The sequence below is a fragment of the Cupressus sempervirens genome, chromosome 10 (genome assembly GCF_028749045.1).
Source record: "Cupressus sempervirens isolate cs-2001-9-10 chromosome 10, ASM2874904v1, whole genome shotgun sequence".
In the NCBI taxonomy this organism is placed as follows: Eukaryota; Viridiplantae; Streptophyta; class Pinopsida; order Cupressales; family Cupressaceae; genus Cupressus; species Cupressus sempervirens.
This window is the reverse complement of record NC_143127.1, coordinates 784425761-784560175: the sequence shown is the minus strand read 5'-3', so window position 1 is coordinate 784560175 and position 134415 is coordinate 784425761. Positions and strand designations below refer to the sequence as shown.

At 34.6% G+C, this 134415-nt stretch overlaps 1 protein-coding gene across 1 annotated transcript; it reads right to left on the bottom strand.

Moving 5' to 3' along the window:
- Nucleotides 1-35121: 35121 nt before the first annotated feature.
- LOC149536239 (disease resistance protein L6-like) lies at nucleotides 35122-84686 on the bottom strand. Its single transcript, XM_089805480.1, has 2 exons — nucleotides 83635-84686; nucleotides 35122-37645 (listed from the first exon to the last, which is right to left on the bottom strand). Exons 1-2 carry the CDS (start codon nucleotides 84234-84236, stop codon nucleotides 35389-35391), a joined length of 2859 nt encoding a protein of 952 aa, XP_089661606.1. The 5' UTR covers nucleotides 84237-84686; the 3' UTR covers nucleotides 35122-35388.
- Nucleotides 84687-134415: the final 49729 nt, after the last annotated feature.

The following is a 134415-nucleotide window of genomic DNA, read 5'->3' as shown; positions in this document are numbered from 1 at the left end:
TTTGGGCTTATTATCATCATCTATTATCTACAGTATGTTGCATATAATGTGATCCCTTGTTTCACCTTTTCTAAATGAGAAAGTTGAAACAAGGGGGTATTGCTATCCACAAGATTCACCGTCCTCTATAGTAAGTCATAGGTGATTTTTGATTGTTTTTGCGATGTGGTTACTATTTTTTTCTTCCAAGATTTGTGCATATGGACTTTGTTATATCCTTTTTACAAGTTATGATTATGTTTTCTTACTTTAGCTTGCATATGCATGTAGTGTCATATCCCACTAAAGTGGGGGTTAAATATATCATCTTAAATTGGATGCACTTTGATTTAAGACCTTTTAGCTCCTCTTCAGTGTGTTTGCATTTCATTCACACCTTAAGCACACAATTCACTTCTTTTCTCCTTTTTCTCCTCGGTGACGTTGAGGTAGGACCTAACAAATTCTCCTTGATTTCCCTCCTTCACATATTCACTACATTAGGACCTAATATACAATTATCCTCTCTTCTTAGGACCTCAAAATCCCATATTTGATCTCTGGATGACAATATGACACACTTATTCCATCAGGGCTTGATAACATTTAAAACTCTTATGGTAAAGTCTCATTTGTGCAGTCAACACTTGTGGAATAATCTCATAAAATCTCCTATAAAAAGGCATTCAATCCCTTATTTGTAGATGAGAGGAGCAAGGAGAAAGCATGTGTGGACACCTCAATCTAACTTAGAGAAATTGAAAGGTGAAAGCAATGATTAGTTTCTTATTCTTCATTGCAAAGTGAGATTATTATTCTTCACCAAGCATTCAAAGGTGAATATATCAAACATGGAGTTGTGAAGGGATCTCAAAGATGGTAAGAGTACTTTAGCCTTGGAGGCTTGGTATGATTTCTACATCATGCTTCAAATCTGATTCTTTGTGGTGCAGGGCACCAAGGGCACAATGTGGATCAAGGCATGGGACGACCTTGTGAAAGATATGTAATGATCCACAACAAGATGTTTTTTATTCCACTTTGAATGTAATAAGAAATGATCTTATGTTTGGTCAAGGAACTTCAAGTGTGCTTATTAAACTAACTTCACTTAGTCTAAAAAGATCCTAAAATTGCATATTTGAGTAAATAGGAGTCTCTACTATGTTTTTATGTTCATTCTACCTTAATAAGGTTTGTAGGAAAGCAAATGAACAAGTAATCTTGTCTTAAGTAAAAAGTTGTAAAAGTTGTTGATTTGCAATTTTGTTGTTGACAACTTTTTCTCAAAAAGTGCAACTTTTCACCCAACAGTCCCAACCTTTCAAATTTCTATTGTAACCATTAGGGATGATGTATTCATACATTCACAATCTAGAAATAACTACAGGTGTGAAGTATTGTATGAACAAACCAAATTTGAGGAGAAATATACAATTTTCTTGAGCATTTATTGTGTGTATGGAGTTGTATGGATTGGTTGACTGGATCAGATGGAAAAAGTTGGTAGACCTATGAATCCTAATTCCATTTCACCTTTTTCATTCATTTTTGTTAATTTTGGTAGAAGATATCTTTGTTTTATTGAGGTTGGGTCGACAAACCCTAAAATTGAGGATTTCCATGGCTTTTGGGTCCTAACTTGTGACTCCATGGTTGGAATTCAACATACTCTTGGATTTCACAAGGTTAGGACATGCACTTGTATATTTCTTAATTGGAGATTTTCCTTAGGAGATATGAAGGTTTTATAAGCAAGCCCTCGGTTGAATATTCACATGTATTCAACTGAATTTGTGAGGGTTTGTAGGATAAATGAAGAGATGGAAGTCTAGAACTTGGTAGAAGGTTGTTTCATAGTGGGATAAGTTAGAGGAAGACCTTCCACTTCAGTTTCTAAACCTAGGAACCCATTCTTGTTATTTGCCAGGTGTTCCAAGCCTCTTTTAGCCAATTAGACTTGAGAAGCCTATGTGAGTTTAGGGGTGTTGGAGTAGGTTAGGAAGTTGAAAGTTGGGGAATAGATAGAAGGTCCAAAAGGGTGTCTGAAACTATAAAACTTTTACCAAGTTCTTCTGGGAATTTCCAAGTTGTTGGCATAAAACCCATATAAGTATTATTAGGAGCAATCAGGCCTCTTAGTGCATTTGGTGGTTGTAAGTGTTGGGGTGTGCAAATTGTGGTGGAAATCTTATCTTTGTGTGTTCCTTGAAGTGTTCCAAGTTTTGGTTGGAGTTAAGGGGTTGGGTTGTGATGATTTCCGAGTTTGAGCCCTAGGATCCAAAGTAGGCTTTTAGAGTCACTTTGTGGAAGTTGTGAAGAAGATTGTCGAAGTTGTTTTAGAAGTTTGTGAATAGTTGAAGTGTGGGAGAAGGGAGTCTTAGAGACCCTTTGAGGGCATTGAGTTGCCTTGAAGGATTGGACTCATTCACACTTTTGTTGTGAGCACTCTGCACCACTTTACACCTTCATATATTTACATACAAGCCCACTTACATGCTAGGGTTTCACTCACAGAGTAGATTCTTAGCATTTTAGTATATTTACATTCTAGATCTACAAATCTAGGATACTAACATACACACAAACACAATATTTTTCCTAATGGCTATTCATGGAGGTAGAAATCACCAAAATAGGGTTTGACTAAGAAAACCCTCTTTATAGCCACCCACACACACAAAATTTATTACACATTTGCAAGATATCAGTGGAGGGTTTACAACTCTAGAACCTACTTTTTGTAGAAACCCAAGACATCACTAATACACCTTGTGAAAGGTGGATGGACAAAATAAACTAAAATAAAAAATTACTCAATTTGTTGGGGCACTAATATATTCCATTAATCATTTTGTCCATATCAATTAACATTACAAGATGTCTCTATTTATACAGGTCTTTGATTGTTTCTAGAAACATCTAAATTAACTGACATAAGACCAAATAGACTTTTCTAGAAATATCTAAACATAAATGAATTCTAGAATTTTATAAACCTAAATATTAATTTGACCTAACCCTATTCAATAATCTAGGAATTTCTAGAATGTTCTATTATGTTTTTACATTTCACTTGAGGGGAAATTACACATTCCAACACTTTTTGGGAGTGTTTTGGAGAAGTTAGTTTCAAGTCACTAAACTATGTCAACTAGGTTACAAGACATCTTCTCAAGTCAACCTAGTCCTTTAGTCTCCATTTTCAGATAGATTTATAGGTTTGGACTTCCTTTCATCATTTTATTCTGAAATCTATGGTGGGAAGTTCAAAAATAGTTTAGATCTATGAGTTTTGAAGTAAAATAGCATCTTCCTCTTTGTGTTTCGAGGTGAGTACCTTATCCTTTATTTTCCCTCATAGCATACATTTACTTTTAGATCTCTATTGAGATATTTGTGTGTATTTCATATCCATATTTTTTATATCTCTTGTTTACATTGCATGAGCAAGGACTTGCTAGCGTACTTCCTTGACAAGCTTCTAGACTTTGCATTGCCATCCCTTTATCCTCTTTGGGGTTTTGCTAATCAAATTTAGAGCTTATTGAGAGTTATGCTTGGAAGCCCCTCTTTCTCTTATATTGAATTACTCAAGGAGAAAGTGTTCAACTTGCTTAGTCTTGTTTGAATTGTTATCACTAGTGTCATTTTCTCCCTAAACAATTAGTTCATGTTGATAGGTGAGATGCTTATGCATTCATTTAGACCCAATTATTATTTTCTTTAGCCAATAAAAAATTTAAGGATTTTTTAATCTTTTGTACATTTTGTATAATTGCATTATTTATACTTATGAACATAATACAAATAAGTGTATTTGTTTGGTTTTTGATTGGTTATTAGAAATATTAATAAGGGTAAAAATTATTTTCATTTAAAAAACTATTATAAATTAGTAACTTTAGGAAAGGATAAATTTTTCAAAAAATTTACAATTTCAGTTAGAATTAAACTTTATGTTAGCATCTATAATAGAGCAGTGAATTATGTTGCCCAAAGCTTGAGTGAATTTTTTAATCTTTGCCTCTATTAGGTAGAGTTTACTAGCCAGAGGGGGATTTTTTTCACAAGGGCTTTTTTCTATGATCTATTGTTTTGAATTTTCCAATGAATGTTCAATTTACTTTAATTTTCCATTCTAAGTAGTAAATGTTCAAGTTTGTCTTATTTTTTAATTGTGATTTTATCAGTGGATGGTCAAATTTATATCATGCTTTTGAAGAATACAATATAACAAGAGAATTTCAAAGATAGAGAGAGTTCCATGAATATGTTTTTTTAAGAACAGGAGATAACAAGATAATTTCAAATGCAGAGAGAATTCCATGAATCTATTTTTTAATCCATTAATAAGTAAAGAATTAAACACTTGAAGCCCTCTTTCAGCATGTAATTTCAAAATCCAGATTTAATTTCAATCTTTCTTGAGCAGCTGGGCATAATTCAATGCTACACATTCTTATATAAATCTTATTCTTGATACAAGGCCTGGAGTTTTGTGGGGCGTAACCTTCAAAACCAAGAGAGTGGAACGTGGAAGATTCCAGTCCTGTGTAGTAAAATAGAAGCCATGTTTTTATTGCAAGATGTAAAAACACTAGAAATAAGAAAACAAATATTTGAATTTGCTGAAACGGCTAAATAGGGACTGTCAGACTCATACTTAGGTGATTACCTATAAAATATCAAAGAAGGCTTTATTTTAAATGATCCAATCTTTTTTAGTAGACTAATGAGCTAAATTCATAGCCATTTCATCAATGGATTCAACACCCAGTCTGTTGTGTATGCAAAGAATCGGAGGAAGTTTTATTATTTGAGAAATTTATCCTGGGGAAACAAAAATTCAAAGAAAGTTTTATGATTCTAACATTAAGATTTTATTGAGAAGTTTTTATAACTAGAATTATTTTGAATATTGTACAAAAAAATTAATAAGAGTGAAATTTTAGTGAGAAGGTTTAATAATTAGATTAACTCCTTATATTGTATGGGACAGATGAAAGTTCATCACATCACCAAATTTATATATAAAAAATTAAAATTATTTTAATGAAAAATAAATTTTAAAAAAGATGATGTGAAAAAAAAATGTTAGAGAGCATTATATACATGTATACATTTTTTCTATATTTTATCTTATTCTAGAATTTAACCTTTTTTCAATACATGTTGAACATACTATAAAAAAGTTCTTCAATGATTATTTTATCGTACAAATTAGATATCATTTAAAATTAAATTAGAATTAGAATTAAAATTACATAATATGGTGCCTTTACTAAAATAATTAGTTTTAGTAACCATCAAAATATGATCTTAATTTAAATCTATTTCTTTTCCTCTACCTCTCTCGATGTCTCTACACATGTAATTTCCTATCTTTGTCTATCCATTTTGTCTCTACACAAGTAATTTTGTATCTTTATCCATCCATTACTAGTCCTTTGTCTCTTATCGTCTCAAATATCTTTGCCTATGCATCTTTATACTTATATCTCCATTTTCCAACTTCTACTTAATCTTGTATTTACATGTATTTCACTCTCGGGAGGACTTTGATGCTTTGTGTCTCTTGTTTTTAAATCTACATCTATTACATTTGTGTTAAATACTCTCTTTGTCTTAATATACTTTATTATTTTTTATCATTACACTATCATTTCTTTCTAGTTTAATAATGTCGCTTTTGTCTTCTTTCTTTTTTCATTTTTCCTACTTTATTGTTTTGTTTTCTTATTGGTACAAAAAAACCAAAGTTTACAATCATAAACTTGCACGTTCCTTTAAAATTTTGAAGTTTAAGCACTTAATAAATCTTCTTGTTCTTTTTAAAAAAAACTAATCTTAAAAAGGCGTGTAGTTTATAAATTAGTTTCTTTTATTTAATACCGTTTAAAATTTGCACGCTTTAGTGTAATAAAGAAAATTCAAGTATAGGCCAATAAGTTGTCCCTTGAGGTGGCCTACCTACAACTTTTGAACCACTAGGGTAAAAACCCATGTATGGTGGCTAGAGTGTCATTACATTTTGTTTCTGCCAACCTCACTCCACCTTGTGGCTACCATCACAGTCATAGTTCATCTATTTGCCACTCCCAAACTCTTTGGTCCCAGGGTCCCTGTTGTTCTCTTAGTAGTGGGAATGATGGTTGATGTCATCACTCACCTTCTCTGTTGCAATGAGGCTTTGGTTGGTGCTCTTGGTTCTCATGTTGTTCCTAATGTTGGTTGGTCCTATTGGAATTCTTTAGAATAACTGAGAGGGGGGTGAATCAGTTATACAAGGTTCAAATGTACAAATAAAAATTTTCACAGCTTAGTGAACCCATATCCATAAAACATATTCATCATGCATGCATCCGTTAGATCATACAATCACTTAAACTTGTAGGTTACTGTCAAATCAACTTTGCAGAAATGTAAGCATGAAACATAACAGATTCAATAACACATTTGACACAATAATTTACGTGAAAACCCAATTTGGGAAAAACCACCAATAACATGCTACTCATTCTCACTCTTCTAAAGTGATGCCATGTGAAAGGCCAACCTTGTTAAAGGTTACAATACACACTGTTAAATGTGACCTAGTTAGAGGATTTCAATCACCCTATTAGGAGTTAGCCTTGTTAGAGGATTTTAGATCATTCACTTGGAATGTCACCCAGTTAAAGTATTTACAAATGATTGTTAGGTCAACCTTAATCCAAAGGATTTACCCTAGACTAGTACAATGATTAGAAAGTTACAATAAGGCTTGATCTGATAACAACTTACAACTCACTTTGTAGATTATAGATCTTTGTTTCAGTTCTCTATTCTGCTTGGCTTTAATACATTTCAGCTCTGATAGCTTGTTCACCCTTCAAGAATCTATACCCTTAAGCATTCGTTCTTTGCTTGCCAATAGCAGTCTCTTATGTTTGCTCACTAAATGAAGTAATACCTTAGACTCCGTGTCTTCCTTAAGTTCTCAAACATGACAACCTTTTCTTCTGACCAGCCATCTCTATAAATAGAAAATTAAGATCTTTTGTAGTTCAACCTCTATCGTCCATTTTAGGGTTAGGATAGGATTCAATGAATCTACCCATCTTTTCAATTTATTCCCTTCTAGAAACTTCTCCTTCAATCCTCTTTGAATTCGCCTCAAAATGATTTACTATGAATTATGTTCCACCAACTCATCAAGCTTATCTTACACACACTTCACAAAATTCAAGAAAGCAATATAGTCAGCTAAGATTCATTGAATTCGTAATCTTTCTCATAATGTTGTCACTCGGCATTAACTTGCTTTTGATGCGCGGCACATACTACGTTGCTTGGTATCCACTATCAAATCACTCAACACGAACTAAAGTTTGTTGGTGCTTGGCATCAACTAAACTTTACTTGGCTTACATTGTATCACTCGACATACAATAAAATTCAACTTTTCTCAGCTCCAACTGATTTTATGTTTAGCTTGCACTAACTTTGCTCGGCACCTACTGTCCACTCGGTCAAGCTTGGCAGACTCAATTCTTCTTATCCTTTTAGGATTTTTCAGTGTATCCATCCTTTGCAACCTTAAGTAGATAATTAATGCATTGTAACATCATTGTCATAACTAATCTTTGTACTCCTTTTTCATACCATAACTCAACCTTTCCTCTAGGTCCTATTGTTATTTGATTTGATCAAAACCTCCTCATCAATCAAACAAATGATAATACTCAAATGATTTAAGCAGTTGTCTTACTAGGAAGTAGAAGGTTTGACATCAGTGAATAAACAATGATTGAAACACATTCTCATACTTGTATCAATCTATTTTCAACAGGTCCACCCATAGTGGTGGCTCTACGTGAAGTGATGCCACTTCGTCTAAATGGTCATTCTCTCACCTAGCTTTGTCCATTTCACCTCTGAGGACTTAGGAGGAAAATGAACAAGAAAAAGAAGTTTTTGATGATGGGTGGGGTGGGTGGCCTAGGTGATGTATGATTGTCACAATCCTCCTCCCTAAGCTAACACAACTCTTACAATCGAAGGGCTTTCAAAACTACTTTTAATATGAATAGTTTATAGTTTTCTACCCTCAGTGTTAAATGGACTCTTGTTGGATGATCATGTATCCCCTGACCCTTTTTTTTAATATGTAACTTCTATAATTTATCAATAGTAAGGGACCATTCATTATAAAAAAAGTTTAAATTGTTAAGATTTATTTATAAGCTTTAATATATTTTTCATAAAGTTTTATATTAAGTTTTAATTAAGTTTTTCATATGAGATTTGTTTAACTTTAAAAAATAATATATAGTTTCATTATTCTTTCCTGAATTAATTAAGAAATTAATTTTGTATTATTAAAGTTTGTTTTATTAATTTTTGTTTATTTATAAGTTAAAAGACTTCTTTTCAAAAACTAATTCAAATTTATACAAGGAATTTTTTTTTTTTTAAAATTAATTATGTCTACTTTAGTTCCCAAAATTAAACTAAATCACTCTAGCTATCATTCGTCAAAAACCCATCTTTCCTTTATTTTTTCATTTTAAACAATTGTTAGATATCGCCACTGATCCATCTGTTGAACCCACTACCTTTCTCCTCAAGATGAAAGAGATGTATGGAAAGCTAATAATAGGAAGCATTAGGTTTAAATGGAAATTCTATTATCCCTAATTTGGATGTTTTAATTGTAAATTATACTAAAGTCCATGAAGTGTGGGCAATCTTGAAAAACACTTACAACGACATAGATGAGTCACACAAAATTTAAATTCAAGACCAACTCAAGAATACCGACTTTAAAACTATGGATGATTTTTTTTTTAAATGTGATGCTCTTAAAGAAAAAATAATTGGTTTACGTGTTACATTAGCATGTATTTTCTTAATCCATATCATTCTTAAAAGGTGTCTTCCTAGAGAATTTCAATAATATAACATAACTAATATTCATGCTCAACTTTCTATTCCTAATTTAGTATCTCAATTAACTTATGCAATCTTTCAAAATTCATTGTGTCAAGAAGAAGATAAGTTTATTTAGTTTAGTACTCTTAAATCCAATGAACACAATTGCATGTCTAAAAAATAAAGTAACACTTTTAGATCAAGTAACCATCATAATAATCATCATGTTCATCATTATAATAACTCTCGTAGTCATACTAATTCATATAAAAAATCACATCCTAAGTCTTATAGTAACAATAACTATTGTAATAATAATAACTTCAATAATAAAAAGCTTAATTCAAATGCAAAGCTCCGTTGCACGTGCTATGGGAAAGATGGTCATGTTACCACTAACTATTTTTCCTTTTAAATGATATGAAGCATATGCCTTCAAATAATCACAATAATAAAAAATACTATTGTAAGTATTATAGTAACAATAACAATCACAATAATAATAACTTCAATAATAACAAGCTTAATTCAAATACAAAGCCACGTTGCATGCATTGTCGGAAAGATGTTCATGTTAGCACTACCTATTTTAAAAAGAAAAATGATCAAAAGCCCATGCCTTCAAATAATCACAATAATTAAAAAATGTAATCATAAGAAAGGTAAAAATAATGTTTCTCAATCTCATCATGCTTTTACATGTAGCTATAATGTTTCTAAACCCTTAGAATGGATTGTTGATGATGGTGCATCCCAACATGTAACATCTAACAAGGAAGTATTTGAGCCTTTGCATCTTGATATATCTAATAGTCCTATTTAGTTCCGATGATTTTCATGATCCTCCTACCTCAACTGGCTCAAATCTTATAGCTTGAGGGCTTTCAAAACTATTTTTTATCTGAATAGTTTATGGGTTTTTGGCCTCAGTATTGAATGGACTCTCATGGGGTGATCATGTATCCCCTGACCCTTTTTTGTGAATATGTAACTTTATATTTTATCACTAGAAAGGGACTATTCATAAATTAAAAAAATAAATAATTTGAAATTTATTCATAAACTTTAATATATTTTTCATAAAGATTTTTATTAAGTTTTAATTAAAAAAATTATATGGAATTTGTTTAACTTTAAAAAATAATAAATAGTTTCATTATTTTTTCTAAATTGATTTAGAGAATATGTTTTATATTATTAAAGTTTGTTTTATTAATTTTTATGTATTTCCAAGTCAAAAGCCTTCTTTTCAAAAAGTAATTCAAATTTATAGAAGGAATATTTTTTTAATTTGTATATTTATGTCTACTTTAGTTCTCAAAATAAAACTAAATTACTCTAACTATCATTTGTGAAAAAACCCACATTTCGTTTATTTTTTATTTTAAACATTGGTTAGATATTGCCACTGATCCATCTCTTGAACCCACCGCCTTGCTCCTCAAATGAAAGAGATGCATGAAAGGCTAAAAATAGGAAGCATTGGGATTAAATAGAATCTCTATGATTCCTCATTTGTATGTTTTAATTGCAAATTGTACTAAGTCCATGAAGTGTGGACAGTCTAAAAGAATACTTATTATAGCACAAATGAGTCACATAAAATTTAGATTCAAGACCAACTCAAGAATCAAGGTATACTAACTTTAAAATTATGAATGAATTTCTTTTAAATTTTGATTCTCTTAAAGGACAATTAATTGCTTTAGGTGTTACAGTAGCATATATTCTCTTAATCCATATCATTCTTAAAAAGTATCTTCCTAGAGAATTTCAACAATTTATAACTAATATTCATACTCAACTTGTTATTCCTAGTTTAGAATCTCAATTAACTTACGATTTTTTTTTAAATTCATTGTGTCAAGAAGAATATAACTTAATTTAGTTTAGTACTCTTTAATCCAATGAACAGGCTTTCATGTCTAAAAATCAAAGTAATACTTTTAGATCAAGTAACCATCATAATAATCATCATAATCATCATTAATAACTCTCGTAGTCATACTAATTCATATTAAAAATCTCATCCTAAGTCTTATAGTAACAATAACAATCGTAATAATAATAACTTCAATAAAAAAAAGCTTAATTTAAATGCAAAGCCTTGTTACACATATTGAGGGAAAGATGGTCATGTTACCACTAATGTTTTAAAAAGTAAAATCATGAGAAGACTATGCCTTCAAATAATCACAATAATAATAAAAAATCTAATCATAAGAAAGGTAACAAAAATGTTTCTCAATCTCGTCATGCTTTTACATGTAGCTATAATGTTTCTAAACCCTTGGAATGGATTGTTGATAATTGTGCATCCCAACATGTAACATCTAAGAAGAAAGTATTTGATTCTTTTCTCCCTGATACATCTAATATTCCTATTCAATTAGCAAACAATCATACTTCTAAAGTTGAAGGTTTAGGTGATGTGAGTGTTCCTAATAGAAAATTGCATGATGTGCTTTATGTTCATGATTTGAAACTAATGCTTTTTCTATTGCTAAGTTATGTCAAGATTATAAGATTGAGTTTTATAAGGACATGTGATATGTCATTGATGCTAAAACTAATCAAGTTGTTGCTAATGCAGAAATGGATCATGATAACTTATCCAAATTCTATGAACTTGCTAGTTCAAATTATTCCTTGCATACAACTATTGTCTTTAATATATGACATGGATGACTTGACCATTTGAATTATGATTATATTAATTTGATGCAAAAAGAAAATATAGTTCATGGATTTCCTCTTATTTTTTCTTCCAAAAAAATTTGTCTTGGTTGCATGAGTGGTAACTTGCATAGGGAGCTCTTTCCATGTGGACAATCTTGGAGGGAAAATCATAAATTACAACTAGTCCATAGTGAAAACTTAGAACCCGTAGAGAATGCCTCCATCCAAGGATCAAGGTATGAACTTATACTTTTGTTGATGACTTTTCAAGAACTTGGATCTATTATTGCATATATAAAGATCAAGTTCTTGAAACTGTTGTTGAGTTTCAATTATATGTTAAAAGGCAATCCATTTTTTCACTTTGAATTTTCAAAATTGATAATGGGAAGGAATATATGAATAATGATTTTAATCCCTATTTAATATCAATGGAATCAAGCATGATCTTATTGTTCCTTATACATCACAACAAAATGGTGTGGCTAAAAGGAAGCATAAAACAATTGTAGAAATGACTAGATGTATGTTACATGCAAAAAATATGGATTATAAGTTTTGGACATGAATAAGAAGAAAATGGAACCTATGCTCAACCTGAATTCCCAAAAGGAATGATCAAAATTGATTAACCACAAGGAAGTGATCAATGCACAAATGGATCAAGCAATGGAGAATACAAAGAAAGGAGATCCTATAATCTTGCTATGGAAAAGTATGTACTTGAAATATGGACTTAATAGAAGAAAAATAATAACCTCAAAATAGAGAAAATCTGGAAAATGCTGATTTTTGATGCCTATGTTCAATTTTAGGGAATTCTACAACCTGTTCTAGATTGGAAATGTCTAGACAGAGAAAACCCAGAAAACTTGTGTCCTTTTGAAGGTAGGTCAACTTTGACCTAGACAAAGGGGCACAATCTTACACCAGGGCACAATTGTACCCCAAAAAGTCAACCTTGACCTGTATTGCTCCAAAAAAAATTATGTTCGCAAATCTCGCAAGTTCGGAGAAAAGGGTATCCAAATCTACACTTTAATTCGTTGTTCAACACTTGTATCTAAAATAAAACTAGTTTTTTTCATTTGGATGGGGGGTTTTCCATGATCAAAGCCCAGTTTGGAATCAACCTTGAAATGTAATTGAAATTGCAATATATATAAACAAAGCAAATGGAACTATTCACCTTGCTTATGTTGAAATCCTTGTGGAGGATTTGAATCCTTGAATCCACAAGTACGGATGCTCCAAATGAATGTAGAAATGTATGTGAGATGTCTCAAATCAATGGCATTAGATCTTCAACACCAATATTGAATATACCTTTGCATAAGAAAATGCTTGGATGAATGTGGATGGAGAAATCTTCAACAAGAGGGCTCCATAGAGCTTGAATCTTTCAATAGCTAACAATGGACCTCCTTGAATTGGATCTTGAATGCTTGAATGCTTGATAGATAGTAGATCTTCACTTCATATAATAATGGATGCATGTGAGAATAGTTCTTCAAGTGTGTATGCTCTCATAGTAAGTGGATGATGGATTGTGGATAATAGATAGATGTCAAAATGAGGGAAGAAGGCTTCCTTATATAGAGATCTAAGGCAAAAACTTCTAGAGAAGGCTGACATGGGAACAATAAATCCAAATTAACCTTATCCCCTAGAAATGGACCTAAATTAAATGCAATTTAAGAGTCTATCATTCTAAAACCTGAAACAGCCAACCTGGAAGCAGAAAAATGGAACTTTCCAAAGCTCGATATCCTAAAACTCTCGGAACTTAAAAATTGGACCTAGGGTCAAGGACGAGGTTGACCCTACCCTAGGTCAAGGTTGAGGTCATCCTTGACCCAGAAAGTCAAAGTGCTTAGTTTCACAGATAAAATTGTCAGAAATAGGTTGAAAATAGATAGAGAAGTAGAACAGGGGGAAAACAACCAAATCCATGCAAAGATCTATTGAAGGTGCTTGGCATGACCCCATACTAGTTACTCTGAGGGCTAAACACTCTTAACATGGAAGTGCTTCCATTTTAAGATGATATAGGGTTGAAGCCATCTCTTGTGGAACTTACCCTATTGATAGGACTCCTACTAGATCTCTTAAGGGAATAAATTTTGAAGAGGCTTGGTTAGGTAGGAATTCCAATCTGAAGATTTTGAGAATATTTGGCTCAAGCGATTTTAATCGTACACCTAAGTAGAAAAAGGTACAGGCTAGATGCTAAATCATCTCATCATATTTTGGTTGGGTGTGATGAACACACTAAAGGTTATAGAGTTTGTAATTCTATTTATAACAAAGTGAGAGATGCAAGATACATGTATTTTAAAAAAAATAGAATCCATGGTTTCTCTATGTGCAAGATGCAAAAATAAGTGGAAGTAAAATTGTGGCAGTGAAGGACCAACTCCTTCTCTAAACCCTACTCCTAAAGCATCTTCTTATATTTCTCTTATTTCTTCTAATGGGAGCGATGATGATAATGGTAATGATATGTCTACTCCTAGCAATTCTTCTTGTAGTGATGAATTAGTTAGTTCTAAAAGGATTCCTAAATGGTTTAAGGATTTAATTCTAGAAAGTAGTGATTACTTAAGTAGAATTCTACAAAAATTAATTATTGTAACTATTCTTTAACGTTTTCTATTATGCATTCTATTGATCCTAGGTCCTTTGAACAAGTTAACTCTCAACCCAATTGGAAAAAGGCTACACAAGAGGACTATGATGCTCTAATCACTAATTAAACTTGGGATTTAATTCCCTTACCTCATGTTAAGATTTTAGTTCCATGCAAATGGTTATATAAGAAAAATTTATATGTCAATAATAAAATAGTTAAGTTTAAAGCTAGATTAGTTGCTAGAGGTTTTTCACAAAATCAAGGATTAGATTACAATGAAACCTTTGCACCAGTTGCTAAGATGTCTACCATTAAAATTGTGCTTTCTTTAGCTTCTAAAATGAATTGGCCTATTCATCAAATAGATGTTAAAAGTGCATTTTTAAATGATAATAAGCATGAAGAAATCTATATGGCTCCACCACCTAGTTTTATTAAGGAAGGTAGTGAACACTTAGTTTGTAAATTGAAAAAATCTATTTACGGTCTCAAAAGATCTCCTAGAGAATGGTATTCTAAAATTAATGCATTATTTCTTTCTCAAGATTTTGTTCCAAGTAAAAATGATCCTAACTTATACATTAAACATACTCAAGATGATATTGGCATTATTATTCTCTATGTAGATGATTTGATTCTTACTTCAAGTTCAAATGCTTTAATTTTTTATTTTAAGTTTCAACTTAATAAAAAAAATGAATGATTGGTTTAGGCATTTTGTGTTACGTCCTAGGAATGCAAATCTGAAAAACACCTGAGGGTATTTTTCTTTCACAAAAAAAGTATGCTCATGGCCTTATAGAAAAGATTAAGATGAAGGATTCCAACCATGTTTCCATTACATGTGAATTAGAAACTAATTTAATGGTTGATGTGAACACTCCTTTTTTAATGCTACTTTATGTAGATAACTTGCAGGAAGTTAGAATTATCTCACTCTTACAAGACTCGATATTGCATATAGTATTGGTTTAGTTTCAAATTTTATGTCCAAACTTCAGCAAACACACTTTCAATTTGTTAAAATAATCTTATGATGTATCAAAGAAAATCTTAATGTAGGATTATTTTATGATGAGAATTTTGGTTTTTCTTTACAAGGCTTTACTGACTCAGATTTAGGTGGAGATCCCAAAAATGGGAGATATACTTGTGGTTGTTGTTTCTTTGTTGGTTTAGGTGCAATACCTTGAAAAAGTAATAAAGAACATTATATCTTTCTTTTCTCTACTAAACTTGAATATAAAGGTTGTACTAGTGCATCTAAAGAAGTTTTATGGATTAGAAGGTTATTTGAAGATTTGGGTCTACCTCAACAACCACCTACTCCATTATATTGTGATACCCAAAGTGTCATTTAGCCAAAAATCTAGTTTTTCATGCAAGGACAAAGAATATTTCTATCCAACATCACTTCATTAGAGAACAAGTTGAAGAAAAGCAAGTGACACTTCTATATTGAAAGGGGGAAAATCAAGTAGATGATATTTTGAGAAAGCCTCTTTCTAAAGAGAAATTTCAACTTCATTGTAAAAATTTGGGGTTGCAACCCATTGATGTAAACTCCCCAAATAAAGATTAGAGATGGGGGAGGGGTATTAGAAAAATAATATTTCCTTGGATGTATTAAATAAAGGGATATTCCAAGGAAAATAGTTTATCCTCCTTAAGAAGTTGGTGACACTTTGCACCCACTTATTATGAATGGTGGCAATCATAGAATTAGGAGTTACACATCTAACTCTTCTCCTCATCTCTATTTAAGAGATACTTCTCTCTCATTTTTTTGCACATCCCAATTTATGTTATTGTAATGATACTCTCTCTCTCTCTCTCTCTCTCTCTCTCTCTCTCTCTCTCTCTCTCTCTCTCTCTCTCTCTCTCTCTCTCTCTCTCACACACACACACACACACACACACACATTTTTTAAAACGTGTTGATTTGACACTGAAAACGTCATCCACCTGTTCAATCCGTATTTACCATAATTGCAATTACTTACACCTATACTCTCATTTATTTCCATAATTATCTTTGGATTTCACTCATACCTCCCTGGATTTTTTCTAGATCAGTTAAGCTTTTAGCACCTACTAGAAAATTCCCACCGGTAATCCATATCATCATCGTATCTTTCTTTATTGCTTCATTGGCAAACCAATCGGCCATCAAGTTTTCTTCCCTGTACTCATAACTAATATGGATGCTATCAAATTTGCCTAGTGTTATACGAATTTCTTCAATGATATTAGCTATCATCCATGCTGGGTGGAGAGCCCCATTGATACATCTCATTATGTTATTTGAGTCCCCCTCCAACCATAATTTCTTGACTCCCACATCCAAAGCTAATTTCACTATGTGGAGAGCTGCACTGGCTTCAGCATAATGGTTTCTTTGATAACCCAAGGGGTAGAAAAGAGAAGTAACCCCTCCATCATAGCAATTTCTAATAATACCTCCACATCCTGAAGGACCAAGATTCCCTTTAGTTGCGCCATCAAAATTTGCTTTATGCCATCCCTCATGTGGGAGCTTCCATTTCACCTCCTGTCTTTTAGTTCTCCTATCCTTTTCCTTTTCCTTATTCTTACCGTCATCTTCAATGTCTCCCCCCTTTCTAATCTAGAAATTTTCCTTCATACTACTATTGATTTTATCTGCCAGAACATAAGCAGTTTCCTCCCTATCTCTGAATACTTGATTGTTTCTTTCCTTCCAAAATCCCCAGCAGAAGTGAGGCAAAGACCAGGTTCTTAAAGCTTGCAAATTTGTGCCTTTATACATACTATTCCATTGACAAAAGAAATCTAACACATTACTTGGCTTGCACCAACTAACCCCAAAATTCTTCATAAGAAGATCCCTAACTTCCCTAGAATAAGGACAATGGATAAATATATGATTAACCAACTCTAACTGATGCTTACACAGAATAAATCTATTTGGGATATACTAACCTCTCTTAATCAAATTTTCCAAAGTGAGCATTTTATCTTGTAACACCAACCAGAAAAACATATTAATCTTAGGAGTAAGGCCAGGCAACCAAGCCTTTGCCCAAGGAGGTTTCTCTTTCAAGCTCCAAAGAGAATTATATCATGAAGCAACAGAGTAACAACCATTAGGATTATCTTCCCATATTAATGCATCCCTCTTCTTATTTAGAATCATTGATTTCAGCATCATCATTATCAGCTTGAGATCATTTGAAATGAAAGACAGGTCTCTCCATCCCTGGTCAAATCTATAGTCTTTAATTTTCAATCCAAATTGCCTAATAAAAATATTTTCCCAGTTGCCATAAATAGGATTGTTAATTAGAGGACTCTGAATCAACCAGTTATCATGCTAGAAGAGGATGTCTTCACCATTACCCACTTTCCACTTTATCTTAGCATTGGCTAGGTCTCTTGCCTTAAGAATACCATTCCAAATGACTGAACCATTTGGAATGTTAGAATCATTGAGCGAAAACTTTAGAGAAGGCCTCCTAATATACTTCTGCACTAAAATTTCTCTCCATTCCCTCGTACTATTGAAAATGTGCCAAATCTGTTTAAGCTAGAAGAGCCTTATTGAGATGTTTTAATTTCCTAATATCAAGACCTCCATAACTCTTAGGAAGGAAAACATTATCCCAAGCCACTAAAGGATATCTTTTATGTTCCTCAAGACCAGACCATAGAAAATTTCTCTAGATCTTTTCCATTTTATCAGCAAATTTAGCTGGTATCCCAAAGAGGCTCAGGGCATACATCAGGAGATTCTGAAGAGTGGATTTTACCAAAAGACATTTACCAACCTGGCTTAGAGTGGAACCTTTCCACCCAACCAACTTCTTGTTGAACCTGTCAAGAATCCCAAGCTTGGTTCCCATTGGGAGACCAAGATAGCTAGTAGGTAGGTTACAAACCCCACACCCAAGAATCCTAGCAATCTTCCTTTGTCTATCAATGGGAGTATTGATAAAGAAAACTGAGCTCTTGTCCCAATTAATTAGCTGGCCTGATCCTCTAATATACACATCCAAAAGATCCTTCATCACTTTAGCCTCCTTAACTGAAGCTTCCCCTCCCATAATAGTGTCATCCACAAACTGTTGATGGGTAAAAGAAACATTCCCAGAAGAAGGTTTGATTCCTCTTAGCATCCCTTCTTGTATTTTCTTCCCAATCAACCTACCAATACACTCATCCATAATAATGAAAAGGATAGGAGAGAGAGAGGATCCCCCTGCCTTAATCCTCTCAAAGGTTTGAAGAAGTCAAAGGGAGCCCCATTGAACATGATGGCAATTGAAGAAGTAGAAATAAATTGAGAAATAAGTTTGTGCACCTCTTGATCAAAACCAAAAGCTTGGAGAACAGAACCAAGGAAAGTCCAGTCCACCCGGTCATAGGCTTTGGAGAGATTTAGCTTTAGTAGCAGTCCTTCTCTTTTTCTCACTTACAGCAAATGAATAACTTCATGGACCATCATGATAGAGTCCAAAATCTATCTTCCAAGGACAAAACCCGTCTGTTGTTGGGATATGATCAAAGGAAGAATATTAAGGATTCTGGTTGTTAACACCTTTGAAATGATCTTATAGAAAGAATTACAAAAACTAATAGGCCTAAATTGATCCATAGAATCAGCCCCTGGAACTTTGGGAATGAGAACCAAGAAAGTAGAGTTAAGTTCTTTAAGAAGGCTCCTGGCCCAAAAAAATTCATGTACTTCCTTAACCACATATCCTTAACCACCTCCCAATAAACTTGAAAAAAGAATGTAGGAAAACCATCCAGCCTAGGGGCTTTATCTACTGGCAAAGAGAACAAAGCTTTTTTTACGTCTTGAGCTTTAGGAATCACCCTCAACATTTTATTGTGATGAGGTTGGATAAGCTGAGGGAGATAAGAAACTATTTCATTCTGATCCACCATTGAAAGCATGGGATCTGAGGAAAGAAGAGAAGAGAAAAAAGAAATAGCTTTAGCAGAAATATCATTTTCTCATGTCAAAATAGATTGGCCCTTCTTAATTCCCAATATCTTGTTATTAGCTCTATGCTTTAGAGTGGAGAGGTGAAAAAACCTAATGTTCTGAACACCCTCTTTAAACCAATTAATTCTTGATCTTTGTTTCCAAAAATTCTCTTCTCTACCTATAATGTTATGCAAATCAATAAGAATTGACATCTCAATATTCCTGTTCTGATCATTATACCCATCATGTTGTATAATACCCTAAATTGAACTAAGTTTTTCTGACATCTCTTTATCCTGAAAAATATGGCCAAAATCTATCTTGTTCCAAACTTTAATCATCTATTTCACATTACTCAGCTTCTTTACAACTCTAAACATAGCAGTTCCTTCCACTTCTATACTCCACCAATAGGATATCCTATTAAGTAAGTCTAGGTGAGAAATCCACATCTTTTCAAATTGAAAAGGATAATTCCTCCTGGGCTCAAGAGAAACAACCGAAAGGGATATGGGGGAATGGTCAAACCCAACTCTGGGGAGAAGGGAAAGCTTACAAGAGAAAGAGTTCAACCAATTTGGAGAGATGAGAGCTCTATCCAATCTAACCTAAATACACTCATTCCCAATTCTTTTGTTGGACCAAGTGTAAATCCCTCCCGAAAGATCAACATCCAAAAAGAGCCAAGCTATTTATGAAATTAGAAAGATCCAACTTGCTTTCCAGATCCAGGGCCAGACCTCCTAATTTTTCCTTGTTAGTAAGGGGAGTATTGAAATCTCTCATAATAATACCTTTATTAAGATTGCTATTTTGTATAATAGAGCAAAGCTTAGTCCAATAAGTCTTCCTTTCCCTTTTAGAATTAGGGGCATAGACATTCAAAAGAAACCAGGAATCATTGGTATTTATATGGAACACTTTACAAAAAAGAGTATTGCCTACATTATACAAGGGAGTAACTTTAAAATGTTTATTATTAAAGAGAGTAAGAAAACCTCCTGACACCCCCTCAGAATCAGTGGCCTCACCAGCCATGTTATTGCTAAAGGAAATCTTACCCAGAAGTTCCTTCTTCATTTTTGTCTCTTGAATCAACATAAAATCAAGTCTTTGATCTCTGATCATATTCCTAAGTACTTCCTCTTTATGGACCCCATTTAGTCCCCTAATATTCCAAGATATTATCTTCATTTCTGATTACCATAGCACTCCAATATGGTTCTTTGGCTCCCATCCACCAAGTTCCTTCTAGCCTCCTCTTGCAAGACTTGACTTGCATTTTTCCTACCTGTTGTCTTTGGTTTAACTCCCAAATCCAATTTTCCATGACTCTTGGTCATTGTCGGTGACACTGTGGAGGGATCCCTGCTATTCTTCTTTTTGGCCTTTAACTAACTTCCCTTGTTTTCCTCTAGCCATTCATCTATCCTTGAAATCTTACCAAGAGATGAAAATCTAACCATTTTCGAAAATTGCTCTTCCAAACTACAAGAAGCAGATTGATCCTTCCAAGGAAATGAAGAAACCTCCATGATTTCCTACTGCTTTTGGTTTACCCTCACAATCTCCACTTCCTCTTGGTTTTCCCCCACAACCTCCACTTCCTTATTCAAATAGTGCTCCTCCCTCCTCACTAAATGAGGGGATTACATATTGGTTTCTTGTAGGGGTATCTCACTCTGAACCCTTTCCTCATAAGATAATGATTTTAAGCTCTCCTTATTTGACCCTACATCTCCCCCCTAATATCCCACTTTCTTGGGGGCCAACCACCTCTAAAATTGTTGGGTTATCCACCTCTGTGACCTCAGAACCAGGTATCTTCGCCAGGATATCCAACTTCATGGCCTCTAAGTGAGAGCCAAGTATCTTAGCAGGGATAGTCACCTCTATGACCTGAGAACCATGCAAAACTAGAACCAAAACTTCATCTTCCTTACCTATCTTTGATCCATTCTAGTCTAGTTTATTCCCTTCTTTAATAGGGATTTCCACAATCACCTCCTGATTCTCAGGTGCATCCTTGATTTCCTTCGTTTTTCAAATCTTTTTCTCATTTCTAGGTTTGAAAATTGATTTTTTCCTAGCCTTTTTAGCTTTTACCATAGGGCAAGGATTCACCTTATGACCTGATTTCAAACAATGAAAGAAACTGTGGTTTATGTGAATTTTTAGCACAAAATTTAGAAATAAACTACACCATTGCAAAGAGAATGAAAAAATAATAATAATAATAAAAAGAAAATCACATGAAAAAAAGAGGTTTGAAGCCCAAGTTATGAGTCCTCAAATTTGAACCACAAATCTCAAAACTCTATAAGGGAAAGGGGGTTTGAAGAAATGATTTTAGCCAATAAATAAAAGGTTGTACCTCAAATGAGCATGCTTCACACTAGTGAACAAAAGGTTGAACCTTGGTCATGTAGAACATTCTTTGGACCACTAGATAAAAGAGTAAACCTTGTGAAGTGCCTTTTGGACCATTGGACAAAAGGGTGAAGCTTGTGAAGTGCCTTTTAGACCACTAGCTAGAAGGCTACACTAGACAAGATGGAACATTATTTGGACCATTAGGTAAAATGTTGCACAAGATTAGATAGAGAATGTTTCAAATTATTGAATAAAATATTGCACCAAATTGAATAAAGCATATTTTGGACCAATAGACAAAAGGCCACACAAGATCCAACAAAGCATGCTTCAAACCGTTGGATAAAAGGTCACACCAAATTGAACAAAACACACTTTGGACCACTAGACAAAAGGCCACACCCTAAAAAAATTGAATTCCAAGTTTGGCATTTGAAGAAGTGATCTTGGGGTCTTGATGCCTTAGAGCAAGATGATAGAGCCAAATTTAACCCAAACTACTACAAAATGGTGGCTCCTTAGATCTGGAAAGAAATTGGTGATCTTCAACCACTCATATATCTACCTTCCAATGTCCAAGGGATGAAACAAAAGGTAAATCTAACTATCTAGAATGCTTTGAACTCAAACCTAAACTGAATGTCTGTAGGAAGCTCTAAACAAACATGCAACTAATAAAAAACACAAGAACCTCCCTAAAAACTACACATTTCTTGACATTAATTGATTCTCTAGTTCATATGAAGCTAAGTATTGAGGAGTTATTAATGTCAGCACTAAAGCTATTTAGCTTCAAAATATCCTCACTAAACTTGGCATCACTTTTCAAAGGCTGTCAATCATCAATTGTGATAACCAAAACACCATCCAAAATCTTGTAGAATCCAATTCATCATTAGGAAACCAAACACATTAAGATCCACATGCATTATCTCAAAGAGATGATTTAGGAGCAAGTCATTGATTTGTGATACTATCCTATAAGATCAGAGCAAGTTGCAAGCATTTGCACCAAAACCTTCACTATGAGCATGTTCATCTTTGATATCTCTCAGGGGAAGAAGACATTTCTTCTATGGAGGGTCTCTTAATGCTTCTTACTTCATCATATCTTGTGTGAGAGAGAGAGAGAGCGGGGGGGGGTGTGGGTGTATCCATTAGGTTTTCTCCTATTTTGTTTCAATGGATCTTTTGTACTTGGGTACCTTGTCAAGGCTAATTCTTTGGACCCATCTTTGCATATTTGTCTACATTTTTTACTAAGATGCACTTAAGGGGTGTTAGTGTGACTAGTTTTCTTTATCTATCTAATTCTTTATTAGCTTTCTCTCAACTATTATTCACACTTAGTTTACTTGGAGAATTTTTCACTTCATCCCCACATTGGTAGTGTTTTGAGTCTCTTGGTTGGTAATTCCTATAAATACTTATGCATCTCCTTAACATGGGTATTGTAATTTCATCATATGATTTGCACATTCTTGAGTTAAATACAATTTATTTGGCTCATATTGAATTCATGGTGTGCTTTCCTTTATTCATTCACATTCTTGGGTGGCTTTTCAATCAAATCATATTTGATGGTTCACACATACATATTTAAACCCATTAGCTTCCTATAAAAATAATTTTGTTTTTTGTATAAAAAATCTATGATAGGTGATTTGCAGGGGAAAAAACAATCAAGTATATATGTCAATAGAAAACAACACCTTTATATTTGTATATGAAAATAAATATATAAGAACATATTATCATCTCACCGTGATTGTGCATGACCATGAATGCCTATTTTTACTATAACATTAAAATTTACCGCAAGTGGAGCAACTTATCATTCCATTGTTTGAAAATGTTGAAAATATGTTATAAATAAATACTTCGCATTGAACACCATTAAATTATTAATAAAACAATAACATTTAGGACTAAAATTAGCACAAAGAGATTTGAATGTTCTAGTTGGATATGCTAGATATTGATGATATCCACAGATGCTATCATTCACTATAAAATACTTAATTGGTCCATATTTAATTGATTGATGTTGCGAAGGAAGTTAAATTTTTGAATAATGTTTATGATGCAGAAGCATCCTTGGGTAGTCAACAATCTTTTATCAACCAAAAACATGTTTGTTCCTTGATTCCATTTTTATACAATTGTAGTATTTCTTGCAGCAAACCTTCAATTTTGATCATTGGTTGTTGTGAACCTAAGAGTGTCATCTAGATGCCATTTTCTATAGATGTGTAGGATCGCATTGGTTACATTGTGTTTGAGTTATGTTGGATTATTTGCAGGTTCCTAATGTTCTTCACAATTTCTCGACCAGATCATTTTTTCTAATCTTGTAAAGCTATTTCCTTATCGATAAAACATATTGGCACATATCTCAATGTTCTTAGATCCTGTGTGGACTCATATCTTGGATCATAGTGGATTTTATAGATTATGTGATGAGCTATATAAAATTTAGGTCTTGCCCTATATTATAATTCATTTTCCTAATTGTCAAAGAATATAATCTATTCTTGGTCGACTCATGGATCATGAAGTCTTTATAAGGCTTGTAATTGATCTCTCTAAGCAGTAAGCAGTGATAGCATGAAGTAAGGTCTTGGGACGAAGATCAGCAATAAGATTTATGCTTGCAATTAGACATGTTTTCTTGGAATGTGCAACTGCATGTTGCATGCAAATTCAATGTAAATCCTTGAATCTAAGACAATGCAGAGATTGATGTAGCAAGTTTTTTATCTTATTTTGTGTCTACAATTGTTAATTCTAGTGCGTTAACTTGTGGTGCATGATTTGGACCATCTCCTTTTGGGACACTCCTACCATAATTGTTAGTTTATATAACAAAAATATTAAAATGGATGTAAATAATAACACATTTAATATTTGAATATCTTATATACTTGCATATAAAATATAGCATTAGTAAAAAAACTAAAACCTAAACATTATTCATATCATTGTCACTCCGCATGATATTTCTTACGTAATTTACAAGCTTCAAGAAGATAATTCCACAAATAGAACCTAGTTAAACGTGAAACGTGAAATTACTTTAGGATTTATGTTTACCAATCAAAGTCTTTCATTACAAAGAAGTAAGTATTCAAATAATTTCTCCAGATGAATTTTTTATAATTTCATAGTTTGTACTTTAAGTGTTGGCATCGTAAAATATTAGCAATGATAGATATCCAATGTTCAATCAAAGTTTAGAAGAAGAGCATTGAGTAGGGATCAACATTGTTTGTGGTGATGAGGTTTGTTATAGATACACCCTCTCTTGATAAGAAATAGTTGCAAGAACTCTTTTTCCCATAAAATTGAGGCGAATTGGGGGTTTGAGAACTAAGGACTCTTTGTCTATATAGAAGAGGCTATGGCCAAATTTCCCTTGCACACCAAATAATTAGTAGCTAGGATGAATGTATTTGATGTTGCTCAATCCTTAAGCTACGTGTCTTTGCTTCGTATGGATACAAGAATATATCTCTCATCTAATTTGATGTTGAAAGAATTGAGAATCAAGTTGAGGCTTTTTGCAATTGTCAACTTGCACACTCTCATGGTCAGGGTGGAAACCTATGTAGGTTACCCTAAGTACTAATGAAATTGGCTAATGGTTTGAAAGTGATCTTATCTTTGGAGGGGGCTTCAATGTTCATGTTTGTTGTTGTGAATAAGGAGTATAGGTCAAGCTAATGAATATTCCCATAAGAAATCTAATGTTTTTATGTATACAACTGTGAGCCAATAGGAAATATAAATTTTACATTAAGATACATTAATAGAAATAAATTTGTTAGAGTATAGCATGTCAGTTAAATTAAATTATTGATTAATTAGATTGATTTGTTTTTCTATTCATTTATTAAAAAAAAAAAATTGATAAAAAATTAGACATAAAAAATTAAAATTAAAATGGTGTATGATTAGAAATCTTGATAAAGCATGAAATATAACAAGAAATCATAATTAACTTACAACAAATATACTTGTGAATTTAGTATATAAAAGAATTCCATATAAAATTATCATATGAAAAAAAATATATATAGATTTACATTTTACTATTTTATAAATTCTAATATCTTACTTTTGAAAAAAGATACATTTTTGTAATATTTTAAAATTAATTTTTTATTCATTAAATAGAAATAAATTGTAAAAGATTTATTTTTTCAATATTTACATATAGAAACAAAAAGATTTTAATTTAAATATAAATTTTTAAATTACTATATTTAAATAAAAACTACCTTAAAATTATTATCAATTAAAATGATCTTCCAACTTATCACTATTAGAATTTAAAAAATTAAAGATTAAAGATTACTACTATTTGATTGAGTATAGCATGTAGTTAAATTAAATTATTGATTAATTAGATTGATTTGTTTCTATTCATTTATTAAAAAAATTGATAACAAATTAGACAAAAAAATTTAATGGTGTATAATTAGCAATCTTGATAAAAAATGAAATATAACAAAATAATCATAACTAACTTATAACAAATATACTTATAAATTTAGTATATAAAAGAATTCCATATAAAATTATCATATGAATTTTTTTTTATCTAGATTTACATTTTACTATTTTAAAAATTCTAATATCTTACTTTTATAAAAAGATGTGTTTTTGCAATATTTTAAAACTAATTTTTTATTCGTCAAATAGAATTAAAATTGTATAAGATTTATTTTTTCAATATTTACATAAAGAAACAAAAGTATTTTTATTTTTATATAAAATTCTAATTTAAAAATATTGTATAATAAATATCAAAATATATCTTCAAAGATATAGGAGAAGTTAAAACATTCAATGCACTTTTACTTTTTAATTTGTTTGTCCAATTAGAACACTTTATTATTTAATTACTTTTTGAACTATAAAGTTTTCATATTTATTGACAATTTGAGTGGTTGTTTTTGCTACAGTAGAGAGTGCAACTTTTTCCTTTATTGTCAATGGGCTCTTGGTCTACTAGTGAAGTTGAATGGCTCATAAAGAGCCCACCAAGGATCAGATCTTGTTGAGTGCAAGGCTTGAAGACATCAGAAGGTATGAGGTCGGGATCGTGCCTCGGGTGAATTTGGCAATGTTGATGCTCCTTAGTGCTTGGCTCTTAGCTAAAGAGGTTTCAGGCACACGTGGGCCTGTATCGAGTATCTAAAACTTGTTTGTGGATGATATCCATCAAAAAAACATTTTCCTTTATATGTTTGTCCAATCAAAACAATTTATTATTCAATTACTTTTTGCAACTATAAAGTTTTGATCTATATTATATTTGAAAGAACTAATAATTCATAAAAATATATTTACCTTTATTTGTTTGTCCAATCAAAACAATTTATTAATTAATTATTTTTTACAACTACAAAGTTTTCATCTATATTATATTTGAAATAAATCATAAAAACATATTTATTGACAAATTGACTTGTTGCTTTGTAGGGCTTTTAATTATTTATACACAAAATACAACATATTGTTTTTGAAACTTTATACATTTTATTATTGCATAAAATTCATATTAGTTTCTTCTATTGACAAGAACTAGATGCTTTATGTCCTTGTTATATATAGAGAAAACCTTTGCATTGGAACCGCTTTGCCATTTTATGATTATAATTCCAATTCATGCGCTAGGGAGAAACAATGTGGGCATTATACTCACTATACTCACGACACGAGACATTCTCCGAAAAGGAAATCCATTGGAGAAGAACTAATTAAAAAGGGAAAATAAGTAAAATGAAATCTTACAAAAAGCCAAAAACTTAAAATACAGAAACAGATCTAGATCATAAATGGAAAAGGTAAAGACCATCATTTACAATAAAAATAAAGAATACAGAAATGGATCTCACTGTTGCTGAAGAAAAACCCTCAAAAACTCCACAAAGTTAAAGATCAAAACCCTTGTTAAGCCTATACAAAGATTACAAAAGAATTGAATGTACGTATGAAACGGGGCTTCATGAAGGCGTATACAAAGATGTCCCAATGAAAGCAAAACAAAGGAAGAGATGATAATAAAATTGCACAATCGCAGTGAAAAAAAACTGAGCACATGGATGGGGTTTTGTAGAAAGCAAAAAGGCTTAACCATTGTAGAAATATTTCATCTATATTATATTTGAAAGAACGAATAATTCATAAAAATATATTTACCTTTATTTGTTTGTCCAATCAAAACAATTTATTAATTAATTATTTTTTACAACTACAAAGTTTTCATCTATATTATATTTGAAATAAATCATAAAAACATATTTATTGACAAATTGACTTGTTGCTTTGTAGGGCTTTTAATTATTTATACACAAAATGCAACATATTATTTTCAAGACTTTATACATTTTATTATTGCATAAAATTCATATTAGTTTCTTCTATTGACAAGAACTAGATGCTTTGTGTCCTTGTTATATATAGAGAAAACCTTTTCATTGGAACCGCTTTGCCATTTTATGATTATAATTCCAATTCATGCGCTAGGGAGAAACAATTGGGCATTATACTCACTATACTCACGACACGAGACACTCTACGAAAAGGAAATCCATTGGAGAAGAACTAATCAAAAAGGGAAATTAAGTAAAATGAAATCTTACAAAAAGCCAAAAACCTAAAATACAGAAACGGATCTAGATCATAAATGGAAAAAGTAAAGACCATCATTTACAGTAAAAATAAACAATACAGAAATGGATCTCACTGTCACTAAAGAGAAACCCTCAAAAACTCCACAAAGTTAAAGATCAAAGCCCTTGTTAAGCCTATACAAAGATTACAAACGAATTGAATGTAGGTATAAAACGGGGCTTCGTGAAGGCTTATACAAAGATGTCCCAACGAAAGCAAAACAAAGGAAGAGATGATAATAAAATTGCACAATTGCAGTGAAAAAAAATTGAGCACATGGATGGGGTTTTGTAGAAGGCAAAAAGGCTTAACCATTGTAGAAGATGAAAAATGGGAAGTTGGGAATGGTCAAGGAGTTCGTGTCTATTTATCATACTATTTTTTTTTGCATGATTTACTCTCCTTATTTTAGAAATGATGGTGAGTTAATCGAAAAAGAGTCTTACAACTTTTTTTATAACAAATATCATTTTTGTTGAAATATTGAAACTTTAGAGGTTGTTCCTGGAGCCTTGCATCCACCTACCACTATGACAGTTTGCAGGTGCAACAGACATAAACTTAAATGCAGGTTTGAAATCCAAAATGAGAGGGAACATGTTTTTTAAAACAAGACAAAAAGAATGAAGCTCGTTCATTCGAAAAAACAGGAGAAGAAGAAAGAGAGCAGATAGGAAGAAGATCCGCTGATCAGAGTAGAGGTGAAAGGAATATTCAAAACAGAGTTCAAAGGACGGAAGGAAGGTTCAGTTTTAGTGTATGCAGCAGCACATGTTGAATCTCTCTATCATTCTATAAGTTTGTTTTTGTTTGTCCTATAAAGTAGTGATTGCTCCAGGCGTTATTGTATGCAACTCTTAGTGTTGTAAGTTTAAGATTAATTTTATTAGTTGAAGTACTTTGTATTTTTCTGGTTGAAGTCAAATGCTCCCAAATTCTGTAATAGTTTGACTCAATTGAACGCAAGCAAGCAAGAAGGCATATTTAAGTTTGGGTTGTTGTTGTCTTCATCTTTATTGGTTTCATATTGGATTCAGTTTTTATGCAAGTCTTTGTTATTAGCTCTGTGCTTTAATGGTGGAAAAATTCAAACAGAAAGTTTGTTGTTAACTCGCTCGGTTCACGTGTTAACCGAGCTCATCTTGTGCTCACTCGGACTCCTTGATGTTCCTTTCAGGAACCGAGCTCTCCTCTTGTTGTCGAGCTCACTCGGCATCCATTGTGTCGAGCTCACTCGACATCCATTGTGTCGAGCTCACTCGGTATACACTATGTCAAGCCCCCTTTTTTCTGTCGGGCTCAATGGGCTCTTTAGCGTGCCAAGTTCACTCGGCACCCATTGCCTATCACTTGGCACCTTCCAGTGCCGAGCAAAACTATCACTTGGCTCCCTCTTTTTGCCAAGCGAAATTTTAAGTTGTGAAGCGATTTTTCACATGTTATCAAAGCTTTGAGGCCCCCACATTCATAGTGAGTTAGGGCATTTGTTTTTCTGGACATTTGACATGGCAGGAGATGCAAGAAAGATATGGTAGTAGCTACCATCCTTCAATGGACGGAATTATGATATGTGGGGAAAGAATATGAGAACCATAATGGTTGCTAATTATTTGTGGGACTTTGTGATCAATGGGTTCAATGATGTAATTGGCCCAGCACAATATGTTGCCCTTACAAACCCACAGAAGACTCAGTTGAAGGAGTCAAGAAGAAAGGATGCAAAAGCATTAAGTTTGATTGAGGTAGCAATGAAAGAGATTGTTTTTCCCAAGATTGCAGCGAAAAATTACTCAAAGGAAGGATGGGATATCCTTGAAACAAATTTCAAGAGAACTAATAAGGTCATAGTAGTAAAGCTACAGATGATCAAAAGGGAGTTTGAGAACCTTCAAATGAAAGACAATGAAATTATTGCAGAATTCAGCTCACAAAACTCCACTTTGATAAACTAACTCAAATCAAATGGAGAAGAGTATGAAGAGAAAATGATTGTGGAGAAGATATTGAGGAGTTTACCTCAGAGATATGACAATCTTGTAATGACCATTGAGGAAGCAAACGACCTCACCACATTGACCATGAATGAGTTGATGGGAACTCTTCAAACCCATGAGCACCAGATCAACAAATCAGCAACAACTTCCCAAGAGCAGTATTTCAAGGCTCAAGAGAATTCAAGAGGCAGGGGGAGAGGATGAAATGGCTCCAATAGAGGCTCAAGAAGTAGAGGTCGTGGAAGGAATGGTCAAAGGAATGCTAATGCAAAAAGCTTGGGATGAGCAAGAAACCAAGTGGGAGCAAGCACCTCTGAAAACAACTCCAAAGGAGGTAAGAACAATTACAACTTCAATAAGAGCAATGTAGAATGCTACTATTGTCATAAGTTTGGGCATTATGCAAGTGAATGTTGGAAGAAGTAGGGTGATCAGTCAAGATAGAATGCAAATGTGGCTGATGTGAATATGGGAAATGCCAACAATCCAACAGCCTTCACCATGTGTAACATTGGTGAACAAGGAAACCCTGAGGTATGGTACTTAGACAGCAATTGTAGCAATCACATGAGTGGTAATGACAATTTATTCTATTTCATTGATAGAAATTTCAAGTCTGAAATTAAGATGAGAAATAATAAAACCATTCTCATAGTGGGCAAAAGATATATCATGGTCCACACCAAGCAAGGTGAGAAGGACATACAAAATGTATATTTTGCCCCGGGTATGAAGCACAATTTGATGAGTGTTGGACACCTCATTCAAAATGGTTATAAGGTGCTAATGGAAAATGACAAGTGTGTCATTCATGAAAAGGATGGGAGTAAGAGAATACTTGCAGCAGTCCAAAAGACAAATAATCCAATGTTCCCTTTGAGGATAGAGACATGCTTCTCTTCTCAAGTCGATGTTGCACCTTCCAAGCATGAATGTACAATAGTACATCAGCAATCAGCTCTTAGGAGCATAATTGAAGACCCCTCCAAGCTATGGCATCTCAAGTATGGACATCTTGGCTTTGTTGGTTTAAATTTGTTGTTCAAGAAAAGAATGGTAGATGGTTTGTCAAGTATTGTAGACTCATATGACAAGTGTGAGGTTTGTATTTTGGGTAACATAGGCTTCCCTTTAATTATGGTAATTCTAGAAGGGCAAGGACACCATTAGAATTGGTGCATTCTAATTTAGTTGGCCCTATGGAAACCACTTCGAATGGGGGGAGTACTTATTTTATGACATTCATAGATGATTTCAATCATAGGACATGGGTGTATAACTTAAAGAACAATCTAAAGCATTTGATAATTTGTTGAATTTAAAACCATGGCTAAAAAAGAATGTGGACACTATGTAAAAGTCCTTAGGTTGAATAGAGAAAGGGAGTATACCTACAATATGTTTGTAAATTTTTGCAAGAAGAATGACATTAAGAAGGAGCTTACAGCCAATTATACTCCGCATCAAAATGGAGTGACTAAGAGGAAAAATAGGACTATTGTTGAGATGGCAAGAAGCATGATGAAAGCAAAGGGACTCCCAACTAAATATTGGGGAGAGGTTGTAGCAACAACGATATATTTGATAAACAGGTGTCGTACAAAGTCAGTTTGTGACAAGGTTCCTCTTGAGGCATGGTCAAGGAGTAGATGGACAGTTGAGCACAGAGTGTTCAAATGTGTAGCATATGCACATGTGCCAAAGGAACAAAGCAAAAGCTGGATGACAAAGGTGTGAAGTGTATCTTCATAGGCTACAGCTCAAAATCAAAGGCTTATAGATTGTATGATCCAATCACCAAGAAGATCATTTCAAGAAATGTGGAGTTTCTTGAAAATCAATCATGGGATGGCTCGGTAGATGAATCTTCAAGCACTTCAAGTAAAATATCGACCATTGAAGAAGAAGAAAATATTGGTGATCGGCAAGATGATGGAGCTGCAAACTTAGATAATTGCAAACAAAGGAAAAAGGGAAAGTAGCCTCAAACATATCGAGTTTTAGCTCCTAGCAATTCAAGACAGCCCCGAGCTAGTATGCAAAATAGTAGCAACAACAATACTGAAAATTCAGATCTCACTCTCGCCTCCCTATTGCCAAGAAAGACTAACAGTCGAAGGGAGATATACCAAGAGGAAAGGTATGATGAAGAGTTTGGTGAGTGTGTAAATTTTGCATTATTTTCTCATAGTGATCCAATCTATTTTGAAGAAATTATAAAGGAGGAGAAATGGTGTAATGTTATGGATGAGGAAATAAATGCTATTGAAAGAAATGAGACATGGGAGTTGAGTTAACTACTTTGCCTCCCAAGAAACAAGTAATTGAAGTGAAATGGGTTTATAAGACCAAGTTCAATGCTAAAGGAAAAAAAGATAGGCATAAGGCACATTTAGTGGTCAAGGGGTACAAGCAGCAGTATGACAGAGATTATGATGAGACATATGCCCTAGTTGTAAAAACGAAAACCGTCTGTGTTGTCATAGCTCTGGTTGTAAGAATGAAAACCGTGTGTGTTGTCATAGTAATTGCAGCCCATCACAATTGGAAGGTATATCAAATGGATGTGAAGTATGCCTTCTTAAATAGTGTATTGAAAAAAGAGATTTATGTGGAGCAGCCACTTGATTATGAAATCTCGGGTGAAGAAAACAAGATGTATAGATTGAAGAAAGCTCTATATGGGCTCAAGCAAGCTCCAAAGGCATGGTCCAACAGAATTGACTCATACTTGATGAGCAATGGCTTTAGCAAAAGTGATGGTGAATCCACTCCTTGCATCAAGGTAGCAAATGGTAAGGTTTTGACTATTATCTTGTATGTAGATGACTTAATCTTCACTAGAAATGATAATTTTCTAATTAGTGAGTTCAAAGAGGCCATGAAGAATGAATTTGAGATAACAAACCTAAGTCTTTTGAAGTACTTTCTAAGCATAAAAGTAAAACAAAAGCATGATGACATCTTTATCTCTCAAGAAAGTATACAAATCAAATCTTGGAGAGATTCAAAATGCAAAATAGTAAGGTAGACCCAACACCAACAACAATAGGTCTGAAGTTGAACAAGGAAGATTGCAACAAGTGTGAATCCAACATTATACAAGAGTATGGTTGGAAGCTTGATATATTTGACAACAACTCGGCCTGACATGATGCATGCAATAAGTTTGATTTTCATATTTATAAAAACACCAAAGGATTCCCATTGGCAAGCGGAAAAGAGGATCCTAAGGTATGTCAATGGTACCAAGCAATTTGAGATTTTGTATATTGCAAATAATGATGTCAATTTGGTTGGCTACACTAATAGTGATTGGACTGGAAGCCTAGATGATAAGAAGAGCACTTTTGAATACATGTTTCATATGGGATCAGGTGCAATTTCATGGGCATCCAAGAAGCAACCTATTATTGTTCAATCTACAGCAAAGGCTGAATACATAGCAATGAATGCAGCAACATGTCAAGCTATTTCATTAAGGAGAATCTTGGCAGATTTGAATGAAAGGCAAGAGGATGGAACCACAATCTCTTGTGACAACATTTTCTCAAGTGCACTATCTAAGAATCCAATATTCCATGGGAAAAGCAAGCACATAGAAATCAAATATCACTTCATCAGAATTGGTGGAGAATGGAGATACAAAGATAGAATTTTGTAAGTCTAAGCAGCAACTAGCAGACATATTTACTAAGTCTTTGGGCACAGCAACTTATGTGCACCTAAGAAGAAGTCTTGGCATAGTTGATTTGGATTAGGATTGATCCTTGCTTGTTTGACTCGGGACAAAGGGGGAGTGTTGAAATATTGAAACTTTAGTGGTTGTCCCTAGAGCCCTGCATCCACCTACCACTTTGACAGTTTGCAGGTGCAGCGAACAAAAACTTAAATGTGGGTAAGTGAGTTTGAAATCTAAAATGAGAGGGAAAACATTTTTGAAAAAAAGACAAGAAATGAAGCTCATTCATTCGAAAAAATAGGAGAAGAAGAAAGAGAGCAAACAAGAATAAGATCAGTAGATCAGAGCAGAGGTGAAAAGAATATTCAAAGCAGAGTTCAAAGGACAAAAGGAAGGTTCAGTTTCAGTGCATACAGCAGCACGTCTTGAATCTCTCTGTCATTCTGTAAGTTCATTTTGGTTTGTCCTATGAAGCAGTGATTGCTCCAAGCGTTATTGTATGCAACTCTTAGTGCTATAAGCTTAAGACTAGTTTTATTAGTTGAAGTACTTTGTACTTTTCTGGTTGAAGCCAAATGCTCCTAGATTTTGTAATAATTTGAACTCAGTTGAATGCAAGCAAGCAAGAAGGTATATTAAGTTTGGGTTGTTGTTGTCTTCATCTTTATTGGTTTCATATTGGATTTAGTTTTTATGCAAGTCTCTATTATTTCCTATGTGCTTTAATGGTGGAAAAGTTCAAACATAAAGTCTATTGTTAACTCGCTCGGTTCACGTGTTAACCGAGCTCATCTTGTGCTCATTCGACCTCCTCAGTGTTCCTTTCAGGGACCAAGCTCTCCTCTTGTTGTTGAGCTCACTCGGCATCCACTGTGTCGAGCCCCCCTTTTTCTATCGAGATCACTCGACATCCATTGTGTCAAGCCTCCTTTTTCTGTCAAGCTCACTTGGCTTGGCACCCACTACTTGTCACTTGACACCTTCTATTGCCAAGCAAAACTGTAACCCTGCTCCCTTTGTTTGCCGAGCGAAATTTTAAGTTGTGAAGCAAATTTTCACAATTTTTGCTCCCACATAAAACCTATCCACTTAATTACAATAGATAATTTTCCCTTAGTTTATTTTCAATATCAAAAAAGTTATGTATAATATACAAAAAAGAAAAGGTTAGAATATTTTTCTCTCCCTTAAGTAAGCACTGAAAAATCAAGTGTGCACTGAAAAATTAATTGCATAGATTGACTCTTACAATGAAATATAATTTCGAATAATGAACATTTACTCTCTTTTCCATATTTCAAAAATTCAGGTAACCTTCAAAAGGCTACAGCAATCCGTATATCATGTACCTCATCTTCAATCCCTGCCTCACATCCAAAGATCCATAAAGAAGCCCGAGGAAGAAGAGAAACACACTGCCATTATCTGTAGTCCCCTCCATTCAGAGGCATTGATTTTTGAAATCCTTCTCCAATCCATATCACTTGATGGCAATGCCGTTGACAATTCTATAAGGGAGGTTCTTTAATTTTAATTTTGTACCTTTCAAATTTAACTGCTGCAGGTGTGACAAGCTGTCAATGGTATTGGGGAGGTTTTTTAATTTTATACACCCTCTCAAGTTCAAATGCTTCAGCTGTGACAGATTGCCAATGGTATCAGGGAGTTTATTTAATAAAATACACTCTCTCAAGTTCAAATTTTGCAACTGAGACAGGTTGCCAATGGCACTGGGGAGAGAATTTAACATTTTGCACTTTCTCAAATTTAAAGTCTGTAGCATGGAGAGGTTCCCAATGGTATCAGGGAGGTTATTTAATTTAACACACCATCCTAAATGTAAACATTGTAGCTGAGACAAGTTACCAATGGTATTAGGGAGGTTAATTAATACTTTACACCCTCCAAAATCTAAATTTTGCAGCTTCGATAGATTGCCAATGGTATCAGGGAGGTAGTATAATACTTTACACCCTCCTAAATTTAAACTTTGCAGTTGTAAAAGGTTAACAATGCTGTCAGTGAGAGAACTTAATTCTGTACACCCTCTCAAATCTAAATGTTGCAGCTGTGATAAGTTGGCAATGCTATTAAGAAGATTATTTAAATTTGTACACCCTCCCAAATCTAAACGCTTTAGTTGTGACAAGTTGCCAATGGTAACAGGGAGGCTATTTAATTGTGTACACCCTCTCAACTCTAACTCCTGCAGATTTGACAGGTTGCCAATGGTATCAGGGAGGTTAATTAATTGTCTACACCCTCTCAACTCTAATTTCTGCATCTTCGACAGGTTGCCAATGGTATCGGGGAGAATACTTAATTTTGTGCACCCTTTCAAGTCTAAATGTTGCAGCTGTGACAGGTTGCCAATGATATTTGAAAGTGAAGATTGGAAGAAATTGGAAGTATCATCATTTACTTGCATGATCCTCAATTGCCAATTGTTACTAACTCTGAAGTGAAGTGGCTTCTGTATTTCAAAATTACACTTTTCCAACCTTAACCATATCAAACTTGGAGGAAGCATGGCTAGTGTGTCTTCTGTGATGCCTTCCACAAGAAGATTCTGCAAGCAAAGAAAGAGAAGACCGGGTTGGCACAAAGTTTCAAGCCTTTGTGAATCACCGCCGTTGATCTGAAGGTGAGATAAATTGATGCTATTGGATATGGTGCTTAACTGAGCTGCCTTCCATATGCGGCTACCCTCCTTTTCTTTTTCAGTGATGGTTCGCCCCATATCTCGCAAATGGTCATGCATATTAAACACACCTTTGTCGTCAATCTTTATCAGTAACTTCATGGAAAGATTAGATATAGCAATGTTTACCTTCTTGTACAAAGAATTCCAGAAAACAATGGGATATGTTTTATGTTCTCCAAGGAAGAAGCAAGCGATGTCCAAAAATATTTCTTTTTCCTCTTCAGTAAGAGCATTGTAACTGATTTTGAGCCTTTCATGAATGTCTTGGTGGAGAGCAATATTGTGAACAGCTTCCCTCCAGCAATCTGGCTCATCTTGCTTATCATACAGTAAGGATCCGATCACTTCCAGTGAAAGAGGATGCCCCTTGCAAGCTTCAACTATTTCTTTGGACAGATTTTCATAATCAGGCCTTGGAGATTCTTTCAGAAAAGCATGCCAACTAAATAACTTGAGACCTTCATTTATCTGCAATCCACTCATCTCGTGGATGGATTTTGATGAGACCCCTGCAAGATTGAGAATGTGTTTGTCTCTAGAAGTAATAATAACTCTGCTACCAGGGGCCAGCCAGTCCCCAACCAAAGCATTTGATTGCTTGTTAGAATCCACATCATCTAAAATCAGAAGCACGCGTTCTCCTCCCAAACGATTCCTGAGCAAAGATTTCCCCTTCTCAATACTTCCCACTTTTCCATCATAGTTGATTAAATCATCAAGGATTTGCTTCTGCATATTTGTAATGCCCATGGGCTCTGCCGCAGTGGCACGGACGTTAAACACAAAGGAAGCAGCATCAAATTGAGCATAAACAAGGTTGTACAAAACCTTGGCAAGTGTGGTCTTGCCAATACCACCAATACCCAATATTCCAGATATAACTATACCTTTCTCTGAATTTAGCATGAATTTGTGAATGAGATCCTGGGTCAGACTTTCCATTCCCACAGGGTGCTTGGCAACTTCTAAAGGCACTCTGTCCAATGTCTTAATCACATCATTCACAACCCTCTTCACTAGCTTTGCTTCATAGCTGCACATGGATGATTAAGTAATAACCAATCAGAAAGAGATGCAAGTTAAAAATCACAAATCAATGGAGTAAGTCAATAGAAAGCTCTACAAGTCTGAAACTAAAACATAAAAACATTCTAAATAATTGGCATTCAAGAATTATTCAGGTCAATAAAACAACCCAGCAATTTAGACCTCTATAGTAGCTGGCCATCTTAAATTCTTAATGGATACAAAGGATTTTTAAAAATTAGTTGCTAAGATTGTGTGATGGTACGAATCTTGCATGCACAAATATTCAAATATTGAATGATCCCTATGCACAGATGTCCGAATGATGGTACTTCATGGCCATCAATAATGTTGCACAACTACTCCACTTATTATTCCTAATTGTACGTATATATTTAGTGACAAAACTAAAAATTAATAAATCAAATTTAAGCATCAAAGATTTATAATATCCTGCCATGTTAGAAATTTACTGGTATGGACTACACTCCAATTAGTATCCACTTTATACCTTTTGAAAATGGGACAATCTATGCTTTTTCGTCCATTCCTCAACCTGTCATTTTTGGCATGCATCCTTCAGTACTGCCACACTCTCCATCATTCCACAGCCTTGTGGAATCCTCACCACTGGAGATATATTAATGGTCTCCAGGAGCTCGGTATTGCGACCATGAAATATGGCAGTTAGCTTATTGGCAAGTGCTGCTGCACATAACCTAGTTACCCATTTTGTGTATCTTTGGTTTGGCAATCCAAGTGACTACTTCGCCAATTACTGTTACAATTTTATGGCACAGCAATAGGAGGGATTAAGTATTACTGAAACATGGCATCTATCGTGAATTTTTCTGGATTTGTATATTAAGCATGGAGCTTTGTGTCTACTATAGTGCAGTGATGTCATCTTTGAAAGCTAGGCTCTTAGCATTCACTGCCACTTTGGTAGATCTGTAATTTGCAGTTACATCTAATCAAAGGAGAGAAGCGCAGCATATATTGTTTCATCAATTTATGGAGGAGTTTAGGCCTCTCTCTCTGGTATTTAACTCTTTTTTGTTTTGATGGGTAGTCTCATCTTATTATTCTGGGCTTTTTCACCTATATCTACTAATATTATCAATATCTTAAGTATATTACAACATGCTAGTTGTGGATATCTTGAGCTCTAACATGTACTAGCAAGAACAGGGAAATAACGAATGTTGTGTATAGGAAACACAATTTCTGAAAAATAATAGTTCTTCGTTAAATTTGATGTCTTAGTTGATGATTCTGACAGGTCAATGAGAGTTCTTTTGAGTCTCTGACCATTAACAAATCTATCATGAGTAAGCAGAAAAGATGTATACTCCCAACATAATTTCATGTGCAATATTAGGATTCAATTCCTATGGGAAACTTTACTTTCTTAAGGAATTTAAATGCCAACAATTGACTCTTGGCCTAAGGTTAATCATTGTGTATCTTTTATTTTCATAGATGGAAGTGATTTCTAGCAAGCAACTGTAAAACAAACATAACTAGCATACATTTTCTTTGGGGATATGGGCAGCAATTATAAAGTGTGACACCAAACTGCAAAGCATCTCCCATGTGTTATTAATTCAATCTAATGCCAAAACCATACTTAATGCTAGCAACTACCATATCCTTTTCTATCCTAAAATGGAATACTTTCATGGTTATGTTCCTATCAAGGGTCATGAAAATGTTCAAATTAGGTTTTCTTGCAATGGTTGATTCTAATGTCAACTAAATGTCTACAGAGGTGGTTTAAGTCAATTTTAACTGCTAGTAAGACATTTTTGGATTATGTCCTTATTGAGACTGGCAATAGAGTTAGAGTTGAAGAAGCACCCTATAATTAAAGAAAGTCCATCTAAACGAATAAAGACTAACAAGTTGGCTGCCACAAGAGTTACAGATGTTGATTCTATTGAAACTTCTCACTGATATCATGGTGAGCATAGGACTATTTGTGAAGGATGGGAATACTATCAAAATTTTATCAATAATCCATGTGAATCCTCCCCTGCAATCTTAGAACTGGCATACACTTCTAATAATGAACTCTGTGTTGAATGGCTTGTACATGCTTCAATCAATGCCTACTTCTCATACGTATAACCTTCGTTAAAAGTTTTGGGAGTTCTCAATGAAAATATGATGACTGAATGTGCAAGTCTCTATATGATCTTGGTAATTCTCCTAGCAGAACATGGAAAGTACTTCCCCTTATTGTGGAGCTTAGATGTAGACAACATTTTGTTGGACTGGCTTTTGACTTCTCTATAATTACATGAATCTTAGTCGTACAGAAAAATAGGAGAAAAAAAAGCAACATGATAACTTGCTGACCACTTGTACTGTCTTAAATTGGAAGCACTTCAATTTAATGATGGTTTAGTACCTATTTAATGCAAGATAATTATTCATTTGCATCTCTCTTCCTTTCTTCCCTTTTGTTCTCATTTCTCTTATAGGTGGAACTAGGGTAGGACCTAGTAGATCCTCTTCAAAGCTCCTACTAGATCCTCGCTTTCCTTCATCCAATCACTCCGAATCTATTTTTCGCACTGTAACATCTATATCTCGAATTCTGCACCTGATTTCTGTGATCCGGGACTCATTTCGGGACCCCAAGGGAATCTCAAAGATTTTGGGCCTTAGTTGCCAAGGACATAGTACATCCCTTCCCGATCAAGGATGCAATGCATCCCTGATAGGCCAATCAAGGATGCAATATGTCCCTTCTTGGGTCCTAAATTAGGTCCACTCTTCAGGTCCCATGTCCAGATTGATCCAAGGTGCTGATTTTCATGTCCAGTTGACCTACGGGAGAAAGTTAATTCCAACTCCTTCATAGGCCCATCCATTTGCTCCATTTTTTCATCCATCATTCACATGCTCAAGCGATCTCATCTCATATTATTATCAAGCATTCATGTGCACTAGCACTCAAGCATTCAAGCAATTCCTCCATTAAAGATCAAGGATTTAAGCATTCCAACCATTGAAGGAGTTTTATCTAGCATCCAAGATCTCCCTCAATTCAATCAAGGTCCTTTGTTGTGTCTTCTACATCCGTTCATCATTCCTCTCAATCCAATTCAATTGGTGAAGTGAGCTCATAGCATTCGATTTGAGAGATCCTACTATTGTAAGGTGAATTCATGCATTTACTTTACATTCCAACATTTCAATTATTTCAATTCAAGGTTAATTCCTCAACTAGGGTTTGACCAAGGCAAACCTCCCATCAAAAAACAAAAACCATTTTTCTTGCAGGTTGCAAATCTTGGAAAGGCGAATAAGTTGCAGATCCACATACCCCTTTCATAGTTTGTCCCTACTTAGGGAAAAGTCGTCCCTACTGAAAAAAGTTGACTCTGCCAAATAGACAAATGATTTCTAAGTTTTGGAGATCTCGCAATTTCAAGTTGAGGGCTAGGATCGTTCGTTGATTGGAGTTGCGCAACCATTAGAAAATAAGCTTCAAAATTCCTCATTCCTAAGGTGAGTCTTCTAATTACCTCCATTACTTTAGCACATCTATTTCTTACATCTAACATCTTAAATTCATAGCTCTTGCTACATCTATGGGTTTCAAGGACTTTTGCATCCCTTCTCTAATTCTATCACCACTAGATCTTGGCTTGAATTAGTGCTCCTTTATCACTTTGTTAGCACTAGTCTTCCTTGACCTAGTTACCTTAGAATCTGGATTGAAAGGATCAACTTCCTTGACTTTTGTCTTGAGTGTTCAAGGCTATGTCATGAACTTAGATTTACTTTCCTTGATTCACATTTTCCCCTATACTCCATTGAATGGCAGTTGGGCATTCTGTTATCTACTATTTTAATATAAGTAATTGAATCAGATTTGTAGGTTTACAAGCCTATGTCAATGTAGAGCATTCTAAAGATGGACTGGTAAGTAGTACAAGAGATTTGGTCAAGAATACCATCCATAACTCTTACTTGCTATATTAGAGTTACTCATGGTAATAAAATTAAAATATTCAAAATTCAACACTATTAAGCCTTTACAAATAATACAAGTGATAAGAATAGGACATGTTGGGTGGATTTTTTGCACCCGACAGTTTTGGGTAAAAATCCAGTCGCAAAATAGGATAACCAGTCACAGCATGTGAGAGAGAGTCTCTCCTACCTTAAAGGGAAGGCTCCCACTTCTCACCATTCCTTGGATCAGCTCAACATAAGCAAGAAGTCGAGAGATTTTATAAAATGGGTGTTACCATTATCTTTTCTTCTTATCTTTCAAGAAAGAATCCACTTACTTGTAGAGCAAGTAATGGGCAGGGTGAATCTCTAACTACACTTCTGTAACATCCCGTTTTATGTAACATCTCGTTTTCCCAGGTCTAAATTAACATCTAACATACTCAAAGAATACAATTATTACTTAATTTCATAGAAAGACAATTATATCATTCATGTTCATGTAAATAATATTTTCATGTTAAAAACAATTAGACAAAATTTCTTAACATAAAAACTTAAAGTACCATCAAATGAAATTATTACAAAAATTGAAAAACTACATACCTCAAAAAACTGAGATTGAAATCAACTAGGGATGCTTCTGCAACCACCCGAGTTAGTCCACAAATACCTCTATAACAATACCACAAAAAGACTTCTATCTAATATTGTTTAACCAATATCAAATGACGATTATCATTAAATACCATTATGTAAAATTAGGGCATCACATACCACTGTATCAATTAGGGCATTGTTTACCTTCAGTTCATTTAGGGCTTATGATACTACTATCTCACTTAGGGCTTCCAATACCACGGATTCAACTAGGGCTTCCGATACTACAGATTCAGTTAGGGCTTTCGATACCACTGTATCATTTAGGGTTTCAGTCATCTCTCAATCAATTATGGCTTTAGATTCCATTCCATCCGAATTGCTTAACTGTGACAATTTCTCAAGATTAGATAAATACTCATATTCGATATTCATATAAATGAAAACAATTCACGAATCTATCTAGGTGTATAATAATGGTAACAATGAAATTAACTCAATTCAATCTTACCTCCTCATAAATAAAAGTGATAATAACTATTTCCGATAAACAATTGATTGCATAGCTTATATTTGTCTATCTCATTACTGACATCTTGGGGGGAGGTGAAACATTGTCAGGGGCTTAACCACCCAACCTCGGACCAAATCTTATCCCCACACAATCTCTAACAAGAAAGGCCCTCCCTACCAGGAATAGACAAGGGACATCTTGCCATTCACTGGACATCCTAGTATTTAACTTCACTATACGACTTGGCAGCAAGAGATCACATTAACAAGAATATGCATGAGCTATTAATTGATTCATATTAAAAATGATAAATGTTGTTATGTCATATCTGATACTATTTCATATTATTACAGATTCCTCTCTTTCACCTCACCACCCTTTTTCTTGGCTACACAGCTGGGTGAGTCCTAGGTGCTAGAAATTCTCAGAATAACCAGTTCTATCAATTATACATGCATCCAGCATTTCACAAACTATGATCACATAATTATGTTCTTTAAAGATCTCAAAATCGAATGTCTAATTAATTAACTCCACCTCTTCACCATATTGACTGGTGAGTTTCCATGGTGTTTGGATTCATGATAATATTTTCATCTTTGTATGGTATGAATGTATTACATTTTCTAAGCTAATTTAATTGCTCATAGCTTTCATTGCATTTCTATCTCTTATATGCACGATTCATACACTCTTATGAATAAAGAATCATCTATGACATAAGAACAATTTCTAAGAACTAGAAATCTATTACCGTCCATCATGAATTAGTCTGTGATTATATTAGTTCCCGTTTGTTGGATTTTCTTTACATCTCTTCACCTTAACATGCATCATTGTTGATGAATTGGTGTTCTGATTTTCAAGATCTCCATTGCAAATATATAACAGGATGTACTTGGTTCTAAACTGAGATGGTTAATTTTTACATAATTTTTCATGTCATGGATTACATCAAGCTACAGAATGAGTCTATTTACTATCCCATGTATTCAGATGAAACTACATATATCATGTTATGGGTTCGGTATCTCTAACAACACACTACTGACGTTATACTAAGAAAGGTAGTAACAAAGAACCGATGGTGTATGAGCTATATTTAGATTGAGACGTATTTAACTTAGCAAATAAGGAGCATAAGACATACTTGGTTAATGGCAGATGTCTTACGTGACTTCACCAACGAATCTTGGACAGAGCTTCGCTTGAATCAAAGTCGTCAGACAAAGCAATATGAAGGAATTAAAGGAAAGAAACAAGGTCTGCGTTTTTTTTTTTATGTGACCTTAACATTCTGTTCCAACTTCCGCAGTGGCCTATACCAGATTGATCGTGACTTTAGTCTAACCTTTCTAGTTGAGGTCTCGTGGTTACTTGTTACCATGGAATTGAAGAAAAACAGTCGATGAACCTTGGAGCCGATACCCAAAACTCAAAATTACTCTCCTCACTTTAAACGCATAAACAATAACGTATAGACAGATGAGAAGGAGAAGTTACCGGTTGCACAAAGGTAAGGGTTATATCAACATACAATCAAAGAGACCATTAAAAAGAGATACTTGGCTCTTCGACTACCATCAGTTACAAGAAGCCATTCAAAAGACTCTCAAATCAATTTAAAGAATTAAAAGAATGGAGGAGGAAAAGAAAGAAAGAAAGAAAGAAGATGAAAGGTTTTAAAAGTTATTATAATTATTAAAATCTAATATGAACAAGCAACATCACTTAATTAATTATTAAATTATAATGGTGCTAAATCATTTTATATTTAAATGTACGTTTATAAATAATTATTAAAAACAATATAACAAAAGATAAATTAAAATCTTTTAAGATACGTTTTATATTTTAACTCAATTATTTTAATTAAATTATTTATTTAAATTACTTATGCAATTCCACAAATGTATCATGTTTCAAATCGCTAGGTCCTCTACCTATATGTCCAGTGATGATGATGTGCTGCCTAATTCTTTTCTGACAATGCTTCCACCCCTTCAACATGCTTCCTGCAAGGAATTTCTCCGTAATTAAATTATAAATTATTTAATCATAAATAATTATAACAGTTAACCTTTCATCTTAATTCCATGAATTCGTGATTAACAATCAACTAACATGTCATCTTCACTTGAAATCATAACGACCATCTTACCATTTCGCCAAATTATATCAAATTAAACTGCCAACTGACTTCATGCGAACCTCAATGGCTATATTTCAAGCTAGGTCAAAAATTGGGATGTAACAACTTCTATCAAAAGCTGAAAACAGTGATACTGATAAACCTTCACTAACTCAAACGCTAGCTGAAAATGTACCAATTTGGCTCTAAGTCTGGTCTTCCATATGGAAAAGCTTTACAATTAGGGCACAAAGACTCCTAAAAGTAAAAATAACTTAACTATATTGCGAATAAAAAATGAAAATATAAGCTACAAACAAAGCTTGTAGCTATACACTTCCACAATTGCTCCTAGTCAAAGCTCTAGCTCCAACTGCTTCTTGACTCTTTTCTATTCAATTCACGAGATACAATTATCAAGAAAACAAGATAACATAAGATAACTTAGATGAATTATAGACAAAGCTTATAACTCATGCAAGCAACAACCTTACTTAATCAACAACCTTACTTAATCAATGTTAAGTCTCAAATGCTCCTTTGTATTCACTCTCTCAAAATAGTGCTTACACAAACAAAGTTCTACTGGCACAATTTCTCCAAAGCTCTCTTGCATATAGATAATGATGATTTTACAAGAAGGGGGCACTCCTTTATACAGGTACAAGAGTTGAGAAAAAGGTTAGAAAAAAGTGGGAGCAACTCAACCAACTTTGCCCTAGTCTAACTACAGGAGGAAATAAAGGGTTACATGCAATTGCACATACAACTCGCAGTACATCCTTTTACATACATGTAACTCGCATTACATGTAATTACACTTTTTCATGTAATGCATCCTTCACAACTACTAACATGAAATAAAAACAAAAACAACAATCTTAAAGATCGTTTCTCAATGCCTTGAATTTGACGATCATGTCATGCACTGTGGGAAGATCAGCAATTTCCATGGTCTTTGATATGGCTTCTACTCTTACTGCATTTGCATATGTTGATTACACAACTTTGGAATTTGTTGTCATAGTAGCTAACAACTGTTTTGTCAAGAATTTATACAAGACGAACTTGTTCATTATGTGTGAACCAAAGTCATCAAAATCTACATCAGCATTGATCCTGATTGTATATTCTGAATTTACTCTCTCTCTACTAAAATGAGATTACCAAATTCATCAGTAACATAGCATCCCATTTGTTCCAAATCAAAAGTAACAATTGTTTCAACTGCTTGACAATCTCCAAAGGCCACCTACAACTTCGTGATCAGCTACCTCAATGTTTCCTTTTTGTAACCAATGAGCCCTTGAAATCTGAAGAACATTTCACATGACAGAAGAATGTCACATGAGACCAAGGCATCCAGATCGAATTTTACCATTTCATCCCAATCAGCAAGGATTTCCTTCAAGTTATCCGCTTCTTCATTCAAAGAAGAAATTAAGTTTCGCTCCATTTCATTCATCTCTTTGACGCACCTAAGAACTACAAATGTCTCTGTGATGGCTCGAACTCTTTCAAAAATGATTTCCTGAGTCCAAAACTTGGTGGCTTCAATCAGCTTTTTCTCCTTAGATGTTTGAGACATAATAACAACACTCTGAGAAGATTGTCTCTAAATGACCTCGTTCAAACGAGAGACCTCATGTTTCAGTTGATTTTTCTTTTCTCATAGCTCATGATTGCTCTTTGATACATTAGCCAATGCATCTTGAGCATCTTGCAAACAACTTAAACGTGATTTCTTTCCGATTTCAACTTTAGTAAACTTGTAATCAAAACGAGTAAGTTCCTCAACAGGTTTATCCACCAAAGGCTCAACAACTTCAACAAATTTGGTTTTATCTGAATCAACCAAAATTCTGAAAACAATCTTATATTTCAAAGATTTGGATTTGTTTGTAACAGGGAGATTGTCTGGAGGAACAACCACTTTTCTCCTTTTCATTTTTATTTTGCTTAACCATGCAAGCAGGCTAAAACCTTCATCCGTAGAAGCAAATATGGTGGAGACCATTGGCATTGATCATGATTGTATTTCCGTTGTAACAGAACAAGATTCAATCTGCACAGCTGAAGGCATTGGAACATGCTGAGAAGACTCTGTCATGAAAAGCTCAAACCCTGTCAAAGATGTAACAAGTTGGGAAACTTGACCACTTGTAAGAGCTGGAAAATCCTCAAACACGTTTGCTAAATGCTCATATTGTTCATTTGTAGGGATGCGAGGAGCAGCAGAGGAAATAGGAAGAGTGTTACATCCCAATTTTTGACCTAATTTGAAATATAGCCGTTGAGGTTCACATGAAGTCAGTTGGTAGTTTAATCTATTATAATCTGGCGAAACGGTAAGATAGTTAGTCGTTATAATTTCAAGTGGAGATATCATGTTAGTTGATCATTTATCACGAATTCATGGAATTGAGAAGATGGTTAACCGTTGCGATTATTTATGATTAAATAATTTATTATGATAATATAAATTTAATCACGGAGAAATTCCTTACAGGAAACAAGTCGAAAAGGGTGGAAGCATCGTCAAAAAAGAATTAGGTAGGAGCATCACCATTATTGAGCAGATGGGTAGAGGACCTAACAACTTGGAACAAAATACATCTGCAAGACCCGCAGGAGTTATTTAATAGTTAATTTAATTAAAATAATTGAGTTAAAATATAAAACATATCCCAAAGGATTTTAATTTATCTTTTATCATATTATTATAGTAAATATTTAAATTTGTGCTTTTAAATATAAAAATGATTTAACAACATTAAAATTAAATAAAAATTTAAATAAGTGATTATAAAAATGTTCAAAATATAATAATGTCTGGAATTATAATATTCGAACTATAATTTCTTACGTTTAACTGATTAATTCTTGGCATGAAAATCGATTTAATATTTGATGATTTGTATTGTATAATCGTTCAACTTTATTTTTCCAACCTTTTATTTATTTTTCCTTCTTATTCTTTTCCTCTTATTTTCCTTCTTTTTATAAATTTGATTTGTATGGCATTCGAATGGCTTCTTGTAACTGATGATAGCCGAAGAGCCAAGCTCTTCTTTTTATAGTCATGATCGTATCACAATCGAATCTTTTTCATTCTTTCTCTTAGCCATCGGTGACTCTTTAAGTAGCTAAATTCGAGATACATCCCGGCTGAGGTACATTCTGCCTAAGAATATTGTTCACCGAACTTCTCCTTCACATTTTTGTCTGTGGAAATCAGAGCCAGTGGTGGAGTCTGTACACCTAATTCAGATCATTCCAATATAACTGATGTGTCAAGTAAGAATACAGTTGGACCAAGTATTCCTTTTGTATTTCTTCTTTTGCTAAGTCAGTAGGGTTGCAAATAGTATTCAAAAGCCATATATATATATATATATATATATATATATATATAGAAGAAAACATGTTTGTATTTATATTCATGTACTGCACCAGTTATATTCTTGTGCCTTGACACATTGAAACCGTAACATTAATGTCTCTTTAGCTTCAGACCGAGTTTAAAGGAATTAGAATTTGGAGTCTATCAAATATTGGTGTTATTTAATCATGAAAGCATGTCAATGTTGTGTAATTAAATATCTCAACTCAGAAATTCAATATAACTAGTTATATCACACAGAGATGAATTTGAAAATATGTACATTTGAACACCGAGGAATTCACTGGCAGTATTGCCAAAATAGGTGAAGAGGTGTAAAGCAAAAGCAATGGATATAAACTCGCCACATAATGATAGGTCAAAGAATAAATTAAAAATGTTCCATCTCCTTTCTTTTCTAATTTAGTATTCATCCATAGCCGGCTAGGCATAGTAGTTTGTGATAAATATATAATACTAGTTGTTGGTTTTTTTGAAGTGCATCAGAGATCATTATTCTAGAAATTTTAGTTAAGAAATTTTGTCTAACTGATTTTCATGGTAAATCTTATTCATATGAATATGAATGATATAACTATCTTCCTATGGAAACGAAGTAATAACTGTATTCTTTGAGTATGTTAGATGTTAAATTAGACCCCAAAAATCTGGATGTTACAAAGAGCCATTGCATTAACTTCCAAGATTGGAATAGGAGTAAAAATAATGGAGAATGAATCCACATTGTTATCTACTTCATGCAAAAAAGGCTCTTCATGTATGGACGGTGCACAAGCTTGTGCAGGCTTTGGAGGAGATATGATCATGATTTCCCCTTCTTCATCTAAAATCTTCGTTATTAGATTTTGTTTCCAATTCTTCTTCTGATTCTTGATTTGGTTCAGAGATTTGAGATGATTTAGCTTCTTTTCTACCCTTCAATTTGAATTTGAGGGAACCCTTAGCATCAAAAGATGAAGCACCATCTTTCCCTGTGATTACCAACTATGACTTCTTGCCCAGAGGACCAAAACTTCTACAATCCAAGCCCATCTTAAAATTTACTCTTTTAAAGCCTTTATTTTTAAACCATTTGTTGGTGTTCGCTAAAATGGATTGAAATCTATCCATGATAGATGTACCTTTCTTTTGTTGCCACTGAATAGGAAAAGAGCACTTTTTATCAAAGCCGGCTTGATGAAATTCTAGATCAAAGATGTCGCCATCATCTTCAACTTGGAAATCTGAAGGGATCTCCAACATGTTAAAATCGATTATATGTTGCAGGGTTAATCTGCAGTAGTCCATCTTCATGATGTCAAATTCTATCCTCATATCAATCTAGATGTCTTCGATGTGATGAACATGAGTGTAAGCTCTTTTCATTTGAGAATTCATCTCTTGATAGTCAAAGTCAAATTTGGCCTTGAACTTCGTCAAGGTGATCAACTGCAACTCTACTTCCATGTTCTTTGCTTTAGGTACAAAAATGATCGAATAGTTGCCAATAGCCAAAGGTTTAGTTGAGGTAATGTTGAAAACAGGCCTATGCATAGCATGCTGATCACTCTGCACATCCATGCGTTGTCTAGCTAGCAACATCAAAATGATTCGATCTGTAGCATACCTAGGCAAGGTATATGGCTCACCTTTGAAATATCCAACTCTCAAGTATGTGAAAGTTGGAAACTAAATAAAAATATAGCCGTATTGGTTCACCTTCTCCCATGCCACATCAAATACTCTTTTGACAGATAATTGTTTATTGAACAAGCACTGAAAATGCCCAAAGAAGGCATCTTGGACTCTTCTGTAATGAAATTTACTATTTGTCAAAGTGATTTGGTCATAGTAATCCCAAATAGGAACCTGAAGACGATCTCCCTTGGTTGAAAGCCTAGAGAAAGATCCCATGGCAACAGCAATGTAAACAAGATAAGAATTCATGTAGAAGGGTACCGAAGTTCCCACATTGCCTATCTACTGGCAGAGTGCAGTGCTAATAAGCTCTCCCCAAAAGATGTGTTCTTTAGTCTCCATGATTTAAAACATGAATTTATACATCCATTGCTCGAAATCAATAGAATCTTTAAGGCCACAAACTCTGTTGAGAAGGATGATGAGATCTTTATATTCTTGTTTGAAGTTAGACCGATGAACAATCTTTGGCCATCTTAAAAAGTTGTTTCTTTTATTGTCTAACCAATATAGGTTGACATACTTCTGATAATCACCTTTTTGCCCATTCCAGCTTACCAAAGATGATTCTTTGGTTAAATCTGCACATTCTGCTTTATGTGGAACCTTGAAGATTTGTTCAATGACCTCAGGATCAAAGCTAATGATAACCTTGTCATCGACATTTTTTATAGTCTTCATCTTTGGAGTAAACCGCCGTGCACATCCGAAAACGAAATCAAGTTCTATTGCTGCCATAGGAAATCTAGACACCGGGTGAATGTTACTTCTCTTGATACGCTTCATTTCATGGCCAATTGGAGTTTCAACTCTTTGCAAGAAATCAGCCACATCCACATGACCAATCTTCGTGTCCATCACGTTATCTAGAGTAGATATGACTGATGAGGGAGTTGCATAAGCCAACTCTTTATCATATTGATATTTCATTTTGCCTTTGGATTTTGATGGTGAGGACATTTCTTGTGCTTATACTGCAACACAAAAATCCCAAAACATAAATACATCATCAGATTGAATTGCCATACAAAATGATTTGTGATCAACAAAAATTTGAAAACAAATTGGAGAATTTGTAGATCCAACGAAATGATCTCAAAGAAATCATATGCATATGCAATGGATGAAAATCAAATGAATGGAATGCAGAATGAAATGTTATGAAGGTGGAAAATGGAAGATGGAATGAAATGAGAATGTGTGAAGATGGAATGCATGGGAATGAGTGCAAATGAAGCTTGTTGATTTTAAATGTGACTTAGGATTTTCAAGGCATTATTGCATGAAAAATGAGTATATGTAAGTGCAACATGTAACAGGAGATGAAAGGTGATATGAGATGCGAATGCGGATGGAGGATGCACTTCACATGTAAGTGTGAATGGAGGATGAGATGGAAAGCATGGAAAGATGCGAAAATATGTATTTTCTCATGGAGGTGCAAACGCATATGGAGGAATGGAAATGAAAAATAGAAAAGGGATAATGAGTTTTATAGTCACTTTTGGTGAAAACAGGAAGTCAAAGTACATGGGAGATGAAAATGACATCTTTTTTACTTTTCAAAAAGTAACTTTTAATCAAAATCAGACCTTTTGGATGCAATTACACGTAAGGCATTTCATGTAATCGTGTCATGCGAATGGATGTGAAAAGTGAGATGAGTGAAAATGGAAGCAAAAAATGAGATTACATGCATGTGTGAATAGTGAATGAGATGATAAACATGTAATCGCATTCGTTGAATGAGAGGTGAGGTGTTGTGACATGGAAACAAAATGTGAAATGATGCTTTTGCATGAAATGAAGCAACAAGTTCTTGGGAAAGAACTTGTGATTTCTGTAAAGTGGAGAAAACCGGCAAGCAAACACAAAACACAAAAACACAAAGAAAAATGTCCCTTTGGAAATTGACTCAAACGTGCCAATATGCAATGCACTTCAACACTCAAATTCGAAATTGGAACTTGGGAAAGAACCAAAAACATGAAAATGAACAAAATATTCATTTTTAAAGGAAAAATGCACTTTCCATGGCATAGATTTCAACAAGTGGCAATGATCAAGCAATTATGTGCATCAAATCAGCAAGATAAGCACAAATTAAATAGCAAGAAAGAAGAAGTACACTTACATGAGGATCAAATGCCAAAAATAAAGGAAAAAGATGCTCCAATGTTGAGAAATTCTCCAAAAATGTTTGAATCTTTCAACCTTTTATAAATTCGAATGGAATAAGGCAGCAAACAAGGAATAGTTGTTAAAAGATGCCAAAACATGCCCTAAGATTGCTCCAAAATCCAACGTTTTGAAATACATGTGCTTGGGACGTTTTTAGCAGAAAATGTTTTTCACCATGGTGCATGAGCAAATCGATTTGGTGTTTAAACCTCAAATCATGCACCAACATGCAATGCAATCACCAAATAAAGCCAAATTGATTTGGATTGGAGCAAAAACATGGATCAAAAATGGAGTTATTTGCTGATTTCTTCAAAAAAAGCCCTAGATTTGAGCTTCCAAAAACATTTTTGAGCCTGTTAGATCCATTTTGAATGCAAAACTCATTGTCAATCAAAACGCATCCAATGGAAAAAAAAATCTCATGCAAATCCATCAAAAAATCTCCACTTATGATCAAAATCGGGTTTTTTGAGGGCAGATATACATTTCTTCAAAATCAGAATTTTTGGAAGCCAATACACATTAAAACATATTTTAGTTTAAAATCGGACCTTTTGGATGCAATAGCATGTTTTAAAATGTGCAAACAAGGCAAATCGGACCTTTTAGAGTCAATAGCATATTTTAAAACATGTAAACAATCAAAATCGGACCTTTTAGATGCAAGTACACATTTTAAGTTACATCTCACATTTTGGATACAAAGACATAAAAACTTAACTTTTGATGCAATGACATCAAAAAGGTCCACTTTTGATAACCTTTTGATGTAATTACATCAAGAAGGTCCACCAAGCTGAACTTTATATGCAATGACATGTAAAATTTCCACTTTTGATGGATTTTACATGTAATTGCATATAAAATGTCCACTTTTGATAATTTAAAGCCATTTAATTCGCTTAATTTTATAAAAATGTTGCTAAATGGGTCATAAACAATATTTATCTATCATATTTAAAAATATAACATATAAACATCATTTAAAAAGTAACATTTAAATAAGCATTTGATTTAAAAATCAAAAATTAAACTGGAACTGTATAGTTATATAGTCACTTTAAGTGAAAAATTAAGAAGTAACTCAACTTTAAATTATAACATAAAGTGCACTATAGTCACTTTAAATTTAAATATTTAAAAATATAACATATAAACATCATTTAAAAAGTAACATTTAAATAAGCATTTGATTTAAAAATCAAAAATTAAACTGGAACTATAAAGTTATATAGTCACTTTAAGTGAAAAATTAAAAAGTAAATCAACTTTAAATTATAACATAAAGTGCACTATAGTCACTTTAAGTTAAAAATTTTAAGTTAAAGTAACTTAAAAACATAACAAAAAGTGAATTTAAGTTATATTTATCAAAAAGTGAAAGTCAAATTAGAAATATAACATCATATTTTTAATTCGTGTTGTTGCACTAAAAAAGTCCACTTTTGAGGCACTAAAACAGGGATATCTCTTGACTAACAACTTCGATTGAGCTCTAGGTTAGACTAAATCGAAGGGAAAAGCAAAAGGCGTGACATGAGCAAAACTAAAAGACTAAAAACCAACAAATGCAAACTAAAAAGCAAAGAACGGACGACGAAGGCTTCAAAAATCAAGCAAAGGCTTGACAGAAAACAAAACGAAAAAAACTTGACGAAGGCCTTTAGTAAAAAGATTTGATATACGAATCGAAATGGATCGATCGATCAACATTAAACAATTGAATATCAAATTCAAGCTTAGAGAAACACGAAACTAGCTTGAAAAAGTTTCGTACTATTACCAAAATTGTGTGGTAACAAAATGCAAGACGACAGGACATATCTATATAAACTATGCAAATGAAATATTTATAAATAATAGTTCAAACGCTTGAAATAAAATTTTAAATATTTATTAATTTTTCGTGTAAATGATATGATACTATAATCTTCCTTGGAGTAGGTAAATGTATTATCAACAAATAAAAGAAATGCAATACAATCCAATAGAATATACATAAACAAAATGATTAATCTAGTGAAAATAATATTTATGAGATGGAGATGATTTTTTGAAAGCGAAAACTCAAACACCACAACAATGCCAGTTTAATAAGCTTTTAATTAACTAAACAAACTAACAATGGTGCAAAAGTCTAAGTTGTACATACCTAAAAGATGGATGAAAACTAATCATTGCTCAAAAGTGATGCTAATTTTTTGGAGCTCAAACATGTGATCCACATACTTAAAAAATATGTGATAACACCTAGGGCTAGGGGTGTGTCAATGAGGTGATAGGAAAGGATTGGAGCATATTTAGAATATAAATAATGCAAAATTAGAAATTTGGGTAACTCATGTTGATTGTGATTGAGTTATTCATGTGTTCTATATCATCAATAGGTTGATAATTGTCACAATTTCATCAAAAAGTCATAAATACAACTTAGAGTTTCATGCTCAGCAACTAGATGTAGGACTCATATACATGTAAATCACAAAAAAAAAATCATTAATAAGAAATACATAATGGCGGTGGATAGTAGGTAAACAAAACATATCCATGTAAGATTCAACATCATTGGTCTCAAAAACATCACATGTTTCAATGTTACTAACATTATCATATATATGATTTTATAATCCATTTGTGTTTCCTCAACTTGGTCAAGAGAGTTAATCATAAATGCACTTCAAAATGTGTAAGAGCTTTTAGTACCCTCAAATATTTATTTATTTTGCTTGAAAAACATATTCCTTGTAACTTTGTAGTATAGGTTACCACCTAGGATCTCCAGTTCGCCAAACTAGATGTTGGACCAACCACAGTTTGAACTAGTCAGTGGTACTTGTTCAAACTGTCTTTGGGTCAACATAGGGTTCGTGCCACATAGACCTAGTTCAAAATAGACCACAGGCCGATGGAACCCAGGCAAACCACAAAAAAATGTAGGAACCTAACATGGAAGCCACGCAAATTTGGGCCCACAGACGGTAGCCAAGTCTTTTTTGTTTTGCATAATTAATAATTTTTTGACACCCACAACCCTAAAAAGTGGATTTGAAAGGCTTATGTTGACTTATAATTCTCATTTGTGGTGTGCAAATAGGTTATTTTGATCTGAGTTGGAGCAAATAGGTCATTGAGAAAGAGTTTGGTTGTGCAAGGAGTTGAAAGGATAATTTTTGGATATTCCTCAAGTGTTGTGTGCCTCATTTCTACACCTTTGCAAGCTTACAATGAGTGGAGAAGGTGAGTTCTTGTTCCATTTGTATTTTTTTTTTGTTTAAGTTTTTATTTTTCTCACTTCTCTTTTATTGTAAGATCTACCTTTATTTTTTCTGAAATTTTCCATTCTTTTGTTTTTATAGTGAATATGTATACAATTTCTTTCCATAGGAAAAGGAACTACAATGGCATCTACCTCTTCCTCTACAGGCAATATTGAATAGAGAATAGAGCCCCATTCTAATTCTCCTATGGAAGTATGTTGAAAGGTGGTGTGTTTCGTTGAAAATTTGAGGTTGTGATGTAGAAAGGAATAGTTCATATTATCGTTGTGATGGGCCATTTGTGTGGAATCCCTAGCAAAGGAGTCACAAAATGCCCTAGGAAGAAATTTACCATTACCAAATGCAACATTATTAAAATATATTGCAAAGTATGAGGCAGCAAAGGAGAGAGAAGATCGTAAGCAAAATACCACTGTTGACAATAAAACTTAAAAAAAGGAAAGGGAATGCAACCCCCCTTTAGAAATGTTAATTCTGTAACATTGAAATCATACTCGTCTGATGGAACAAATCATACAGACCTGATTATGCATAAGATGCCTTTGTAAAGAAAGGCCTATAAATATAATTATTTAGTTCTCAAGTATGATCGACATCTCCCTTGGGGTAATCTTGTTTTAGTTTAACCTTGAGCAAAACTAGTTAGTTTAATTACTAAATAATGTATTCTCTAATAGGTGTCGATTTTGAGAGAACAATTATGGCCGCGCTACAGAGGGACATGTCCCTTCTAGGGACATGCCCCTTAGGTGCCATATTTATGGAGGTTATGTTTGTGGATAAAGGACACAACAAAATCTAAGTTTTCTCCTTTAGCATACATTACCTCATACAAATTATAGCAGGATATACATATTATTGTAGAACTATAATCTCATAAAGAAGGACCAATATTCAATCTCAAATTGATCAAGACAATCTCCAACACTTAGAAGGTATTATATCAGTTTGAATTAGTTGCAGAATTTGCAAAATATTTACATGCTATCAGAGCTCTGGTAGTCAAACCTAGGCTCTGCGAATTAAATAATCAGACTTGATATATATCTAGCATCATTCTTCTATATTCAATGGCATACACAATCAGACCCGAGGACAGGTTTGATGGGAAAGAAAACTTTGATGCTTGAAAATTCATAATCATGATGATTCTTGAAGAAAATGAAGTAAAACAATTTGTTGATTCAGCATCCAGACAACTTGTTGTTGAACCTCATAAAACTATCTAGGGTAAAGCAAACTGGAAAGCCATACAAATCATATTAGATGGAGTGAAAATGAAATAGTACCCATGCTAATGAAACATCAAATAGCATTTGATATGATGAATGCATTATTAAATGCATATGAGGTTAACAATGCAACTAGAGTTCTCGCACTAAAAAGGCAACTAAATCATATACAAATAAAGAAGGGAGAATCAATGAATTCTTACTTCTTAAGGGTTGCCGGTCTAAGAGATGAACTTGCAAGTATAGGAACCATCATTAATGACACAGAACTAACACTAATGGCTATAGATGGATTACCAGATTCATGGGAAACATTCGCACAAAGAGTAAGTGCCAGAGACAATCTTTCTGACTTCAATAGACTTAAGGGAGATTGTCTTCAGGGAGAATCCAAAAAACTTAAGAAAGCAGGAAAGTTGAAAACTAAAGATGATGAACTTCATGTTCTTAACACAAATTCCTATAAAAGCAAGAAGAAGCACTTCAAGAAGAAAAAGGGTAATCAAAAGAATGACAAACCTAAGAAAGATCTATCCAAAATAAAATGCTTCAAATGTGAAAAGTTTGGACACTATAGATCTGATTGCCAAGAGAATTCTAAACAGCAAGTGAACTATACAAACATTACTAGGGAAGAAGATAACTATGATTCTAAGAATCGTGTATTGTATTCAGCACTATCAAATAAAGTCTCAAGTAAGGCATTGGGTGATTGATAGTGGATCATCTCGACATATTACAGGATACAAAGAAGCACTAGACTCTATATCAGAAAAAATTAATGGCGAAGTCACCATCGGTGATAATTTAACACATTTCGTCAAAGGAATTGGAAATTGCACCTTGAAACTAAAATCGGGTAGTTCTCTTATTCTTAAAGGAGTACTCTATGTACCAAGACTAAAAAGGAATCTAATCTCAATTACAGCACTTGAAGATGATGGACATAATGTTGCATTCATGGACGGTGAAGTAATGACATGGGCTAAGAACTCCTCATTGAAGAAAGAAAAATTGATTGGTCAGAGAAAGGGGTGTATGAATTAAATTCAGAACCTAATCGATCCATTCAAGCCTTAATTCATGAAGTTGTTGATATAAATGAAAAATGGCACAGAAGATTAAGACATCTAAATTTCAAAACCTTATCTACTATGGAGAAGATGGTTACTAGTTTACCTAAGTTAAATAAAGATCATTCAAGCATATGCAAAGAATACACTATGGGTAAGAACACCAAAAGTCCATTTCATGATAGCACTAGAAAAACTAACAATGTTTTAGAATTAATCCACTCAAATTTATGTGGACCTATGTTTGTTCCTTCTCTTGGAGGATTTTGGTACTATATACTTTTTATAGATGACTTCTTTAGGAAAACTTGGATTTACTTCTTAAAATGTAAAAAATCAGAAGAAATCCTTAAGAGATTTAAAAAAATTAAAACCTTACCTGAAAACTTATCAAGACATAAAATTAAAACTCTTAGGACTAATAATAGAGGGGAATATACCTCAGATTTGTTTAAAGAGTTTTGTAAAGAAACAGGAATTAAGAGAGAATATACCATTCCTTATAACCCACAACAAAACGGGGTAGCAGAAAAAAAGAATAGGACAATTATAGAAGCTGCAAGAGCTATGATATTTGATCAAAATCTACAATATTCTCTTTGGGTAGAAGCCTCTTGTACTGTTGTCTATATTCAAAATAAAAGTCCTCACTCCTACCTTAGAGATAAAACTCCTAAAGAAGAGTCTTTACTAAGGTTAAATCTAATATAAGTCATCTTAGGATTTTTGGGTGTCCAGTATATATATGTGTTCCAAAAGAAAAGAGAACTAAGTTAGAACCTTCCAAGAGGAAAGGTATTTTTATTGGGTATAATGAAACATCTAAAGCATATAGGATTTTCATACATGGTCAAAAAAATATTTAACTGAGTAGGAATGTAATTTTTGAAGAAGATTTGGCATTCAAAAGAGCTCTAAGTTTTGAAGAACCCTATCCCTTACCTATTTCTGAAGGAAATACTGAATCTAAATCTCAAAGGGAGAACATTGAAGAAATTGAAGATGAAATTCAAAACCTCAATCTTGAAGAAACCAAAAATTCTAAGAAAAGACCACTTTGGGCCATTAAGACAGTAGAGGAAGCACAAGACTTTGCTGCACCATCTGGAATACTCAGAGAAAGCAAAAGACCCAAAAGATTTTCTAATTATGCAGCAAACATGAATGATTTATCTAAATCAGAACCAACAAATGTTTCAGCTGCTATTAAACATATAGCTTGGAAAGATGCCATTATGGAAGAATACCAATCCATTATGAAGAATAATGTTTGGGAAATTGTTCCCAGACCTGAAGGAAAATTTGTTGTTTCTTCCAAGTGGATATTTAAAATCAAGCATACTGTTGACAATAGCATTGAAAAATATAAAGCCAAATTTGTAGCCAGGGGATTCTCTCAGAAAGAGGTAATTGATAATGAAGAAACCTTTGCTCTTGTTGCCAGATACACCTTTGTAAGAGCAATCCTAGCTATTGCAGCATTGAAGGGATGGAAAGTACATCAGATGGATGTAAAAATCGCATTTCGGAATGGAAAGATTACAGAAGAGGTATATTTGGAGCAACTAGAAGGATTTGAAACTCATAACCCTAAAAATTTTGTTTGTAGGCTCAAGAAAGCTCTCTATGGGCTTAAACAGGCTCCAAGGGCATGGTATGAAAGAATTGATGAGTATCTCACTAGGTTAAGATTCTCTAAGAATGAAGCTGATCCAAATCTATATTATAAAAGGGATAAAGATGATGTGGTAATTTTGATACTATATGTTAATGATTTACTAATACCAGGTGATGATCATCTCATAGATCAATGCAAGAAAGCTCCAATCAAGGAATTTGAGATGCAAGATTTAGCACTCCTTCATTACTTCCTAGGACTGAAAGTATGGCAGAATTCTGACATCATACTTAATCAAGGAAAGTATACTTAAAACATCTTAAAGATATTTGGAATGTGGAACTGTAAACCTATGTCTTCTCCCATGGAGACTAATTTACATAAACTTAAAGAAATAGCAACAGAATCACCTTCCATAGATTCTACTCTTTACAGGCAGATGATTGGGTCCCTTATGTACCTAGTAAATACATGACCTAATATTTGCTATGTTGTTAATGCATTAAGTCAATTTATGTGTGAGCCCAAGGAGATTCACCTAGTTGCAATCAAACACATCATGAGATATTTACAAGGCACTCATAACCTTGGCCTCAAGTATGAGAAAGTCGAATTGGATCTACATGGATACACAAACTCAGATTGGGCTGGAAGTGTTACTAACTGGAAAAGCACCTCAGGATGTTGTTTCAGTTTAGGTTCAACGATGATATCATGGATATGCAGAAAGCAGTCTTCAGTAGCACAAAGTTCGACAGAAGCCGAATACATTGCAATAACAATGGCCTCTCGAGAAGAAGTTTGGCTTAGAAAGTTACTTGTGGGATTATTTGGTCAAGCCATGAATTCTACAATTATTCATAGTGATAATCAAAGTTCCATCAAGCTTTTTGTGAGTCCAATTTTCCATGACAAGTCCAAGCATATTGAAATTCCTTACCATTATGTAAGAGATATGGTAGACAAGAATACTGTAAAATTAGAATATATTTGCACTGCAGATCAAACAACAGATATTCTTACCAAACCTCTCTCTTGAGTGAAGATAGATCACTTCAAGAAAAGACGTGGTATGGTTGAATTATAATACATTTGTATTCTTTACATTATTAATAAAATAATTTTACTGTCAGGCGATTGACTATTATGGGCTCCACCATTTGTCTTCATTATTTAAGAGGTGACGATCTCTGAGATAATGAACACTTGTATAAAAGACATTATGAGAGATGACGATCTCTTAGATAATGTGTTGAACAGTAGAGATCTACTGTCAGATCTAGATGAGTTCAAGATCACATTGTGATGTAGACATTTCTATGCCTATGAGTCACAACTTGGATAAAGAAAGAATTTTATTATTCTCCTATAAATCACAACTTGGATAAATAAAGAATTTAATTATTTTTCGGATTTTATCCTGTATATTGTATTCCATGCAATATCATTATCACTAGTGTAAGTGATAAGTCATATCACAGGTATAGTAATATGACATAATATCATGTATTCAATGATATCTCATGCTTAGCAAATTCAGATAGATATAGAGTATCAATCTATGCTTATTCATATTAATTGATGATGCAAGATATATTATCTCTCAGTTTGATTATCAAGTTAAGAGGGAGTGTTAATTCTGTAACATTGAAATCATAAAGGACTATAAATATAATTGTTTAGTTCTCAAGTATGATCGGCATCTCCCTTGGGGTAATCTTGTTTTAGTTTAACCTTGGACAAAACTAGTTAGTTTAATTCCTAAGTAATGTATTCCCTAATAGGCGCTGATTTTGAGAGAACAATTCTGGCCGACCTAGAGAGGGACATGTCCCTTCTAGGGACATTCCCCTTGGGTGCCATATCTATGGAGGTTATGTTTATGGATAAAGGACACACAACAAAATCTAAGTCTACTCCTTTAGCATACATTACCTCATACAAATTATAGCAGGATATACATATTATTGCAGAACTATAATCTCATAAAGAAGGACCAATATTCAATCTGAAATTGATCAAGACAATCTCCAGCACTTAGAAGGTATTATATCAATTTGAATTAGTTGCAGAATTTGCAGAATATTTACAAGAAATGTTGTGATAGAGGACCACCCCTTTTATAGTACCTCAGTTGACCTTGATACTAAAAGTGAAGCACCCCTTATGTTGGCCTGATTTGACAAGATTTTAACTACCTTTTGAAAATGCAAAGAGCACCTAGGAGTTGGCGAAAAACCACAATGTGTATTCCAAAAGCAAATCAATAGGGCCAACTGTTAAGACTATTCCAGTCTTCTTCCCTCCGAACTCTACAAGATTCAGATGGGTGTACCTTGGAATTCATAATATCTCTTCCCACCAGGAATTCACAGTATAAATTCCAACTTAGCAGATAAATGCTTCTAACTCTTCTAATTCAAGAGCTGAAAAAGGGAGTAGAAAATGGCTAATTCTTCATACCCTAAGAACCCTTAAATCAAGCACAGGCTTACATTTTCAGATCTACAACAACAAAATTTAAAGATTTAATTGATTAATTTTTGCACCCTATAATCCCTCCAAAATTCGTCAATTTTGAAACATGATCAATGCTTTATCCATTGGGTGGCAACTCACAAAACTTGATATATGGCATTTGATCTACCCTATCACTTTGTGAAAAGGAAATTAGTACTCAATCTAAAATATCATTGTTATTATGGTAGCTCTCAATTCTCCTAACTCATATCAAGCATTTACATATTCCATTAGATTATCAGCAAAACATGAATTAAGATATAGTCTGAAATGAATCATAACCGGGATTTAATAGACTTTGTCACCAAATTCCAAAAAATTAAAAGAAACAGAAGAAGAAACCAGATCCAGATTGAGCCAGCTTGTAATTATTCTATATTATCTTCTTTGAAAATATACAGTTCAGTATCAGTTCCTATGAGAAAACTCAGACAGACTCAGCAATATAGCTTTATATTTCCATTCATGACATTTCTGGAACAATATGACTATATAGTAATGGACTGACTCAAAAGATCAGAATATGCATTCATTCAAAATGAGAACTCGGACCCTTCTCTGGCCTTGGGAACTCCCTTATGTAGTTAAGTTGCTACAAGCTTCAAGCACAGAGATTGCTAGACATGTCACCCTCTGACATGACACATTAGCTTTATAAAATGTTAACAACAAAATAACCTCGATAATTTGTAGTCACGTGACCACATGTCCTTTTCCTTGTAATTTGTCTCTTCTCAAATATTTCTATGCTATTGCTTTTGTGGTGGGGAATCTTCGGGATCCGATAGTATGTACTGTATACACTAATATGTTAGCAAGAAAACACTAATCTATTTAAAAACCAAAGCATTAACTAACAAAATCAATATAACATATATGAGAGACTAAAGAGGAACCCCTAATTAGGAATGTGAGCCAAATGAATGGACTCTCCCAATAGGATTTCACTCTTTGCTTGGTAGATGAGTCTAAGTAAAGGATTGGTATGTATGCTCAAAGGGCTTCAAATTTGCTTCAATGGATGTTGGGATTTGGATGTGGATGTATGTAAAAAAGTATGGATTTTGGCTTCTCAAAATAACATTATAACTTTAGCTTAAGGATTGTGATGAAATGGCTTGGGAGGGGATCCAATTTATAGGCTAAGGGCTTGAGGGTTTGAGGGCTAAGATGCATGGATGGGGAAAAGCTCATGGAGGGCTCAGATTGCATGAGAGGAGAGCACATGGATTGTGCTTCCTTACAGCCAATCAGAGAGTGACACATGTCACAGGGTCATTGGTTAGAGCAAGAGGGGTTGAGGGGTCAACAAAGGAGGCTCAAAGCTCATAAAGACCCTCATAATGGCTTGTAAGAGCAATGAATGGGCTTGTAAGAGTCATTTATGGCTTTGTAAGAGCATTTATGGCTTGGTGGTTGGGATATTTTGAGGGAAGACTTTAGCTTGGCTTAGGAAAGTCTTAAGCTTGTTTAGGATTGTGCAAATGATTAAGGGTTGGATTAGGGATGGATTTAGGATTAGATTAGGGATGTTAGAGATGGGCAAGTGGATGGCATTTAATGAGGGTGGGTGAGTTAGTAGCTAAGCCTGGTTAGTATGGGTGGATGGGGTGGATTAGGCTAAATGGAGGATTTAGGGATAGGCTTAAAATGAGGATGAAGACCTTCTAGAAGAGTCTACAACTTCCTAGGATGAGGATAAATAAAGTTTATTTATCTTAAAGGTTTGGGTTGAGGAGATATTCATTAAAACATTTTTAATAAATATGAAGATTAATATTTAATCTTAATTAAATATTTTGAGTTGGGATTAGGGGTAGGAAATGATGGGATTAGCTTTTAATCGAAATTAGAGAAGGATTAGAAGATTTTGGAAGAGGTTAGTGATCATAAGGAAATTGGCCAAGTTTTGGGCAAAAAATAAATTAATTATTTATTTTGGGATTTTTGGTCAATTTATTAATTAAATAATTAATAAATAAGGAAATAATGTTTAAATAAGATTTAAACATTTTTGGGAGGGATTCCTTAATTAAATATTTTTAATTAAGACAAAGGGATTTAATGGCATAAAAATTAATTAATTAATAAATGATGATGTCATCGGGGACTTTTTTAGAAAATAAAAATACTTTATTTTCTAAGGGATTTTAGGTGTCGACATGTACTTCTTCACCTTCTCTTCAAATTCATCATCAGATGGCCACTTATTTTCCAAGATTTGATCTGCCACCTGCCTATGAGGAACATACTTAATTGTGGCTTGGGTGACCTCTTTCTTGAACTCTCATATAATATCTCTGAATTGATTAGCTTGGGCATACATTCTTGAAAAAGGGTCATGTCCATTTTTTCAACTATCTTTCTAACCAAATCATTCAATGTTGTTATAGCCTCTGTTCTCCAACTACCAAAATCTTTAATAACCTTATCAGTATTCAGAATTGGTGGCACCAGGGTATCCTTAAATCCTTCCATCTGGTCTTTCGGTTCCACCATTTTATTTTCAATGACATTTGGAAAAACTGAAAAAATCCTTTAATGATTTAACAATTTTCACAGTGGCCATGGCATTAGGAGGAGGATTGGGATCCACTCTTACACAGAGTTCAATTTGTCTTATTTTCTCCAATCTCCCTATCCACTTCTGATATGTAGGCTTCACCAATTTACTTCCATTTTGCTAATTGCTAAATAAAGAATTTTGCATACCTCATAAATTCTAAACAATGTTGAATTTATTCTCTTAAACAAAAACATCAGTGCAGTCCGGACTATAACTTCTTTAGTATAATCAGATTCACTCTGTTTGCTTTCTAACTGAATCTGAAGATCTACAACCTCCTTTATCAAAGCATCATCACTCCTTACCTTTTTTGATAGAGTCTCCCTAGGAGGTACAGACAAAACTATTGGAACAAAAGGCACCATACTTAACTGCCTGAATGTGGTAGCTTCCCTTGAAACACGTGGCTGATCCACATTAGATGCTCTTGTTGCTTCTAAATCTGTTATCCTTTTCTCCAATGAATTTATTTTTCTTTGTAAATCAACATTCTCCTTTATCCTCTGTTCATATGTAGCATATACATGATTGTATTTTTCTTGCAATTGTTCATGTTTTTTCTCTGTTCCTTCTGCTACATTATAAATGTATGCCACATGTTCTTGTAGGTTCCTAATGGAATGGGTAAGCTTAGCATCTTCAACTCTATGTAAGACCAAATTACCCCTAACTCCATTGTCTTCACTAGTTGCTAGACCTGAATGGGAGGGAGAGAGCGACCGAGTAGCCAAGACAGCTAGGTCTTCACTGTAGTACATCCCAAAAGTGGATATTTATGCCTCTATCTTGGGTTTCTTCAACCTCATATCCTTCATGATAGAATCAAATGCAATTGCATCTGCAATATTTAGGTTTGGCAGCAATTGGACTCCTAATTCCTTCACGATCCTCCTCCCCTCCTTTGGGCTAATAGCATCAAACTTGATCATCATTTCTCACTCCACCTCTTTGCCAATGTCATCAAGATCATCATCCGGCCTTTGTCTCCTCTTTTCATCTACCATCTTACGACAATCTTCTCTGAAATACTACCATAGTAATTGCTTGAAGGGGGCTGATTTAACAAATTCATTATCAAAAACATCCACCTTACAAGACTTTGTCCTGAGTTCTCTTGGAAATAATCCCTTTATCTCCTGGATAGTAATGTCTAAAATTGGTGCTTTAGGGACTTGGAGCTCTTCTCCAGTAGCATCCTCCTTAGGAATATATGTGTATTCCTCTTCCTCATCATCATCATTCCCATAAGGCAAATTTAATTCCCCAAATTGTTATGTTCCTTGAGTATGCTCTGTCTATGCTCTGTCTCTACTGAAATCTCCCCCTTGTCAATCTCTCCCTCCTTCTCTTCATGTATATCTTCACTATGCCTTTCATGTGGAGAAACTATAGGAGGTGGTCTAGGAGATTTAGGGGATGGCAATCACCTTGCTGGATCATTTGGTACTATAGCCTCCATATTTGGAATTTCTACAATTCTGGGATCAACAAGCTTTTCTCCCATCCTTCTTCTCTGATACAACCTTAAACCCTCTAGATTTCCGAGATCTTTTTCTGGTTCAGCTTCATGGACTTGTGTTTCCTTTCTGGCCCTCTCTTGTCCCTTTCTTTCTTTTCAGATTATATGAATAGACTGCAGCAACCTATTCAAACTTTCTTCATTATCAACAACAGGTACTTTTGTTTTTCTTCCCCTCCCCAACTTCTCGGTCAATCTCTGCTCTAAACTTTTACAATCTGAGAGTAGATCATACTTGGGGTCTTTTTCCCTTATCTCTTCTAAGGTCTCTTCATACATGCAACAATATGCTTTCTTCCTTTTCTGAACCATCAGATCTTCTTCATTTCTGACAATGTCCTCAGGGTAATTAAATTCATGCTTACCCCTTGGAGCCTTGTTTATCTTGCGCATCAATCTTTCATAAAACCCCTCAATGTCATTCATCCTCTTTGAACTCGCATTCATATTGTAGGGTCTGAGTAATTGAATCAAAATATTTCTCCCATCTTTGATGACAGCAAAATGATGAAAGATTGTCAACTCTGGAAAGAAAGTCCCCTTCTTGGCTTTCTCTGGGGGGAAGTCAGTATCTTGTAACATGGCACTTTGTCTCTTGACTTCCAAAAAACCAATTCTCAATGGAACGTCCTTTGGAAGCACAAAAGGCCTTCCTAGAAAACCATGTATTTTTATGATTGTAGTGAAAAGGTAATAATATATGTCCCCCCATTGGTGACACATATTTGGTACTGATTTAAAATCAATACGTCTTAAGAAAATCTTTGAAGACTGGTAAACGTTATCAACCCTATGTAGAATTTTTCTCCTTAGGGCAATCCCAAAAAGGTTTTCATACAATAAAAAACTTGAACCCTCCCAATCCATTGACATAATAGTAGACCATAACTGGACAAGTAATCTCTCTCCATCTCTTTGAAGTTCAAGATCCATTTCCTCTGCAAAATAGTCTTTTTTATGGAAGAGAAGTATATACATTAATAATGAGTACCATTTGAAATCAATAGACTCTCCCTTTTTCAAAGTTGTTAATCCTTCATTAATGTTTCTCTCCAAATATCTTGGGAAGTCATAAATCACAAGATCCCCATACTTTTGTATACCCAAGCACATCCACATTGTTGTTTTGCTAAAAAAAATCTTGTTTGTCAATCCCAAGACTTGGTACAAAGCAGTGTGGGTGTTGACCAGAGCATCATTATAGTGCTCACTATTGCCTATTGTGTATGAAATAGCCAGAGGAGATAGTTTCACCCCATCTACTTATTTCAAGAAAGAGATTATCAAATTCTGTTGCACATCCTTTCTTGCCCTGTCAAAGCTTCCTCAAACATCTAAAAATCTATAACATCAATTACCTCTTCAACAAGACGAAGACCAAAAGCTTCTCTAATTGAGTCAACATTTATCTTCAATAGAACACCTCCATCTATATCCCTGATCTCATGTGATGAAGAATCACATCCGTCTACCAAATCCAAAAATAGGTCAACATCTGGGAAAACAGTAGGCATCACCAATTTGCCTAAGTCATATTGCCATACATTGGAAGTGGGATTCTTGCATAACCCTGGCCATACCACCATCTGAAAATTTCTTGGCCTTTCGTGGGCATATTTGTGTCACATACATCTCCATATTTATCCTTCAAGCTCGGTTGTACTTCATTATTCCATACCTTCCAACCTTCAGTGGCTTCTCTACCCTCCCTCGACATAGGCAATTATTCAATGAAATCATCCTGGAGCCTCCTATCTTCATAATTGAATTTCCCAGAATATTTCTTTGGAGGCATTTTCTCAGAGCAAATGATTTACACTAATAGGGTTTATCTAGGGTTTGAAAACACTAACTAGGGCTTACTCGCAACAAGAGTAAAATTTCAGGCAACCAAATTGTCAAATTGAAAACACAAGGGATTGTGTGACACTTGTTCAAATTAGCGATTTTTTGGAGAAATTCAACTTTAATTTCGCAAATCCTCGAGCTCTGGAATTTTCTCCTTGCAAATTAGTGTGTAATTGGCGACAATAGAGATGAGATGACAACTTTTAAAACAATTTCATTAGCATTTATCGTAAGCTCATGCGAATTAACTATTTGTTTGCCATACTGAAAAACTTCTCTTTTGAAAATCATCTGTTGATCAAATTTCAACTCTATATTAGATGGCTGAAGAAACTTTGACTTCCGCTAACTATCTGATGCAGGAGCATCTTGGGTGTAGGGGCAATCTTGCATCACCAAAAAATATTTTCGTTTTCAGTCTTTTCTATTTTAATAAGGATTAGTAGACAAGGGGGTTACTATTTCTAGGAGCTTACTATTTTTAGTAAGTTTTTCATACGAGCTCAGAATGTTCTCATTTTCTACATGAAGGTTCATTTTAGACTTATAAGCCTACCATAAAAATCTCATTGCTCTAGCTTAAGTATCGGAGAAGTTATTGCAGATTTTCGATGGAAATTTTAGGAGAAAAATCTTTAGGTTCACCATTGTAGGCCTTAGAGTGCCTGGATGAGGTCTAAAACTCGACGGAAGGGTGCTTACGTAACTTTAAACCTATAGATCATGAGCTGGCGTTTCCAAAAAGTGGTTATAATAGCCAATCGGAGTAACGGTTCGAGAGTCATGGCCTTCCAAAGTTGGGCTACCCGAAATTTCTAAAATAATTGTCAAAGATGTATTTGGCCGACTCTATATGTATTGTTAAGGTCTGTCAACCCTAGGTATTAAGTTTGAATGTCTAGAACCTTCTCGAGCAGCATAAAATTGCCTATTTATGAAAGGCCCAAACATTATCTAGAACAACTCTGGGTGATAGTTCAAAGCTTGGTCTTGCAGATTATTGTAATGAAGGCGCCCATGTGGGTTAGCATATTGTACCTGTGAATTCTATAATTCCGCATTTGCGGCAATAATAAAAAGTCCATATTTTGTTCTTGCATTTGCTATTGTTTCTTTGTTTTTGTTATGGGTTTATGGTATTAAGGTGAGCACCCTTGATCACTATCCTATTCAGCCTTTGAGACCCATCGGCAACCAATGACAAGCCAACAAAGTGATTACACAAGTTCTTTTGAAAATTCAACGCTTTCTGGGTGGGAGGGACACGTGGCCACATCGCGTTGCATCGTCATATAGCTGTCATCGCCTTGCAAGAACACGTGGACCATCAATTTTCCAGCTCCTCAAACAGATGGACGAATGATTTTAATCGAGAGATTAAGTCCCAATCGTTGATTCACAACTTGTGCATTATTCCCTCTTTAAGTGGCAACATGTTCATCTTACCATGGGTGGGACACATGGAGGGATTGCACTACATCGCTGTGAGATGACCAATATTTAGCAAAGAAGCGAGGATCGTTGATTATCACCTTTTAAAAACAAGCATGGGCACCTCGTGACTAAGCATACTGACATGATCCGCTGGCCCAATCATCTACCAAGTCTTGACTAATTCATTAGGTCCCACTAGGAAATTTGCTCAGAGATTACGTCACATGTTGTCATCTCGCATTCTCGCCATAACCCTTGTCAAATTTTGAGATGCCACAACACTACCAACTCATAAGAAAGGGAACCCGCTGTGATATAAGAAATAAAACCATCATTTGACCCACGTGGCAGCATCTCATTTTCTCGATTTCACAGCTCATACCCTTGCTTCATTCTTCATTGTTGACACAATTACACGTGGACCAATTGGAGAAAAAATTGTCCTAACTAGCGTTGGTCACACTGAAAACCTTAGACCTGAAGCCAACTCCACACGTCATCATCCCGCTTTATCGCTATGAGAGCAGCCAAAGATAGCGAGTTAACGCGGGCCATAGATCTGCATTGTTATGTCTGCTAACATAAGGGTTGCGGGTTGGATGTGTCACCATCGCGTTGCAGCGTCATACAAGAGAAGACAATTAGCACGACAATGATAGTTGTTGATCTATTAACAACTGTGGGTTCAAAATCAAAGGTACCTGGCCCCGCCATCTCCATGTGGCACAATCGCGTTGCTTCACTACCATAGGGATCAGATCCAACACTACTACGGATGCCATCAATTAGAGAGCCAACGTTTCTCACATGTTCAAAAAGGAAGGCACCAGAAACATTAAAAGTAAAGCTTCAATTTTTATTAAAAGAAAAGACCACAAGGAAATAAGTCAAATGATACCCTAGGAAAAAAAAAATGGGCCCCCTTTCATGTAGAACAACCCTTAAGTGATAATAGACATAGGCGCTAATTTTTTAAACTAAAAGGGCATGAGGTCAAGACTAGAAAGTGATAACACCTAGGCATCTTAAAACACATTTCACAGAAAGGACCCTTGTTTAAGTAAAACCAAAAGGAAACAACGAAAAAGAAAATTAGGGCATCCACTTGGTTTCACGTAGGTTTTCGCCCTAAAACCCTCCACTATTAGGGCTTTCCTTGTGCAAGGGCATCAATAGGGACATAAAATTCTGAAAAAAAACCCACGAATGGTAAAAGGAAAACAATTTTCTTGAAAACATACCAACACCTTACACACAAAAGAAAGGGAGCATTGGAAACTGCATTTCAAAATGACAGTCGAGAAATTGCCAAGATCAATGTGGCAAGATGCTTGTTTGTAAATGGGCTACCTTTTAATGTCGTTCTCTCTTCACATTGGAAGAAAGTGCCATTGAAGCTCCAAGAGGGTATAAGGGCCCCAATTGAGAGAGTATGGACCACCTTGTTGGATAAATAGGTCAATAGGATTGATGATCAATCGAAGCCAATAAGGGGTTCATGGATTGAGAAAGGGTATCAATTATTTCAGATGAGTGGAAAGATGCAAGAAATCGTCCCTTCATCAATGTCATGGTGGTGTCCCCTAAGGGGCAATGTTTTTGAAATTCGTGGATTGTAAGGAGCAAGTAAAAGATGGGCCATTTATTACTAATATTCTCATCTCTACCATTAAACAAGTGGGTGCTAGATACATTGTCCAAGTCATAATTAACAACGCAAATAATTGTAGAGCTTGTAGTTTGTTGGTTGAAGAGTGATATCGACATATATTTTGGACACCTTCCGCAGTCCATTCGCTCAATCTTATCCTACAAAAGATTGAGAACAAAATTGGGTGGACAAAGAGGTGTAAGAAGAGGCCAAGGACATCAACATGTTCATCACAAACCACCACATGACTCGAGGAATATTCAGCTTATTCTCACATTTGGAGCTACTGAAGGTAAGTGAACTTGAACTCAAGTTAGTAATTTTTATTTTTATTTTAGATCAATATCTTACAATTTCTGAATTTCATATTTGATTGTGTAATGTGTATTCTTTTTTAAAGTATGTCTCTAATAGTTGTATTTTTTTGGCTTTAATTTACGTTACATGTTGTTGAAACCTGTTTCACATCAAATTTAATCATCTTGAGACAACTTGTGCAAGTGAAAGGGACACTTTGCAATATGGTAATCAGCAACAATTGGTCTATATGGAGGCAATGCAACAATGAGAAGGCAAACAAAATAAAATGAAGGATATTGGATGACTTCTGGTGGGAACATGTGGAATATCTCATTAAGCTCACCAAGCCCATTATGATTATACTTTGGTACACTGACATAAATAGGTTTTACCTTGGAGAGATCTACGATGGCATAGACTCAATGCTTGAGAATATCAAGCAAATTGCAAATGAAAAAGAACAAGATCACCAAGAGACCTTCAAATAATTGCAAGCAATTGTTGTAGAATGATGGAATAAAACAACCACTCCTCTACATTTGCTTGCCTATGCATTGATTCCCAAATACTATGGCACCCAATATACTGATCTACCAAGAAAGCTACCACCATATAGAGATACAGAAATGTCTAATGGGTACAAGGCACCATTTGAAAGACTCTTATGGGTACAAGGCAGTTGAAAGACTCTTTCCTAATAATGATATACAAGTTCTAATTACAAATGAGTTCATATAGTTTGCAAATGCAAGAGGTCTATGTAATGATGCTCTACAACGTCAATTTAGGAAGGATGCTCATAGTTAGTGGTACCTCCATGGCCAAAGATTCCAAACACTGCAAAATCTTGCAATCAAAATTATATCACAAGTTCTATTTCTTTTTTAAATTAGTTTACTATAGCTTCATGAATTACTAGTAATTTTTACTTTATAAGATTAATAATTTTATTTTAATTGTTTGCTTTGTCTTGACTTCGTAGGTTGCTAGTTTATCTGCATCAGAGAGAAATTGGAGAACATATTCTTTCATCCACTCAATGAAGCACAATAGGCTGCAATCAAATAGAGCAGAGAACTTGGTATTTCTGCACTATAACTTGCGGATTTAGCAGGGATTTCAAACCCACATCGGCCTTCATTTTGTTTCGCACCTGAAAAAGTTATGAGAGGTATACAAACAAAGTTTCCTTGCTCATTTCAACAAACATACACAACCACAATCATCCATACATCCACAAAGGGAATTAATCAAGCAAGCATCCATCTACATTCAAGCACTCAAGTATTCAAATTCTCAAACATTCATGGCATTTTGTCCCACCATAGTATTCATTATGGAAAATTTCAACAACTTTCATGCAAGCCTGTCTTTTATGATTTCCTTTTAGGATTTTTTGGGAGTCATATTATTCCATCAACACTTATGCTGACATTTACAGAGCATTGCATCATCAAGGTATAAGACACTTTTATTCTCAGCTCTAGCATCTACAATACATTTGCACACTTTACTTTCAAGCATATTTCATTTCTAGACAAAAGTTGATTCCAAAACCAAGGTTTGACTGAGGTAAACCCCATTCTACACGACATTTTCTTTCCTTTTTGTGTGTCGGAATAGGTGGTGCTGGTGTAGAGAGAGATACAAAATGATTAGGAGATTGGCTACAATGTACAACTGAATTCATTGAGAAGTGCAAAAAATAGAGCGCGTTTCCATATTCCCGGGAATTGGGCAACCAGGTTGTCAGGGCAACAAGAATGGCGCCACATGTACAATGGGACCAATTAATTCTAGCATAGCTAAAAAGAAAAGTGCTTAAACTGTAGTTACTTGAAAAGCTAAGAAACAAAAAGATTGATATCTAACAAGGCATAAAGAATTTAGCAAGGGATAAAGCTCAAGATATTGATGGATTGCAAGTTGAATTTCTAAAATGAAAAGTGGTGCTCCTTGCTCCACATATTAAGAGAGTTTTTAGCAGCATCACATAGAACAATTTCTCGACCGAGTGAACAAGTGGTGTTGTTATTCCTATCTACAAAAGTGGGGATATCACTAACCCTTCCAACTATCATACTGTTATGATCAGTCCTCTCCTTGGAAAACTTTTTGAAAGAATAATTGAAAATAGAATTAACAAGTGGGGAAAAAAAAGAGCAAAAGGATGGGCTGTCTTTAGGCCGAGGTACTCTACCCTTGACCATTGCATCAATCTTAGACACTTTATTGAAAAGGTTCAGTATACCCAAGGAGGAAAAGCTATTTTGTTGCTTCATTGATTTTAAGAAAGACTTTGACATTGTTTCTAAGGATATGATGCAGTACACAATCTTTATGAGCAAGTTAGAGCCAAAACCAGAACTAACAAGGGTATGTCTGAGTGTTTCAACAGCAATATTGGATTCAAATAGGGATGTCCCCTACCCCTCACATTATTTGGCTTATGTATTGATAAACTAGAAGAGTGATTAAACAAGACTACAGGAGACAACATCCAGCTGGAAGGCTTTGTGGTGAAGCTACTCTTGTATGCAGATGGCCTTATTGTAATAATAAAATATGTTCATGGTTTGAGAGGACATTTGAAAGCTTTAGATCTCTATTGTAAAAAGGTTGGGATGCAAATAAACACCAGCAAGACCAAAATCATGATCTTTTATTTGAAAGAAAGAACTAGCCTAATAACTTTGTCTCTGAGGGAAGCTCGCTGGAGATAGGGGAAAAATACAAGTACCTAGGAATTGATTTCCACGATCGACTTAGCTAGGCAACTTATAGGAGAAAAAGGATCCAAGGAGGATGGAGAGATTCTAAACTTCTTTAGAATGAGTGTAGGAAAGCAAAGTTATTGAATGGAAAACCAAGATAACTCTTTTTGATTGGGTGGTCACGTTAGTTGTCCTCTACGGTTGTGAGATTTGAGGGTATAGCATGTCAAACTTCAAATGGAGACAAACTGAAAGAGCCAAAAACATTTGATAACCAGTCTTAAATTAAAATCTAAAATTCGCTATGGCATTCTTTTGGCTAAAGCAACGATATTTCTGTGATGTGTAGCTAGGTCAGATACATTCTAGGACTGACCTAGTACACCTAATGGCTAATTGGCTTGTTGGCCTTAACCATGTTGCTAATGAACATCCTTAATTGGGCCTGGCCCTATTGGGTGATTCATGAAACTTGCATTTATGTATTGGGCAACACCTATATCAATGTAACTTGTAATTAATAGGTCTGATCCTATTCTTGGTGCCAAAACTACAAGGCCAACTGGAGGTATATTAAGAGGCATTGAGTCATATATATGCAAGGCCATTCTTGCATCAATAGAAAATGAATTATTAGATGTACAGATTATGTAGTGTGCTCAAGGGTGATAATAAAAGCTTATCATCTATGGTTCGGAAGGCAAAAAATCTGATGGTTTTCTTGTGGATAACGAGAACTATCATAAAATTAACTTCTTCCAAAGGAAACATCAACAATAATGCATTTACTACGCTACTTTAAAAATGTCGAAAACATAGATAAATATCGCTGGCCCAAAATGGTTGTTGAGGAGTTAGAAAGTACAAAGAAATCTTGGATGAAGCTAAGCAAGAAGTGAATGAACAAATGGGATAATAATCCATAGGAATATCGTGATACCAACAAAAAGGCAAAAAAGTTTGTGCTTAAAAAAAAATCAACACTGCCATGTGAACAAAACAAATTGGTCAAAAAAAAGCACACTATATCAAAAAGTTCAACCCCCATATGGGAACATGATGAAAAAACTTATTTAATCATCCATACATCCATGAAGGACATTAATCAACCACAATCATCCATACTTCCACAAAGGACATTAGTCAACCACGATCATCCATACTTCCATGAAGGACATTAATCAAGCAAGCATCCATCTACATTCAAGCACTCAAGTATTCAAGTTCTCAAACATTCAAGGTATTTTGTTCCACCATATTGTTTGTTATGGAAAATTTCAACAACCTTCATGCAAGCATGTCTTTTATGATTTTCTTTTAGGTTTTTTCTGGAGTCATATTATTCCATCAACACTTATGATCACATTCAAAGAGCATTGCATCATCAAGGAATAAGACACTTTTAATCTCAGATCTAGCATCTATGATGCATTAGCACACTTTCCTTTCAAGCATATTCCATTTCTATACAAAAGTTGATTCCAAAACCAAAGTTTGACTGAGGTAAACCCCATTCTGCACAACATTTTCTTTCTTTTTTGTGTTCCGGAATAGGCGGTGCTGGTGTAGAGAGAGATACAAAATGATTAGGAGACTGGCCACAATGTACAACTGAATTCGTTGAAAAGTGCAGCAAATAGAGCATGTGAGTTGCCATAATCCGGCGAACAGGGAAACTAGGTAGTCATGGTCCCCCCATTTCATCTTCAAATTTGGACAGCAAGCGAATTTCAATCTCTGGTTGCCAGATCTGCCTCCAAAATTGGTCTGTCGATTCCCAATTATTTTTTGCATGTAGAAACCCATCTTTAATTCCAATCTAGCCCTAGATCTTACATTTTATCAACTATATTTTCATAGTCATAGTCCCTTACAGCAAAGGACCACTGCATCCACCTAGTGCTTCATCCCGTGTGAGGCCTAGTTTATCATCTTCCTTCCAATGTATAGAGATAGGCCTAACCTTCCTAGTTTGTCAATTATAGGTAGGGGATCCTATTTACCACACTGCAACTCCTTCAAAAAATTATTCATCTTGGCAATAAGTCAACTTAAGTTGAGCTCTCTAAATGTTAAAGTGTTTTTATGATCCCAATATTAGATCATTATAAATAAGAGGCTTTTGAAATTTTACAAAGTTGAAGTATGTCCAGGCTGACTTAATAATCCTTTTAGATTCAAAACCATGACTCAAAGCCCAAGGCACATGTATTAAATTGAAGGTAAGATATCTACTTGGATTAACAAGAATTGCGCCACATGTGCAATGGGACCAATTAATTCTAGCATAGCTAAAAAGAAATATGCTTAAACTATACTTACTTGAAAAACTAAGAAACAAAAATATCGATATCAAATAAGGTATAAAGAATTTAGCAGAGATAAAGCTCAAGATATTGATGGATTGCAGGTTGAATTCCTAAAATGAGAAGTGCTCCTTGCTGCACACATTAAGAGAATTTCTAACCATCACATAGAACAATTTCTTGATGAGTGGACAAGTAGTGTTGTTATTCCTATCTACAAAAGTGGGAATATCAACGAACCTTCCAACTATCATACTATTATGCTCAGTCCTCTCCTTGGAAAACTATTTGAAAGCATAATTGAAAATAGAATCAACAAGTGGGCAAAAAAAGAAAGAAAAAGAGCAAAAGGATGGGCTGGCTTTTAGCTGAGGTACTCTACCATTGACCACTACATCACTCTTAGACACTTTATTAAAAAGGCTCAATACACCCAAGGAGGAGGCCTTTTTTGGCTTCATTGATTTTAAGAAAGACTTTGACATTGTTTCCAAGGACAAGCTTGGAGCAAAATGGAGGATCTTACCCTGTAGTCCACAAACTTTATGAGCAAGTTAGAACCAAAATCAGAACTAGCAAGGGTATGTCTGAGTGTTTCAGAAGCAATATTGGATGCAAATAGGGAGGTTCCCTACCCCTCACATTGTTTAGCTTAAATCTTATAAACTACAAGAGTGGTTAAACAAGACTATGGGAGACAACATCCAACTGCAAGGTTTCATGGTCAAGCTACTCTTGTAGGCAGACGGACTTATTCTAAGAATAAAATATGTTCATGGTTTGTGTAATGATCCCATCTTTTGGCCTTCACGTTCTTTTAGTAGTTGACCAAGTGTGTGTGCGTTAGCCTTGTTCTACATGGTCCCGAGGGCTAACGAAGGGTTTAATGGGATCCTGGAGTGTTTTGGCCTAGTCATTTCCAGTTTGGGCCAAAATGAAGTTGATTTACTCAGTTTCAGGCATACTTACTATTTTTGGTAAGTCGGCAGGACACAGTGCAGGTCAATTCTGGTGATTGGATTCGATACTCCTTGGTGAGAGCTTTCCGATGAGCTATCACTCGCATTATTCGGAGTCCGATTGCTAATACATTTTAATGCCTGAAGTTTTGTTAAAGTAACATCTAATTTAATTGTAAAATATTAAAGTGTTACTTTAATATTTATTTTATAGTGATGTGTACCCAAGGGAGACATAAGGGGTATTTTAATATATGTTTTATACATTACACATCTTTTATCCCACATTGCCCATATGAGTTGAGCGGACCCTTGGAAATAGACACAGTGCAGGTCAATTCTGGTGATTGGATTCGATACTCCTTGGTGAGAGCTTTCCGATGAGCTATCACTCGCATTATTCGGAGTCCGATTGCTAATACATTTTAATGCCTGAAGTTTTGTTAAAGTAACATCTAATTTAATTGTAAAATATTAAAGTGTTACTTTAATATTTATTTTATGGTGATGTGTACCCAAGGGAGACATAAGGGGTATTTTAATATATGTTTTATATATTACACATCTTTTATCCCACATTGCCCATATGAGTTGAGCGGACCCTTGGAAATAGAATAAAAGGAAGCATTTGTGGCTTCATTAGGCAAGTTGAATATGAGAAGAAATTGGTGTGTGAGTTGCAGCTTTGTTCTTGGCATTTGAGGACGTCTATCCTCTCTTGTAACATTCTAGACGTCATTCCCTTGGGGTTTGGCCTTTGGAATTCTTTGTTATTAGCTTCATTATCAGGCAGTTTAGTTGCATTTCCGGCTACAGGCAGATTTGATATTTTGCTCATATCTTCTTCACTACTTGTCCGACGCTTATGCCGCTTGGAGGGAATGATATTATGAAGGTAGTGGACTGATTGGAGGACAAAGTATTGCAGCAGCAAGTTCGTAAACATGGGCTGGAGTATTATGACAATATTGTTGAAGTAATTAGTGAGTTGATAAATCTGCTATGTATTTGATTTTATGAATTCTGAAAATAACATTTTATTAGCAGCAGTTCATTTCCACTTTGCATATCATTGTAGTTGCTTTCTTGTTTATGTTGTATGATACCAATTCCATGCACGAAACACAACAAACAATAAACGTTTGATTTCCGGAATTATAAGGGGTTTAAAACAGTAAACGGAGAAATAAGAAGTTGAATGCAAACTGTTTGACATAATTCCTTTCAGCAATTTGGTTTAGTTTTTTGGGACATCCAGGGGTGCCCATTACAGTGGTATCAGAGCTATAAGTCCTGCCATCCTGTGGAGATCATATTGATAGCCGGATAAAGATGTATATTAGTCCAGATCAAGATGTGATGTTCAGACAGTTATTGGGTACATTAGAGAAGAGGCAACGTATGCAACAGGAGCAGAATAGGCGAATGGATATGATGTTGCAGCTTATGGCTAGACAGATGAGCATCAACATTGATGATTTGTATGTTGCTCCAGAGCAGAAGGTAGTCGATTTCTCAGGTGGGATCGAGACACGTATAGAGCCAGCCAGCTATGATGTTGGTGATGTGGGCATTTCGGCAGAGTCGGTAGAGACATGCGTGCAAAGTCAGGAGACCACATATGAAGCCTTGTCAGGGGATGATGACGTAGCAATAGTGGAATTAGGAGAATGCGAGGATACTATCATATCAGCAGCCACTTCTATGTCAGTTGAAGCATCCAATGACGAGTTTAATGGTATAAATGCAGTGGTTGATGTATTTTCTAATGAAGCCACACATGTTAATGATTATGAGTTTTCATCAACTACAAATTCAGTTCAGTTTTCTGTTGCAGCAGTTAATGTTGTTCCTATGTCCATATATTTCGATGCGGCAACACCTATTGTTGATATAGTTAGCATGAGTACATATGGTTCACCTGCAACTACATCTTTTTCAATGCATGATGGTGATAATAAGCATTCCAGTCCAATATATATTATGTGGATGGATAAAGGGAAGAAGACGTTTCATAGATCTTCTATGGAGTTGCCTTATGGTGACATTCTGACTTCATCAGCACAAGTTTTGAATGCTAGGCTACAGGGGTTGGTCCTGGTGATGCGGGTTTGCAATTGGTTTAACTTCCATATGGATATCACATATTGGGATCCAGGTGGAGGTTGGAGTCCATTATGTTACTTAATTGCTTGAGGACAAGCAATTTCAAGGAGGGCGGATTTGTAATGATCCCATCTTTTGGCCTTCACGTTCTTTTAGTAGTTGACCAAGTGTGTGTGCGTTAGCCTTGTTCTACATGGTCCCGAGGGCTAACGAAGGGTTTAATGGGATCCTGGAGTGTTTTGGCCTAGTCATTTCCAGTTTGGGCCAAAATGAAGTTGATTTACTCAGTTTCAGGCATACTTACTATTTTTAGTAAGTCGGCAGGACACAGTGCAGGTCAATTCTGGTGATTGGATTCGATACTCCTTGGTGAGAGCTTTCCGATGAGCTATCACTCGCATTATTCGGAGTCCGATTGCTAATACATTTTAATGCCTGAAGTTTTGTTAAAGTAACATCTAATTTAATTGTAAAATATTAAAGTGTTACTTTAATATGTATTTTATGGTGATGTGTACCCAAGGGAGACATAAGGGGTATTTTAATATATGTTTTATATATTACACATCTTTTATCCCACATTGCCCATATGAGTTGAGCGGACCCTTGAAAATAGACACAGTGCAGGTCAATTCTGGTGATTGGATTCGATACTCCTTGGTGAGAGCTTTCCGATGAGCTATCACTCGCATTATTCGGAGTCCGATTGCTAATACATTTTAATGCCTGAAGTTTTGTTAAAGTAACATCTAATTTAATTGTAAAATATTAAAGTGTTACTTTAATATTTATTTTATGGTGATGTGTACCCAAGGGAGACATAAGGGGTATTTTAATATATGTTTTATATATTACACATCTTTTATCCCACATTGCCCATATGAGTTGAGCGGACCCTTGGAAATAGAATAAAAGGAAGCATTTGTGGCTTCATTAGGCAGGTTGAATATGAGAAGAAATTGGTGTGTGAGTTGCAGCTTTGTTCTTGGCATTTGAGGACGTCTATCCTCTCTTGTAACATTCTAGACGTCATTCCCTTGGGGTTTGGCCTTTGGAATTCTTTGTTATTAGCTTCATTATCAGGCAGTTTAGTTGCATTTCCGGCTACAGGCAGATTTGATATTTTGCTCATATTTTCTTCACTACTTGTCCGACGCTTATGCCGCTTGGAGGGAATGATATTATGAAGGTAGTGGACTGATTGGAGGACAAAGTATTGTAGCAGCAAGTTCGTAAACATGGGCTGGAGTATTATGACAATATTGTTGAAGTAATTAGTGAGTTGATAAATCTGCTATGTATTTGATTTTATGAATTCTGAAACTAACATTTTATTAGCAGCAGTTCATTTCCACTTTGCATATCATTGTAGTTGCTTTCTTGTTTATGTTGTATGATACCAATTCCATGCACGAAACACAACAAACAATAAACGTTTGATTTCTGGAATTATAAGGGGTTTAAAACAGTAAACGGAGAAATAAGAAGTCGAATGCAAACTGTTTGACATAATTCCTTTCAGCAATTTGGTTTAGTTTTTTGGGACATCCAGGGGTGCCCATTACAGTTTGAGAGGAGATTTGAAGGCTTTAGATCTCTATTTTAAAAAGGTTGGCATGCAAATAAACACCAGCAAGACCAAAATCATGATCTTTTCTTTGAAAGAAAGAACCAACCTGATAACTTTGTCTTTCAGGGAAGTGTGTTGGAGATAGTGGAAGAATACAAGTACCTAGGAATTGCTTTTCACGATAGAGAAAAAGGATCCAAGGAGGATGGAGAGATTCTAACTACTGGAAAAATAGAACAGCAAAAACAAAACAGAGAAAGAAAGAACTTCCAGCTTTTGATTTTATTGAATAATAGATGCAAATTTATACAATAGCTTGACCCAACAACATTCTTAAATGACTGCTAATTAGATTGACAACAAACTACTTCATGATTGACAACACACACAAACTTGACAGCTAACTGAAACTTATGGAACTCCAACTCAAACACATCTACAATAAGAACTTGATTCAAATTAGAACTCTTTGACTCACACCTAAACTAAACTTGTGCTACCAGCAACTCAACAAGGTTTGCCACATGTGCAACAATTACTATTGACTACAATTGGAACATTAAATCCAACACCTCCACTTAATGTGACAACTAAAGGAAACATTATGTAGAAATTATACTTTGAAAATATGTCATAAAGTAAGACTTTCTCGTAGTTATGCAGTGATCATCATACAGCTTCAAAACACCATTGGACACACCATCTCCACGTGAAATGTCTCATAACCCTCGTAAAGGTACGATGCCAAGCTTCTAGACTTTCAGATCTCCCCGAACTATTGGACACACCATCTCCACATGGAATGCCTCATAACCCTCATAAAGGTATAGCTTCTCCAATCCTATTGCACCTCAAACTATTCGAGCATTCATCTAGCCTCTACCACATCATTTCCTATTTTTCAAAGCATTGGTCTCTTCAAAATCAAACAAATTCTTCAATGAAATCATAATCAACAGGCGGTTCTTCTCCATGCCTCATCTTCTTAACAATTTCTTCTCTAATAGATAGAACTTAATAGGAACCTGGCTCTGATACCATGTTGGAAAAATAGAACAGCAGAAACAAAATAGAAAAAGAAAGAAGTTCCAGCTTTTGATTTTATTGAATAATAGATGCAAATTTATACAATAGCTTGACCCAACAACATTCATAAATGACTGCTAATTAGATTGACAACAAACTACTTCATGATTGACAACACACACAAACTTGACAGCTAACTGAAACTTATGGACACCTAACTCAAACACATCTACAATAAGAATTTGATTCAAATTAGATTTCTTTGATTCACACCTAAACTAAACTTGTGCTGCCAGCAACTCAACAAGGTCTGCCACATGTGCAACAATTATTATTGACTACTGTTGGAACATTAATTCCAACACTAACCTTCTCCAAAACGAGTGTAGTAAAGCAGAGTTATGGGAGTGGAAAACTAAGAAAACTCCTTTTGGTTCGGTGGTCATGTTAGTTGTCCTCTACAGTTGTGAGGTCTGAGGGAATAGCATGTCAAACCTCAAATGGAGACAAACTGAAAGAACCAAAAACATTTAATATCCAGTCTTAAATTCAAATCTAAAATTCGCTATGGCATCCTTTTTGCTGAAGTGGTGATATTTATGTGATGTGTAGCTAGGTCAGATACCTTCTAGGGATGACCTAGTACACCTAATGGCTAATTGGCATGTCAGCCTTAACCATGTTGCTAATTAACATTCTTAATTGGCCCTGGCCCTGTTTGGGCGATCCATGTAACTTGCATTTATTATATTGGGCAAGACCTATATGAATGTAACTTGTAATTAATAGGTCTGATCCTACACTCGGCACCAAAACTACAATGCCGATTAAGAGGTGTTGATTAATATATATGCAAGGCCATTCTTGCATCAATAGAAAATGAATTCTGCGATGTATAGAATATGTAGTGTGCTTGGGGGTGATGATAAGAGCTTATCATCTATGGTTGGGAAGGCAACAGATCTGATGGTTTGCTTGTGGTAAACGAGCACTGCCATAAATTTAACAATTTCCAATGGAAACATCAACAATAATGCATTTGCTAGGCTACTTTATAAAAGTTGAAAACATGGATAAATATCGCTGGCCCAAAATGGTCGTTGAAGAGTTAGAAAGCGGGAAGAAATCTTGGATCAAGCTGAGCAAGAAGTGAATGAACAAATGTGATAATAATCCACAACAATATCCATATCAACAGACAGGCAAAAAAAAGTTTGTGTTAAAAAAAATTCAGGACTGCCATGTGAACAAAACAAGTTGGTCATTCAACACCCATATAGGAACATGATGAAAAAGCTTATTTAAGGACTGCATATAAGAGATAGGCAAGAATTTTAGTTGCTTGGCTAAGGACTAGGTCTCACCATCTCAGAAGTAAGACAGGCAGATGGACAATCTCGGAGAAAGATTTGGAAGAATCAATCTGCATTTTCTGTTGCAAAGTTGTGGTTGGAATTGAATGACTCTTAATCCTAGCTTGTGCAACATTAGAGGATATTCATATTCTATTTGAAAACATTTTGCAAGTGGCCAGAATGAGATCTTTGAGGAGACAAGCCTCCACAATATCACAAGTTTCTTAATCAAATTACACTTTAGAAGAACCAACTTTAAAAGAAACCTGAAAATGGACTGACTCTGGCTCTCTTGGTTCCTTGGACCACCTGGTCTTGTGGAAGTCATTAAAATTCATATTCAAAAATTTTAAAGGCAGTAGAGGTGATAACAAACTAACCATTCAAGTTCAAACTTCTATCTATTAAGTAAAATATAGAGAAAAGTGAACTCCATTACTTACCCTTCAGTTATATCCAAGGACCACCCAGAGAAAGAACAGATCCGCATAAGGGCATCCTTCCATTCGTCAATCTTTTCTCCTTGGAATCGAACTGAATGCGTATGAAATTGAAGACACGGACAGATCTGTTGAAGTGCACACTTCCAACACTCAATCGCTCTTCTTGGGTATCGATCTGAATTGGCATAATGTTTTAGAAATGCTTGTCTGTAATGACTGGATTCCTTCAGAGGGTATCTAACGTCAGATGGATCCACACCATAAAACAGAGGAATGATCAATCCTGGAGTGCTCGAAATGGTGGTGGTCTCCCTGAGACACCATGTGGAGTCTGCATAGCCTCTAGAAAATATAGGAATACGAATGGTACTGCTCTCGATTGCTCTTTCCAAGGTCAACCCAATTATTTCTCCTTTTTCTATTTTTTCGCTGTCCAAAAAAACATGGAGCCCAGCAGTAGTGAGAGCTTCGAAGAGATGATCAACCAGATTCTTTCTCACATCTTTTCCCCTGAAGCTCAGAAACACATGATATTTCTTATTGTTGTGGAACGGAATTTTAGTTGTCGGAGGCATGTATTCTTCCATCTTGAATTCTTCCATGTTAAATAAAGGCAACTGAAAAGAATGGCACAGAGGACTGAACCGAAAAAAGTTACACAGAGCTTGAACTCCTATGACACATTCCGCTGCTGGGCAATTCTATTTGCATAAAATCAAGTAAACTTACAGCTCTATACAGCAGACTCCCCACTTCACAGCCGTTTCCACTATCAGATTTGGGGGAATTCAGTTCTGAACTGTAAATTACAAAAGAAAAGTTAAAGCCCACTGAAATAGTACGTTTGAATTGACAGCACATTTACGTATTGGTTTAGTATCCGGCAAGATTTTTGAAAATGAACTCTTCACGCTCGGCACTGGCTACGGTGCAACTCATTTGCACCGTTGATAGCCGTGCCCAATGCTGCCCGTGCCCGGAATATAGGAGCCTTCAACATTTTCTGAAAATGCCTGAGAAACGTACAGAGTTTTTATGAAATGAACTTTCTTTGTAGCTCATCAAAGGCTGCGAGATGTCAGAGAAGTCTTATTGCAAAAGTAGATGAAATACATTAATTTAAAAATATATGAATGTTATAAATAAATGAAATGGTTCATGGTAAAAGTAATTTTGAAAATTAATTTAAAGATATTTAAACTAACTATTTCATTTATTTATAACATTCATATATTTTTAAATTAACGTATTTCATTTACTTTTACAATAAGACTTCCCTACATCGTAGCTTTTGATGAGCTACAAAGAAAGTTCACGTCATAAAAATTATGTACGTTTCTCACACATTTCCAGAAAATGTTGATGGTTCCTACATTCTGGGCATGAGCAGCATTGGGCACGACTATCAATGGTGCAAATAAGTTGCACCATAGCCAGTGCCCTTCACACTCATTCCTTTTTATATATTTATCGTCTGCCTCATCTTAACTTACTTTTTATATTCTTTTCCTTTCAATTTTTTATTTTCCTATTATGTTGTCTTCTTTCATCTTTTCTCTCTTTTAATTACTTTATATCAATGAACAATTGCTTAGCTATTCGAAATGGAAGTATAAATTATTAACTTATTTTTTCTATTAAGAATAAAAAAAGTATTCATTTTATAAAGTAAGTTTGGCTACTTGATATGGAAGCACATTATTAGCTAAATCTTTTCGGCCAAGAAGCAAGGATCAAAAAATATAAATTACATCAAAGTGTGTTTAGTTGCTAGATATGAAAGCATTTTTTTTTAAACAAATGACTCTATCCATGTGAGTGATAGTACTATTAAGAGTTGATAGATCTCTAAAAGTGGGCTTAGACTTCTCAAAGACCATTCATCAACCCGCTCGTTTGACTCACATTCATTCTAATATTGATCTATAAATAGAGAATAAAACAATAGCATCTCTTGTATATGATTACTCAATGAACCTTCATTAAATCTTTGAAAGAGTTTAACTCACTTAATCATGGTGATATACAACAATCCTCATATTTGAAATGATAGTATCATCGGCTAACCACAAATATTAGGAATTGTATAGTTACCTTCACTACTTGGACCCATTGTACTATCACATAACTTGGTGATAGATTTTAGATGTCAATTTTACATCATCTTTGTAAAATTTTGGAAGAGCTACATCACCCCGCTTATGATTCCCTAATAACCAAGTCATTTGCACTATTGTTGGTCATGATTCTTCTCGCTATGCCACTATCTATTCCTACTTGTGTGACCAAATCATACCCTATAACTCAACCCACAATGAGAAACATCAACTCATTCACAATGCCTCACACTACATTCTCATCTCTAGTGACTTTTATAGGAAGGGTCTAGATGGAACACTTCTTAAATGCTTAGAGAAGGATGAGTTCAAACAAGCGTTATTTGAAGTCCACAACAATAGTTGTGGATCTCACTCTAATGGCCTTGCGCTTGTTCGAAAACTACTTAGGGTTGGTTAATATTGGTCTACTCTGCAAATTGATGTCGTGTGGTATACTAAGTCCTGCAAGAAGTGACAATTCCATGGTAACTTGATTCATGCTCGTGGATGTGAATTGATACTCTCTATCACAAATTGGCCTTTTTAGCAATGGGTCTTTGATTTAGTTGACAAAATACATCCTATCTCTTCTAGTGGACACAAGTTCATCATTACTGCTACTAAGTACTTCACTAAATGTGTTGTGGTCATCCATCTCTATGTTGCTATGGGGAAGCATGTAACCCTCTTCATATTAAATCACATCATTTATCGCTATGGCATTCCCTCCTTTATAGTCACTAATAATGGAGGACAATTTAAGAATAAGGACCTTAGACAACTTTGCAAGAAATTTAAGATCAAATAACACTAGTCCTTGATATACTATCCTTAAGGAAATGGCCAAGTCGAAGCTTCCAATAAAACACTCCTAGAGATCTTGCATAGAATTGTTCACAAATATGGAAGAGACTAACACCTACAAATTAATCATGCACTATGGACTTATAGGACTAGCATATGCACACCTACTAGGGCTACACCTTTTGCTCTAGTCTATAGTTAAGGTTGTTCTACCACTAGAAGTTGAGACTCCTTCCTTACAAGTCTGCAGTACAAGTGCATCACTTTAATCTAGACCTTGAATTTGAACCTTGTGAAGCATACCTAAGACTTAAGCCTCCTTCATTGATTGTGTGGACTAGGGTTGTAGTCCAAATAGAATTAAAAATTATTTTCTTGTAGTCTAAGAGGAAAATTACCAATGGCTTTCTCCTCCTCTAGGACTTTTGAAGATAAAGATTGATGATTCTTATCAAGGGAATCTTGGTCATGCTCGTATAGGTGTCTAATTAGAAGAGAGTTTTGGTGGTCAAGAACAAGTTCATGGACGCTCTTGTTATCTTGTATGTTGTGGAGTGGGGTCGTGCTCTTGATTGGAGAAGGATTATTTGGATTTATCTCATATATTGAAGTAATTGTTGTGGAAGATAGAAATGGTTTAATTCAATGTTCTTGGGTCTTTGGTCATTCTTTCATTGTAGTCTTTTTATTGTATTTAATAAATTAGAAACTACTTTGAAAAATATATTATTCATAAAAACATGTTAAAAAAATTAGATAAAGTGGGAGTTATTATATGCATCACAAAATTATCATTATATATTACATATTAATTTTTTGAAATAATACTATGATTGTTCAATAGAATAACATGGACATTGAGGGTCGAGAGAGTGCTCTACGACTTTCAATACAAAGCCTCTTTCACTCTCTCCCAAGGTTGTCTTCCACACTCATAGGAAGTTGTAATTGTTGTCCTTATGGTGTAGTGCATTTACTCCTCCCTACTATCAACCCTTTATGGGTGGAACAATGTTTGGTCAATACAAAACAATTTCTTCTCTTTTGGCTCAAGCAAAGAGTGTTAGCTTTTCTCTTTCAAGAAGGTTGTTGTTGATATATTGCTTCTAGATAGTGCCAAATTCATAGTGCAATTGAGATAGAGTTTTGATGTCTCAAAATGAGGATGCCAAGGAGGTAAGGGCCTCTCGACCACATCGATAGTTGTTAATCCTAACCTTTAGATGGTCATGGCTATTGATGAAGAGAAGATGGCATAGGAGAATCTTTGGTTCTTGGAAATCTTGCAACAACGACAACAACAAAAAATTCCTTTTAGTTTATTTTAGTTGTTCTTATTAATCACTTGATGTTTTGTGTTATGATCCTTTGAGTTGGCACCTTCGTTCATATGAACCAGAAAGCTTGTTTTACACATCATATAAAACTCATGTCTAGGTTCACATCATGATCCATTTTATCTTGGTGGAGATTTCTTAAGTTTTGGGTTTAGACATATGTTTTCTTCATGTTAGCAGCTTATCTAACTTATTGGATCTTGCAAAGCTTTCCTATAGCTCACAAATCTAACTACCACATTTTTTGATGATCTTATTCTCGTGATCAAACTCCTTCTGTGACCACACTATTCCATATAAATCTAGAGGTTCTCTTATAGATTTGGGTCTTGACCTATTAGTTATGATATGTTTTCTTTAACTTTAGGTAATGTGATTTTCTTTGGTTGTAAGGACCCTTCTCATATGTATTTATCAAATATGAATCCTCTGTTAAAATCGTTATAGGAGATTGAATCAGATATGAAGTAATGTGTTATGTTGTAAATGTCCTATTGAAATTGAGAGCAGTTGATACATCCATGTTTTAATATTCAATGATTCGAGAACTACTACATTATCTCGATTGTTTAAACATTAAAATTTCACTAATAATGATACGAGGTGTTTTCATCTGATGATGACAATGTTGATTATGATACCTTGATGATTAGGTTATATGCATTTAGATAGTTTAGTATTCCTTAATTGGAGATGTTTATGATGTTAGGTATATGCATGCTTAACGATGATTATTCAAATATTTTAATCTAAGTTAATGAATAAGTTATGTTTTATTGATTATGTGATTTCTGATGATTAAATGTGATTAAAAATGACTTAAACAGTTAATTATATGAAAGATTCATGTTTGATTTATGTAACTATCCAGATAAGTTTTGAATATATGTATGTGATTTTCTTGAGCTATTGATGTGTGCAGGATATTTTAGCTGAAAAATCTAACAGAGAAATGAAACTGAACCCTATGTACCGTTGTGGAAACCAAGGTTGAATCTAACAAAAGATGCAAACCCCATTGTTCGTGTTTTATTTGTATCGTGAGAGGAATGAATGTATCATTTTGTAATTAGTAAATGTTAATGTTTTGTAACAGTGATTTTTCAGTGTCGCTTGACACTCGTGAATTATATATGCATTCCAACATGATAGTTAGGGTTAAGCGAGTAACCTAAAGATCTAAGTCGGACTAGGTTAGTGACCTTTTTGCTAATTAGTTAGTAATCAAGGTTAATTACCCTAATTAGGATTAGCCAATAATCTGCATTTTTTGAGGGTTGTTAGAAAGTCCTAAAAATTTTCTAGCTTTCGATAGGTCCCTAATTAATCCTAAAGGCCTAAAATCATGAAATCTAAGTACCCAAGGGGTATGGGTATGGGTTGGGGGCATTTTCGACCCCCTAGCCCCTTTTGTTGACTTTTATGGTCACTCAAAAACTCTATTTTTGCTTTATTGCAAAAATTGAATGTTTTTATCATGAGTTGGATAACTTTAACTCCACCTTGAGGTCAGCCTTATGTCTAGTAGAGTTAGAAGACTCTAGAACTTTTAGGCAAGTGGGGAAGTTATTGCTTTTTAGAGTGGTTGAGTTTAGGATCTTATTTAGAGGCAATTTTGAGAGGGTTTGAGTGTTCACCCAACCTCTAGTTTTAGAGTGGAATTCATGATTGAAGGAGAAGGGGAGGAAAGCAAGCTCATCTCAAATTTCATCATTTGCCATAACCCAATTTTGAAGGTAGGAATACTTCACCTCATTTTGTTCATGTTGTGTTTCATGTTTCAGTTTTATTGCATATGCATGTTCATGTGAGTGTTGAGTATGTTTGGGGAGGGATTGAAATGGGTCTTCTTGAATGGTTTTCCTTTGTATTTTGCTTTGAATTTCGAAGGGATTGTATGGGTGTTTTGGCATTACTCACTCTCGAATAGGGCAAAAGTGGCCATGTATGGGAAGAGGTCTTTAGTTGGTCTCCAATAGTGCAGAGTCTCTTCTTAGGATGAGAAGAGGGAGAGAGGGTAGGGTGTTATGGGCCCCTACTTGTCAACACAAACCATGTTTTAAGTTTTAGAATTTGAGAAGTGAAAGAACGAAAGTCCTTGTGATATCAGCCTTGAAAGGGAATTTGTGGAAGAATAGAAGTTCTTGAGATTTTAGCCCCGAAAGGGCATATGTTATGGTGTTGTGGCCGACATCTCCTGTTGGAAAAATCCACCTTCTCCCTAGTTTGGTTCAATGTCGAACCTATTGTGCAAACCCAAAATGGGAGTGAATGTTTGATTGTGTCTTCATGTTATGATTGGTTGTCTCCTGGTCAATTTTCGTTCTCTCCATGATCCTTGTGATGTATTGTAGAATTCGTAATGGATCCCTATTTAAGGGCCAAGAAGGAAATTTCAAAATGGATAATGGATTTCAGTTATGTGGGAGATTTCTCCTCGGGATTGAAATCCTATGTAAAACATTATTGTTAACTTATTGTGGAAATGGCAACGATGTCAGGTTTTCTTCCGGGTTCTTTCCCGGCAGAGCCTTTGAATCAAGTGGTTTAATAAAATAAATGAGAAATGACTGAACCACGTATATTGATAAAAAAAAATTGAGTAGTATCCTTGCATATGATATTTTGGTATTTTAGTTCTTGCATATGGTTACTTGAAATTTGACGTGATAATGTTTTACCTTTCCTGTGGCATTCTTATAGTTCAAATTTTTATGCATTTGATTGAAGGTAAATAGATGGAATTTTGATATATAAAGTTATGCAAATGATTTCTAAATAGTGTTAAGAAAAATAGATTAATGTGAATGAAATTTCATTTTGTATGTTGTAATAGGAAAGAAGAAATATTTCAACGTTATTGCATCATCATAACATTAAACTCTATGTTATAATTGTACTTTAAAAAAAACATTCCCCCTTGTTATGTAAATTTTATTGCTTGAAAATCCATCACTTCAGAAAAAACATAAGACTCATAAAAAAAAACATAAACCATCCTAGAGCAAATAAGCTCTCTGCTTTTTGCATGAAGAAATCTGATTTGTAAGTTTCCACTTTAAATTTTGATTGGTGGATAAAAATCTTGTTGACTTTTATGCAAATTTGCATACTCCTCCCAATTCGTACCTTCTTGGAACATCTTGGGCAGTGATCCATTTGGTTAGTTAATGCTTTGTTTTAGGGGGGGGGGGCGTTGTTTTAAATGTTCATTGGAGGGGGCCACCTTTTTGTCAAAAATAACTTATCCTCTGCTCTTCCCTTGCGAATATCAAAATGTAGACGCATACCAGCATATTTGAGGTGTGGGTCAATATGCACGTGTCATTGGAGACCGCCTCATGATCTTTGAAAAGGGTGGGCCAAATGGCCAAGTTGTCTAAGTTGTCATAGGAAGATTTGTTAGTAGGTTAGTAAGATTATTAGAAAGTTAGTATGAGTTAAATGCTAGGTGGAGGTTTAGTAGGTATAGTGTTAATTAAGGTTAGTTTTATTTTGTGTCAAATTACTTTTATTAGTAATGTTAAATTAAGTTAGTTTTACTTTTGTGTTTATATGTTTCTTGGTTAGTTAGTAAAGTGTTAGAGGAAATTTGATTGTGGACTAATTAGATTTCTAATTAGTTTGGTTTAGTATTAATTTTATTAAAGTTAAGATTATTATCAGTTAAATGGATTTATTTAGTTGTTTTGTTTTAGTATTAATATTTTGATGGGTTAGTGAGTAGTAAAGGGTTAGTGAGTAGTAAAGTTAGTTAGGTGTAAGGTAAGTTACTTAGAAGTAGTTAGTAACATTATATTGAATTTTGTAGTTAGTATAAGATAAAGTTAAAGAGAAACATTTAGGGGTTAGTAAAGAATATCTAGCATTAATAGTTAGATGTTTTAATGAAAATGATTATTTAATTCTTAATATGAATGTTCAAATTGGTTGAGATAGAAGTATTGGGTAAGTTTTATTTTTGTTATATTGAGTTATTTTTTCAGTATCTTTTAGGGTTAGGATTTAATTAAAGTTTCAGGTGGTTAAACAATAACTAGATTTAATTATTATTGTTTCAAGTAATATTAAATGGTTTTTAACTAAATTATGAATGTAAGCTTTATTTATAAAATTGATTGTTAGTTAGAATTTAGATATGTTGTCTTGTACTTTAAAAAAAAAGGAACATAGGGATTAGTATAGCATAGTTTTAAAAAGAGGATACAATTATTATTTTTATAATATTTTAGTTTTAGTTTTAATATTGGAATATTTTTTTAAATAACTTCGAAAATCAAATTCCTATGATTTATAGTTTTTATTTTAAGGGGTTATCGAAGGGTCCTTGTATAACCAACTTGATGATAGCATAGAATTATTTTGCTAGGTAATTGTAGGTCATAAATAGTTTAATGATAAATATTTTAGTATTTTAATTAGTTCTAAATGAGTTATGATTATATCCAGAATTCAGTATTAGTATATTATGATAGATTAACGTTTAAATGCATTATTTGATTTTCCTAAGGGTTGACCTAGTATAGTGATAAAAGGGATAGCATCATAGTCGACTTATGAACTTAGAAACCCTAAAATGTATCTTGAACTTGAAGTCGTGCCTTTGTATATTGAACTTAAATATTAATTGGTCAACACATTCAACCGAAATTAAGTGGTCCCATAGCATTGGGACTTAGGGGTTCGAACTCGAACAATATGTGGAGATTTCAACTCTGCATCTGAATAATATGTATTTGAAACTCACTTTAAACCTTTGCCATATTTTCTATAACCTAATCAGTGTAGCATGTTTTAACTTAGTAGATTAAATTTTTTTTTAAAATAAAAATTGGTGTGTTTTTTTTGCCCTGTATTTTGGGCATGACATTGGTTGACTTGTGACTTGTGAACTTTTATATATTGTTTCATTTGCTCCTTAGTAATGTAGCTCTCAATAGCTAGTCTTTTAGAGGTTAGCATCCAAGATGGATATGGACTTTTGTATGTAATCAAGAATGTGTGCCTTGGAATGTAAGTTGACATATTATTAGGAACATATGATGTAAAGACTTGAATCTGTGACAAGGTAAAGATATATTGTAGCATGTTCTTGTATTTGAGTTGTTAATTTCATTGTCTTGACTCTTGATGCATGGCTTGGACCATCTCCACTAGGGAAACTCCTGTCATGACTATGTTAGCTGATATTAGAGTGAGTTTCATTCTTATGACATTGAATTTGTCAGTAGATGGTTGTTCCTAATCTTTCCAAGTCCGAAATGAATTGTCATGGGATAGAAGAGTGTAGATCCAACATGTAAATATAGAGGACATGCACAAGGATTGATAATAAGGAGTTGTTGGTGATTGTGAGCCTTGGAGTGGGTTATGGTCCTTGAATCATCTTGTTGCTAGGCAGTCACCAAGATAAGATAGAATATGAGTGCGGTTCAATAGATCATCGAAGGAGAGGCAATTGAGATCTCCTAGTCAAATCCTTGAGTCGAGGTAGCAACACCATTTGAATGGAGAGATGTCACTGAGTAGGGTGAACCCTAGAAGAGTGAAGAACATGTTTGAATACCTTGAAGTAGAAATGATGAGTGAGATCTATACATTAATGGGTTTACAAAGGAATCTTGAACGAGAGAATGAGTTTGTGAAGGATACTAAAGAGATGAACAGGTTGATTTGGCACTTACCAATGAAGAGATCAATCATTTGGCCTATTAAAAAGATAATCTAAAAGAGGAAGAAGTAGACAAGAGTTGCAACAATGATAGAGGTTAACCTTGATGAGATAAGCATGTGTGTGAATGTTTTGACTTCAAAAGTGTTTGAGGATCATAAGGAAAATGTGGTCATGTATGAGTTTTATAATTAGTTGGTTGGATCTAATGGATCTAAGTTTAACATGTTAAGAAGTGTCTTGTTGTTGAGTTTGATATTTAGATTGTTAATGTTAAGGATGTTGACATGTGTGAGGTTAGTAATAAATTTCCCTTGGTTGAATCTGATGGCCTAGTTTGGTTAATTGAAGGTGTGGTTAAAGAGGGTATTACTGGTAATGAGACTATTTTTTATTAGTATAAGAGTGATTTGGATAGGGTTATTATTTGTGATGATGAAAAAATTGGTGATGGAAAGTTATAAACTAAGATGTTTCAATTATATATTGAATTTTTCCAGGAATCACTTAGAGGGTGTTGTTGTGATGTGGAGCCTAATCAGACTTGGAAATTTATTCAATGTGGTTTCCCCCCAGATTATTTCTACAGGGGTTTGGGGACAGTGCCTTCAAGATGGGGTCAAAGGGCAATGCCCCTTGCGGGGTCTTGGGGCAACACTCTAGGTGTGCTCCCTGTCACAATACAAGGTGGGGTTGAGGGACAATGCCTTTGCAAGGGTTTTGGGGGGCAACACCCCCGAAGCCAAAAATTAATTGACTATTGTAAAGGTGTTGACTATTATTTTTCTATTGGATGACTTGTTCTATACCTAGTTTTGTAAGTAGTAAAAGCTTGTATAAAATGGCTTAGGGTAAGGATTTCATAATGTATGATGATATTGTAGCTTCTTGTAGCAGTATTAAGTTGTAAGGGATTGCGAATTGTAATCATTGGATAATAATTATAATGGTTTTGTTGTTGGTGGATGTAGTCTAGGGATTAACTGAACCATGTTAAAACTTTATGTCTTGTGTTCTCTTTTGTGTGATTTTTTTTTTTTCTGATACTGGTTATATTTGTATGTGATTGTTATTTATGTCTATGATTAATTGTGACAAGTGGTATCAGAGTGAGGTCTCATCAAAAAAAAATTTAAGCTGTGCTCTACAAGAAGGTCTCACAGTTGAGTGGGAATCTTGTTGTTGAGTAGGAGCAATGACAAATGAGGGTAAGTTGAAGGTTGAGAAATTTAATGAGCAGAACTTATAGTTTAGGAAGACACAAATTGAGGACTATCTTTATCAGAAAGATTTATCGCAATCATTACAAGGAAAAGATAAGAAGCAAACCATTATGAAAGATGAGGACTAGGAGATCCTGGATAGAAAGGCACTTGGAAGTATTTATTTATTCATGGCACAATCGGTGGCATTTAGTATTACAAAAGAAAAGACGACTGAAGCATTGATGCAAACCCTAGTGAAACTATATGAAAAGCCCTTTGGTTCAAACAAGGTATTTCTCACGAAGTGTTTATTTAATATGAAAATGCTAGAAGATGGATCTATTGTAGATCATTTAAATGAGTTTAATATAATTACTAGTTAGTTATCTTCTATGAATGTTAATTTTGATGAAGAAATTAGGGCTCTCTTGATTTTGTGTTCTTTGCTTGAAAGATGAAATAGCGTGATCATGGTTGTGAGTAATTATGTTTCTTGGTCTAATACCCTAAAATTTGATGATGTGATTGGTGTTATTTTGAGTGAGGAGACTCGTAGAAAACTCTTAAGCGCATCTACATCAGGAAGTGTTTTGAATGCACAAAGCAAAGGCAAAATGACTGAGGGATGAAACAATTATGGAAATTGTGGGAAATCAAGAGGAAAATTAAAGGGGAAGAGATCTCAATCAAGAGGACCAAAAGATTGTTGGTACTGTGGAAAACCAAGGCACAAGAAGAAATATTGTTGGACTCGAAAGAAAAATGAAGGATATAAACAAGAAGGGAACAAGGAGGAAAATGTGATAAGCAATGAATCTGAAGAGGATGCTTTGCTTCTTCTTTAGAAAGTGTTTATGATTCATGGGTTTTAGATTCAAGGGCTTAATTTCATGCTACTCCCCTTAAATGTTATTCCAAGATTATGTCCATGGGGATTTTGGACTTTTTTATTTGGGGGATAATGAACCCTATCAAATTGTTGGAAAGGAAAAAATTAAGATTAAGTTACAAAATGAGAATCATTGGCTATTGCAAGAGGTAAGGCATGTTCTAAGGTTGAGTAAGAATTTAATTTGAGTAGGGCAACTGGGTGATGAGGGTTGTGTAGTTACTTTTAATGAAAAAAAGTGGAAGTTTTCAAAATGTTCCCTTGTAGTAGAAAAAGGTGTGAAAGTAGGCACCTTATATCTTTGTACATGTCATATTTTTCCTTCTACTTTAATTGGTTTAGAGAAAAATGAATGTTTAGGAATAATTGTTGTAGTTGAGCAGGGAGAACAAACAATTGTTGTAGATTTTGATACAATGCTATGGCACAATAGACTTGGGCACATGAGTGAGAAAGGTATGAAATTACTTCATTTAAAGAAAGTTTTACCAGTTTGAAATGTGTCGATATGGATTTCTGTGAAAGTTGTGTGTATGGAAAATAAAAGAGAGTGAGTTTTGTGAAGAGTGGGAAGGAAAAAAATAGAAATTAGAGCTTGTGCATGCAAATGTATGGGGACCAGCTTAGGTATCTTCCATTGGTGGCTCCAATTATTATGTTATATTCATTGATGATGCAACTAGAAAAGTATGGGTTTATTTTCTTAAACAAAATATGATGTATTTCAAACTTTTAAGAAATAGAAATGTTTGTTTGAAATGAGAATAGTAAAAGATTAAAATGTCTCACATTTGATAATAGTGGTGAGTGTTGTAGTTATGAATTTGAAGATTATTTCTCCACTAATGGTATTTTTAGACATAAAATTGTTCCAAGGACTCCACATGAAAACGGAGTGGTTGATTGCATGAACAGGACAATAATGGAGCGTGCAACGATCATGAGGTTGTAAGTTGGGTTGCCCTTAAACGCGTGGGAAGAGGCTTTCAATACTATTGTATATTTGATTAATAGAGGTCCCTCTACTCCTTTGGGTTGTGGTATTCTAGAGGAAGCATGGACTGGTAAGAAGGTGAGTTATTCTTTTCTTAAAACCTTTAGTTGTGAAGCTTTTGCATATATTGATTCTGAAAATAGACCAAGCTAGAAGCTAAGTCAAAGAAATGTGTATGTGTTGTATATGGCATTGATGAATTTGGTAATAGGCTTTGGGACTTTTAAAATCATAAATTTGTAAGAAGCAAGGATGTCATATTCAATGAGAAAGTGGTGTACAAAGATCTATTGTAGTAGCATGAAAAGAAAGAAAATGATTATGTAGTGTTGGATGATACTCCAAAAGATGATGTTCCAGTAGTTCCTCATGCTACACAACAACCAAAACAATAAATACGACATATCCTAATGAATGTTAGACAATCAACAAGGCTAAGTAGATCTCCAGAAAGATTTTCTTTGTCTTTGTATTCAATTTTATTTACAGATGCTGGTGAACCTAAATGTTATGATGAAACTGTGCAAGTGGATACAAAGATTTAGTGGGAGTTTGTAATGAAACATGAGATGGGCTCCTTGTTGAAAAAATAGACATGGGATTTATGCAATTTTCCTGCATGTAAAAGGGATTTACAGAATAAATGGGTTTACAAGTTGAAAGAAGAGGATGGAGGCAAGAGAATATTTAAGGTTGGATTAATGGTAAAAGGCTTTGAACAGAAAAAGGGCATTGATTTTGATGAGATATTTTCTCATGTTGTTAAAATGACTTCTATTGGTACTATTTTAAGTATTGTTACTATTGAAGATTTGCATTTGGAGTAGCTTGATGTTAAAAAAACCTTTCTTCATGGTAATTTGGATGAAGAGATATATATTGGACAAGCATAAAGATTTGAGGTCAAAGGTAAGGAGAACTTAGTGTGCAGATTGAAGAAAAAGTTATATGGCTTGAAGAAAGCACCTCAATAATGGTATCTTAAATTTTATAGCTTTATGCATGAGCATGATTATACTCAGTGCATTCTGACCATTGTGTTTATTTTAAGTGGTTAGATGATGACAACTACATTATTTTATGTTTATATGTTTATGATATGCTTGTAGCCGAGTCCAACATGGATCACACTAAGGGGTTAAAAGAACAGTTAACAAATTCATTTTCTATGAAGGATTTGGCTGCAACAAAAAAAATCCTTGGTTTGAAAATTTATAGAGATAGGAAGCATAGAAAATTGACATTATCTCAAGGTGATTATATTGAGAAGGTGTTGCAATGTTTCTCTATGGAGAATGCCAAAGCTGTCAGCACACCTTTACTTGGTCATTTAAAATTGACTAAGGAGATGTATCCAAAGACCCTAGAAGAGGAGGCTAAGATGTCCAAGGTACCTTATTCTTTAGTTGTAAGAATTTTAATGTATGCTATTGTATATACTAGGTCAAATATTGCAAATGTCATGGGAGTTGTTTAGCAGGTATATGAGTCATTCAGTGATTGAACATTGCAATGTAGTTAAATGGATTCTCATAAATTTGAGAGAAACATCAAGTGTTTATATTTTGGGGGCTCCACTATTGATTTATAGGGCTATGTTGACTCAGATTTGGCAGGATATATTGATACCAGGTAGAGTACTAGAGGTTATGTATTTGCTATTGGTGGGACAACAACGAGTTGGATTTATCAGTTAAAAAAGGTTTATACTTTATTTACTATAAAGGCAGAGTATGTTAATGCTACAGAGGCAACCAAGGAGATGATATGGCTTCAATTCTTCATGGAAGAATTAGGACACCCATAGAGGAATAATTATTTGTTTACAGATAGCCAGAGTGTCATTTATCTTGCCAAGAATTATGCTCTACATTCAAAGACAAAGCACATATAGTTGTGATACCATTTCATTTGGTCAATTTTGGATGATGGCCGGCTAAAGCTTGAGAAGATACATACATATGATAATCCAACAAATATGTTTATCAAGGTAGTAACAAGGAAGAAGTTGAACTCCTCTTTAGCTTTGATTGGTCTTCTATATCAAACAGATAAAAGAACAACATAGTCTAGGATAGTTTGATATTCCAATTGGAGCTACAAGTTTAGTGGTACTATGATCAGTCTCCAAGTGGGAGGTTATTTCTATGGAGTCTGATCAATCTCCAAATGGGAGATTGTTGTGATGTGGACCCTAATTAGACTTGAAGGTTTATTCGATGCAGTTTTCCCCCAAATTATGTCTACGGGGGTTTGGGGGAAGCACCTCTAAGATGGGGTCAAGAGGCAGTGCTCCTTGTGGGGTCTTGAGGTAGCACCCCAAGTGCACTCCTTGTCATAGTATGGGGCGATGTCAAGAGGGAACACACCTATGAGGTTTTTCAGGGTTAGCACCCTTGAAGCCAAAAATGAATTGACTATTGTAAAGGCATCAAATATTATTTTTCTATTGGACAACTTATTCTAGCCCTAGTTTTGCAAGCAACAAAAGCTTGTATAAAATGGCTTAGGGTTAGGGATTTCACAATATATGATAGTATTATAGCTTCTTGTAGTGGTATTGAGCTATAAGGGATGGCAGATTGTAATCACTAGATATTAATAATAGTGGACTTGTTAAATCTTTGTGTCTTGTGTTCTCTTCTATGTAATTTATTATTTTTTGTTATCAGTTATATTTGCATGTAATTTCTATTTCTTTTCATGATTAATCCTAACAAGTGTGAGGGATAGGACCTATATTTCATGGTTGATGTTGGCGCTTATCAAATGTTATTTTGAGAGAGGATTTTATTGTACATGTTGTAGTGAATGTATTGAAAGACGAGCAATTTTTTTTATATGAATTGATATTTGAGCATAAGGACGTAAATACCAAAAATCAATATGAAGAGTGAATTAGATATAGAGGTTGTTTAATGGTAAATTGGAAGCACTTTAATAAGATGTAGAGTTCCACTTTACATGGACACTAAGCTATTCAAATATGTGTGTGTGAGAGAAAGAGGGGAATTTTCAAATATGATTCCACTTTTAATCTAAATTAGATTAGCTAGGAACCAACGAAATGATGGAGATAATATTGAATTTAAATTATAAAGAAGAATGCAATAAAAGAAAATGTGCTTGCTTTGGCTCTTAATAGGATAATGTAAGTGTTGAATTCAACTAATTGCTTAATTAATGTAAGTCTAGATGTTATGTAAGGACAAGTATCCCAATTAAGATATAAATTTAGGGTAAAGATATGGGAGGAAATAAAAGATAAATCACTCACCTTGACATGTGTAGATGAAGATGTATTTCTTCTCCAAAACTAATGTAGGAGCATCCTGGATTGCCTTGTAATCTTGCACTTTTGTTCATTCTACCAGTTGCTGTTGAGAATTTAGTGGTTACCGAGTTCTTAGTTACTGCCGAGTGATTCTTGTGGTTGTCGAGTGATCCTTTGGTTGCCAAGTTCATGTGGTTTTCGAGTGATCCTTTGGTTGCTGAGTTTGGGTGATTGCTAAGTGATCCTTTGGTTTTCGAGTTTGTGTGGTTGTTGAGTGATCCTTTGGTTGCCGAGTTCATGTGGTTGCCAAGTGTTCATTTGAATATCAAGGGCCAGTATTTTGTGGAGCCTTCATTTTACGAGTGGTCTGTGTCTAGTTCCAATTTAGGCTGACCATGTTTGCATTTAATTTTGGTATAGGTAGTTAATATCTAATGTGAGTCGACTTGTGGCTGTGCATGCATTTAATTTAGGATTTAATTCTATGATAGGCCGACCTATGGCTGCACAAGTATTTAAGGAAGTCTAGGATTGAGTTTAGGGAGAGGGGAGAGGGAGAGGAGACTAAGAGGATGAAAAGGAAGGGATATGTGTCTGGAAGTGCAAACTTGAAGTTGGATTGTGAATCTGAAAGTTGTATTTTGTAATTGGTTGTAACCCAAAAGGCCTTATAGTTGGGCATGCATGTTGATCATTTGATGAACCAATAAAACATTTTGTTCTCTCCCTCTTTGGTGTTGTTCCTTGTTGTTTTTTTATGTTGTGTTAACTCTTGTAGGGTGGATTGGGTAGTTGGGTGTGCCATTGGCCTTAGTTACTTACACCTTCCCTACATCAGGTGGTATCATAGCCTAGTTGTTCCTGAGTGTACAAGCAGATCACCAAAGTGTGAGATAGTTTGTATCAAGACCTTGGATCATGTAGAACCATGATTCAAATTTGGTTGTAGGGTTACAGATCTATGAATTTGACCTATAGTTTGCAAAGGGTTATGATCTTGCAGGAAACCAATTTGTAAAGATGGTTCATGGTAGAGGAAATGTCAATAATGCTATATTAGATCAATTGAGACAAATTGCAGCCAGATTAGATGTTGTGGAGATAGCCCAAAGGAGAGGAGCTCATCTTGAGGATGTAAGTGATGATGAAGTAGTAGCACTAAACCCTAATCCAGAACTTGAAGAAGATCAAGATGAAGCAAGGTTGTTGAGAGTGTTGTCTAGAGAAAATTCAAAGCCTAATGTAGAAGTTGTTTCTTATGATGAAAAGTTGGACACCAATGTTGTGTTGGATTGGATCTCTGATATGGAGAATTTCTTTGAGTATGAAAACACCCATGATAATAGGAAAGTGAAGATTGCAGTTACAAGGTTGAGAGGACATGCCTCACTATGGTGGGAGCATTTGCAAACTAATAGAAAAAGGAGAGGAAAGGAAAGGAAAAGATCATAACTTGGGTGAAGATGGTGAACTAGATAAAGAACAAATTCCAAGTTAGCTTGTTGAGAAAGATGCAAAATTTGAGACAAAGAGACATGAGTGTGAAGGAGTACACATTGGACATCAGATCTAGACATGTGGATGATGATGTTGAGAAAATTGCAAGTACATAAATGGATTGAGATGTAGAATTCAAGATGAAATAAGTTTTCTGAAGTTGGAAAGTGTGGAAGAATCATATCAATATGCCTTGAAAATTGAAGAGATCTTGACAAAGAAGCATGAACAAAGACAAAGAGGTAGAGCTGGTAGATTCTAGAGAGGCAGAGGCAGATTCTATGGAGAAGGTAGTAGATTTGACAATTTTGTGCAAGATATGGGAAAATCTGAATGGAAGAATGATGACAAAGACAAGACCGAGTTGAAAGGTGGCGGTTCTTATTGATGAGGTACTGGTTCTTACCGAGGAAGAGGTAATTCATATTCTAGAGGTAGTTTACATGGTAATTGTTTCAGATGTGGTAAAGAAGGGCATAGATCTTTTGAATGTAGATCCTTTGAAAGTAGGCAAGATAACATAAATGTTGTGATTCAAGGAGACATTGAGAGTTCACTAAGTGGGCCTAAGGCTAGAGAAAATCTAATGGTGAGAAGAACCTTATGTAATAAAGGAAGTGATGAGGAACCTGTTTTGAGAAGAAGCCTTTGCAAGACTAGATGTAAGATGGTTGGAAAATGTTGCAAGGTAATCATTGATAGGGGAAGTTCTACAAATTTGGCATCAGAAGAGCTAGTTACAAAGTTGCAGTTACAAAGGTTGAAGCATCCTAAACCCTATCATGTTTCATGGATCAAAGATGAGCATAAGATATTGGTAAGTGAACAATGCCTTGTGAAGTTCAAGATTGGACATTATTTTGATGAAGTTATGTGTGATATTATGTTAATGGATTGTTGTCATATTTTTTTTGGTAGATGATGCAGGAGCATCTTGGGTGTAAGGGAAATCTTGCATCACCCAAAAATATTTTATTTTCAGTCTTTTCTATTTTAATAAGGACTAGTAGACAGGGTGGTTACTATTTATGGGAACTTGCTATTTTTAGTAATTTTTTCATATGAGCTCAAAATGTTCTCATTTTCTATAGAAAGGTTCATTTCAGAGATATAAGCGTACCATAAAATCCCATTGCTCCAGGTTAAGTATCAGAGAAGTTATTGCAGATTTTCAGTGGAAAAATTTGCAGCAAAATATTTAGGCTCACTGTTGGAGGCCTTAGAGTGCCTAGATGAGGTTTGAAAACTCGACAAAAGGGTGCTAACACAATTTTGATCTTGTAGATCAAGAGCTAGCATTTTTGAAAAGTGGTTATAATAGCCAATAGGAGAAATAGTTTGTGAGTTATGGCCTTCCAAAGTTGGGCTACCCAAAATTTCTAAAATAATTGTCAAATATGTATTTGGCTGACTCTATATGTTTTGTTAAGGTCTGTCAGCCCTAGGTATTAAGTTTGAGCATCTAGAACCTTTTTTGGGCAACATAAAATTGCTTATTTAAGAAAGACCTAAATATTATCTAGGGCAGCTCTGGGTGATAGTTCGCAACTTGTCTTGCAAATTATTGTATTGAAGGCACCCATGTGGATTAGAACATTTTACTTATGAATTATATAATTCCACATTTGTGACACAAATAAGAAGCCCATATTTTGTTCTTGCATTTTCTTTTGTTTCTTTATTTCTGTTATGAGTTTATGAGACAAAGAGACATGAGTGTGAAGGAGTACACACTGAGGAATTCTATAGATTGGACATCAAATATGGACATATGGATGATGATGTTGAGAAAGTTGCAAGGTACATAAATGGATTGAGATCTAGAATTCAAGATAAAATAAGTTTTGTGAAGTTGGAAAGTGTGGAAGAAGCATATCAATATTCCTTGAAAGCTAAGGAGATCTTGACATAGAAGCATGAACAAAGACAAAGAGGTAGAGGTGGTAGATTCTAGAGAGGCAGAGGTATATTCTATGGAGAAGGTAGAATATCTGACAATTTTGTGCAAGATACAGGAAAATCTAAATGGAAGAATGATGACAAAGACAAGACTGAGTAGAAAGGTGGTAGTTCTTACCAGTAAGGTGGTAATTCTTATTGATGAGGTACTGGTTCTTACCGATGAGGTACTGGTTCTTATCGATGAAGAGGTAATTCATATTCTAGAGGTAGTTTTCATGGTAATTGTTTCAGATGTGGTAAAGAAGGGCATATATCTTTTGAATGTAGATCCTTTGAAAGTAGGCAAGATAACATAAATGTTGTGATTCAAGGAGACATTGAGAGTTCACCAAGTGGGCTTGAGGCTAGAGAAAATCTAATGGTGAGAAGAACCTTATGTAATAAGGGAAGTGATGAGGAACCTATTTTGAGAAGAAGTCTTTTCAAGACTAGATGTAAGATGGTTGGAAAATGTTGCAAGGTAATCATTGACAGTGGAAGTTCTAAAAATTTGGCATCAGAAGAGCTGGTTACAAAGTTGTAGTTACAAAGGTTGAAGCATCCTAAAACCTATCATGTTTCATGGATCAAAGATGAGCATAAGTTATTGGTAAGTGAACAATGCCTTGTGAAGTTCAAGATTGGACATTATTTTGATGAAGTTATGTGTGATATTATGCTTATGGATTATTGTCATATTTTGTCGGGTAGATGATGTAGGAGTATCCTGGGTGTAAGGGCAATCTTGCATCACCCAAAAATATTTTATTTTCAGTCTTTTATATTTTAATAAGGACTAGTAGACAGGGCGGTTACTATTTATGGGAACTTTTTATTTTTTGTAAGTTTGTCATATGAGCTCAAAATGTTCTAATTTTCTACAGGAAGGTTCATTTTAAAGATATAAGCGTACCTTAAAAATATCATTGCTCCAGGTTAGGTATTAGAGAAGTTATTGCAAATTTTTGGCAGAAAATTTTGCAGCAAAATCTTTAGGCTCACTGTTGGAGGCCTTAGAGTGCCCAGATGAGGTTTGAAAACTCGATGGAAGGGTGCTAGCTCAATTTTGAGCCTATAGATTAGGAGCTGGCATTTTCAAAAAGTGGTTATAATAGCCAATCGGAGCAATGGTTTGTGAGTTATGACCTTCCAAAGTTGGGCTATCCAAAATTTCTAAAATAATTGTCAAAGATGTATTTGGCTGACTCTATATGTTTTGTTAGGGTCTGTCAGCCCTAGTTATTAAGTTTGAGCATCTAGAACCTTTCCAGGCAACATAAAACTACCTATTTAAGAAAGGCCTAAACATTGTCTAGTGCAATTTTGGGTGATAGTTCACAACTTGTCTTGCAAATTATTGTACTGAAGGCATCCATGTGGATTAGCATATTGTGCTTATGAATTCTATAATTTTGCATTTGTAGCACAAATAAGAAGTCCATATTTTGTTCTTGCATTTGCTTTTGTTTCTTTATTTTTGTTATGAGCTTATGGTATTAAGGGGAGCACCCTGCATCAGTAGACCTTAGCAATATGATAGATATGTTGTACATGACAGAAGATTGAATCAATATACTCTTTGGGTAAATGGGAAGAAGCAAATATTGTTGCCTTTGATTGAAAGTCTAGATGAGGTTAGTTGTACTGCAATAAAAGTTTGCATGGTTAATGGGAAACAATTTGAAAAAGAAGTGACAAAGAATCAAGTTTGTTTTGCTATAGTTCCTAGAGGACCGAGTGTTGGTAGTAATGACCAAGCAGCAAAAGCTGCTCGAGTGACAATAGATTTTGGTAGCCAAGTACTAGAAAAAATTGTTGAATTGTTGAATGAGTATAAAGATATTCTTGTCGAGGATATTCCTAATGGTTTACCGCTAGTGACAAGCATAAGTCATTGTATGGATCTGATTCCTGGAGCTAGTTTGTCGAACAAAGCACAATATAGACTAACACCTATAGAGAATGAAGAACTTAACAGACAAGTGCATGAGTTATTATAGAAAGTTTTGATCAGAGAAAGTGTGAGTCCATGTGTTGTACCTGCTGTATTAGCACCTAAAAAGAATGGACAATAGAGAATGTATATTGATTCTAGAGCTATTAACAAGATCATAGTGAAATATAGGTTTCCTATGCTGAGGATGGATGACATAATGGATTGTTTGAGTGGAGAAAAGTGGAGAAAAGTATTTTACCAAGATTTATTTGAAGAGTGGCTATCATCATATCAGAATCAAAGAAGGTGATGAGTGAAAAATTGCTTTCAAGACAAAAGATGGTTTGTGTAAATGGTTGGTTATGCCTTTTGGTTTGACTAATGCACCTAGTACTTTCATGAGGTTGATGGATGAAGTTCTAAAAAGATTCTTGGATAATTTTGTGATTGTTTATTTGGATGACATTTTGATATTCAATAAGACCAAGGAAGAACATCTTGAGCATATTAGACAAGTATTGCAGAGGTTGAAAGAGGAGAAGTTGCTGATTAATCTAAAAAAGTGTTATTTTATGCAAAAAGAGATTGTATATTTGGGATTTATGATTTTAGCAGATGGTTTGAAGATGGATCCTGAGAAGGTTAAAGCTATTGTGGAATGGCCTACACCTAAGAATGTGGGTGAGGTAAGATCTTTTCATGATTTGGCTAGTTTCTACAGAAAGTTCATAAGAAATTTCAGTTCTATTTGTAATGTTATGACTGAGACAATGAGGGGAGATAAAAAGGAATTTAAGTGAACACATGGAGCTGATAAAAGTTTTAAGAATTTGAAACAAAAGGTTGTTGAGTTTCCTATATTGGCTTTACCTAATTTTAGCAAAGTATTTCAAGTTGAGTGTGATGCAAGTGGTAATGCAATAGGAACTGTATTGAGTCAAGAGGGTAAACTTGTTTCTTTCTTTAGTGAGAAGTTGAATGATGCTAAAATGAAGTATTCTGTGTATGATCAAGAGTTTTATGCTATTGTTCAAGTTTTGAAGAAGTGGAGACATTATTTGATTCCTAAGGAGTTTGTGTTCTATATTGATCATAAAGCCTTACAGTACTTGGGAAGTCAACATAAATTGAATTAGAGACATATGAAGTGGGTTGAGTACTTGTTGAGTTTTACATTTGTGATTAAGCATTAAAGTGGAGTTACTAACAGAGTTGTTGATGCATTGAGCCGAAGATATTCTTTATTGAGTGAGATGAAGGTTGAAGTTCTTGGTTTTGATGAAGTGAAAGAGTTGTATGATACTGACCCTGATTTTTCTAAGGTGTGGAGAGAGTGCAGAGCACCAAATCTAACATATCACATTAGTAAGTATGATGAATATTTCATTTGAGAAGGTATGTTGTTCAAAGGTATTTAGTAGTGTATTCCTAGAAGTTATATGAGGTTGAATTTGATTAAGGAAAAGTAAAGTGGTGGATTGGTTGGACATTTTGGAATTGATAAGACATTGAGTTTGCTGAAGGATACGTATTATTGGCCATAAATCTATAAGGATGTATAGAAATTTGTGAAGAGTTGTGGAGTTTTTCAAGTTACAAAATGAGTAAGTTAGAATATTGGTTTGTATACATCTATTATTGTCCTTGAGAAACCTTGGAGTGACATTAGTATGGATTTTGTTCTTGGATTGCCTAAGACAGTGAAGGGGTATGATTCTATATTTGTTGTAGTCGATAGATTTTCTAAGATGGCTCATTTAATACCATGTAAGAAGACATTAGATGCTGAGCATGTTGCTAAACTTTTCTTTAAAGAGATTGTGAGATTGCATGGATTACCAAGAAGTATTATTTTTGACAGAGATAGTAAGTTTTTGGTTATTTTTGGAAAATTTTGTGGAAGAAGATAAGTACTGAGTTGAAGCTTAGTTCTACATTCCATCCACAAATAGATGGACAGACAGAGGTTGTGAATAGAAGCTTGGGTAATTTGTTGAGATGTTTAGTTGGGAATAAGCCAAGTAATTGAAAGATGGTATTCACACAAGTTGAATTTGCATATAATAATTTTGTGAATAGGAGAATAGGGAAGACACCTTTTGAGATTGTTACTGGAATGTAGCCTAGAGGTATATCAGATTTGAGAGATATTGTTGGTGAAGAAGAGAGAAGTGTTGCAAGAGAAGAATTTGCTGATTTTATGGAGTCTTTGCATAAGGAAGTGAAGTTGAGGTTGGAACTAAGTAATCAGAAGTATAAGGAGAATGCTAATAAGTCTAGAAGACATCATGTTTTTCAAGTTGATGATGAGGTGATGGTTCATTTGAAGAAAGGAAGATTTCCATTTGGAACATATAGTAAGATGAAGATGAAGAAGTTTGAACCTTGTAAAATCTTGAAGAAGTTTGACAATGGAAATGCTTATGAATTTGAGTTACCTGATGACATAGATATATCTCCTATATTTAATGTTGTTGATTTATACAAGTATCATGAGTTAGATGATGAAGTTATTGTATCAGAGGATTATCTTAAGAAGAAAATTGAAGAAGTTGAATAGATATTGGATCAAAGAGTTAGCAAGAGCACAAGAGGAAAAGATTATTATAAATATCTAGTGAAGTGGAAGAAAAAACCTATGGAAGATGCTTCATGGATTTCTCAATCTAAGTTGAATTCAGCTCAAGTTGTGACATCTCAATGATTTAGGAGAATCATTTCTTCCAACCTTGGTTGTCTAATGCAGGAGCATCCTGGGTTGCCTTTAATCCTACACTTTTGTTCATTCTGCCAGTTAGTGTCGAGCATTTAGTGGTTACTTATTTCTTAGTTGTTGCTAAGTGATTCTTGTGGTTGCCGAGTGATCCTTTGGTTGTTAAGTTCATGTGGTTGTCGAGTGATCCTTTGGTTTCCAAGTTTGGGTGATTACTAAGTGATCCTTTGGTTGCCGAGTGATCCTTTGGTTGTCGAGTTTGGGTGGTTTCTGAGTGATCCTTTGGTTGTCATGTTTATGTGGTTGCCAAGCATTTGTTTGAATGATGAGGGCTAGTATTTTGTGGAGCCTTCATTTTTCGAGTGGTCTATGTCTAGTTCCAATTTGGGCTAACCTTGCTCGCATTTAATTTTGGTATAGGTAGTTAGTATCTGATGTGAGCCAACTTATGGTTGTGCATGCATTTAATGTAGGATTTAATTCTTTGATAGGCTAACCTATGGCCGCACACATATTTAAGGAAGTCTAGGATTGAGTTTAGGGAGAGAGGAGAGGGAGAGGAGACTGAGAGGATGAAAAGGAAGGGATATGTGTCTAGAAGTGCAAGCTTGAAGTTGGATCATGAATTTGAAAGTTGTATTTTGTAATTGGTCATAACCTAGAAGGCCTTATAGCTAGGCATGTATGTTGATCATTTGATGAATCAATAAAAAATTTTGTTCTCCCCCTCCTTGGTGTTGTTCCTTGTTGTTTGTTTTTATTGCATTAACTCTTGCAGGGTGGATTGGATAGTTGGGTGTTCCATTGGCCTTAGTTACTCACACCTTCCCTACGTAAAAAACTCATAGATTTGAATTGTATCTGAATATCTATCCGTGGATCATAGAATGAAATGAAAAAATGAACAAAACCCATAAATTTCCCTAGAATATGAGATTGAAGGACTAGGTCAACTTGGGAAGATGTCCTAAAATCAAGTTGATGTAGTTTAATGATCTTTAATTGACGACTTCAGAAATCTTGGAAAATGTAGGTTCTAGATCTATAATCCTTTTCTCTCCAAACCTACAAATCAACACATAAAGAAAGGTTTGGAGGTTGGGATTTGATAAGGTCTTGCCTTGGTCAACCCCTAAGTTAAGGAATTAACCATAATTGAGAAATGTAAATGTAAATGACTAAGAGATGAGATAAATGTTAGAATTCACCTTTCTTGTATGTAAGTAAATGTATTGTAGATCTTGGATTAGGAATTTAGGATCTCTCCACTTTTTGCAACGGATCTACCATAATCCCATCATGGTGTCATGGATATAGAAGTGCATCAGTGAAGAAGATAGATGGTTCAATGTAGATCTCTTCCCTTGATAGCCAACAATAAGCTAGATCTTGAAGAGGAAATGCTCACAAATAATTATTCAACACTAGATAGAAATCTCCTTGCTTAAATGCTTGAAAGACTTGAATACTAGAAATTTTTAAATGCAAAAGGAAGAAATCTTCACTTGAGAGAAAGAGCTTGAGTGCATGAATGAATGGTAAATATGAATTATGAAAATTAAGCCTCTAAGTCTCTTTATATATGATTTTTTGGGTAGGAAACAATACAAGCCTACTAGATAATAGTAATTAACTAATTAAACCCCCCAGGTCTTTTGGGCCCAGAGCTCTAGATTTGATAGGGACTAGGTCAACCTGGGTTGATGTAGTCTAGACTAGGTCGACCTTAGTCAACTTGGTCCTAGAGATCTAGTCTCTGGTGCCATAGAAAGCATAGGTAGGTGCCTGATAGATAGGGTGGAAAGATGGAAGAAAATGGGAGAAAAGGATATCGAGAATAGATATATCCATGGTCCAAAGAGGGAATTATGAAGAGGGATCTCAAATGTCTTAAAATGCAAGTGTGTCCATTTTAAGATGGTACATTAATCCCCCACTTTACTGGGAGTCTAAGTTTCCTCAAACTCATGGTAAAATAGATCAAAAGAAAAAAAGAAAATCTTATCACGATTTAGGAGGAAGAGAAATCACCAAACCCCCAATAGACTTGAGACTTTGTCACATCCATAATCATAATAAGAGAGATAAGCCCTACAAAAAAGGGGTCTAGTTTCTTTCCCAATAATTTTTTTGTGCCTTATTGTGAACGACACAAAAGAAAGGGAAAGGGGGGTGGGAGAAAGGTCTTCACAAAGGAAAAGGGGGATGAGATTGAATTGTCTAGCAAGTGTGTGTGGCATGCTAGTAAACCCATTGAAAGATGAACCAAATGATCTAGCAAGTGTATGCGGCATGCTAGTCAGTCCATCGAAGATTTCAACTTCAAGGGAACTCCATGTCCCAAAAAGAAGAATAAAAAAGTGACCTAGACATAACGATGTGTGTTTCCTTAAGGGATTGGATCAAGACCAGGCTTATTGGACTATTAGTAGTCAAAAGAAGGGTCAAAAGAAGGATCTAGCCTCCCAAATTGTCAGTAGCTTAGAGAGAGATCCAAAAGAAAAGAGACATGCCCCCAAGAAGAGAAACATATCAAGGGAAATGAGCACATACAAAAAGAGAGAGTGCAAATGGGATCTACTGACTTTGGGGTCAGTAAGATCATATGATAATATGTGATATTATATCAAGTATGAAATATCATCATTCCCCAAAGGAGGTAGAACTACAACACAATGGAGGAAAAGACACAAAAGAACAATGAAGAAGAGTCTTTTTGGACCAATGACATGTAGACCAAAAAGAATTAGTGCTACCATATCATAAGAAACCAAGAAGACATAGAAGAAAAGTAGCACAAGTATGACATAACACACAACAAAATATAGAAGAATAGAGACAAAAATAGAAGAATGTAAGTGAAAGGGCTATTAATTTATCCTTTTGAGCTCAACCAAGCAATAATGATCATCTAAAGCAATCAAAAGACAAAACATAAAACAAAAACATAACACAAAAAAAAAAAAAATACAAGAACAAAAAGAATATTGTGATGAATAAAGTCCACATCAAGTGTTCTGTGTCTCATATAGGAGCATCCTAGGATAGTTAGCAATCATGCATCCTAGAGTGGTTTTCTATCTGGAGTTGGAGAAATCGGTCGAAGAGGGGTTGATTCTAGATCATTATTGAGTAGTTATTGGGTGTAGTTTTTGTCGAGGAACTTGGTCACTCATGAAGCTTGACATATCTTGTGGTGCTTGGTGTATATTGGGCTCAACATATACTATGTTGCTTGGCATATATTGGGCTTGGCATATATTTTGTTGCTCAACATATATTGGGCTTGACATATATTGTCTTACTTGACATATACTATTTCTTAGCAATGCTTGGTGGTTTTACCAATGCTCAACAATTTGGCTAATCAAATAATGTTCTTGTGGATTAGATCAGCCAACTTGGTGCATTTAATGTATACAGCATATGATTGTAACATGGATCGATCATGGGTGTGTGTGTGGACTTATATGGGTCTTGGTTATTCATCCTATGTGTATTTAATAATGGTTGTAAGCTAACTAAGGCATTTTATATTTATTTAGGTTCTAGATGATTCTATTTGTAACAAGCTGACTTTTGGTCATGCAAGTGTTTAAGGAAGATTGGATAGAGTTGTAGGCATTCAATCAATCATGGAGGAGTAGAGATTCAATTTATGAATTTGGGGTTGTGAATTTGTAAGCATAGCTAGTAGTTGAAACTTGGAGAAACAAGGAGATTGCTTGCTAGCTTGTGTGCACAAGTTTAGATCTTCTTGGAGGTTTTTACTGAATTGTTGTTGTGCTACAGATCTGGACTAGCTAGGGTTTAGGCTAGATCTTGTAAAACTATTACTTTATATTTGGTCATAACTAGGAAGGCCTTGCATGTAATCAATTTCTTTATGAATATACACTTGATTTTGGCATCAGATCTTGTATCTTGTGTTAATTGTTGGGAACTAGATCACCTCTATTGGTGGGGTTTAATGTGTGCCCCTACCCCCATTTTGGTCTACAAGGAGAAGGACATCAAGTCACGAGAATAACAATATCCATTATAGTAGGAATCACAGTGAGTTCTAAGCAAGGACTTTGGGAGTCACTATGGTCATTACTAGGAGTGATTATAAGATGTGTAGAAAGAATGTTAGGAAAATCACTATAGATATCAATTAACTCTTCATTACTAGTATCATCTAAAGTATCTTCCATATCTAGACTAATAGAATCTAAAATATGAACATAATCATCATGTTTATCCAAATGCATAATGTTACCTTTTGTAACTTTCTCAAAAGAGTCACACAAAGTTTGATCAAAGGAAGGTAAATGTTGAGATGAAGATGCAGGTTGAGAAGAAAGAGAATGAGTTGTAGCCTTAGTTTTAGCTTGATGATTCTTGTGACATTGATGAAAATGTTGATTACGAATATTGTGAGACACACTAGAAGGATTAGGATCACTTACCATAGGTTTCAAACAAGGAACATCAATGGGTTAAGTAGATGTTTAGAAGTAGAGGGAGCAATAGGAAAGACATGTGCAAGTGAAAAACCCTTAGGAAGACTCAACTCAATGATCTTAACTAATTTATATCTTTGTTAATTTCTATATAGATTATTAGGATGAGTAGGTGGTTTTTTAGGACGAGGTGGCCAATAAAAATCAATCTTAGCACAATCTCTAGGACGTGATGATTTATAAAGAGAATGATTAATAGTAATAATTTTTCCATCACAAAGAAATTAAAAATTTTTATGAATAGGAGAAGCTATGGATTGCATGAAAGAAAGTCATGGAATACCAAGCTTGACTTGAAATTGATTAGAAGTAGGAATAAAAAGAAATTTAGTAAAACTAAGTTTCCCTAATAAAATCAAAATCAAAGTGATAGAACCTTGAGGACAATAGAGAAAATGATAACAACTTTGAATCCACATAGTAGTAGTATCATAACTATCTCCATATAGACCTTTTTTAGAAAGATGTTCTTTAGTGATAACATTCACAATAAAGGAAGGATTGACCAAAGTACCACAAGAAGGAATATGGGAAACTCTAGTAGAGATATAAAGAGGGTCATTAGGTGCCTTAAACATATCATATTGACTAAAGCTAATAATAGGTGTATGTTCAGGTTTAGATAGACAATAAATTGAAGGTTGAGGTGCTAACTTAACATGATTAACTACATGATTCACTTCATGTATCTTCTCATCATAATCTATATGGTGATAAGAAGGTTGATTAATAACATTCATTGAGTGAGAAGGTAAAGGATTAGTTTAAATCTATAACTTTTGATTAGGTGGTACAACATATTTAACTTAAGCATCAACATATATATCCTTTAAATCAATAAGGTCATGAATAACATTCTTCAAACCATAACACTTTTGAGTATCATGACCTGGTTGATAGTCATATTGACAGAAAGCATTGGAATCAAAAGAATTAGGAAATGGTTACTATGATTAATAGGATGAATAGGAGGAAGATTAAGAATATGAGCATGAATCAACTTAATCATTGGCTCAAAAAAATGCTCAGATAGTTGAGTATACTGACGATTAAGTTAAAATATAGAGTAAAAAGTAGTCATACATCAGGATGTCATTGCCACTCAATCATCAATTATATTTTTAGACTTGATTTTGATGAAGTTTTTAGGTTTAGAGAACCTGTTTGAATTTCTGGTAGCATCACTCTTATCACTAGAAATAGGAGCCATCAAAGTAGAGCTCTTGAGTTGACTCAATTGTAACTGGTAATGATGAAGCACTACACATAGTGTGAAAAGGAGGTATACTCAGTAAGGAGAATCTTCTCCCTAATTTATTTTTGTAAATTATAAATAAAGATACGTTGAATATCATGATTAGGAATAGGCTAAGAAATTTTAGAATACAAATGTTTAAATCTACCAATAAATTCAGTAACTTTCTCTTTAACATTCTGCCTACAATGCATTAAATTAGTTAAAGAAATTTGAGGACCAATATAATTCTAAAACTATTGAATAAAAGCGTTAGCAAGAGTTTGAAAAGAATCAATAGAGTAATGAGGTAGAGAGAAACACCATTGCAAGGTCTATCCCTAAAGGTATGCGGAAACAACTTAGCCATAACCGTATAGTCATGAGAAAAATCATTACATATAGTCTTGAAAGTTTTAACATGAATTATGAGATCTCCCTTACCATTATAAGTCTCAATACAAGGTACCTTAATACGTTGTGGAATAACAACACGAAGGATATCTAAAGAAGGGAGATTAGCTATTGGAAATATAAGAGGAGTAACTGAGAGGAGAGGGGTGAATCAACTACTAAAAAAAGAATTTCCAGATCCCTTAGCTATTAATACAAATAAAAATATAACTTCTCTTGAAACTATATGTTAAGACACATGCACTCAGTTAACACTACCAATTTACTATCACTCGACAAGTACTAAAATATCAACTATAACTTGATAAATGCCGAACATATAGATCTTAAGATATTAAGTGTGATTAACCTTAATTAACTTTGTTGCATACACATAAAATAAGTAACATGAAAACAAGTGACACCAGGATTTAACGTGGAACCCCAATTTGGGAAAAACCACCAATTGCAACTAGTTACTATTTTTTCACTCTTATGAAGTGAGCCTTATTAAGAGCCAACCTTGTTAAAGGTTACAAAACACACTATTAGGTGTGACCCTATTAGAGGATTTAATCACCCTATTAGGAGTGGCCTTGTTAGAGGTCTTTAGACACTTCAGTCTAGAAATGCCACCTTGTTAGAGGATTTGGCAAATAGTTGTTAAGCTAACTCTATTAAGAGATCTGATACACTGCTACAATTATTAGAGAGTAACAATGATATGACCTAATTGTTGATGCAACTGTATCTTTATTCTAGCTTGAATACTTGATCAGATAAACTTTCTAGCTTGGTCAACTCAGGAGACTCTGCTATCCTTCCAATTTTCTTCCTTGATTTATCTTTTTAATGCCATGCTTCTCTTCTTCAATCCCACAACTTGACCTTATACTTATATCTTTTACATTGTCAAGTCAACTTGAATACACTTATAGATATTTAATATTCATCCCTTAAGCTGGCTAGACTTAACAAATAAATTCATTAAACTAAATAAGAAAATCTTTTGTTAGCCGACCCAGCTCGGTAGACACTAACTTTGAAATGATTTTACTATGTTAACCAAGTGAACTCAATTAACACTACAACTTTGTAAACTTTCTTTGGTAGCCGAGTGAGCTCGGTTAACATTAGTTTCATGCCAACTTTCCTTTGTTAACTCAGTGAGCTCGGTTAACACTAAATTTTTGTAAACTTCTCTTTGGTGCCTAAGTGAACTCAGTAGACACTATCTTTCTAAACTCAGTTTACTCTGGAATGCTCGACAAACACTGGAAACTATCTTCATCACCTAAGTCAGCTCACTAGATACTGACTAGTAAAGATATGACATTTTGTGTAACATCAAAGATAATATACAATTGATCAATTATTTTCAACAATCTCCCTCTTTGACATTGATGGCAACACAACATGTCATAATACAATGAAATTTTTAGAAAAAAATAAAAGTAAGGATAATATCCTAAGTTTCATTTTGAATCTCATCCATGATAACTCCCTCTATTAGTGTGAAGTCTCTTTGACATCAGTCTCTCCCTCTAGAATGATTTTTTGATTGGTCTGATTATAATGATTACAACATCAAACCCTCCCTCTTTCATATCAACTCAAGTTCATTCTCCCTAATTGACATCTCATAAATATCTCAGATATAATATTCTCTATCAAACATAAAAATTCTCTGATCTATGACAAAACTCTCCCACTTTGACATCCAATGCCAAAGATAACATTCAGTGAACTTCCATCTACCTTATGTTTTGATTCATATGCAATCCACCCTTTATAATATTGCATCAACTTGACTAGTCTTCGACATGCTTGGTTGATGCATCACTAAAATCTAATTAGTGAGCTTCAAATAGGGGAATAACCCCTAGCTTACCTCTTAGATACAAAAATGCATCCTTAGGTAATGGCTTGGTGAATATGTCTGCAATCTATTCTTTTGTATTCATATATTCCAATCTTACCTCCTTATCTTGCACTAATTCTCTTAAGAAATGATACTTAATTGTAATGTGCTTGGTTTTAGTATGGATCACAGGATTCTTGGAAATTTTAATTACATTGGCGTTATCCAAGATACTAGCCTTTTTCTAAGAAAGAATGCTCCACCACTAGTGCTCTTCCTATAATAAATTCTTCATGCCCAATCAACATTAATGAATTCTTTCAACTTAAAGTTTCGTCCTTTCTTATACCACAAGCCATAGTATTTAGTATCCTTCAAATACCTCATGGTTCTTTTGATTGCCGTCATATGATTTTCTTTTGGATTAGTAGAGAATCTTGTCCACCATTCCAATTGCTAATGCTATATCACACCTTGTATGCACCACATACCGAAGTTTTCCAATCATTGATCTGTATGTAGTCTGATCTACTTCTTTTGAATCATTATCTTTGGAAAGCTTATGTCCAATAGACATAGGTGTTCCAACTGGTTTAGAATCCTCCATTCTAAACTTCTTTAGTATCTCCTTGATGTATTTTGATTGAGTAATAAGGATATCATCCTTCTTCTATTGAATCTATAAGCCAACAAAGAATTTGATCTCTCCAAACATTGACATCTCAAATTCCTTTCTCATTTCCTTAGAAAAAGATTTACACAGATCATCATTTCCAGTAAACAATGTATCATCCAAAAAATTCTTTTCCAACATAATCATCTTATCTAGTCCTTCTTTGATGTATTGGTTGTTGTTATTATTATTTCTTTGAAAACCAATCTTTATGAGATACTTGTGCAATCTCTCATAACCATGCTCTGAGGGCTTGTTTGAGACCATACAAAGATTTGTGCAGCCTGCAAACCATATCCCTTATGATAGGATCAACAAAGCCTTCTAGTTGCTCAATGTAGACTTCCTCTTCTAATATTCCATTTAGGAATGTTGATTTTACATCCATCTAATACACTTTGAATCCTTGGTGTGTTGCATATGCAAAGAGCATTATAACACCTTCAAGTCTAGCAATAGGAGAAAAAGTTTCTCCATAGTCAATACCTTCCTCTTGAGCATAACCCCTGCAAACTAGCCTTGCCTTGTTTTTGGAAACTTCTTCATTCTCATTCAACTTGTTTTTGAATACCCATTTTGTGCCAATTACATTCTTATCCTTGGATCTAAGAACAAGAGTCCAAGCCTTATTCCTTTCAATTTCATCAATTTCATCATTCTTAGCTTCAATCCAACTTTCATTCTCTATTGCATCTTTTACAGATCTAGGTTCAAATGTAGTAAGAAAACATGTACTTTTAAACTTGTTTCTTATCATTGTACCAACTGAATGGTCTCCAATGATTCTCTCAGGTGCATGATGCCTTCTGACATATCTAGCAAGTTTGGGCTCCTTCTTTCTAACATCACCATGATCTTTTGTTTCATGCTTGGGTCCCACTGTCTATGACTTAGGTCCATCAGACTATGAATCAGTTTCCACTTGTTGAAACTCGAGTCCTTTTAATGAGTTGGGTTGCACTTGCTACAATTCAGGTTGAAGTGGAGATTTTGGGGACTCAGGTGGTGAAGGCTATTGATTCCTATTTATTTGAATATCAGGAACAATATCAAGCTCATAGTAAACAAAGTTTCTATAGTCTTTAGGTTCTTTACTGCTTTATTATTCGCTCCTGTCTACAAACTCATCACTCTTCACATGTGTACTTCCTATGACTTTATGAGTAGCTAGATTCAGACATTTATAAGTTTTTCTCTTATTGGAATATCCCAAAATATTCCTTCATTACTTTTGACATCAAATTTTCCTTTTCTAAACTCCTTTAGAATACAACATTTACTGCCAAATACTTTGAAGTAACATATATTGGGTTTATAGCTGTGCCATAACTCAAAAGTTGTTTGATTTGAATCCTTCATCGAATGAACTCAGTTTAGGGTATGAACTGTAGTGTTGATTGCTTTCTTCTAGTATTTGATAGCAACATTCTTTTCTATCATAAGGGTCCTTACACAATCCATGATTGATCTGTTCCTTCTTTCAAAAATGTCATTTTGTTGAGGTGTCCTAGGTGCAGACACTTGCCTTTTGATTCATCTATCATTGTAGATTCATTGAATTCATTAGAAATCAATTCACCTTCTTTGTCTCATCTTAAACATTTTAGTTTCTTTCATGTTTCCTTCTCAACTCTAGCCAAATACCATTTGAACTTTTCAAAAGCTTCTAATTTGTCCTTTAAAGACACAATAGTCATCATTTTAGAATAATCATCCACAAATCAAATAAAGTACTTATCTCCTATGTAGCTTTCTATGCCAATAGGTCAACAAAGGTTTGTATGGACCACCTCCAGTACTTCTTCAAGATGATAGTTTTTGCTTTTAAAATTTGTCTTGCCCATCTTGCCAATTTAACAATTCTTGCACATGCTCATGTCAAGTTTCTTTAGGCCTAGAATGCCTCTAACCCTTTTTTTCTTGCTTATGTTTATCAGGTTATCAAAATTCAGATGACCTAACCTCTTATGCCATAACCAAATTTCTTCTACTTTAGCAATGAAATATGAATTTCATTAAGATCTAGGTAGAATAGGTTACCTTTTGTTTACTTTCCAGTCCCAACCAAATTATCTTTTCCATCTAGTAGATTGGACTTTTCACTCATGAATTCTACCTTGAATCTAATGTTATTCAATTCAGCCACACTAAGTAGATTATGCTTCAGTCCCTCAACCCAATAAGCATTATCACATCTGAGATCATCGGTTAGTGCAATACAACCTTTACCTTTCACATAACATGGTTCATCATTGCCAAATCTGACACTTTCACCATCATAGTGTACTGAGTTCTCAAATTTAGATTCGTCACTAGTCATATGGTGAGAACAACCACTATCAATAATCCATGTATCATTCTTACTGATATGTGAGATAAGTGTCATTTTATCATTCTCATCATCTTGTTCATCCTTAACAACAATGTAGACCATTTCATCTTCCTCTTCACTACTTTTAGAATCTTTAGTAATGTAACAATATTTCTTACCTTTGTCCTTGTAGTCCTTGTAGCTTTTGAAGTCCTTCTTGCCCTTGTACTTTTCTTCTTTATTTTCTTTGTTTGGACACCTTGCATCAATGTGATCAACCTCTTCACAAGAAAAGCAAATCAAAGGAATTTTGCCTTTGTACTTCCCTTTTCCCTTTGGAAATATTCTTGCAAGTAATGCTTCAATGATTTCAAGATCTTCATCAGAACCATCTTCATCCTCTTGTCATATTGCCTTTTAGATTTTGCAGCTTTCTTCTTGAGTGATAGCTTGGCTTGAAATATAGAATCAAGGTTGCTAGTGTTAGGAACATAATTATCATAGTTATCTAGCTCAAATATTGTCAATCTTCCCACTACTACATCCAATGTTATATCATTCTTGGGATTGCATCTCATATCTTGAATTGTTGACACTCTAATTGCATATATAGAAAGAAATGTTCTGAGAAACTTTCTTATCATTGTCTCATCTTCAATCTTTCCTTATAAAGCTCTAATTTCACATACATTGAATTTTATTCTTTCATTGTATTTTGCAATCTTCTCATATTCTCTCATCCTTATTTGATCAAATTGACCTATGAGACTTTTTGCCTGGGCTCTCCTTACATTATCATCTCCTCCATAGATGTCCTTCAGCTTGATCCACATCTCATGAGCAGTGTCATAGTCTTTGACTTCATCAAATTCAGCATAGCTAAGAATTGAAGCAATATCAATCATCATGATATTATGATTCTTCATTTTTGTGATTTCTTCAATAGTCATGGTTCTAGCAGGTGCCACATAATTGGTGTCTAGGTACTTTAGGCCTGAGTCTCCAATATTTGCCAAATGAAATCTCATCAGTTCCTACCATGCCTTGAAGTTATCTCTGTTTAGCTTAGGGATCTCCATTTTGTAAGACATCCTGATCTTTAGCTTAGGTCCTTAAAACCTTCTCTACAAGCACCAAAAACTCTGATACCAATTGTTGGAAATATAAGAGGAGTAACTGAGAGGGGAGGGGTGAATTAGTTACCACAAAAAATAAATCCCAGATCTCTTAGATGTCAATACAAATCAAAATATAATTTTTGTTGAAATTGTATTACTATTGTAACTCAGTTAACACACATGCACTCGGTTAACACTACCAATTTACTATCACTTGACAAGTATTGGAATATCAACTGTAACTCAGTAAATACTAAAACATGAAAATTTTAAGATATTAAGTGTGATTAACCTTAATTAACTTAGTTTCATACACATAAAGAAATAGCATGAACACAAGTGACACTAGGATTTAAGGTGGAAACCCAATTTGGGAAAAACCACCAATTGCAACTAGTTAATATTTTTCACTCTTCTAAAGTGAGCCCTGTTAGGAGCCAACCCTATTAAAGGTTTAGAAATACACTATTAGGTGTGACCCTATTAAAGGATTTAATCACCCTCTTAGGAGTGGCCTTGTTAGAGATCTTTAGACACTTCGATCTAGAAATTCTACCTTGTTAGAGGATTTGGCAAATAGCTATTAAGCTAACTCTATTAAGAGAGTTGATACACTGATACAATTATTATCTAGAGAGTAATAATTATATGACTTGATTGTTGATGCAACTATATTGCTGATTTCAAATCTTTGTTCTAGCTTGAATACTTGATCCTCCTTGACTAGATAAACTTTGTAGCTCGGTCAACTAAGGATACTATGCTATCCTTCCAATTCACTTCCTTAATTTATCTTTTCAATCCCATGCTTCTCTTCTTCAATCCCACAACTTGACCTTATGCTTATATATTTTACATAGTCAAGTTGGCTTGAATACACTACAAATATTCAATATTCATCCCATAAGTTAGCTAGACTTAACAAATAAATTCATTAATCTAAATAAGAAAATCCTTTGTTAGCTGACCCAGCTTGGTAGACATCAACTCTAAAATGATTTTCCTGTATTGACCAAGTGAACTCGGTTAACACTGCAACTTCATAAAATTTCTTTGGTAACCAAGTAAGCTTAGTTAACACTAGTTCCATGCCAATTTTCCTTTGTTAACCTTGATCAACATTGAACTTTTGTGAACTTCTATTTGGTGCCCAAGTGAACTCAGTAGACATTGTCTTCCTGAACTTGGTTTAATCTAGGATGCTTGGCAAACAATGGAAACTATCTTCATGACCCAAGTGAGCTCGGTAGACACTGATTGGTAAAGATCTATGACATTTTGTATAACATCAAAGACAATATACAATTGATCAATTTTTTCAACATTAACAATATCACGTGTAAGAATATTGTACATAGATTGAGTTAATTGAGCAAGTTGTTTTTGTAAAGTAGTGACGGTTTTAACCAATGTACTATTAGTAAGATTGAAAGTGTTAGAATTTGGCTTAGGCTAGAATTCACCCAAGACCAAGGAACTCAAACACAAGCACAATAGTAGACCAATAGAGAGAGTATGATCAAAATGACGATATATTCATTCAATATGCCACCTTGAGAGTACACTAGGAGTGCCTGTATATAAAGGCCTCTAGAGAGCTTCTAGAATGCATAGAAGTCAGCATCATGATAAGTCATACAACTAGGCACATGTCCACCAAATATGGGTTATCCTCCATTAAGCACGGAAGTAAGTGCGATGATGTGAGGATAAGCCTACAATGATGTATCACACAAATTAATGGTGTAGACAACATGTGCTAAATTAGGAGTGTGCACAATTGTGTTGTCTACATGACAACTTAGTAAATGATGCAAACTCCAATGTTGTAGACACCATGTGCTTAATTAGAGTTGCGTAACTCATGAGAGTACACAAAATCCTAAGTGTCTCACCTAAATAAAATAATAAATAATGCAAAATAATAAAATGATGCATTAAACTAAGTAAACTTAAGTAAAGTGTAAATTGTAAATACTTATTTACACCAACACCCCCCCTTAAGTGCAACTTAGGGGAATGCCCTTAAGCTTACAAAAACTAGGATGCAATGCATGATGGGTCCCAGCTATTAGGCCATGTTAGGTACCCATGTACATAATGATATGCAATCTCTCATAAAGCAGAGAAAGAGGGAAAACCTCATGGGAAAAACCCTCCCCAAAAGAGAGAGATAAACTGATGTATGGATGGATGGATAATCAAGACCCTCTCCCCCTGTTATGACATACATCTAGTATATACATAAGAGAATGATGAGAAGAGGAAGAGAGATAGGATAGGCTCCCCCCCCCAAAGAAGAATGCCTACCAGTGACTGCTTTGATGAAGAAGCTGATCCAAGACTTCAGAATGGTGTTCCTCCCCTTAGGAAGAAACAATGTCGAAGGTACAAATGAGATGCTTCCATTGTGCATGGAAAGAATCCCATGGATAAGTGATGTCTCTAAAACTTTCTCATCTGGCTAAAGAACCTATCTCAAAGAACTGTTTGTCTCTGCAATTGATGAAGAACCCTTTGACAATTGCTAATCATAAGTATCCACAATCACTTCAACCTATAATGATTGATCATGTAGAGAATGAACAAGAGAGTCAGATGGAGCCCTTGTGAAAACTGAAGAAGGTGCTATTGCATCAAGAAGAAGAGGGAGATCATCAATACTGTCCCCCAAATCTGTCATTGAAGCTAAACTTGGAAGACTAGATGTACCCTGCTATGCTGGACCTATCATTGTGGCAATGTATGCATGTGGACTGAACTGATGTAGTGACCTCTTGCTGCAACTATCAATAGAACCCCACGTATCTAAATCTGTTGACGCACTATCACTAGTGTCACTATTAGTTTCCACTCAGTATGATGTGTGGAGAGGATTAGAGGACAAGTTGGGTGAAATTTCCTCAAAGTGTACATCCTTCTCCACAAAAATTTGATGTGTCTCTAGATCTAATAGTCTATATGCCTTCACAACATCTTCATAACCAATGAAAGTACAAGGTCGAGATGACTATGCCTTGCATCCCTTGGAAGATACCTTTGCCCATGTAGGACAATCGAAGACTTTGAAGTATGTCACAATAGGTTTTTTGCCACACCATGCCTCAAAAGGAGTCATGCCATCTAAGGCTAGGTGAGGAGAAAGATTAAGAATGTGAGTGAAATTACTGATTGCTTTGACTTCTCATGATGTATCTAGAGACTTGGCTTGTATCATGCAACTTTCCATAGACTTAAGAGTGTGGATCCTCAATGCTGCAACATCTATCTTATGTGGACTAAATGCTGGTGGAGTTTGAAGATCAATGCCTTCAAGTCTACAAAAGTCATTTAGTCTTCTGTTCACATACATGCTTCCATTATCCATTCGGAGAACTTTGATGGCTTTCTTGGATTTCTTTTCAACATGAGTCTTGAAGGCTAGAAGCTTGTCCAACACTTCATTCTTATTATGAAGAAAGTAGACCCAAGTGTATCTTGAAAAGTCATCAATGAAGGTCAGTATGTAGCGACCCTAGTTGACTGCAAAAGGTCCTGCTAATACCATGTGAACCATCTATAGAACACCTGATGCGCTTGAAGACTTCTCTTTTTGTAACTTCCCCTCTGGATGCATATCCACTAAATCTGTTGAACATTCACCATGGGAAAAGTTGATTTGAGGTAGACCTTTGACCATTTTGTATGTGCAAAGTTACTGAAGGTAGCGAAAGTCAAGATGACCAAACCGCTGATGCCATAATTGCATTGTTGAATTTGATTGTGTTAACAAGGCCTTTGAAGGAGACTTGCACACAAAATGGGAGAAAGAGTACAACCTTTTGTTATGATTTACTTTCCCCACTGCAATCAAGGAGTCATCTTTAAGATAGTGCACATGTATTGAGTCTGGAACGAACTCAACTCTATGTCCATCTCTGAGGTGAGTGATTTGGTAGATTGATAGGAGATTTGAACTTAGGTTTGGAACATAGAGAACATCTTGAAACTATCCATTTTCCATTTTCACATTTCCTTTTCCTTCAAATTCCATTTTTTTAATCATCTCCCATGAAGATGTGTAGTACCTTTGATTGCTTCATTGAAGAAAAATCCTCCTTTGAAGAACCCATATGATATGAGGCACTTGAGTCAAATATCCATTCCTTTGAAGAATTTGAATTTGCCATGAGTGCTTTCCCTTTGCCCTTTGAATCTGAAGAAGATCCTTTCTCCTTATAAGCATTGGGCAATGGAACATTATGTTTCTTCATGATGTTGGTCAACTCATCAATGTTTTTAAGATAACACTCATGCTCTTCATGATCCGATTTCTTGCAATAGGCACACTTTTTCTTCTCCTTATTGTTGTTGTCCCCCTTCTTATTGGAATTTGAGGACTTGCCTTATTGATTGGATTGTGGTGTTGTCTTTTCTGCATCCTCTGATTTGTTCTTCCATTTCTTCTTCTTACCCTTTCCTTGATTTGAAGACTGTCTAGTTGAATTTTGAGAACCCTCATTGTTGGCCACCAATGCTTTAGACTAAGGTGATTTGAGAATCCCCATTGTTTTCAACTTCTTTTCTTCAGTATCCAATAGGTTAGCATATTCATCAAAAGTGACTTTCTTATAGGTAGACCCTAAGGTAGACTTTGAGGTGTTAAAAGAAGAAACAAATGTGGAATACTCCGATGACAGTTTGTTATGTATGAGATAGATCAATCTGTCATCTTTGATAGAACTCCTACAATCAGTAAGATTTGTCCTTAGTTCATTCCCCTTGATGATGAAATCTTGTATTGAATAAAATGACTTAGGATCTAAGGAGACAAGATCATCTCCAATTTTGAAAACATCCTCTTCAGACACTTTATCATATAGGCTTTCAAGGGTATCCCAAGCTTCCTTGGATTTAGAACACTTCTTAATTTGATACATGATCTTGTTATCAACCCCCAAACATATATCACCTAGAGCTTTCCTATCCATTGCTACCCATGCTAAAATATCACTTGCTGATACCTTATCACCTGCTGGTTTAGGAAGAATACCATCTACATATTGTGAAACTCCATTATGCATTAAGTGATACCACATTTTGATGGACCATGTAGCATAGTTATGAGGAGTTAATTTTGGAAACTTAAAATTTCCCATAATGCAGAAAATGAAAGAAAATTGCAGAAAAGAGAGAACAGAACACCAAGAACACACCCCCCCCCCCTTTTCACTAAATCAAGAAACCCCCCAAAAATAGGTGCTTTGGGCACTTTATTAGTAGTGCGATTACAATGGCCACATGCTAATTTTTGGCCTTTGTGGACTTCTGATTTTTATTATTACAACCTCTTAATGGATTAAAAATTTGATACTTTACAATGTGCTACAATTCTGAAGCAATACAAAGTAAAGAAAGGCCCTATTGCTAAAAGTGACACTTTTGTCCACACAACCCTACAATCTAACTACAGATCTGGAAAGTAGACAAAAAATAACATACTTTCAAAAGAAAATGGAACTTATTTTCGACTCTAGATGTGCCCATACAGAGCATTTGAAGTTGCAAAATGCAGGATTATGTAGGTATAGTAACAAAAAAATGCAAATTTTGACAAATCCATGCACCAAAACTAGAAAAGAAATACAACATTGAAAATTTTATGAAATTCTACCCAATTTCAAAAAAAATCACACCTGATTTGGAGTCTAGATGACTGAGATATGTCCTCCCAAAGTTGGACTGCAAAATCCAAAATCAATCTGGAGAGGGGTTGCATCAGCAAAATACAGGGTTAAATTTGACGGTCATGTGGTTGTCACAGTAGTTCAAATTGGCCTTGGAATGACGGTCTAATGGTCATCAAATTTAGGGTCGTAAAACTTATGACATCAGCGTCCCTCGCCCTTGTGATGATGTTAGCATGATGTCATGATGATGCCATCATCGTATGGACAAGTGATGAGGCAAAAACTGTATGCTGACGTGAATGTTGACTATGATTGTTGTACTGCTAGCCTGTCTCCAAGTCACTATGTGACGTGGCAGAGATGCATCTAAAGTCTTCCATAAGGCGAGTTTCGTAGACACCACGTGTCATGAGAATGAGGCACTGTGTGTCAAGCACAAAAGTCACCACCAGTTTTTGGAGCAGCAGGCTGGAAAATTTTTGTTTGGCACAAGCTTTTTACTTTGCGGGGTCTAGCTTTTGTCGTGAGCGGGAGAATTTTTCTGTGGCCAGAAATAGGTATTGCAGGAGCCAAAATTATTTTAATGACTGCTAGAGTTTTCTCAAAAATCCCACATTCATTGGGATTGAAACTGCATAGCAGTTTAAAAACAAAATGCCACCAAAGCAAAATAAATTGCTGCGCACAGTGGAAGAGTAGTGGCAGGGGAAAGTTGGCGGAGGGTTTAGGCTACCGCCTAGTTTAGTTTGACTGCCAAAAAATATATGCCCGTGGATTTGCAGAGATTTCTCAGTGTAGTATGGCTCAAATATTTAATAATGAGCCCACAAAATTAATAAAAAGCCTTGCGAAAATAAATAAAAATTCCAAAATTGTAGAGTCGGGGTGTGACTACCCGATTCTGCACCCGACTGGACAAAATTTCTGAAAAATAAAATCCAAAAAATACTTAGAGATTAAAATTCAAATCTAAAAAAAACAATTAAATAGATTTGAAAATGACCATACCCGAATTGCAAATTGGGGCCTCTGGGTTCTGATTTGCAAAAACAATTTGCCTCACGATCAACTTTTGCCCAACATAGGCAAATTTATAGTTGATCTTCATCAAATCGATGCTTTGGATGAAATGGTAAGGTCAAATTTGGCTCTAGATGCTCCCAGTTTCTACAAATTCTCTGGATTCGGGTCGAGGTGCTAAAACATGGACGGTCTCGAACGACTATGTGTAGAGAATCTCCTCGAGCTCTAATACCATGTAAGAATTTGGCTTAGGTCATAATTCACCCAAGACCAAGGAACTCAAACACAAGCACAACAATAGATCAATAGAGAGAGTATGATCAGAATGATGATATATTTATTCAATATGCCACCTTGAGAGTACACTAGGAGTGCCTGTATATAAAGGCCTCTAGAGAGCTTCTAGAATGCATAGAAGTCAACATAATGATAAGTCATACAACTAGGCACATGTCCACTAGATATGGGTTATCCTCCATTAAGCACGAAAATAAGTGTGATGATGTGAGGATAAGCCTACAATGGTGTATCATGCAAATCAGTGGTGTAGACAACATGTGCTAAATTAGGAGTGCGAATAACTATGTTGTCTACATGACAACTCAGTGAATGATGCAAACTCCAATGTTGTAGACACCATGTACTTAATTAGAGTTGCGTAACTCATGAGAGTACACAAACTCCTAAGTGTCTCACCTAAATAAAATAATAAAATAATGCATTAACCTAAGTAAACTTAAGTAAAGTGTAAATAGTAAATACTTATTTACACCAATAGAAAGAAACACTAGTAGGCATAGGTATGCTAGAAGTATTAGGAAAGTTATAAGAAGTAGAAGGTATATGTAAAGATGTTGGTGGAAGGAACACGTAAAGGGTTTAAATAAGAAAAAGGAACCACATTATATGAAGGTAATGAAGAAGGAATGGAAGTAAGAGGTACTTTCACAGGAAGTGAAATACTAGGAGTGGTCTATGTTTATTAAGCTAGATATGGCCAAGGCCTATGATAGAGTCAAATGGAGCTTTGTAAGGAACATCCTTCTTAACTTTGGCTTTAGCTCAGAGTGGATGAGTTGGACTATGAGCCATGTCACTTCTTCCTCTTTCTATGTTCTGCTTAATGACCAACCCTCCTAATTATTTGGTGCATCTAGGGGTCTCTGCTAGGGTGATCATCTTTCCTCCTATCTTTTCATTATTATGGTTGAGGGTTTGGGTAGAATTATTATGTATTAGGTATCCCAAAATTATATCTAGGGGTGGTGTTGGGACAATGGTTTACCTTCTCTTTCTCATCTTCAATTTGTTGATGACTCTACTCTTGAGGGAATCGCTTGAATCAAGGAAGCTAAAGCCTTCTAACATGCTTTGGACATTTATTTGGCGGTGATAGGCCAAAAATTCAATGAAAAAAATTATTCTATATATTTCTTTAAGACTCCTTAACCTATTAAATAGAGGATTGCTAATATCCTTAGGTTTCAAATCAGTTCACTCCCTTTGACATATCTTGGTATTCATATCGATGTTTCTAGGTAGCCACAACTCTTCTGGAAAAATTTGATTAACAAGCTTCAGGAGAAGGTAAATAATTGGACCGATATATGGATCTCTATTGTTTCTCATGTTACCCTTCTTCAATCTATTATTTAGGAACTCTCTATTTATATAAGCGTAGTTCAAGTTTCTCTTGTTTACTTTCTCAAGGAATTTGATGCTCTTTCTCAGAAATTCCTTTGGAGTGCTAATTTGTATAACTCTAAATGGAGTTTAATTAGTTGAGAGATTATTTGCAGGTCTAAGAAGGAGGGTGGTCTTAGCATCTGATCTTCTATCTTGAGTAGCCAAGCTTTTTCTTCTAAGCTTTACTAGCAATGGTGCTCTAGACAAAATCAACTCTGGGCTCATCTAATTACTCATAAGTATTTTAGAAGTGTTGATCCTTAGTTTTTTTTCATGCTTCCTATTGAAGGTTGTGGCTCTATAGTGTGGCATACTCTCAAGAGGGGCCTTTTTTGGATGTGTAAGGGAGGATTTGTTTTGGTCTAATGCTTGGGATGGAAACCCTCCCATCTTATCCATTTACCCTCATCTTCAGACTCTATGTGATTCTTTTCTTGCTACTAGATGGGATAAAGTGGCTCATTATAAGAATCCTTATTAGTTGAGTCTTCTTGTCAGAGATAGATGGAAGTATTCTTTAGATTGACCTCTTGTTGGTGATCAATTTGTTAAGAGGGGCCTTTTTTGGATATGTAAGGGAGGATTTGAGGATTTTTTTTGGTCTAATGCTTGGGATGGAAACCCTCCCATCTTATCCATTTACCCTCATCTTCAGACTCTATGTAATTCTTTTCTTGCTACTAGATGGGATAAAGTGGCTCATTATAAGAATCCTTATTAGTTGAGTCTTCTTTTCAGAGATAGATGGAAGTATTCTTCAGATTGACCTCCTGGAGGCTCATAGGTGGACTGCCAAGAGCTTTCTAGGATTTTTTCTTCTAGGGAGTGTTGCTCTCTATCTATTAAATATTATATTTCTACTGGATATCCAAAGATTACTAGAAAATGGTTAGGGGATGTTGAGCTCCCTTGGTGGAAACAAGTTTTGAATAAGTATTCTTAGCCCAAATGTAATTTCTTGATGTGGCTAGTGGCTCACAACCAGTGTCTTACATCAGATAATCTTTGTAAACATGGATTTCAAGGCCCATTTTTTGTGTACTATGTGTTAATGGAGAGGAATCTTGTTACATCCCAATTTTTGATCTAGCTTGAAATATTGCTGTTGAGGTTCACATGAGGTCAGTTGGTAGTTTAATTTGTTATATTTTGGTGAAATGGTAAGATAGTCGTTATGATTTCAAGTGAAGATAACATGTTAGTTGATCATTAATCACAAATTCATGAAATTAAGAAAATGGTTAAACCTAGTGATTATTTAAATAATTTATTATGATTAAATAAATTAACGATGGAGAATTTCCTTCTAGGGAAACTATCAGTGGGGTGGAAATATTGTTAGAAAAGAATTAGGCAAGAGCATCACCATCATTGGACAGATGGGTAGAAGACCTAGCAACCTGGAATAGGATATACCTGTGGAACTACATGAGTTATTTTAATAAATAGTTTAATTAAAATAAATGAGTTATTTAGTAAATAATTTAATTAAAATAATTAAATAATTTATAGAATGTATTTAAAAGGATTTTAATATTAAATATTTAAATTTGTCCATTTAAATATTAAAATGAATTGTCATCATTATACTTAAATAATTTATTAGAATGATGTTCGAATTATAAGAATTCAATTATTATAATTTTCCAATTTCTCTTTTCAACTTCTTATTTTCATCCTTTATTCTTTTCCCTCTTCAAATTCAATTTGTTTTGGCTTTCAAATGGTTCTTGTAACCGTAGGAAGTTGTAGAGTCTAGCTTATTCTATAATATGGATTTCTTCATCCTCTATCAACGTTCTTTTTTTCCCCCCTTTCAACTTTCATTCAAACTCCCTATTAGCATGCCCATAGTTTGTAGAGACAACCTGAGTATAGACTGTGCTAACCGACTGAGTTTTATTTTGCCACAGGTCTCAGTATAAGTTGGCAGATTTATCCAAATATGCAAGGCTCTTGCAGATATGCGGGCAGAGTCACATAAGGCTTTGATACAATTTGAGAACCTTTTTTAATCTCTTTTTCTATTATGTATTGATCATAAACTTGCTCCTTTATCTGGCGTTGCTAATCATACCTGTACCAGTTATTTGTTCTTTCTGTTCTCTATGATGATATGGTTCGCTGTCAAGCTTATCTTATTATCATATGACTCCTGTATATTGCTGAGACATGTATTGATGTATCATCATATAGTCTACAATGTTAATGTGCCTATTTTCTTTATTCTTGGTATCATTATATATTATGCGTACACTCTTTTTGGGTCATGTCTTTTATTATACTTGGCATCCTAGAAAGCTATTCACCATCACCGTCCATGTCAAGGAAAACTCTTTATTTGTAGTTGATGGTGGATGATTGTGATCAAATCGTCAATTACCAAGAAGACATTGTCCATGACTATTCTCTTTCAGCTTTCATGTATTCTTTTGTTTAAGACCAATTGTCTCCAGCTTTCAAGTATTATTCTTTAATTTTTCATAATCATTTAATAGTTAGCGAATGTGAGAGTGGTGTGTGCAGGAGTGATCAGGTTTCAATTATAGAGCCTCAACATAGCAATTTTTATGTAGTCAGTAGAGGTATAAATATATTTCTTTTGCAGAAGAGAAAATGGAATCTTTTGTATAGCCTATTAGTGATGTGGTAGAGAATATATTGTGCCTTCAAGAATGATAGGCTGCGATTAAAAAAAATATGTTAATAAGGGCATATCTCATTTCTAAATCTGATTTGAGTATCCTGAGCCAGTTATTCATATAGATTGAGATAAGTTTATGGTATTGTGATGTTGGTTCACTACATTACTTGTTTCACTTCATGTATTCTGTAGAGGTACTTTTTGTTCTTTATTATGGCTGCACATAAGCTTAAGATTTGAATAGCTAGTTATTAATCAAAATATTGATTCCATAATAGAATATAGAATTTAAATAAGATCTTTGCTAAAAGGAAGTCATATCAAAGAAAGCCTATACAAAGTATTTCCATATGCCTATGAGATAAGGGATAGTGCTCTCAAGAAGAACCAGTAAATAATTTAGAAAGAAATTTTTTATTCTTTACTAAGCCATAGACCCAGGTCAGTCACACTATAGCTATGAATATAAAAAGCATTTGTATTCTTATGAACAAGTATTATGAGTCTCAGGTTGAAGCCAAGAAAAACATTGTACGGATCCATAATCGTTACATCATTTGGATGTTAGACTTAAACAATCAAAATTCTAGAATCTTAAAAGAACATAATTATGTAAACATAGAATATGTGATGATGGATGTATGTAGTCTTCTTGAATACTTGGTAGAGCTATCTGCTCTAAGAATTTTGAATACCTAGGACTCACCCGAATGTGCAGCCAAGAAGATGGGTGATGAAGTGTGAGAAAGGAATCATCAATAATATAAACCAGTATCAGTTATTACATTTCAATATTTGTCATTTAATATGAATTAATTAATAGCTCATGCATAATCCTGTTATTGTGATATCTTGCTGCCAAGTTGTATGGTGTGTTATATACCATGATGCCTAGTGGATGGCAAGATGTTTCCCTATCAATTCTAGGTAGGGAGGGCCTTTCTCGTTAGAGATCATGTGGGGATATGTTGTGGTCTAAGGTTGGGTGGTTAAGCCCTTGATAATGTTTCACCTCTCTCAAGATGTCGTACATGCGTCAGACAGAGATAAGGTAAGCATTCAATTGTTTATAGGAAATAGGTATTATCATTTTTATTTATGAGGAGGTAAGATTAAATTGAGCTAATTTATTGTTACTGTTAGATGAAAGATTAAGAATCATGGATTGTTTTTCATATCAAATATAAGTATATTTCTAACCTTGAGTTATTGTAACAGCTAAGCAATTAGAAGGAATTTGAAGCCCTAAATTGAATCCATGGTCATAGAAGCCCTAAATTAAATTTCATCATTATGAAAGCCCTAAATTGAATCTGTGGTAATGAAAGCCCTAAATTGAATCTGTGGTAGTAGAAGTCCTAAGTGATATAGCAGTATCAAAAGCCCTAAATGAATTGATGGTAAATGATGCCCTAATTGATACAGTGGTAAGTGATGCCTTAATTTAAATATAGTGGTATTTAGATGAAATAATCATTTGATTTTGAGATAGCAATTTTTAGATGTTAGTTATCATGAGAAATTTTTATAGTATATTTGTGGACTAACTCGAGTGGTTGCAGAAGCATCACTAGATTGATTTCGGTCTTAGTTTTCCAAGGTAAGTGGTTTTCAACTTCTGTATTCATTTCAATTGATGATATTTCAAGTTTTTAGTTAAGAAATTTTGTATAACTGATTTTAATGGTAAATCTTATTCACATGAACCTGAATGATATAACTATCTCCCTATGAAACAAAGTTAAACTAATTTTTTTTAGTATATTAGATGTTAATTTAGACCTGGGAAAACTAGATGTTACAAATCTGTTAGTGTAAATTATTATTATTTAGACTTTACTTAAGTTTACTTAGGATAAATGCATTTATTTATTAGTTGTCATCTAGGAGTTAGCATACTTTCACATATTGACTTGTTGACAACACAAGAATTTGTTCCTGCCTTGCCATACTTATCCTCTCATCTACGTGGAGGATAATCCACCTTTTGTGGACTTACGCTGAGTTGTCATGCTTATCTCCTAGCACTTTCTATCTCATTCTAGAAGCTTCCTAGAGGCCTTTATAAACAGGATCTCCTAGTGTATTTGCATATTATATTGTACAAAAATTTACTTTTTATCTGAGAATACAATTTTCTTATTTTCAGACCAAACCCTTGCCTCTTATTGTCTTTTTCTTCTCTGTGACAGGTTTTCTATGTGCAGGTGATTCAAGGGCTTGTGGATTTGATTTGTGCATTTTTTCAAATCCAACATGGTATCAAAGCCAGATCTATTGTAGCTTGTTCAGTATTTGGAGAAAAAGGAGAAAGAGGGTTTGACATAATAGATCTGGCACCTTTTGGGCTTTTTTCTTTATTTTTTGGAGGTGTGACGACAACGATTTAGAAAAAATAACTAAAAAGGTGATTTTTAAACAATGATATCTCCCTCATATGGACTCATTTTTTTGAGCAATTTTTTTAAATTTTTGGGTAGAGTTTCATGATCTACACATTGGTGCAGGAAGTTTGACATCTCTATTCCTGAATTTTTTTGCAACTCAAAAATCCCATTTTTTGCACCTTCAAAGGCTTCATTCGGGCTCATATGGACACATCTTTCAATGCTATTTTAAAAAAAAGTGCATGATTTATTGTCTACTTTCTAGATTTGGAATCAATTTGGAGTAATATTGAGCTCTTATTTGGCATTGAAATAGAGGCTTCAGTTTCCTCCCTCTCTGCATCTGGCATCCAGGTTTTTTTCTCAATTTTTGTGCTTTCACTAGTTGTTTCTTTGGTTTATGAGGGATATATTTATACATTGTGGGGGGTGCACTTTATTTTCTATAATTTACTTCAGAATCAACCCTTCTCCTTCTGTCTTCTTTCTTTCAATGTCAAACCCCTCTTTGGCCAGGCTAACACCACACAACTATCACACTTGTAAAGCACAAATGAATCAACTTCTTATGTCATGAGGCTTATGGTCATGTCTGGATGAGAACCAACCTATCCTGTAGTGCCCCTTTGAGGTTCTTTAGCACATAAACAAAATGGATGAAGCCATGGGATTGATTGCACTGAACATCTCTGATAGTCTATTTTTTCACCTGGATGGTTTGACCACTTCTCGGGCTATTTGGACCAAGTTCTACAACTTGTTTGGCATAGTGAATGAATTTCGGGCACTACAGCTTGATGCAAAGTTGACCTCTTTGACACCAGCCAACTTCCCCACCATTGAAGACTTCTTGATGAAGTTCAAATCTCTGTGTACAGTTTTGCAAGTATGTGGGAAAAACAAAATAGATGATGAGT

Coding starts and splice junctions, on each gene's coding strand:
- LOC149536239 (XM_089805480.1), bottom strand. CDS start 84,236: ATGGAAGAATTCAAGATGGAAGAATACATGCCTCCGACAACTAAAATT. Junction 37,646..83,634: donor TCCTTGGATATAACTGAAGG/GTAAGTAATGGA, acceptor ATCCATGTGCAG/CTATGAAGCAAAGCTAGTGA.